This window comes from Canis lupus, chromosome 19, assembly GCF_048164855.1.
Source record: "Canis lupus baileyi chromosome 19, mCanLup2.hap1, whole genome shotgun sequence".
Taxonomy (NCBI): domain Eukaryota; kingdom Metazoa; phylum Chordata; class Mammalia; order Carnivora; family Canidae; genus Canis; species Canis lupus.
Genome location: NC_132856.1, coordinates 32960500 through 33104678, shown reverse-complemented (window position 1 = coordinate 33104678; position 144179 = coordinate 32960500). Strand labels below are relative to the sequence as shown.

General features: G+C 39.4%; 2 long non-coding RNA genes across 3 annotated transcripts; both read left to right on the top strand.

The window, feature by feature from the left end:
• The first annotated feature begins 37560 nt into the window (after window positions 1–37560).
• LOC140611314 (uncharacterized) lies at window positions 37561–93256 on the top strand. Its single transcript, XR_012012593.1, has 3 exons — window positions 37561–37810; window positions 87021–87104; window positions 92980–93256. It is a non-coding gene; the product is annotated as an uncharacterized lncRNA (long non-coding RNA).
• A 1553-nt stretch (window positions 93257–94809) lies between these two features.
• On the top strand, window positions 94810–132290 carry LOC140610078 (uncharacterized). 2 transcript variants are annotated; one of them, XR_012011857.1, is made up of 8 exons: window positions 94810–96278; window positions 98921–99102; window positions 113898–113949; window positions 115912–116054; window positions 118167–118320; window positions 125116–125256; window positions 126446–126586; window positions 128720–132290. It is a non-coding gene; the product is annotated as an uncharacterized lncRNA (long non-coding RNA). The 2 variants fall into 2 exon arrangements; XR_012011856.1 differs by lacking the exon at window positions 94810–96278 and having other exon boundaries at window positions 96359–99102.
• Window positions 132291–144179: the final 11889 nt, after the last annotated feature.

Sequence of the window (144179 nt, the reverse complement as noted above, 5' to 3'; positions counted from 1 at the left end):
ATATGTGGACTATAAGAAGTAGTGAAGGGGACCATAAGGGAAGGAGGGCAAACTGAGTGGGGAAAAATCGGAGAGGAAGACAAAGCGAGAGACTTCTGACTCTGGGAAACAAAGGGTTGCAGAAGGGAAGGTGGGTGGGTGTTGGTTGGGGTAATTGGCATTAAGGAGGGCACATGATGAGATGAGCCCTGGGTATTATACTATATGTTGGCAAATTGAATTTAAGTTAAAGAAAAAAAAGGCCTATGCCCCAAGCTTCCTTTCTTGGGAACATGCCACCACTTTGCCTTCCCCAGACTAGGCTTACAGATGAAGTCCTCGCTTCTTATCTCCTGGGACAGACTAAGGGAGGCTACATCACAACTACCCCACTGATTCCTCTGTGCCTCTCACCACTTCTTTGTTCCTGTCTCTCTGTTCCCTCTTCTAGCTAGTACTTTCCTGGGAAGCTGTCTGCCTCTTCCCTCAGCCAGTCGTCCTGCCAGCATTCCGCCTCTGGTGGTTTCCTGAGGGACCTTGCTTTCTGCCTGCTTCTTGGCCACATAGGCCCTCCCTGGTCTTTTTATGGCTTGCCTACCACCCTCACCTCAGATCACTTCCTCTCCCCTCTCACACAGATCCACCTCTTCCATCTTGAAGCACTTCTTCACTTAATGCTGTGGCTGGCAAGTATTAGCTGATTACTATCTCTCCTCAATTTTCTCTTACATTCTTGCACCTTACATCCTGCACCTGTCCCCAACATTCCATTGGAAACTGTATTCGGTCTAGCTGTCTCACTCACCTCCTAGACAAATTCTCTACTCTTTCCTGAGCTATCCTTCTTGATTTGTGCTATATTGAACACTGCTGATTACCACCCCGCAACACACACCCAGTTTAAAACTCAATTTGTCACCTAGTATCTAGGCTTTCTGTCTCCCAAATCCCCCACATTCTTTCATCTCTGTTGATTTCTTCCTTCTAAATTGTTCTAATTTATCTGGTATTGTCGGTGATGACTACAGTTGGTTCTACATTATCTAAACTGTTCTATCTCTCATCAGGCCCCAGTACACATCCCCTGTTTTACTGGTTCTGGTGCCTGCATACATGAGATTTATTTTTATCTTTCTAACTTTGTCCACATATTTATTCATTCAAAAATATTTCTTGAGAACTGATTATGCACTGGACGCTGTTCTAATGAGAATATAATGGCAAATAAAGTAGAGATGGATTATTGCCTTTGTGGAGCTTGGAGTCTGGTGTGGAAAACCAATGTTAAATAAATATACAAATAAGAGTTAAATTTTGCAAATGTGGTAAGGGCTTTGGAAGAGATGGATGTGGTATCCTGAGAGAAAAACATGGGCGGGGTGGGGGGAAGGTAGGGTGAGGGATCTAACTAATTAAGGAGGTCAGAAGAAGGGAGACCAAAGGTGAAGTCTGAAGTTTTGGTTTGATGTTAACTAAATGCAGGGGGTGACTGAAAAGTTTTATGAGCAGCAGAAACAGCACGTGAATAGTCCCTGTGGTGCAAGATATTGAGGGACTTGGTATAAAAAAAATGCTAGAGGTGAGGAGAGACTGGATCATGCAGGGTTTACAGACCATAATGAGAGGTTTTAAGAGAAGTGGAGGAGGTGGGAATGGTCAGACTTGTGTTTTGAAAAGACCCTGTTCATTTAGTCTACTTTTACAGAGTCAGCTCCCTTTCACGGGGCACACATTTTTGAGACACACCAGAGAAGAGAGCCAGCAGACTAGTTATTGTGAACTTTAAATCTGTGTAGAGTTTTCCATGAAGATGCATAAGGTCCTAGGGAACTGGCCTAACAGATGTTGTCAGTAAGTTATAAGGGGTGAGAAGTGCTTTGGTTTAGCCAGATTCCTCTGGGAACCTCTCTTAGACTCAGCTTCTCTGGCTGCCTTACATTGCCCTGATCTGATATTCAAGAATAACAGCTGGGTCTGAGAGGAGGAGGTGGTGGTAGCTGTGTGCAGGTTGCTGTGGGTAATTGGAGGTAAAAAAAGGAAAAGTGGCTCACCTAATTGCATTCTAAATTACAGCCATTGTTCAATTCTTTTCTGAAAAGTACTTGGTGCATTCAAGAAGAAAAGTCCTTTCTGGAGTGGGGAAACAATGTGGGGTGTGGCAGGGGGAGCCAAGAGGAGCTCCTATCCCCTCACTCAAGGTGCTGTGTTTGTAAGTGAGGTTTTGAGTGGCTGGCTCGATTATTTTCATTGCGTGCATGTTAATGGTAATAAACTTAGAAAACAGAAACACATGAGTCTACAGTAATTGTTTTTTAGATAGCATAATAAGTCATGATAATTGCTTGCAAAGCATTTTCCCCCTCCTTGTCTACAGGGGTAAATACATTAAAGCCACGTTCTTGTATACTATTTTACAATCTATTAGCATAATAACCCATTGTAAAATAAGCGCTGCTGCTGTGGGAAAGTGTGGGATATTGGTCCATTAGACACCTTTGTCTTAGATACAAGAAGTTAATGGCACTATTTATGGGCATCATCTTAGCTTGGTATATGCTTGTTATCAACTAAGAGATCCAGAGCACGAGGTACTGTATAATAAAAGTTATCCAACACTAACAATCCACCATGACTCGAGCCTCTTGCTTGGAAATTGCTTTTAGCCCCATGCGAATGGGAAAGTCATCTTGATAAATTTAGCTGCAAGTCAAGTTATAACCAATGTTCACAGAATGTAATCAAATTAGATCTTAAAGCCTTTAATTTCATCATTAGCATGTATTATTTCTTTCTCAAACCCTGTAATTAAATAGCATATTAGGAATAGATAATTTTTTCCTTTTTATACATTTATTAGGTATCTGGGGTTAAATTTGGAGCTCTGTTATGATATACATCTGCTTATTCTTAAATGAGAATGGCTTTTCTTATTGAAATATAATTGACAATACAATATTATATTAGTTTCAGGTGTATAACATAGTGATCCAGCATTTATTATAGGATGCCTTTAATGATACCTGAAGCATTAGAAGAGTATCCGGTTAACTAAACTAAGGGAATTCATGGCAAATAAGATATCATTATGTTTACTCAATTACTGTTATAATTTGAGAGTTGTATAATTAGCCAAATTATACAGAGGGAAGTTAGACACCCATTATTTACTTTTCTTGGACATTTTGTGGATTTGTACAAACATTTTCACTGCACATACAAGATTCATTCTTCATGAGGTTTACATCTGGTTTACCATAAATCAAGAATTTCTGAATAAATATTCCTTTCTTATTTTCACTTAGCAATAAGTTTGCAGTTACAAAGTGATTATTGTAGAAAGTAGAGGGCATAAGGGCTGCACTCAGAGGCAGGGCAGCAATTCTATGACTGCTGAGGGCACAGGTGGCCCCTTGTGCAGCCAGGTGGACTGGAAAAAGTCTCCGAGCATGGTCTGGTCTAGAGGCTTCCTCTCTTTTCAGTTGTCCCTCTTGCCATCTCAATCAGGGCCTGCTGTTAGGGTTGGCCTATTGAATTCCCAAGTAGCTCAGCGGCAATCAAACACAACCAAACATCAGAATCACACAGGGAGATTTAAAAATTGCAGATGCCTGCCCCTGACCCCCCTCCAATTGCCCCATTTCCATTTAATGTGTGAGCAGAGTTGTACTACAACCGGGGTAGAAGATAGGAGTGGCAGGAGTCTGCTGCCGCACTGCAGAGACAAGTGGCATGCTTCCACGGAGCCTAAATTTACCTTCTCCTGGAAGTCACTGGTGACTGATCACATGACACATAAAATAAGGCAGATATGTCATCCCTGACTTAAGATGTTCATTTGCAGGTACCATAGGTAGAGAATTTTCTCATTACTTTGCAAATATCTGATGAAAATTTACCTGGTGGGTGCCAGGTACTCTGGCAGAGTCTAGGGATATAATAGTGAAGACAAAAGGCTTTTGTGTTTTGTTTTTTGAAACTAGTGGGGGGAATAAAAAAAAGAGAAATAAAGGAAAACTCCTATGAAACAGTAGGTTGCTTCCTAGGAAGGAAACAGACATGAAGCTAAGATAGAGAATGGTAATTTCATGTCTTGTAAAGATTCACTCACAGAGGTGGAACCCTGTTGAACAGGTTGTTCGAAGAGGCTCTGGTAGGAGCCAAGCCAGTCCAAAAACTCATTCCGGATAGCCTGGGGCGGATCTTGCCTTTTCATTCACTGTAGTTACATTTGTATCCTGTCTGTGACATGAGGACATTGGTATAATTTGCTCCCCCTAGAACTGACTCTTTGCCACACCCACTTGAGTCTCCCTTAGATATTGGTGGACTGTATGCTTGGGGTCCCCCTGTGTCTTCATCTACTCGGGGGCAGGCTGGTTTCAATCTTGTCTACAGAGAGCAGCCACCTAATAAAAGTCTCTCAGATTACAAAATGTCCCCTCCTTCTGTCATTTCTCTGTCTCCAGACCCCTTCAGAGCTGAAGCCCCTAGAAGCAGCTTCATTTTTCAAGGATCCTCGAGGGCACTGTCTATTCATGAAAGTAGAATAATGATGTTCTCAAGGACTTCCTTCCCACTCCCACAAGGGAAGCTTTTGGTGCCAAATTATTGAAACTGCCTCATTCTCTGCCACATTGAATAAATATATTTAAAATGGGATTAGTTTGTGAGTCCTTGGCTTGGTTTATAATACATTTTATATTCAGATGTGCTGCTACTGTTTATCTCCACAAAATAAATATTAAAATTGTGTTTGAATCTCACATTAAGTTTATATTCATGCTATTACAATTTTATTTCTGTCAAGTGATAATCACTTTTCAGACATAAGACAGAAGAGCGCATATGCAAATAAAAGTATATTATTTCACCTTAAGATGTCTCCTTAAGTTGTTACTCTGGACTTACTTCTTTCTCATATACAATTTATATAATGAATATTGGGATGAATATGAGCTCATTGGTTCTCACAGTGTATCCAGATAAATTGTTTCTGTTAATGAGGTTTTCCTCCCATTTCTTGAGACCTAGGCAAACAGGAGTAGTGAGTCCTTAGTCATCTATAGTTGTTCCGTATCTGGTTGGTGCCAGAGACCCACAATTGATACTAATGTGCTTTGGATTTGTTTTCAGTAGTGGGAATGGTAACTGCTAGCATTTTCACATTTTCTTACCAATTACTCTTAACAACTAGTGACCAGGAACCACATGTATGGGATGACTAAAGTTGGAGTACAGGTTTGGTCATGGGACAACTCTGTGTCAAAACTGATCTGATCCGATCGTCACACAATTTGAAACCATACTACAGCATCACAGTTCAGTCTACAGAAGCAATAATAATAATAGTGGTGATAATAATAATAAGAATTGTGGTGATTAAACCTCATTAGTTTTGTTTTTATTTTATTTTTTATTTTTTTAAAAATTATTTATTTATTCATGAGAGACAGAGAGAGAGGGGCAGAGACATAGGCAGAGGGAGAAGCAGGCTCCATGCAGGGAGCCCGATCTGGGACTCGATCCCGGGTCTCCAGGACCATACCCTGAGCTGAAGGCAGACACTTAACCACTGAGCCACCCAGGCATCCCTAAACTTTGTTAGTTTTGAAATCTTGGTTGTAGAACTAGTGTGAGGAGAAGAACTATAATTTGCAAATTGCGTGCAGTCTTCTGTCTCTAAAAGTGGATACTAATCTTTAACTTTGGGAAAATTCAGGGATATAACTTTGGAAATTGGTATTGTAGTCCCCAAACCCAGATCCCCCTATGGATTGACTTTCAAAGATTTTTGTTGTTATTTTATTTTAAAGCAAGCAGTTTGATCAGAATGATGCCAAAAGAAGTAGTACTTGTGCCTTTAGCAAGGTATTTGGTGATGAGAGGTACTCTCTCATGGATAATATTATTAAGAATGGGAATTATCACAGCTACCATATAGTGGATACACAAGTACTGTGATGAGCCCTTCACATATATTACTTAATTTTATCCTACAGTAAACCTATGAGGTGGGTATTATTATTGTACTGATTTTACAAATGAGAAAACTGAGCCTAGGGAAATTAACATGTTCAAAGTCATCTCGGTGACTCAGTGGTGGAACTGAGAGATTCTAAAACATATTTGTCTCATTCCCAAGTTGGTGTTCTCACTCGGCATCCTTTATGTCCTGTGGAGAAGATTTTTAAAAACATGGAAGATAAAGTTGAGTGAGTTTATAGCTGTTTGATCAATTGTATCTGAAGAACACTGAGGTAACAAGGGGTCTTAGGTTTCAGTTTTGGATTAATCACTTATTATTTTTGTGTCCTTAAACAAGCACCTTTCAATTTGGGGTCTTAATTTCTTCATCTGAAAAACAAGACTAATGATATCTAACTGAAATGAGAAGGTAAAAAGCATTTTGTAATTTAAGAACACTCTGTGGATGCCTCAAATTCTCTCCTTGGTTCTATCTTACTTAACATATTCATTATCTTGAAAACAAGTAGGCCATAATTATCAAATTTGTGGATAACACAAGCCTAAGAAGGATAACTACTTTGTCAAGTGAGGTAATCAGGACAAAAGGATCATATGTGGACTGAACATATGATCAAGACATTCATGCTGAAATCGAACCACTTTAGAAAGTCACGTAAAGGACAACGGTACTTAGTTCATTACAAACTAATGCCTGAGATTGAGCAAATACCCTGTGCCAGGTGCTATTTTCAGCTCTTTACAGGTAGTATTATACAATCCTTACATAAACTATGTGGATTAGGCACTGTGCATATCCTTCCTTTACAGATAAGGAAACTGAGTCATGAAGAGATTATTTGCCCAAAGTCATACAGCTAGTAAAGGAAGGAGACAGTATATGAATCTAGGAGATCTGGGCTCTTTAATTCTATACCAAAGTGCATTGTGGAGAGAGCTCACACAGTTTTTAGGTATGTTAATAGAAATATTGCATCTAGGTGAGAATTAGTAAGAGTGAGAATTAAACAACATCCTCTTGAATGTTCCACACATTTTATGATTATATTCATACACTGAAGGTCCTTGGCAACAAGATAGCATAGAGCATGGCAACAATCCTTGGCTGTTACGATGATGTCAGCTAAAAGAATGCTTGTAGGGGTGTGTGAAAATGTCAAGTTTGGAGAAGAGGAGCTATGATAAAATCAAATATTTGCCATAGGGAGACTAGAGTTGAACTCTTCTGTAAGCTCCAAGGAGTAGACCCAAGCATATACATATAGGTAGATGTTAGAGAGGTAATTTCTGTTCAATATAAGAAAGACCTGGCTGAGAATGAGGTCTGCCCACTAGTAGAATGAGCCTCTGCTAGAAAGTAGGCACTGAGTCATAGAAAGTATTCAACCTGAGATCACTTGGGCAGCTTCCCATCAGAAAGCTGAGCTGTTAGTAGATGTCTATATCAGTGGGAGTATACATAGGACAATTTCTAGTAACTATTCCAACCTCAAAATTCAATCACTCATTCATAGGCCTCAAACTTTGTCATGAAATATAGACATTTTTCTTTGGGGTAACTCCAAAGGGCTCATGATTAGCTCGGTAAAGTTTGTGTGTTTCATTGATGAAGCAGCCACAGTCCATTAGGGCAATGGTGAACACCTGAACCAGTCTAGCTCAGTCAGTTCCTCTCTCTTGGAATTTGGAACTGGTTGTCTTTCTGCAACTAGGAGGTACTGAAGCTGTGGAGCAAGGGCAACTGTCTCCATGCTGTAAGTGGGAAAGCTAAAAATACCAATTGTCAAGGAAATAGATAAATAAAGCAGGTGCACAGTAGGAACTCATGTGAAATGAGAACTCACATAAATCCAAGGAGGGAAGAGAAATTGAGAGATGATGAAACTAGTTACTTTGGTTCCCACTGGCTTGTAGATTCTGTACTTTAGTTCCCCAGGCCTGGCTGGATTGCTGCTTTTGTATTCAAGGACACACTATTGGATGGATACTCCCAGTTAGTTACCACTATTGTGCTCAAAGCATTCTGGATAGGTTTCTATAATTTGCCACCCAAAGTTTTTTTTTTTTTTTACTTTAGACCATTCTTTTTAAAATAAGGTAACTCTTCATTCTTTGTATTAGAAACTTACTTTCACTGTCTTTGATTGGCCACTTAACAGTGGCAAGTCATTACAGGTACACATTTTCCCCCAAGATATAATGGTTATAATTAAGTGATTCAACAGTACTTTAATGCAGAAGGGCCAGGGCTATCCAAATGTCAGACTAAATTATAAAGTGAGCAGAACTAAAATGCCACAGGATGTAACCATCCATAATTTATGAGTAGTAGGATTAGATCAGTTCATAAAATGAGCTAGAGTAATTTTTTCATGGTTTCATATGTTTTTATTAAAAGATATATCTCACTAGCAGTGAAATAACTGAAGATTAATAACAATGCAAAAGAGTGAAACATTCTTACCATATCTTTGGGACCCCGTGTTTTCGACTGTGTACCAGGGGAAATGTCATTAGTTGAGGCATGGCTCTATCAGCCTTTGGGAATCTGAGCCATGAATATTTTAGGTGAGACATTAGTTCTCAGGAGGATTCCATCCTGCTGTTTTGCTGTGACAGAAGTCTCATGTGTTTTCCAGGAGGGACACCCTCTGAGATGTGAACAGTAAGAGGAATCCTCATAGGCTTCTGGAGTGGAACCCTGCCTGCCAAAAAATAAATCCAAACTGGAGATTGTTTGCCATGGGTCTATGTGACAGAAACATTTGCAATCATGTCACTGAAAATGTTTGTTTTGCTGGGTCTACATGGCAAATAGGATACAGATCAGTGAGTAAAGAAATGGCTTGCTGAGCAGGCTGGACATTGTTGATGAAATGTTTGCTCGAAGCATGTACCATGAGTCTTGCTTCTGCACCCCATCTAGGGGTTGCCACGCTGGCTGACGGCATTTCCAGCTTCAGTGTTTATGAGAAACGAGCTGGAGTATTTGTCATCATTAAGGCTCTAGATTGTTTTCTAGGAGTGTTAAACCTTCTGACTGTATAGTAACTCATGGAGTTTGACCCATATCCCTCTTGAAGTTTGGATCAGGTGGAGGACAGCTATCCTTTACTTTTATGGAATAGATATGTTCCAAGGAGCTGCCAGTAAAGTACATTGTGTAAAGTAAATCCTGTTTCCCCACTGATTTACTTTAAAAAATTAGAGATGTGTACTCTGGAAAGAAGTCTGCTGCATGTTTGGTAAGAAGGCAGTTTAGGTGGCCTCCACTGTAGTCTTATGGTGGGGCCCTCCAGATGCCATCATTCACAAATGCCTGCAGAAGACAGTAGTTCACCCTTACTTAGTGCCTTAATTTTCTTCTACGAAATTTCCCTGCATCTTCCTAACCACTGGATATCTGCTGTGTATTTCATGTACTGTAGGATTTTCATCTAAGCCAGGAATGTCCTTACACTATACTCATGATTTTAATCTCCCCTTTTTCTTTTAATTAAAAAAAATACCATTTAGCCAAGCTGGATCATAACATTATATACCAGTTGAAATCTCTGAAAATGTCATTGTTGTGATAACAATGCAATTTGGGAACCCCAGCAGGTGTTTGGGTCTAGAAGATACCATACCATCATTTTAAAGTCAAGGAGCAACACAGGAGAATAGTACCTGAGAGATACAGTTGCAGTCGACTGAATAAATCTCCCAGATTAGAACTGTACATATGCATAAGATGTTATGAATGAACTGAGGGAAATGAGTTAGAATTCACTAACACTACAGCCCCCTGCACAAAATTACATAAAACCATCTGTTTACTTTTTAATATGTTGTTTTGAGTCTAGGTAAGTATGAGCTATTAATTACCCTGTGATTAGTGAAATCTATCTTTTCTTCATGGCTGATTTGGGAAGGAGAGGTAATTCAACCTATTGAAGTCTGTGCCTGAAGCTGTTTGGTTAGTAGCAGCCGACACAACATTCCTTTGCCTTATGAGGGAATGTGACTATTTTGAGAAAGGAGGAAAAATAGCTTCTGATGTTAACTAGATTCCTCAGAGGTATAATACCTAGATTCAGTTTGTTTTTCTGAATTTTAATAAGTGGTATTGGGGTTTGTTCAATTTCCCTATTTTCAAGTTTTATTATATGCATCCAGAGAGAATGATAAATTTCTATAGTTATAGAGGCTTCACATTCCACAAATTTGGTTAAACTCGTTATAGTGTACCAAGCTCTTCCATGAATCTAGTTCCAGTGCAGATCATGTCCTGTAGCCACATAATGAGGTATAGTGCATTCCTCTCATTATGGCAGAGAAAAGCCTCCAATGTAGTTGTTTCCTGTCCCACCGACAGCCCTGGGACTAAGGTGCAAGGCACCAAACTGGGATTACTTCTTTGACATCCACCACAGCTTACATTTATTCAGTACTTGCCATGTGCCAGACATTGTGCCAGGTACTTTACTTGCATTATCCTAATCAGTTTTCTGTCCAGCTTATAGCCATGTCTCAGATGGGGAAACCAAAGCTCAGCAGGTTAATTAACTTACTCAAGCCCACACAGTTAGTGGTAATTAGCTGAGCAGGAACTTGAAAGCAGATTGGTTCCTGCCAGGGCACAGACTTCTAATCACATTTCTCTACCACCATGTCACATCAAAATGGGCACAATGCAGGCTGTCAAAATAAGTCGTTCAATCAAGAAGTTTGCTGAAGGAATTGTGACGAGTGTGGTCCTTATCCTGCTTGAAATTCCTGTGCTTTAAGACACAACATGGTAGATTTTTTTTCTCAATAGACTTCATGATAAGTCTGTCATGTATCACTGACCTACGAGAGGACAATAACAAACCAGAAGGGCACTTTCATTTCTAGGATATTCTAAAAATAACCTGTTTGATTAATAGCTATGTCCAAGGACAATAGGAGTCCCCATTATGGCTAAGGACAGGGATGCAGTTCTCACCCTCACTTCCCAGGTTTTTCTCAAACTGATCCACTTACTTGGATCACCTTACTTTGACTTTTCATTTAGCCTTTGTGTATCCCTGGGATTTAATTTATTCAGGGTGTTTAATCTCAGCTCATGGGATGTTTATGCCCAAAGCAGGACAGAGATAACCATGTCTCTCAGAAATAAATCTCAGTGAACTTTGTACCACAGTTTAGGGTATTTTCAAATCTTTGAGATAAATGCTCAATCAGAATATGGCAAAAAAAGTCATCTTGAGGTCCAGTGACCCTGTTGCTATGGTTTCATCACTCAGTTATCCAGTTCAGAGAATGAGAAAGCTTTTCAGGTGGTGACCATGTGCCTCTATGTAATGTTTAGGTAGTGTTAAATAATAACCCATCAGTCTGGAGCAGGAGAAATGGAAAATGACTTAATTGACCTGTTCATTCAAAAAATTGGCCCTGAGAGATGCCAAGAGTTTTCTCCTTATGGAAAAGAAACTCTGTTTTCAATATTGAGATAAGAACTCATCTATCTGAGATATAATAACATTCTTTCTTAGAGGATTATGGACAGGGTTTACTTACCCATACTGCTTTGATTATATTTTTCAAGCATAACCGTTTATAAAAATATAAGTAGAAAATTTTGAGTACAGTCTTGTAGATAATAATAATAATAGTAGTAGTAATATTAATAGCCTCAGATTCCTCCTATCCTTGTAAACATGCATTTTTGCCACGTGATTTGGCTGCTTTTCCTGTCAAAAGTTGGAGTCACTTTCTCTACCCACTTGAGTCTGACTGGCCTTTGGCTTACTTTGACCAGGAGAATGGAGCAGAAGTGATGATGCTGTAGGAGTTCTGAGTCTAGGCTTCAGGAGATCTTGCAGTTAATCTTCTCATGCTTTTGCTGTCCTGAGACTTCCATGTGAGAAAGCCTGTGCTAGCCTCCTTGGGGATGAGGGCCGACATGGAAAAGAGACGTCACATCTCTGGCTCCAAAAGCCAACCAACCTACTCACAGCCCATTTAGCTCCAGTTGACCTATCAGTTGCCTGTCCCTAGTTGACCCACAGACCTATGAACAATCATAAAATTATTGTTATTGCAAGCTTTTAATTTGCGTATGCTTTTATGTAGCAATGGATAATGGTTGCATATACTGAATGTCATCCTAATACACATATACACACTTTAAAATGTAAATATACCCCTGGGTGGTGGGATTATAGGTGATTTTAATTTTCTTTTTATACTTTCATATATTTTCTAATATACCTGCATTACTTTAATGATAAGATTAATAATGAATGATATTGAACATACCATTGATTTTACCAAAATGACCATTGCAAACAACTAGTTAGTGATGGGGCAACTCAATCACTTCTCTCAGGGAGTCCTTAGAACAGTGTGTTCCAGTTACCCATGGCTGTCTAACAACTCTCCACCCTCTTACCCCCACAAAATAAACCTTAGCGGCAGAAAATAATAATCATTTTACTATGCTCATAATTTTTGGATCAGAAATTTGAGCTAGGCATAATGAGGGTAGCTTATCTCTGCAACCGAAGTCTCAGCTGGGGTATTCAAATGGCAAGAGATGGTTGACAGCTCCACTGAAATTATATGCCCAGGGCGTTGGTTCTAGCTGTAGGCTGGGTCCTTTGCTTCTTGTACATGTTGTGTCTGGTGGAGTTGGAATGTTCAGGAGATCTCCTTCAGTTTCATATTTGATGCTTAGGCTAGAACGGATGGTCTGGGGCTGGTCTGGCATCTCTCTCTCTCTCCTCCTCCTCTTTCTTCTCAACATCTTTCCATTTGTCAAGCTTGAGTAGGAAGGCAGTCTCAGAATGGTCAGATTTCTTACTTAAAGGCTGACTTCACCCAGAGTAAATATTCTAAGAGATCTTGAGGTTACCACACAATGATAGGAGGATGCGATATTTAGTATCAACAAGTGAGTGGAGAGGAGGAGGCATTCCAGGTAGTGTGGCTTCACAGTCTTGAACACAGTCCTACTAAAAAAGGCAAAGAGATATGATCTCAAGCACAATGTTTGGATCATTATACCAGGAGATTTAAAGAAATTCCATTGCATATGTAAATAAATGTTCATGGATAGCAGGGAAATCAGAAAACTGAAAAATGTATTCCAAATTTAACATGGACTAGTTTTACTATAAGCATACCTCTCCCCACCCACCTTTTTTTATCTTCCAAAACTATACTCAATGAGACAGATAATCAGCCAGTGCAGCAAGCACTCCCCATATGTCCTCAATTTCTTTACTACTCACCTCCCATCTCTTTGCCATCTTTATGTACTCCTGACCCCCCTGCACTTTTACTTCTAATATCCAGCACCAGGATCCCTTTTTGGAGGACTTCCTACAGGCTGCATCTGCCTATTTTGCTAGTGTGTACCAAGAACAAATGTGCTTGGGAATTTACATCCTCTAACTAATGACTGAGTTGTGCAGGAATACAGTAGTCTAAGAACAACTCTGAGGAGCAATCTCTACTATTTCTAGACCTCCCTGCATGATTAGTTAACTTTCTATGGGACTTTGCTTGATATTTTACTTTTGGTTGGCCTCCTTCTCTTCACAATCTCATGGCACCCCCAAGACCCCTCTAGTTTTTCCAGGGAATATTTTCCAATAAGTCATCTTCACATAAATCTTAATCTCAGGTCTGCTTCTTTATTAAGCAAGGAATAAAATATGATTCTATATAGAGATTTCAGGGTCCTTACGATAGTTAACAAGTCTCAGACAGTAAATGGAGATATATGGAAAATTCTAAAGGATTCTGCTTCATTATGTGATTCATCTGCTTCTTGGAGGGTCCAAACAAAAACAGAAAATGCAAAGGACTAAAGAAGGAACATGCTGGTATGGTCAAGGAGCATCAAGATCAGCACGTCAGAAATAGAATTAGAGAGGGGGAGAGTGATGTTACCGGTAATGTGGGCAGACACAAAGCAGGGGGCTGAATTCTGAGGGTCTAGTGGGAATCATAAAGACCTAGAGTTTTACCCTGTAAGAGAGGGACACCTTGGAAGATTCCGAGCAGTGAAAAATGTGATCTCACATTTTAAAAGGACCCTTGTCACTGTTGCCGTGAGAATAGATGATAGGAGGAAAGGGCAGAAGCAGGGAGACCAGCTTGGGGGCCAATGAAGGATCCAGATCAGAGATGCTGTTTGAAGGATGTGGGGAGTGAGGGAGGTAGGGAGCAGTGAATGAATTCTAAATATCTTTGAAGATAGAGCCAATAGGATTGGCTGATGGTTGAGCTTGAGACATGGCAGAAAGAGAAGCCAAAGATAACACTGAGATTTTTGGCCTGTGCAAATGGATTTAGCATTTACTGAGACAGGGAAGACTGGGTATTGTGAAATATCATTATAGATTTTTTAGTTTAAATAGGTTTCTCCTGCCTGTGTGCTGCCAATGATGCTTTGTTGATATTTCTACTTCATTACAAATCATACTCCTTATACCATGGTTGCAGCTGCTACTATTGCTACCTGTCAATGAATGCATACTTATTGCCTACTACCCAAACCACTATAGATACAGAACATCTTTATATATAGTTATATATTTATTTTTCCCCCATCTCTCATTTAACCCTTACAACAGCCTCATGAAATTAGCTCCAGATTGGTTTTCTGTTTTGTTTTGTTTTATTTTAGCCTAAGGTTACATAGAAACTTAGTGCCAGACTCAGAACTGAATCTAGAATGGTGTGATTCTAATGCTGTGCTTTATTTTGACGCACTGGGTCTTCTGTAACTCTTTTATGTTCACCACTGTCTCCCTACCAGTCTGTATGCTTCTTGAGAACAAGTTGACATTGAAATCAGCTTTGTGTATGCTACTTCAACTATTAAAACTATTGATAGAATAGGTTTAATAATTGATTGTGGCATTTTGTGACTTGTGTCCCTGACCTTCTTTCCACCCATCTTGTAGGTGACTAATAAAACTTTATGGGAATCCCTAAAAAGGATCATATCCACTGTCTAATAATATCCAGTGGCTTCTGTGCTTGTCCCTTACTTGCCTGACATTGTGTGGCCCCATTCCAAACTTCTGTCTGATTTCAGTTCTTGGTCAGTGGACTCAATCTCCCTGTTGTCTCTGGGCTTGTTCTGCCCCAGAAACTTCAGGGAGAAGACCCTGTCTGAAATCTTGGACCCTGACATCTCATTTCTGATGCTACTCATGATTCCAATGTCCTGGTTTAGAAAAAGATTTAGACATATTTAATTCTTTGCTTATGCATTCTTTTTCCCTGAATATCTGAAGCTCCCTTTCAGCCAGCTGAGTTAGTTATAACTTGGGAACACTTATGCTATTTGACATATATGAATTATATAAGCAGGTTGAGTTTTCACTGAAAAGAAAAGCCAGAACAGCAAAAAAATTGACTAATTGCGGAAACATTTTTTCCTATCCATTCGCAATCTTTTATATAAACTTGAACATTAACTCCTAATTATTTGGCAACAACAAAGTGCACTTGCAAAGATTCACCTTCAAAATGGCCAGCACTTCTGACACTCTCCAGCTAATAATAACTCTGGACTGTGGACATCTGATCAGAATTAATTGCAGCAGACTGGAGTCCTGCAAATGTTAAAATGTCTTTAGTTTTACAGACCAATAGGTGCTATGGTTCAGCAGCTCTGCATTATTAGTAAGCTCCTTGAATCTTGAGGGAGGCAGCCCAACAAACCACTGTAACCTTTATAAATTAAATGGGAATTAGCGACTGTGCTTGTTGACTGTATCAATAACAAGGATATAGAATAAAAATAACACCTTTTTTATATCTACCAAACAATTTAATATATAAAAAGCTCACTTTGCCTGAGAAATAAAAATAAAGCAGTCAGCTAAATATAAAGTATTCATCATATGCAGAGGAGATATCTGACATGTAGAGGGAGTAGACTGATAGACAAAGAAAAAGAAACCCTATTAAGAAGGTCAGAACATAATTCCAGAGGTTAATGGTTAGACTATGGTGGCTAAGAAAACATTAGTCTCTAAAACAAGGTGAAAGTCAGTGACATAGCAGTCATATCTAAACTTCTAAAGGACTAAGAGGCTGGGATTTCTACATGTCATTGGTTCTTTCTGTGTATGTTCATATGACAAATGGAATAGCTTTATTGTGGAAGACAAATAACAAAATGGATACATAGAATTTTCCATGGGTAGATTGTCAAAATTTAAAATAGCCAAGGCACCCATAGCTAGCTATAGGGCACACAAGTGGTATGTGAGAGGGATGGTAGGTGGAAATGAGAGAGAAACTCAAGAGACTTGGCATGCATTAACAGACTATGGCAAAAACCAGGAAGTAGTTTTTGAAAACTGTTAAATTAGATTGGATTAGTAGAAATGAAATTATCATTAGAAATAAAGAGCATCAGTTCCAATACTATTGGAACACATTGACTATTGACACAACTATTGACTAACTTGTGTTTAGTGTCTCATAGTAAGATATTTGTATTCATTTTTCATTCATTCTGCATCATTTATAATGTACCATCCATGTATTAAGTATTGTGTTAGAATTCTAGGACAAGGTTGGCAAGTCCTGGTACAAGTGCCACTACCTGCCCATTGTTTCCATGATAGGCATCACCAAACAACCACAATACTAACATCACCAGTCAGCCACAACACTAGTTCTGTTGCTTCCAATCATGGCCTCAGAGTCTTCAGCACAGATATGGACCCTTGCTATTGGCAGAGACCACATGGAGTAATTAGGTAACAAAGAGTGAGGACTAGAATGAAGGTAAAACAATGAAGATAGAGAAATGAATAAATTTGAAAGACACTATAACAGTAAAAGAGACAGGACATTATCAATGATAGGATGCTGGCTGGGGATGAAATTTGCTGGGGCAAAGTCAAGAATGACATCAAAGTTTCTAGCTTGCTCAGTAGGGTGGATGAAACACCATTTATTGAGGTTTATGAGGGGGGAGGAACACTCTTAGGGAGAAAGATAAGCTTTAAATACTTTGAATAGTAGTTTCCTGTGGGCCATCCAAATAGAAATTAAAAACCTGCATCTTTGGGTCTGTAATTCAGGTGCCTGATCAAAGCTAGTGAGGAGACAGTTTGGGGGGTTGTCACAGCACAAAGACACTGGAGTCTCATCATCTGGGTTTGAATCTTGGCTCCACAGGGCACTAGCTGTGTGACCTTGGTCAAGTTGCTTAGTATACCTTAACCTTCAGGGTTTTTAAAAAATTTTCTAACATGGAGATAACAATAGTATTTATCTTATAGGATCATTTTGAAGATCAAATGAATGCTAACAACACATTGTGAGCATTATGGGAATGCTAGCTCTTATTATCATTGTCATTGCACCTAAACAGCACTATATATTTGTACAATGAATGAATCCATGAGCTCACCCAGAAAAAAAATAGAGAATAAGAAGACAAGAAGAATAAGAAAGAAACTTGAATGTGTCATCCCTTAATGCATTAGTAATTTAGTTGAATGAGAATTCCTGTGCTTTAATATGTACATGAATGGACAAAGAAAGATTCAGAATTGAAGTGGTAAGTTCTTATCAGGAACACAGAAAAGAAATTCAGTGTGACAAACCAAAAGATTGTTTGAGGACAAAATGGGGCACCTAATCTTGAACCAGTTAGGTCCTTCTAGAGGAACAAGTCTGTCCAACAAGCAAGTTTCAGCTAGTCAAATACCCAGTTGGTTAAAGGGCAAGATAAGGAAGTAAGAGGCAAGGTTTTGTTGATAACACTATTTGGCAGAGCTGCAGCAAGCAGTATGGTGGCCAAAGCAGTTATTTCCATGTCACTGGAAATGACAACATGAATTCATAAATTTGGTGTTTTCCCACAACAAACATGTTCCTGAAAAATTATACAAGTATCACAGCATTGTAAATCTGTGTTTTGTAAAATATTGTGTCAAGTAACATATTTTATGTTTACTAATATAAGTGGAGTGGCAGGGTTTATAGAAGCAAGGGCTAGTGAATGACATCCCCATCCCATAGGTTCTCAAGCCATCCCCCTCTCCCCCAGGTCCTCCTTGATTCCTTTCTTTGCTCTTCATCTCCTACATAATTCATTAAGAGTCCTCTTGACTCTGAATTCTAAGGACATCTTACAACCATTATCCATTTTTTTCATCTCCTCTCTTACTCCTAATACAAAGCAGAATCTTCTATCACCTGGGTGACCTGCAGTAGCTGCAGTCTCTCTGCTTTTCCCTATAATCCATTCTCCACATCAAGCCATGCAACTCCCCAGCTGAAGGTAATACCCAAATTCTTACCTATGAGGCTTTGTATGACTTGGTCCCTACCAACTTCTTTCATCTTGTCATTCTTCTCATCTTTCTGATATGCTTTAACTTCACTGGGCTTCTTCCTCTTCTCAGATACCTCAAGTTCTTTCTGGCCTGTGGGCCTTTATATCATCTACTCCTCCTTTAGGTACTCCAGACTTTCAGATTGATTTCTTCTAGTCATTGAGGTTCTCATTTCAAATGTGTTCCCCTCAGGAAGCCTACCATGGACACTCTGACTGTATAGCCCCATTTCCCTGATCACTTTCTAAGATAGCCTGCTCAGTTGTCTTCATTGCGCTTTTTTGATATTTTTACCTTGCTTTATTTGTAACTTTTTTATTATTGTCTCTCCCAATATAATATAATTTCCATGGTATCAGAGACCAGGGCTGGCCAACTTATCCATTGGATATAATAGGCACAGTGCCTTGGACCCATGATATTTTTGGGGGCCCATGAAAATGTTTTAATTTCTTTAAAAATTAGATGAAAGATGGATGTAATAATAATAATGATAAATATGAAATAAGGAACCTAAGCTGTGTTAAACTGATTTTTAAATATAGTCATAAAATGCAATTTTTAATATTTTTTTTTATGGTGGAAGGAGCCCATGAAAGTGATAGGTAGCCATGGTGAGGGCTTTGTAAGTGTTGTTCATGGCAGTGCCTCCAGCACCTAGACCCATACTGGGCACAGAGCAAGTCCCAAAAGTCAAAATGAATTTGTTTTTTAGATATATTAGGTAGCTTCGAACTTTTGAGTCTGGGCTAATAGAACCAGGTTGTATGTATGTACATATGTGCCTGTGTGTGCATGTGTGCTTGTGTGTGTTGGATGTTTTCTCCTTGCTCCTCTAGGATGACTGTCCACACTTGTCTACTTGTCTCTGGGCCTGAAGAAACTGATCTCTATGTATACCTATGGTTTCAAATTGAGTTCATCCAGGGGGGTGGCACCATTGAGAGATTTGAGAATGGGACAGTGAGGTCTCAGTATTTATTCCTGGGGTGCCCTCCCTGCTGAAGAGCCAAAATGGATCTCATTCTTCCATTTCTCTAATGACTGTGATAATAATAGTAACTAAAATAGTACTAATTGATATTTACTGAGATTAAATCTGGTGTTGATATTCTTATGTAGCAAAATGATATAATAGCATGACATGACAGCCTTTACCTTATACTTGAATTTTGCAGCACAAAAATGTAAACTTCATCGATGTCCTCAAAGGTCTCTCTTGATCATTTGATATTCATACTGCTCTCTTCTGGTATCCCTCTTCTGTCACCATGCTTGTAAGCTTTTCTTCTATTGTTAACAGGTCTAGCTTTGCTAGATCTTCAATCATCATTGGATGTAATACGTGATTTGACAAGTTTGCAATGTTACTGTCATTAACTTTATGAAATATTGACTCTTATGCAGTATATGTCATTTTGTGAGCAACACATTTGCTGTCTGGGTTTCCCTGAACTTAGCCCAATTACTGTGTCATAATGTTATAAGCCTTTAGTTTTAAGTGGTCCTTATTTCTGTAAGAATGACTAGCATAAGAGAATCGACACAACACTTAAAAAACATTTTAGTTCCTGCGGGAACATTTTTTTCATGATAAAAATAGATTTATGGTAAAGCCTAAATTCTTGCAATGAGTAAGGACTATGTGGTTCCTGGTCTAGGATGTAAAGAGTATGTTTCCACTTTGTTAGCTGCTCTTTGTTCTTACCTTTTTTCTTTTTTACTTCCATAGTTTTCTCTAGAAAATCAAAATTTCAAAATATATAGAATCTAATGCTAAGATATTGGAGTCATTTTAAAGATAAATAATGGATAATTAAATGAGACAGTGTACATAAATGTACTTTTAAAATTATTTAAAATTAATGACTCAGGTAAATTTGGTTTTGATGTATAACAGTATTAGCTCTAATAGCTAGGTTCATTATAATAATCAGTATATAAATTTCCTGGTAATATGACAAGTGCTTGGAAGTATGCCTCATAAATTATTAGTGAGATGTGAGATAACTAAGTTATTCATTTTTACATTTATTTTAGACAAGGATTTTTTATCATATTTCTAAGTAGCTTGCAGGTATGTAGGTAAGTTCTGTTGATTTCTTCATTTTATCAGTTCTCAGAATGGCAGTTATATTGTACAACGTTCCCAACATATTTGCTTTGTTAATACATATAAACTATATCTCATGCCTAATCATTAGCATATAATCATAGTGAAACCTAGGTGATTGTTGGGGGCATCAATGTTTAATTTTGATAGTTATTATTTTCATGGTATTCTCACATGGGTGTTCCATCAACTGCTCTGGTCTCAGAAGGCCCAGTTGGACACATTATCTGTTTTCTCTCCTCACGGGTGCTCCTTCAGTATAATGGCACCTTGATTGTTGCAGATGCTTAGAGCAAACATTTCTAGGTCATCTTCCGTTTGTTCCTCTATTGCCATCCCCACCCTCTTCCCCCTCCCCTTCCCCAATCCTCCCTCTAAGAAATCATCTGATCCTAGCTTTTTTTCCAGAAAGGGAACAGGAAGGAACATGTCTGATAGGGAGGTTTGTAGATGCATGGCAACATTCCATGTGGACAGGATATTTACTGACTGAGTCCTGGGGAAAAGCAGTGGTGGAAGATGAGAAGGTTGAGAAAGACTATGTAATGCCTCGAAGGTCTTGCTTAGGAATTTGGATTTTATCCTTTACTCAGAGGGAAGTCACTGGTAAGCAACAACAACAGAAAAATGAAGGATTGGTTATTAGCATAGTGTGTGCAATGGAAGGAAGGTAAGGGAGTTTCAGGTGCTGATAAAAGAATGAGAGGAAAATAGGGAACATGGGCTCATCAGGGAAGGAAGTAAAGCTGAAGGTAGGGAGAGGGGGTGGGCCATACTGGGAGATAGAGGAGTGATGTCAGAGAGCAATTTAGCAAGAATGAAGAAGCAGGACCAGTAGAGGATGTAAGATGGTGGTCAGAGGGAAATTTCAGAGTTGAAGGTTTGAGAAGAATATGATCCTGGGAGTCAATTTTTTAAGGCCCACAGTGAATCCATTGAAATAGAGGAGGAGCAAGGCATTGGGAAGCTAAGGGCTTTGGTGGGCTATTGACATTATGTGAATGGATGGCAGCCTTCTGGTGGAGAGGAAATTTTCAACATTTGGAGGAGGATGAAGTGGATGTTGGCAGATGCTGGGAATGGGGCAAGGCAGAAGAGTTCACTGCTTGAGAGCACTGGCTGGGTTTGAATCTTGGCCCCATTATGTTATGATCCTGAGGTCCTGGGAAAGTTAGGTCTGTACCTTTGTTTCTACATCTGCAAAAAACGGATGATAACAATAATCACTGTTTCACAAGGTCATTATCAGTATCACAAAAGATAAAGCATTAAAGCACTCAGAAAAGTGCCAAGCTCACAGTGGGTGTCCAGTCAATATTAGCCATTATAACTGGGAGATAGAGAAGTAGAAGTTGTTTTTGGCCTTGGAAAGAGACAGGGGAATATTGGCTCTCCCTTCTGATGAGGGCAGGCCTGGGAGAAAAATATATCCATGTTTAAAACAAACTTATAAGAAAAAAACCCATCTCCATGTATAGTGAATACATTGAGAATCTAAAGTAACTTCTTAGCAATGGACTGAACTTCCAGAGTGCTCAGGAGAATGACAGCTGTCCAGAGGATCTGACTCATGGCCAGGACAGTGATGAGAGACGCAAGGGGTTGGGATATAGACATAAGAAACAGGTGGGGTGCTTGGCCTTAGAATTTCAAATGGAACTCTGGAGAGAAGTGGTGGGTAGTAGTATGTTGGCAAGGTCCCATTTTCTGGTGTAGACAGTAGATATGGTTATGACCAGTGTGGTTGGGCTATAAGAGCCACAGAGTAGAGGTTTATTAGGGTGCATTTTAGTTGAGTCTTCTGAGAGATCAGAAGATGCCATGAGGGACCAGGTCATTTAAGCAGATAAGGCAGATTCAGATGTAAAAGATTTATTCCCCTTGCTCTTGGAATTTGCCTTGAAACAATTCTACCTATATTTTAAATCTCAGTTCATTTTGCTGTGGATTATTGAGTTCAGTCTATAGCTTACCTTTTGGATGTAATATACTTTGTCTTCCTGGTTGTAACTCTTGCCTCTTTTGGGAATAATTTGGCTACCCTTCCTAAGACACAGCAGTCTCAGACTACTTTGGGTAACCCCCCCATCTTAGATTGGGTTTATTGGAAACATACTTTAAGGTAAAAAGTTAGGTGCAGAAAGTTTAATGGGAAGTGCTCTCAGGAGATACACCTGTAAGGAGACAAGGAAGGCAGGATTGGGCAGTAAGAGAAGCTGATATGCAGTGAGGCAACTGAGGTCTCAGCCAATCCTACAGGGGCTCTAGAGCTGGGATGGCCTTTCAGAATTGTCCTATTTGATGCCAGGGAACCAGATCTTTATATCCCTGCACTGGCCAGTCATTGATTATGGACTGTTCCCTGGGAGTGGGCATAAACTTGGGTGAGGTAGTTCCCTGAGACTGAGGGCATATCCCAGTGAGGGAAGCATCTAGGAGCCTTTATTAGATGACATTTTCAGCTAATGAGGGATGGATGTGTTGGCTTTGGATAGCACTATACCTCTTTCCATGGTCTTCTCTTAGTAACTTCCAGCTGGCATGAGTTTCTTTGAAGTTCAGTCACATTGGGGTGAGATAGGGGATGAGGAAAGGGAAAGGGAATCAAACAGGGAAGGTAGGAGGAGGCTGAAATCTTATTTTACATCCTTCACAATTTTCCTGGGGACACCCACAAGAGGCAAGGCCAAATACATCACAGAGAACCAAGGCTGGTGTAAAAAATGTGGAAGTTACCCCCGTGAGCCATGCAAAAAAGGTTTGGACATTTTATATCACTCTCTCTATCCTTAGCTGCACATCTAAAAACCATCTTTAATATCTATGAGGTCATCTTCCCATTTGGCAACATTACTGTGGAATTACAAAGAAATTGGTCTACATATAAGATGGCTGCTAACAACAAGGAAAATGAGCTTTCAGTGATTATTGAAAAGTTAAGGGACTAATTATGACAAAACTACTGCCTTCTGGAGAAGTTACCCTTATAGAAGAAAGAACAGTGAATCTTCCCACTAGGAGCATTTTTTATAAGATAAGAGCTTGGCTACATATTAAATTAAAGGTAATATAAAAAGTTTTAAACTATGAGAGGCTAAATAATGGCGGTCTGTTTTAATATATAGAGTTTTGGGATGCCTGATAAAAAAGTACCATCTGGGCTGCACTAGGGCTGTAAAATTAATATCCACTGACCTGTTTGAAATATGCTCTTGTGAATGATTGTGTCTCCAGCAGGTTATTTGGCTTTTCTTAGCACCAAAAATGTGCATCTTCTACCACTGGGATGGAAGGATCTCCTTTTAGGGGTAATTATTTGAGTTATTTCCCCAGTGATCCCAGAGAATTTTTGATCCCCTGACCACCAGGGGGCCGCTTTCAGTACATCCAAAAGCAAAAAGCGAAAGCAAAAGTCACAGAACACTCCTCCTTTTCATTCATTGGGAAAATTTCTAAATGATGACATTTCTCTTATTCCCTGGAAGAGAATAAAAATATATGGCAAATGCGTTAGAAAGAAACTTCAGATATATCCCTCTTCATTGAAGTGTGAATTTCACTCTAAATGTGCTCATTTCCTAAGTTGTAAATTATAGTCAGGAAAAAAAAAATACAACCTGGTTATTCCCAAGTTTATGGAATCATGTAGTATTTCCTGATGAAAAACTCCTTGCTCAACAACCAATTTGCCATTAATGATAATAAGGTCATCCAAGTGCACAGCTGTTGGGTTTCCATGGTACACATAGTGACTGATTAAAATTACCCAGCAAAACCATGGAAGTGGGCTGTTACACTGGTTGGAAAGCTGTGCATAGAATGAAGCCTTAGGCATTGATGGGAACTGGTTAGTCAGCCTGCCATTAATTAGCAAGGGAAACCTCTCCTGTTTTAAATAATTTATACCTGCATCCAAAGTAGGTAAAAGAGTATAACAATGAGGAAGCATTACTGCTTGCCAGGAGGACTTCTCCAAACATAATTTGCCAGCATAAAAGGTACCTATGTTTGAACACAGTTCCCCCTGTGACAAAGCTCAGCCTAAACAATCAACCCTTCGAATGAAATCATTTAATATGTTAAACTAGTTAATCTAGTTACTATGTTAAATACTAGGTTATATACTAACCTAGGTATAAGGAGAATGTGGTGCTTTCATATCTTTGATGGCAAACAGCGTCAGACATTTTTTGTTGTTTATTCTGTACTTTTAGGGAAAAGAAATATATCTTTGACTTAGATCCTAGACCATTCCTTTTTGTGTATTTGGCTTAAATAGCTGACAAAGCCATTGAAATAAGTGCCATTTTATTAAATGGGAAAAATGTAGATTGATTCCATTCATATAAATAATAAATTCTCTGAACATGTAAAATATTTCTGGAGCTGCATTAATGCACATTTGCATTTCTCTTTAATATGAAACAGCTGTTGTATTTTTCATTTTATGGCATTTTAAAGAGAAGGAAAGGATTGGGAACCAACATGAATCACAGGTCCCCACTACATTTCGTTAAAGACAATATCACATTAATTCCCATTGCTCCTGAGTCTGATGGAGAACAGAAACTTGCTTCATTTTTAAAAGCCTGAAAGTTAACATAGAAACTTTAATGTAAGCATTTAAATTATCAACTTGGAATGAAAAAGTGAGTCAGGTCTGATATGCATCAGCTTAACTGTACCACTCTGGATTTAGGAGCTGGAAAGGTATAGAATTTACTTACATAAATCAAATCATCCTGATGAAAGGTAGCCATGTAAATCCCCATTTCTCACCTGGCATTCTCATTTGGATAGAAGAATCAATTCTTTTAGCATTGGAATAAGCTGCCTTCCTTCTTTTGCTAACATGGTTTCTTTACAATTATGCAAACTAAATTTCAGTCACCTTCCTTATCATGGCTTTGGGAAATAAAAATCAGGCTGGTTAAATATGGCTGATGTTTTTCATTAAAGTTTGATAACCTACATTCCACATACAATAACCAAACCTAGATTTTTTTTTTCTGACATCCTGAGCTGAAAATCAAATTAATTTTCAGTCACTCTGGACTTGTGACTTCATGTATTCAATAGGATTCTGAGTACAGAATCTAAGAGGATATTTTTGTTCTTTCTGCCTTTCTCCCATGATTCTATACTTAAGCATTATGGGCTCATGGAAAACAACAACAACACTGTATTTTAGAGTCAAGTATATTTTGACTCTGCTTCTTGTCTGCTGTATGAATTTGGCTAATTAAGTGAACATTCTGAACTTTAGGATCTGTTTATTAAATGAAAATATTTAATTGTTCCTTCCGAGATTTTTATCAGGGTTGAAGGAAATAATGTGAGTAAAAATACCCCATTGTGTAGAACCCAGTAGGAGCTCACAGATGGTGGGCCCTCTCTGACCATCTCTTTTCCTTCTTTTTCCTCTCACTTCTAGCTCAAAAGGACAGTGGCTGGGTGGTTGTCAAGGACTCTCACAGCTGCAGGCTGAGTGTCTCCCATAGTGTGTCAAGTGGCATGAGAAAGCGTCCTGCAAATGACACAGGTCACTGTAACTATATATATATGACAACATCTCTATCTGTGTAGAAATTTCAACCCCAGGCTCAGCATGACACATCATTTCCTGAAGGCAAATCACAAAAGGCTGCCTGGAGGTCTGGAGAATCCCAAAGTTCTCTAGGGATATTTGAGAGTAGGGCACTGTCCCAGACTTGGGAGAGACAGAATCTGTGAGTCCCTTTCAGGGCTCTCTTTCAGGGCTCCTGGAAAGCTCTTTGACTGGAAGCGAAATAAGGCAGAAGAAATCTGCCACACTAGGTTGTGGCCATGGTCACAGCCCGACAGCTCACACTTAACAAGATCAAGAATTATGCCAGGATCCAATGGCTAGCAATAGAACATTTTATTCTTACAAATAAGTCTACAGTGCAGGGAGAACTCTTTAATCACCTTGATTCTTACAGCTCTTATGCAGTGGGTATTATCTGTCTAATTTTATAAATAAGGAAAGAGAAGCTCATTGAAACAAAACCAGTACCAAAACCGTAGTCTTTCTGTGGCAGGAGATAGTGGTGTGTAGAATGTGCACGTGTGGACTCTAGAATCAAACATGTTGGCTTCAAACCCCAGTCCTGGCACGTCCTTGCTGAGTGTCCATGGCTACTTTATTGGAGTTGCTTAAATTTCAATTTCAAGAACAACCTAAGAATCTTTCTTTTGTCTCTGTCTTTACTCCTCCTCTTTCTTACACAACTCCCAAACCTCTCTTCTTCTAGCCTTTCTCATTTCAACAAAGGGTACGCCATCCACCTAGTAACTGTTCAGGCCAATGACTTAGATGTTGTCCTTGATTCCTCTCTTTTGCCTATGGTCCTCCACACCCGTCAGTCCACCCCACAAGTCTCTGGGCTCTGCCTTCAAAATACTCCATGAATCTGCCCACTTGTCTCCGTTTACACTTTCAGACACCTGGTCCCTAACTGAGCAATTGCTTCTGCATATGTCCCTTACAGTCGTTTCCCCACATTACAGCCAAAGTGACTTTTTAGAAATGTAAATCATCTTCTATGACCCTAGTACTTAAAATCTTCTAATGGCTTCCTCCTGCACATAGACTGGAAAGAATCTAAACAACTTTCTGGATGGCTTCTGCTTACTAGTCTGACTATACCTTATACTCTTGATTCCCACACCCCTGCCACACGGATCATCCCAGGGCTTTTGAACATGCTGCTCCCTTTGTTTGGAATATTTTCTCTTATTTTTCAGGTTTTATTTATTTATTTATTTATTTATTTATTTATTTATTTATTTATTATTTTCATTTTTCGGATTTTAGAATTTAAAGTAAAGCTCAATATATGATCTGAGAAATGCCTTTGGGCTCCCTATCTAAAGTTGATCCATCCCAGACACTCTCTATTACATTATTGCCTTCTACCTTTCCCCCCGCCATTATTTATAGCACTTAATTATCACCCTACATTATTTCTTTGTGCTTGTTTGATGGTTTATTGTTATTTGTCTCTGTCCACTAAAACATACTCTAAAGGATCAGGGGCTTACCTTGATAATCAAGGAATAGTTCTGAGACAGAGGAGGCACTCAATAGATATTTGTTGAGTCAATGGATGAGTGAACAAGTAAATGAAAACACCACAGCATTTGCAGCAATTGCTCAATAAATGCTATATTATCCCCTTTACTGAAAGCAGAGGCTAGAAATGGTTTCAAAATTAAGCAGAAAATAAGGAGTGGTACCCTATGACCCAGCAATTGCACTACTGGGTATTTACCCCAAAGATACAGATGTAGTGAAATGCTGGGACATCTGCACCCCAATGTTCATAGCAGCAATGTCCACAATAGCCAAACTGTGGAAGGAGTCACGATGTCTTTCAACAGATAAATGGATAAGGAAGATGTGGTATATATACAGAATAGAATATTACTCAGCCATCAGAAAGGACGAATACCCACTATTTTCTTTGATTGGATGGAGCTGGAGGGTATTATGCTGAGTGAAATAAGTCAATCGGAGAAGGACAATCATCATATGCTTTCACTCATATGGGAAATATAAGAAATAGTAAAAGGGATTATAAGGGAAAGGATGGAAACTGAGTGGGAAAAATTAGAAAGGGAGATAAACCATGAGAGACTCCTAACTCTGGGAAACAAACAAAGGGTTGTTGTATAAGGGGAGGTGGGTGGGCGGTTGGGGTAACTGGGTGACAGGCACTGAGGAGAGCACTTGATGGGATGAGCACTGGGTGTTATACTATTTGTTGGCATATCTAACTTCAATAAGAACAAAAATTAAATAAAATAAAAAAACAAGGAGGTGGCTGGGACACAGTATTGCATAGTGGAAAAAAGACAGAGTTTGGAGTCAGACTAGGGTTTCAGTTTTTCCTTCTAAGCCTTAGTTTCTTTGTTTGTTAAATGGAAGTAATGATGTCCATGCCACATAGAGTTGTAAGAATGAAATGAAATGACTTAAAAAATGTTTCATACCAAGACTTTTGTAAACTCTAAATAAATGCTTATTTCTGTCATCAATGAGACCTTGATAATTTGGTAAAGGTGAATTTTATTGATTCACAAATACTTTCTTTTTCTCTATCTCCATTCAGAGTTGAGCTTGCTCGACTTGAACATCAGGCTTGTGTTGGTTTAAGGGTTTGCAGGGTAGGGATAATTGCAAAACAAAGGAATAATTAGACAAATTTCCTGTGATTTTCTTCTGTAACCTTTTAGTTGATCCACATCATTTATGGTTTGTTTATCTTGATTGTCAAGGGACTCAAACTAAGAATCATCTTAATTTTATATAATTGGTGCCATGCTGACATATTGGGCAAAAGTAGTCAATCTTCACAAATGAATCTTCTCAACTGAATCAGATCGGATGCCCTTCAATTGCACAAGATACTGATTATTGTGGGAAAAAATGATTTGAAAAGTATGGTTGATTTCATACTCATTTATAAGAGTAATTCAAAGTACAGCAAGTTTATATGATTTGTTCCAGGTCATTTTGTATGTACATGGTATTAAAAAGGGTTGAGCTCACATATTCATTGAGTAGTGGTCAATCAGAGGGCACATGTCCCCAATATTATCTCAGGATCAAGCCTATCATTCCTGGGCTGAAGGCTATTGGTTCCTGCTCTCTTTGAGGCAAACTAGCCAAACTATAACTGAGTAGTTATCTTGAAAGTAATATCCTTTGTGTATTAACCGGCCAAATTATAGCAATTCCATATTGTTGGGTGGAAGGGACTAAAGGCTCCAAAGATGAAACCCCTAACTCATTTTATATGAATTTTTTGAAAAGTAATATTTCTTTTGGGAGAAAATGTTCTTATCTTCCTTATTCAGTTCCCTCTATCTGGAGCCTTTCCTGGTCCACCTCTGAATCTCTGAACTCTGCTTAGTTCCCAATCCCTGCTACTTTCTCTCTGAAGGCTTTCTCTCTGTGGTATAATATATAATATGGTAGCCAGTACGCATATGTGACTAATTAAAATTAAATAAAATTAGAAATTCATCTCATTCACACTGGCCATGTTTCAGGTGCTTGGTAGCTACATCTAGCTAGTTGCTATTCTACTAGACCCTACTGATAAAGAACATTTCCAACACTGTAGAAAATTCTTTTGGTTAGTACTATTCCAAGCACTGTGGATGAACATGAAGTAGTCTCAAGAAGACTTTCTCTGTCTTATTGTAGATACTTCCTTGTTGCTTTTTGGAGCATGTCACTTTCTATCTTGATTGGTTGTATCAGTACTGTTTTCAAACGATGCTATGCAGAGTTCAAGGTGATTCAGGATCCCCCAGTACCATATATATATATATGGTACTCATCTTCTAGTTGAGATGGAAGGCCAAAGTCCTGGATTCCAGATAACTTAGCATCCCTGCCTTGGTACTGGGGGATCCTGAAAAAAAAAAAAATATATATATATATATATTTTTGTTTGTTTGTTTTGTTTTGTTTTACCTGGTAGAGTTCTACATGAGATTACTTTTGCTAAAAGTTTGGAAATCACTGCTCTCTTCGCTTCTATTATATTTTCTGCTCAGACCCCTTGAGAATGGGATTTACTTCTGATTTCACCTTTTCATCTCCACACTACCTAGTCCAAGGGGTTGCCACAGTAGACACTTTCTGGTGGATTGAATTAATGAGGAAAACCATAGAGACCATGGCTTAATGCAGCTCCATTCCATAGACCCTACAGTCCAATTACTGAAACTTGTTTGCAAATAGATCCCTGCCCAATCAGGGATTGGATTTTCCCAACATCCTTATCACTGTCATTGTTAGCAAAAATGTAGTTTATGGCATTTTCTGCTCCATCAATTACTTTCTCTTCTAACAATGATTTGGGTTTTGATTTACAGTTTGATTTACCTTTTCTGATCTGTTTGCACCTCTTAACAACCTTCCATTTATCCAATTCTCCCTCTAGGGAGTTTAACCAGATTGGCCAATTAACACTTCTTTTTTAACAAATAGATAAATATTTCAGTCTACTCAAGTATGGAGGACACCTTGTAGTGATGAGATAAATCAGGACTTCTCTATAGATTTTTTTTTCATCTAGAGAGAGTGTATCACTTGAAGCAATTACAGCAGTAATAATAATGCATACAGATATACATATTTCATGGTTATATATCCACTGGGAGCTTTGATTTCTCCTTGGAGTCAAGGACTGTGGGATCACATGAGATTTCTCAATTTGCTTGGTGGTTAGATGGCTTATGTTGTTTGATAATTATAATATATGATGAATGTTAATGCAAAATGGGTTTAGCCAAAATGTATGATGTCTGACATCTGTTTCCACATCTTCACTATAGGATCACTAGAATTATGCAGTATTATTATACATTCTAAAAGTGAATTTATCATTTTTCCATTCCAGATGGTTCTGGCCTCTCTGCTAATTAGCTATTCAAATAAATTGGGTGACAATTCTAGAAAGCACAATTCATATATTAAAGTGTTAGTTTATTCTAAAGAATGAGTGTCACACTTTAATCCTTAGCTCTTTATTTATACAGTTACTTGCTATGTCTCTTAATGAATTACTGGGTTTGCTGAAACACTGAATTGTCTTTGTTTAACTGAGGCACAATGAGTTGGCTTTTGATGCACTACTAATTTATAACTGTGCAGGTGATGGTTTCAGCATTAATCTATGATATTCTTTTATAAAGACTAATTCTAATGTAATATTTCAATTTAGTTCTCATTGAAGCATTCAATTTGCATTTAAAAAGCAGTCAATGGGGCAGCCTGGGTGGCTCAGTGGTTTAGCACTGCCTTCCGCCCAGGGTGTGATCCTGGAGACCCAGAATCCAGTCCCACGTTGGGCTCCCTACATGGAGTCTGCTTCTCCCTCTGCCTGTGTCTCTGCCCCTCTCTCTCTCTGTGTCTCTCATGAATAAATAAATAAAATCTTAAAAAAAAAAAGAAAAAAAAGCAGTCAATGTAGGATAATAAAATGGTGTCAACTGATCACTCATGAGCTGTTCCACTTGTATGATACTGCCCTTCTTACCATGAATTGTCTTGGACCGACATCCACTACTCTCGGTGCCAGCCAAAGAGACATGTGAATGCTTAATAAGGGCCATACACCCAGGGATACTAAATATGGGTGTACTGAATTGCTGTTTGACTATTTATTCCATCTATGCCAATGTAACTGGGTATGTGGGTGACATAAAAGTGAACACACAATATATAACCTAGTTGGGCAGCCATGAAAACCTCTAATAATAGTATAAAGGAGGGAAATAACTGCCCTCATGAAAGTCAAGACAAGGTGTGACAGGAATCCAGAGGGAAGAGAGCTTGTTTCCCATGTAAGGCTTTACATATGGCATGATATTAGAGCAAGACCTAAAGAATGAAGTATGGTCTAAAGAGGGTAGAAGAACATTTTTGACAATGTATTGGTTTTCTATTGCTGCTATAACAAAAGACCAAAAACTTAGTGGTTTAAAATAGCATCAATTTATTATCTCATAGTTTTAGTGGGTCAGAAGTGTAGTATAGCATGACTCAGTTGGTTCTTTACTTAGGTTCTTGCAAGGACAAAATCTAAGTGTCTGCAGGACCACGTTTCTTTCTGGAGACTCTGAGGAAGAGTCCACTCTTCCCAATGAGCTTCCAAGCTCGTTTGAGATTATTGGCAGAATTCAATTCCTTGTGGTTGTAGTACTGAGGTCTTAGTTTCCTGCTGGCTGGCAGCTGGGATCCTCTCACATCTTACGGCTGTCTGTATATCTCATTCCATTGCCTTTTCTATCTCAAATCTTTCTGCTGTCTCCTTCTACTGCATCTCTCTAACTCTGACCAAACAAAGTTCTGTTTTAAAGTGCTCATGTGATTAAATTAGATTGAGCCTACCCAGATAATTCAGGATAATGTCCTTCTTTTAAGATGCGTAACATTAATTACATTTGTAAAGTCCCTTTTTCTGTGTAACATAACATAGTCACAGGTTCCAATGATGAAAGCACACAGATATTTTGGGGCCATTATGTCTACCACAATGATGGAAAACAGTAGAAACTGAAGGGCTCTTAGTGACATTGGTTAGGAGCTAGGCATGTACAGAGTGACAGAATAGGAAACCAGCTGGGAAGGCAAAGTTGATCTCTCCCTTCCATGTGTTCCTATAATACTTTGGTTACTCCACTAATAGTACACTCAGACATGTTGAATTGTTTTTCATTTGATCCTTGAGAACAGGGACCTGGCTGTATGCAGTTTTGCACACCAGGGCTAGCACTCTGCCTTCTCTCCTGATGGGTAACTGATACATATTTTTGCAGTTGAGTTGAAGGAAACTGATGACAACTGATGATAGAAAAGTAGCATTCCTTAGGCCAAGGAGTAAATCTTTAAATGAGAATTGTCAGACAGAGGTGGTAGGGGAGATCATTTCAGCGAGGATCTTGTTGGTAAGATAGGAATCGTAGCCTGGAGTAGACTCCAGGTTCCCTTCTCATGCTTGCCATTCTTTCCCTCTTAGACTCTGTGACACCTTGAAACCTGATTTTGGAATAATTGCTGTTCCAGCTTTTGGTATTTTAAGGCAAGTTCATTGATTTTCAGCCTTCTCAGTAGTCCATAGCCCCTCCACAATGTAATGTGTTCATGTCTTGAATAAATGCAGTTTGATATCCGCTTACCATGTAAGAGCCATTTAGTTCACTTGTTGGATTAGCAAGATTAACCTCTGACTATGTTATTTCTTTTTTTTTTTTAAAGATTTTATTTATTTATTCATTCATTAAAGACAGAGAGAGAGAGAAAGAGAGAGAGAGAGAAGCAGAGACACAGGCAGAGGGAGAAGCAGGCTCCATGCCAGGACCCTGATGTGGGACTTGATCTCGGGGTCTCCAGGCTCACACCCTGGGCCAAAGGCAGTTGCTAAACTGCTGAGCCACCCAGGGATCCCCTGACTATGTTATTTTTTTGGATTAAATAGGGAGGATATGTTTTGGAAGTCAACTGCTCTGGATTGTGGTTTGTCTACTTCACATAACCTTTATGAGGCTTAATATACAAAATTGGGCTTAGCTACAAAATGGGAATATGACACCTCATAGGTTGCCATTCAGATTAAATGAGAGTATGAAGTTAAGTGCTTGGTCCTTACTCATTAATTAAATTGATTAATGACTTTTGAGTATTAGTCCTCAATCCCTCCTTAAAATGATTGTAGCCCCAGAGCTTATGGGCTACACTAATGTAATTTATACATGAAATACCTAAAATATAAGCAAAAAGAAACGTGGCGGCAATTGAGACCCTAGTGATAAGTTATCACCTCTTCTTCCTCCCAACCAGCCCCTCCTTTTTTCTACTATTCCTCCCTTTGTCTCCATCCTGGAAAAACATGGAAGAGGCTTAGTATCTGGGTTCCTCTGACAACCTGAGGGAGTCCCCAGTCCAGCCTGCAGTGAAATTCCTCTTCTCTAGGATTTGTCTTACTTTTCATTTGGCAACTCACCATGTTCTCTCCTGTGAGACTTCTCTTATTATAAGTAATAAGTGTTTATATCTTATCTCTCAAACTATTGTATGAACTTCTAGTCATCCATTCAAACACATTTTTGAGTACCTGCTATGTGCTAGGTACCAGAGAGGTCTTAGGATCAGGACACACACAGATAGACTAGCCCTTGTATTGGTAGTCTCATGTGGAAGATGCACAGTTAAACAATGGATTATGATCAGTATGGCATATTGTTACAGGAGACAGAAAGGGAGTTATAGGAGGCCATTATCTTTATGCAGTCCACAGTGCCTTGTACTTGGTAGGTACTCAATAAATATTAATAGACTAAAAATGTTTATAATTTTACCCTGTTGGGAATTTGATTCAGCAATATTGTAGGTTGCTATCTCTCAATTTGAGATTAGCCTCCATCAGAGATTTCCCAGTAGATCATGAAGACTATCTCCCTATTCCCCAGTCAGCACCTGTAGTACTGCCTTCACCAGGCCTAGCCCAAGACTGACTGCCTACAATCTCTTGGTTGTCCTATTAATAGTTTAACCCAGTGACTCAGAACTTACTATGGACTTGAGAATCTATCCATGTACCAAGGGACCCTCTTTATTTTGGTTGCCTAATATATATATATATATATAGTTCTATTTCAGGGACAGGAATGTATTTCAGGAACCAGTGAAACAAAGACAAACTAATTTTGCTTGTCCTTCTTGATTGCTCTGAATTTCTGATTATTTTGTGAAGGATTGAGAGAGGGTTCATGGGTACCCTCATAGGACTTACAGATGGACAAGTTTATAGGACATGATACCCAAGATAACAGGCCTTTTATTTATGATGCTTATTCCATATGTATGCAGTTTTCAAAGACATCCCCCAGTACGCTTGCTCCTTCCCCTTGAAGTCCCAGAACATTTCCCACATATATCCAAGGACAGTGTGCCTTTCAACTCCCCTCAAACTAGCGAGCATTCTCAAGCAGCAGCTCATGAGGGTGCAGGAGAGGAGAATTATGTTACTCTGATCTTTTGCTCCTGACAACCTTCCTTATGTGTGATGAAATATAAATAGTATAAACCATGATTCACTATTAAACCTGGAAGAGAAACGACACTGAGATTCATAAATTAATGTTAAATCTATTTTCCACAGTGATTGCAGGATTAGGGAGAGCTCACTCACCTGTAGTTAGCAATGACAAATGATCACTGAAGAATCATGTTTTTAGTTTTCAGTGACAATTTTAAGAAAAATATTAAAAATACTTTATGAAATCATGAATGTAGCATTTGGTAAAGTGACTTTATACCCAATATCTTTTTTTAAAAAATCACATGGCCCCATAATTACCTGAACTTCTTGACATACTAATTAACTCTGATTTAAAACAGCCATTATTTTTAGAGTTAAGCTTAGTGAACATTGTCTAATATTATTATGCGACCATTAATATGACTAGGGAAAAATGAGATAAGAAAAAGAAGAAGGCAGTAATTAAGATGAGTAATTTGGTAACAAAGTTGAACTAAAGCAGGTTGGTGACTCTTCAGCATGTGATAATGTACATTATTGGTATAATTTATCTTTCAAACTAAATGACTCCACTTAGCCCCTCGCCTGTCTATATTAGATTTTTGTTTTTACAGCTATTGGCAAATGGAATGATAGACTTTAGAATGAGTCGTTGGAAGTCATCACTCAGCAAGTTCAGGAATTTTGACCTCTGAATGTTTTATAAAACTAACTAGATCTAAGTGCTTTCCTAAGATGTAACAAGAGGGAAAATTCAGAATTCATTCAATGAGGAGTTTTGTTTTTCAGCATATAGTAGAATCCAACATAAAATGTCCTTCCTTGTTTTTCAAAAGAGTGATCAATAAACTACCAGAAGTGTCAGGACCATATTATTGGAGGTAAATGAAATCATGAATGTTTGCTATGACTAAAATAAACATTCTTCATCCATATCCGATGTAAAAAAGAATTAAATAAATAATCTGGACATTATATTTAAGTGGTTCCACCATATTGGTATAAATCATACATTCAATAAATTTATCCACACATTAGATAATAACTGGCTATGTGTTAGACACCATTCTAAGTGCTGGAGATTAACCACGGAATAAGACAAACAAAATTCCTGCACTCTGGGAGCATATATTCTAATGGCAGAAAATAGGAAATAAATCAATTAACATAAATAAACAATAAAATGTCAGATTGTGATAAGTGTTATGAAGCAAAAAGCAGAATGATGTCATAGTGAGTAGGGGACTGCATTCAATAGAGATGCCAGGGAAAGCAAGTCTGAGGAGGTGGTATTTAAGCCAAGATCTAAGTAATATGAATAAGTAGGTTACACCCTGGAAGTAGGAAAGTCCTCAGACAGAGAAGACCTTGATGTGTTCAAGGAGCAAATAGAAGCGAGAGAGGTTGAAACCCAGTGAGTGATGGGTTAGTGGGCTAAATTGAGATTTCAAAAGTGGCAAGGTGAGGTGATGCAAGGCTTCCTGACCATGATAAGGATTTAGTCCAAGTGCAGTGGGAAACTATTCAGGGGTCTTAACCAGAGAATGTCATGTTCTGACATGCCTGATTAAAGACTGTTTGGTTCTGGGGAAGACCTAGTTAGGAAGTTGTGGTGGTAACCTGGACTGAAGAAGTGGGTGGGAATGGAGAGAAAGAGAAGTAGGTGGATTAGAAACATATTTTAGAGGTAATAACTCTTGCAGATGAAGTGGATATCAGATGAAAGAAGTCAAGGTTGACCCTTAGGTCTAGCAACAGGTTAAGTGGTGTAGTGCCTATTACTACACTTTGAGATGGGGATAAGCTGGGAGAAGAGTAGAGGTTTTCTTTTTTTTGGTTGGGAAGGGATTGGAGAGAGGGTAGCAGGTAAGAATCAAGGGTTCTGTTTTGCATATCTTACGTTTCAAATGTGTATTAGACATTTAATCAATCATCTGTATGCTTTTTTAAAGTTATGGTTTCAGACTCATTTGTATCACTTAGTTGGTTTCGGGTAAGAAAACAACCACGTGGAAGTGACTTAAACAAATAGGGACTGGTTTCCTTCATATAGAACCACATACAGAGACATGTGACACAGACCTGTGCTCAACAGTGTCTTCAAAGACCCCAGCTTTTTGTAGTTCTCTATGATGCTCTCCTTAGCATTTGGGTCATTGCTATGGCTATAAGATGGTGGCTGCAGTTCCAGACTTCAGTGTCCATATTTAAGTTATTTAAGTCAGAAAGAAGTAGGTAATGTGGTGCTAGAAGTGTTTATCTTTTTTATATCAAATGAGCAAGTTTTAGAAGCTCTTATTAGAGACTTACACTTATTCTCGTTGACCAGAACTGTGTCACATTGCAACCCTTAACCGTAGGGGAGCCTGGAAAAGAGGGTATTTATTTAGTTGGGCACATTTATGCCCTAGACAAAATTGGGATTATGTTAACAAGAGAGAAGGGTCACTTAATATTGGGTAGACAATTAAATGGAATTGTGGAATGGAATTCTCTGATTCCATACCCCAGCCAATCTGGGGTATTCCGATTTAGAAGTTCTGGGGTAGGAGAAGTTGGGGAGGCTATTAGTGGCACATATTCTAATGCAAGCTAGGGTTTCATAAGAGCTGATATAGACAACAGTTAGAGAGTTAAAGAATGGACCTAGCATGGCTTCCTGTTCTTCCTCAATTCTTAAAAACATCTTTCATACTATCATTGATCTCTTCGTAGTTTAACAGGACAATGGATGTGGACCACTTTGTCTTCTGATGTTCCCTTTCAGCATCTCTCTATGGAATAAATTATTATATTTATTTCAGGTAATTATAAACCTTTTTTTAAAAATTTTTTAAAATTTTTATTTACTTATGATAGTCACAGAGAAAGAGAGAGAGAGAGAGAGAGACAGAGGCAGAGAGAGAAGCAGGCTCCATGCACCGGGAGCCCGACATGGGACTCGATCCCGGGTCTCCAGGATCGCGCCCTGGGCCAAAGGCAGGTTAAACCGCTGCACCACCAGGGTTCCCAATTATAAACTTTTATCTTCTAGAATGTCATAGCTTCCCTTATCTGGTGACCTCACACATTCCTGGAGTGAGGATGGGTTTTAGAAACAGCTTTCTCCAATTGCTGGGTGAAATGATTGTTTCTGCACCCCACCCTTCCAATTCTGTCCTGTATCAGGCTCGATCTGCCATGTTCATCACACAAGTTAAAACAAGAATGGATGGCAGGTCTAGTTATCTTGAGCTTGGGTATAATACAATGTGTCACTCCCCATTACAGAAATTATCATTAATTATTAACAGCAACATCGTTGACATGATGCATTGTCTACTTGTCACTGCCAAAAATGGGATGGTGATTAATTGATGCCCCTTGGATGGAATACAGCAAAGTACAATGTAGAAAAAGAAGCTCAGAAGCTTGGAAAAAAAGGACAGAGTACTGAATAGCTTGGTGTCACTCTCTGATTCTCTCGTTCTATAAACACAAACATGCACACATGCTCTAAAAAGGTTTAAAAAAAAAGGCAGTCATTTGCCATGTTGGAAAGCAAATATAATTTTTTCCCTTAAATTCTAGGCAATAAGACACTTTAGGCTTCCTCTTTGCTCTTATCTAATCATCCTAGGACAAAGTTAATCTTTGGAGCTATTCATTTCCTTTTTGTTCTTTTGTACCTGCTTTCAGGGCAGTTTTTTCCATGTCTAAGTCTTTTCTGGGAGTGTACTATGCCCTGGAACTTTCCCAACTAGTGTCTCCACCCATCAGAACAAGAACTCTTAGAGTATGCAGTCTACAGTTGATGGAGAGGCTTCATCATGCTATTAAGAACCTAGACCCCTTGTAGACTCGGCTTCATCATCCTTAGCTTATGGGCTATTGCTTCATGGTTGCAATATAGCTGCTGTAGCCCCAAGCATTTCATCCACATGCAAAACAGAAAGTAGGGGAAAGGGTGGTGCCAGCGGCACCTATTTCCTTTTCATTAGTAAAGAAAAAGGTTCTCCATAAATCCCCAAACTGTAAGGAAAGCTGCAAAAAAGCATATTTGCCTCAGTAAGACTGGAGTTCTAGATACTAGAATAAAGGAGGCAACAGGTTGATGTCTCCACTTAGCTGGGTAATGACTATACTAATGACCATGAGTTATGGATGACAAATGCATTCCACCCCGTAGATAACAAATGAGCTTTCCTGCATAGATGCACATCACAGGAGGTGGAAGGGGTTACGCTAACTCGGCTTGAAGGCAGCCTGGTGAGGAATGTAGATCCTTTTAAGTTAGACTTTGTAAACTTATGCTGTGTGTAAGTTTTGAACTGCCGCCATGACTTCATTCTCTGCGAACTTTGGCAATAAATCAGTGGCTCCTGTCCAGGGTCTTTGGGGGTATCTATCACCCTGAGAAAGGCAGGAAAGATATCTGATCCTAGAGTCCATGTCTTTTTAAAGAGAGGATATAATGCTCTGACACAGAGAACAATATTTGCTCTTAGCTGGAAACCTAGCAATTAACAATATTTTATCATAAGATGTCAAAAAATGTTAATATAATAATCTGAGTTAAAATAAAAATACAAATTTCCACTATGTTCAGAGCAACACTGACATTCTTTCTTCATGGGCCAATGGTTATTTATTTGTCCTTTCACATCCTCACACTTAATTTTAGTGGTGGTGTTACCTGTGTTAAAAAAAATTGTGATATAATTTATATAGAGCCAAATTCTGAAATCTTAAGTATGCTATTCAGTCAGTTTTAATGAATGTATATCAAGACACAGAACATTTATACCACTTCAGAAAAGTTTTTTTTATGCCTGTTCCCCATCATTGCTCCCTCCTTTCCTCCAGCAACCACTAATCTGATTTTTATTGCTAAAGGTTAGTTTTACTTATCTTAGATTTCATACTAATTGAATCATTCAGAATGTTCTTTTGTTTGTTTGGTTTCTTTCATTCAGCATAATATTTTTGAGATTGATTTATGTTGTTACTTAGGTCTGTAGGTATTCCTTTTTATTGACTGGTAGTATTCAACTGTATGATTATAGCACAATTTATATACCCAATGTCCTGATGATGGATATCTGATTTTTGTCCATCTTTGGGCTACTATGGATAAAGCTGCTATGAACATTTGTGCAAAAGGCTTTTTTGTGGACAAATATTTTAATTTTTATTGCATTAAAAAATAGAAATGGAATTGATGCTTTATATGGTATCGTATGTTTAAATTTTAAAGAGATTGCCAAAAAAAAAGAAAGAAATTGCCAGATAGTTTTTGAAAATTGTATCATTTTATACTCTCACCAGCAATGTGTGAGAGTTCTAGTTGCTCCATATCCTCTCTAATATTTGATATAATTAGTCTTTTTAGTTTATGATGGTTGGGTTTTGGTATCTCATGGTTTTAATTTCTGTTGCAATGATGATCAGTAATGTTAAGTATGTTTTCATCCGCTTACTGCCTATTTGTATACCTTCTTTTATAGTGCCCGTTCAAATATTTTTGCCCAGTTTTTTTTGGGCTATTTATCTCTTTGAGTTGTGGGAGCTCTTTATATATTCAGGATATAAGTCATTTATTGAATAAATACATAGGGAATATTTTCTTTTAGTTTGTGGCTTGTTTGTTCATTTCCTTTCTAGTATTTTTGGTAAGTAGAAGCTTTTAATTTGAATGAAATCCAAGTGAAGTTTTTCTTTTCTTTTTTTATGGTTTATGTTTTTTTTCTTCTTCTCTGAGAAGTATTACTTGAAGGTCACAGAGAGATTCTCCTAGTTCCTCTAATAACTTGATTGTTTTTACTTTTATGTCTATGTCTATATGATCTTGAATTGATTTTTCTGTCTATGGTGTAAGGCAGGGGTCTGGCTGTCTTCTTCTTTTTTTTTTTTTTTTAACCCAAATGTGGACTACACTAATAAATAGAAAATCTGGTAAGTCTTCAAAATTAGAGATAGTCTTGGTTTCTGGTCCACTCCGCTGTGGCTAGTGGGATAGCAAAAACATGTAATTTAGTGACTAAGCATGGTTTGGAATCATAGTTCTCCTAGTTGCTAACAATGTGATGTTTGTAAATTAATTGTCTCTATTTCTTCATCTATAAAATAGCAATAGTATCTGGTCATAGGGTTCATGTAAATTTTCTATCTGTAAAGTAACACTAGTTCCTATGTTATGAAGTTAATATGAACATGAAAAGAATTTGTATGTGTAAAGTATTTGAATTAATACCTAACACTAACCACTTTATAGTACTAGCTGTAATATACAGTATAGCTTAACTCAATTTCCTCCATTGATCTTTCTTATTTTAGACTGGCCATTTATCAAGTGCTTACTAATGGGAGGAAACTGTTTTAGGTACTGGGAATGGGACAGTGAATAATAGGACAGATGTGGTCCTGCTGTCATGATTTTTCAGTCTATTGAGGGAGAAAGAGTTATTAATCAAATATCATGAAAAGTATAGAGGATGTATAAAGAGTGTTAGGAAAATCTAAAATTCCAAGGCCCCATTCTCTTCTTGGAAGTCAGCGAAAGCCTTTATGAGAATGAGAAGTGGGCCCAAAATAAAGACTATGGAGCAGTCTAACTGACGGCAAGCTCATTAAGGGCAGGAACTAAGTTTGCTTATTGTTCCCTCCAACATCAAGCTGAACGATGACCTAAAGATTAAATGCTTGTTGAGAATCTATGTCATTTAAGGGGAAAGACATATCCAGCAGTGCCTGTCAAAAGAAGTTTCCTAAATGAAGGACTGAAATGAATATATTTATTGGGTGCCTAAAACACTAAGCAGCATTGACGTGTGATGGGTCTCTCAGATGTCAGTTTTGAGTTTCTGATTCATTCACTATTGAGAAATAAAATATTATGTGTCTCAATTACTAAGATTCTACTTAAGTCCCCTCTTATCTCAGAAGAGTCAGAAAGGCTGTCCTGGGCCTTTCATGAGATTCATGATTCAGCTGGAGTGAGCATGGGTAAGTACAAGCAGAGGGAGAGGCTTTTACCTGAAACTCTGAGAACTGCAGAGACCCAAGTTGCCTGTTGGTAGAAGAGGATGGGGAGGACTGTAAGCCAGAAAAGAATACCCAGACAGTTCTATGTATGGAAGAGAAGAATGCAAGCAAGAGAGCCAAGAGCAGGCAGATTGAGCCACTGTGGGTTCATTCTGGGCCAATGCCATTGGGACCAATGCATGCTCACCTTGTCTTTATTGAGGTGTGGCTTATTGTGCCTGGAAGGGCCACCTGTGTCTGAAGTTCATCATCCAGTGTGGGAGAAAATGCAGAAACAAATAGGAGAATGTTATTAGAAGCCATCTGATAGATTATTCTCTAACATTGCCTAGAGAAGGTGGCACCTGAGCTGGGTCTTGCAGTGTCCTAGAAATTGCCTAGGTGAAAGCAAGTAGAAAGAACAGAGGGAATGCTGGGTAGAAGCAGGAGAGAACACAACATATTGCTTCTTTAATAACTTGTCCTGATTCTGGCATCTACAAATGCTAACATCTTTGAATTTAGCTGGGCTATTTTGGAAGGTAATTACATTTTTGGTCTGTACCACCTCTAGGGATAATGAATATCCATGAGGTTTCCACTCATTGTGAAAAATATATTTTATTTGTTTTAAATTTCTCTAAGTGCTTCCTAGTTTAATATTTTTTTTCTGTTGCTACATACTTCTTTTTATTTTTTTTTAAGATTTATTTATTTGAGAAAGAGAGAGAGTGGCAGGGGGAAAGAGAAAGAGAATCTCAAGCCTATTCCCTGCCTAGGGCAGAGCCTGACTCAGGGCCTGATCTCAGAATACCAAGATCATGATCTGAGCTAATATCAAGGGTGAGATGCTTAACTGACTGAGCCACCCAGGTGCCCTCAAACTTCTCTTTCTCTAACTTGAGTTAAAGCTCAAGAAGAGAGAAGTGCCTAAAATGTATTATAATTTACACATAAACTTAAAAACATACACACAAATAAGTATAGGTATGTATGTTGATTTTTATTGGGATACATTTATTGAATTAGTAAATGAAAATTCACTTACTTAAGGAAGAAATTTCAAATATTTTTATTTGAAATATATTTAGGTTATAAAGTTTTATGAAAAATTTTATGAAGTTAAAAAACTAAAGGATAGTCAATTATGTTTCCTCTGGAAAATAATCAATTGTCAAAGGATTAAGGCTTAAAACAAGGGATCAGCTTTTTTTAAAAAAATTTAAAACAGATTTGTTTCAAAATGTGTCATTCCAGTAATAATGGTGAAAATCAAGATTACCATGAAGCTTACATGGGATTTTGAGTTAACCACCCAAACTAATTAAGCAAAATTATCCTAATTTGTTTATTATGTTAATGATCTGAATTAATTTATAGTAATTTAGCATGTATTACTAAAGATTTATTATGTTTCCTACTAAATGACTTAAGAGCTATAAATCCCATGGTTAAATGTAATTAGTGGAGACATATTTATCGAAAGGGATAATTACATCTGATAAAAGTTCTTCAGTTAGGCTTAATTAAAACAGATTATTCCCCCATAAATGAAAAGTAAATATGGTAATTACTGGGTAGATTTTCATAGCAAAAATGAATATCTCAGCATTTCAATTTTCTAAAAAGGGTAGGAAAACAAACTATGTAACTGATTACTTCCCAATAAAGTATGATTAATAATCCCTAGGAAACAGGCATTTTCCAGGAGTAAACATTTTGCTACTAAATTACTAAAAGGGGAATTTTGCTCAGGAAAATCTATCATTAACTGAGTTCTAAAGTGGACTATGGCTATTTTTGAACATAATGAATAGTCTTTTAAGGAAATTTATTTTTTTTTCCTGAGATTATCTCTAGCTCAGCCAAATAGCAGTGGTAAGGAGAAAAATGAAAGTTAATCACTCTGGAAATAAAAATTTTCCACAATAATCTGGACTAGGTCTGGCTATACAGGCACAATGTATGAGACCTAATGCTCAAAACATGTTCAGGACATATAAATATGGAGGTAACACTGTGAACCTATGTATATATCAGTTACAGGTATGCATGCATATTAATGTGTAAAACTACATATAGAACATACTTTAGATTATCTTTTGTATTTTTAAAAAATATTTTATTTATTTGAGAGCAAGTGGAGAGAGAGCACGAGAAGGGGGTAGGGGCAGAGGGAGAGTGAGAAGCAGACTCTCCACTGAGCAGGGAGACCCACACGGGGATCGATTGATCTCAGGACTCTGGGATCATAACCTGAGCTGAAGGCAGACGCTTAATTGACTGAGCCACCTAGGTACCCCGTCTTTTTTATTTAATCAGTATTTTTTCAACAGCAACACTGATACTAAAAAATCCCACTTTACCTTTTTGAAGCATTTTCTGTAAATTATTAGTTCATTAGATCGTTCTATTCCCCCGGAAGGCAGATGATGAAGCAGGGGTTACTGGCCTCAGAGAAGCCAGGTTCAAGGTTACACAGTTAATTAGTATACGAGTTAGGACTCAAATTGATATTTTGACCCTTACTATAACACTATCTCTCTGACATCATTATAGAAGGGTCCACGAACATGGTGTAAGATGGAGTTGGCTATATGCTACTATATGTACAAACTAGTATGCATAAATTCATCTCTGTAGCATGGCCAGATGTTCATGGTATGGTTTTGGGGTTAAAATAAGTAGTAAAACAAACAAGCCTGGTATGGTGGATCCCTTTTATTTATTTATTTTTTTTTTTTAAAGATTTTATTTATTTATTCATGAGAGGGTGGATCCCTTTTAGAGCAGGGTAGCTGAGATACCTACAGACTGGTGATCAATGGCATGCATTAGTCTGCATGTGGAAAGTTTACAGAAGAATGAAGGCAGATGGATAGGCCACCATTTACTGCTACCTGCCACTTGGTGGAGCTGAAACTAGATCCTGGCCATTCTGATTTCTCACTCCTAGACTTTTGCCATATTTAAATATGTGCCTTTCTCTGGAGACCTCAAAGTATTATCACAGACAGTATTGCATTTCTCCTTACAATATCCTTTTGCATGCCATACAGCCCAGGTGATTTATCAAAGTCAATAGCTATGGCTAATATATGCTCTGTCCTCCCAGAATTACATAAATGCCTAAGCACAGAGGCTGAGGAGAGACCTTTGCTGCCAGAGCTATAAAACTGAAGGCTTTTTAAGAAAGACCTCAAGCAGAGGTTCTCCTCTTTTGTGCATAGACTTTAAAGGGCTCTTTTCCTCCACCCCCTGTCCTCGACTAAGAATAATTGAATTAATACTTTTAAATGTTTACTGAACGCTACACATTAGGCAGCTCAATTTTAATCAATATCTACATCAGTTTCAGAGACCTGATTCATTTTTATTGTTGAAAGATGTTAAGTTGTGTTGGTCAAATGCAACTGAAGGACATTTTAAACAGTTTTACTAAATATAACATAAATATCTATTAAAGGGTGTCTAAGTTCATTGGGCATACTGGGAATTGATAATTGCATTCATGGTGCCAGCATGAGGGCCATATTCTGTGACTCTCAGGTCATTTTTAACATAGGGATGTTGGCTATATTTGTCTAAATAACTGAATCCTTAAGACTTGTATAAAAGCCGTATCAAGTCAAACATACACCTGCATCTCTAAGTCTCAGAGGCAAACTCAGTTCATGTAAGTAAAAATAAACAGTTTGATGACCTTAAGAATCTATATTTTGAAAATTAAAGATAAGATTTAAATTAAATTAAATTAAATTAAATTAAATTAAATTAAAGATAAGTGCTTTGGTAGTAGATGGGCATATACAACTTGATCTGAGTAAAGATGCTCCACCCCACCCCCCTGCCTGCAGCCATGCATCAGGGTTCCAGAGCTTTTTCATAAAAAATCTAACTTTATTCACATAAAAATGATTATGTGAATAACTATGACAGTTAAATAAATTCAAGAACTTCTCTAGGGGTGGTATAATCATATCATAATAAGGGGCATGAAGTAGGGGGCAGAGTGCCTGCATTCAAATATGGCTTTGCCAGGTATTGGCTGTCTGTTCTTGGGGAAAGTTCCTGAACTGTCTGTATCTTGTTTTCCTCATCTGAAAAATGGGAGTAATATTAGCACCTACCTCATAAGATTGTGTAAAGCTTAAACAATTTTAGGTCTCATTATTAATCCAAATAGATTTAGAATTAGATTTATTTATATTTGCCTGATATCTACATGCTCCTGCAAGATTTTGTAGAGTTACATGTACACTTTTTGGCCTTGATTTAATGTAATATATGCTAAATGATGTGAACAGGCTGATTCAGAAATAGGCTAATTTTGGCTCCAGATTGAATGCATCTGACTGGCATTCATTATCCTGTTACATTACCCTGTTACCTGTGAAGCTTTCATTATTCTGTTACATTAGCCTACTCTCCACATGGTTTTCATTTTGAGGGTAGGCAGGGTGGGATGTGCCCCTAGTAATTTAGTGGTAATAATGATTATTACAAGAAGAAATCTGTGTCCACCAGAAGCTGTCATGTGCTAGGTGTCCAAACAAGAACCCCATTTTTTAAATCTATTTTGCTCTCCTATTTTATATTCATGGTTCACTTTAGTATATTTTGATTATGAATTCCAAAGGATCCATGTCATTATCCTCAAAGTAAATAAAGTACATCTAATCTGCCCTACTCTTTCATAGAAGATAAATCAGTTTTTTAAGCCCTTTTCTTTGCATTTGTTCATTGACTTTGCCATCATTAATTTTGGCTGTTTCCAGAACATGGTTTGCAGCCTTATGATACACCAACCAATTTCTTAACTGTTTTCTATAACATTTTAATATTATCTTCCAATTTCACTAAATCATTCAGTGGTTACAAGTAGAAATTTCATGTGTGAATAGTTTTGGGAAGGCAGAAACCTACCTTTCTCTTCCTTAATCAGTGACCCTTTCCTGTAACTACCTTTATGGTCCAACACACTAGGTAAACCCCATGTCTCCCATGGAAAAATGCCCAGTACTTCCACAGATTAAGAAAATGATTGCTATTCATGAGTTTAAAAATGCATTATGCATTAATTTATTTATCTTCTTAAAGTTCAGCTTCTCTCTCTGGGATGCTCTCTCCCCAGTCTAATTTCTTTAAAACAAAATTCAAATACATAGAGCATGATTGAATACCACTTCCTAGGAAATTGTGAACTCTTGGTGTTTTTATTTCTTTAAGATGGATGTGAGGAACATGTGTATTTTTTTTAGCTCCATGATTCCCTCCAAACCAAATACTTCTACTTTAAATATAAAATTATAGCTGTAACTCTTCCTAATGTTAACGGTATAATACATGAAAAGGGAAAGAATGTGTAATTTGTTAAAAGTAATCCCAACTCTTTTATTGGCTTCCAATCCAAGATAATTGCATATAAAGAAATTCATTTAAATTATTGACACTAACTTACTAACTAGAATTTTAAATAATAATTTCATCAAAAGGAAAATTCAGCAAAGTCCCAGAAATAAACAAGCTTTAACAACTTACTATAACTGTTTCTACATTGTTATAAATCAAAACCATATTTCTGTAATTTTGGCAGTAACAATTTTCTTTTTACAGAATATGAAGTGAAAATATCATGTATAAGATTCTGTTTAGTTAACTACATATTTTAGTTCTTATTAAAACAACTACAAATTCCTTTTTTTCCTCTTTGTTTTTGTTCGTTATGTAGTCTGTTTCCAGAATGTGTAAACTGAAACCTTATCATACCACATTCATTCCAGAGAAGGAGCCTGTAGTTATTCTGTGCTTCTTTCATTTTATTCAGCAAATACTTAAGCACCTACTATGCTAGGCATCTTCTAGGTGCTGGCATACAAGAGTTGAATGTGGCAGACTTGGTAGGAGAGGAAGATGAACAAAAACCTAATGTATAAGATCATCTCAGCCAGGCAGAGTTCTGTGGCAAAATAAAGCTCGTAGTGTGGAATGGAGTGGTGGTGTGGGGAGAAGGCTACAAAGGGGACCTCTCTGAGGAGATGACAGTTAAGGCCAATGGTGAGAAAAACCAGCCCGATGGACAGGAGTGTTCCCAGCACTGAAGTGGGGATCAACTTAGTGTATTTGAAGACTAGAGAAAAAGCTAGCATGGCTGCAGAACAGTGAGAAGGGGGCAGTGGCAGGAGATATTGTTAGAAAGATCAGTGGGTACCAGCCCAGGGAGAACCATGGTAAAAAGTCTGGGTTTTATCCTGAGTTTTACGGAAACTCACTGGTAGTTTTGAGCAGGTCATTGACTTGTGACCTAGTTTATCTCTTGAGATCACTCTAGTTTTCAGGTGGAAAGTGAACTTGGCAGGGGAGAGGCAAGAATGAATGTGGGAAGTATAAGATGACCCCTAAACAAGAGCCTCATTATTGGAATTGTCAGAATTTCCACCAAGTAGTTTCATTTACAGAGACAACGTGGCATTGGGGTGAGACCTAGGAGCTGAATTCTAGATTAATTCTGCCTCTTGTTCTCTCTCCACCTTGGGGTTCAGGATATTGGGCCAGAGAGTCCCTTCTAGCTGTAATATCTTAAGAAGACCACTTTCTGGACCCCAAGAAATTCCTCCAGTGGTGCAGTGGTCTTACTTTCTTGCTCTGGAAAACTGAGGGTTCTTAGCTCTGCTAGTAATTTCAGTAGGTCAGTTGTGATGCTGCAGAGGACTGGGGTCTGGTCAGGTGGAAAAAAATGCCCACTAGTTAGTTCCCAAGCCAGGTGGAAAGGAAGGGAAAGTGACCCCTGGACTTTGGGAGTGAGAGTTTCAAGAAGGAAAATCATGTCAGAGGAAAAGCATAACCTGGCCCCTTTTTCAAGTCTGGGACTCTCAGCAAAGCAGGAGCTAAAGGTACAGATAGGCTCAGAGGAGTTGAATTTGAGATAGGGTCACCTCAGTGAATAAGAACAAGGAGCCAGCAAGAACCATGGTCCCTCTGAAGAGATAGGGTTCTCTGTACAGAGGGAATGTCTGAGCTTCTGGTCTGACTTCATTTCCTAGTAAAGGTCATTGTCTAGAAAAGCTGGGGAATGCTTAAAACCCAGAACCTAATTCCTTCTAATCTACAAGCAAGGGCAACTTAACTGGAAGAGTGTAAGAGGAATCTTACCCTAGGAGGGCTGAGAAATGATGCTGATTCAAGCCTGTTTTAACATTAGTTCAGCCTTGATCATGTACCTGGATTCTCAAAAAGGAGCCACTCCTCCACTTAGTATGGTGAGTTCCTCCCAGGCAGAAATGGTGCCTTGGTTCATTTCTGAATCTTAAAACCTTCACATGATTCCTGGCATATGAACATGCTGACTGCATGCATGAACCACCTTGGTCAATGTAACCACCCTTCATTCTCTACTTCAGCTGCTCAGGGGCCTATTTCACTCTTGTGTCTCAATTCCACCATAAAATTTTGTCTGGAACACTCTCTTTTCAAGACTGAGTTCCTGCCCAGGTGTGATCCATTTTCCTTCCTCTAACCTTCCTTTCAGGAAGTGAATCTCAGTGATGAGTTTCTGGTTATCCCTGACTACCTGACACCTCAAGTTTTCCCTCCCTTCCCTGCTCTTCCCCCTGACCAGCAGTCCTCTCTGACACTTTGCCTTCTAACCCCATCAGGAGCATTGTTATAGGTTCCTGGCAGGCCCTATGAGTCTCCTAGCCCCCCTGGGTCTGCAAATGTCTGACCTGACTCATATTTAGCCCAGCCCCGGTCCATCAAGTCCATTCAAGTGAGACAGAGTCTAAAGTACTAAATTCAATAATACAGTCACAATTTTTAAAAAGATTTTATTTATTTATTTGAGAGAGGGAGTGAGAGAGCACAAGAGGGGGGTGGAGAGGCAGATGGAGAGGGAGAAGCAGGCTCCTCGCTGAGCAGGGAGCCCAATATGGGGCTCGATCCCAGGACCCCAGGATCATGACCTGAACTGGAGGCAGGTGCTTAACTGACTGAGCCACTTAAGTGCCCCTAGAGTCACAACTTTTAAACTGACATTTCTGTTCAGGGTCCACTAGTGAAGTGACCCTATAAATTAACAATTTTTTTCAGCCCACATCCTTTGTCCAAGATTGATGAGTCATATTTATTCTCAACATTAACAAATCTTTTCAAATGGAGGCATCAGAATTCACAGCTGAGCTCTGTTCTATGACCCATGGTTTGCGCAGAAAAGAATTTCATATGAAGAAATTCCAAGGCCAATTTTCAGAATAGGTCAATGCATGCAATTTCATGACACATTTGTTTGAGAGAGTAGGAAGAGCATAGGAAATAAGGAAGGCAGCAGAGAGAATTCCCACTAATGGTGCTCTCTTGAACTGACTCAGGAGAAGATATTTAACCTGTTGAATAGCAGTAGTAGGACTGGGCAGGAAATGAATATGGGGCCAGCACCATGGAAAACCAGGTAGCTGTCCAAGCATTCAGAAGAAGATCTAATTCAATTTAGCAAGCTCATAGAATGGTTAAGAGCCTGAACTCTGGGGCCTGATTCACTGAGTTCTTATTGCCATTAGGTGCTAGGTGTGTGACCATGGACAGCTTACTGAACCTCTTTGTGCCCCATTTTCTTGATAGTAAAACTGGGTTGATAATAGTACTTCACTTACAGGAATACGAGGATTAAATTTACAATGACTGACACAGAAAAGGGCACAGCAAATGGCAGCCTTGGTTATTACCGTCATCATTACTTTACCCTTACCATGTCTAGTGGTCACTCTTGACCATGCGACAATCACCTGCCCTGTGGGATATGGCGTTTGTTGCATGATAACACTGTAATAGACTCTTCATTTGTCACTCAGTTTCTGCCCATGCCTCAGTGTGGCCCAAGTGACCTGTTACAAAAGTAGATCCGATCATGTCACTTTCAGATGAAAACTCTTCCAGTGAGTGCCCATAACTTTTGAATTGAATCCATACTCCTTTATTAAAATGGCACTATTATTTAAATGAGCCAATCTATACTCCACTTCATGATCCTACTCACAGTCTCAATGAACTAATTAGTTATATGATCATTTAATGTCTATCCACTTAATTACACTATGACCTCCATAATCTAGTAGAGGAAGAGTTTTCTGTCCCGTCTCTAGTGTCTAGCACAGTGCCTACAACTTGGATGCTCAGTAAATATTTGTTGAGATACCCACTAAGTATATTTGTTGAATGCATGGATATGACTAAGTATAAAGACAGTATGGAACAATTTTGTTATGTGGTGCAATTGAAATTTCCCTCATGGCTGTGTATCACACAGTGTTGGTGTAAACTTTTAATTCCCTTTAAATGTCACATAATGGGTAGAATGAAAAGGAAAGACAGAGATAGAAGGGAGGAAGAGTCACAGAAGCAAATTAAACTATTGAAAACCACAAAATAGTTCCATCTTAACATTTAAAGGATATGATTTTGAGAATTTAGTGTTAGAGGATTTTTTCTTTTTTGCCAAGTGTCTAATGTGTTTTGAATTTCAAGTAACCAGTGATATTTTATGGTGAAAGCATTTTCTTCATATTTTTTAGCGTTTTAGCATCTACATAGCTTTCTCTCTACTATAACTCTATGCCTAGCATAATTAGGGGAAATCATCCAGACCAAATTACTTTTTACCACACAAATAACCAATACTCTCTTCCTAGAGATTATATACATTTCTCAAGTTTGTCTTTTATTTATAATGTTAGGATTTTGCCTAATAAGTTATATTCGCTAATTCATTTATTCACTCATTCACTTTTTCAATCTTGGACACAGATTTACCAAGTGTCCAAAGGGCCAACCACTGTCAGGTTTAGCTAAACTCACATTTAGAGTACAAAGTAGATCTTAAAGGGTGACTCATACAAAATAACATTTTTTTGGGCCATAAATTCAAAATCTGTAGCAACTTTTAAATTCCCTGTGCTCTCTTAATACTTTGTAGCTTAAGTTGACAACACTAATCAGTGTGTATAGGTATGAGTGTGAGTTTGAGGGGATGAAAAGAAATGCCGGTTCCCTCTTTAAACTAAAAATATTTATAAAGTACACTGTTCAGGGGCACCTGGGTAGAGTAGTCAGTTAAGCCTCTGACTCTTGGTTTCAGCTCAGGTTGTGATCTCAGGGTCATGAGATCGAGTCCCATCTCAGGCTCTGTGCTCAGGGTGGAGTCTGTTTCAGATTCTCTCTCCCTGAGCCCCTCCCACTTTTGTAAATAGATAGATAGATAGATAGATAGATAGATAGATAGATAGATAGATAAATCTCCATCTTGGGGGAATAAAAGATATGCACTGTCACTGGTGACCACATTGTCCAGAATAGCATAAAGTGTAGCTTTTCCCCTCCCCCTTGAATAGTTTCCTAAGAGAAAGAGCTGACTCAGTTTCTTTCAGCTCTAATCCATTGAACACAGTTATCTTGAAAGCCAAGATTTTGTAAATTTTGGAAAGAATGGATAAACTAATTGCTCTTACCTTCAGTACTTTAGAAAATCCTCAAGTGCATAATACAGACCTCTGATCCAGAATAAACGATGCTTAAATCTATCATCTTGATGTTATAGCTGTCTTCAAACTACTCCCTGGGCCTTGAGACCTTGACTCCTGATGCCTTCAGGCAGTGCTGAGCTGAATTATCCCGTCCTGGTGAGGGGATTTCTTGCATAAATGCGTGGTGGAAATTGTCAAATACTCTTCCCCCTAATTCCCTCATCTTATGCCCCTATGTAACTTGAACCATGGTAGAGTTTTGTTGAAGCACTGCTTGACCAGCAGCCAGAAGAGATAATGGGCATCTGTGGGGAGTACTGTGGAAGTTAAGGAGGAAAATGTTCAGTAAGTGAAGCTATGAATGTGGATTAGCACACCTGCATATCAACTCACCAGTACAACCAAGCGCTGCAAAGGGCCTATCTCAGTGCTCGACAGTCTTTAGCATCTCCAAGATCTCCTGTAGAACTTACTGGTTCAGATCACCAGTGGCATCATTAGCCACCCTTGCCTGAAGATCTGTCTTTACTAGGTCAGGGCTGGGGTGCTGACTCATGACCAAACACCTAAGAATGAAGTGGAGTTTTTCCTAAAGGTGTTTTATTTTATTTTCTATATTTTATTATAATGCATGTATTAAATATAAACTATTTCCTTCTTTGGTTTGGCTGCCAGGAAACCAGTGAGAGTAATAGGAATACTACTCACTTTTTATTCTGGTGTAGTCATTTTGGTCAATGAGAGACAGCACTACCGAGGGTTCTGAGTATAGATTCTAGGTCCAGACCCTCAGCTTTGAATACTGGCTTCCCACCACTGCTTTATGACCTTATGCAGCTTGTTACCTGTCTAGGGCCACAGTTTTACAATTAGTTAAATGGAATAGCAGTCAAGGATCATAGAATTCTTGTCAGAATTAAAGTAATACATGAAAAGTACTAGAGTAGTGCCTGGCACACAGTTAACACCCATGTATTTACTTTTTTATTACACATGTGCTATTATTTACTTCTCACAACAATTCTATGGAATGTCTATGATAAGCTTCAGGGTAGAGAAAACTGGATCTCAGAAGAGTTAGTAACTTGCCTGAATTCTATTCAGTGAAGTTTCTGGGATTCACACTCTGTCTCAATCCAGGTCTTTTGAATGTTCCAAAAGATTGCAATGTTTTTGTGTTGTCAGAGATAAAGTTAATGCTTATCCCCCTCATCCCCCTCTATTAACCAATGTAGTTGTAATATTTATATTTCCACTCTCTGGGTATAGGTTTTTATATCCCCTTTCCATTGCTCTTTTGATTGCATTATCTTATACATTACTTAATGTAAGCTGCCACAGATATTTTTTGAATATGGCAGGGAATAATTTCCAATAAAATAAAATAAATATATCAAAGCAGATATTCAGCATGTATGTCTGTTGCCCGCGTAACTAGCCACATAAATGCATTATGACTGAAAGTAAAAGTGTGCCATTGAATGAGACCCAAGGCAAGCATTGCCAGTATTTTGGGAGAAGCTCCCTCTATAGAGAACTAACTAAGAAAAACAGTTTGTTGAGTAAATCCAGAGTCATGTGTTTCCATTGTACTGGATTTACCAACAAAATTCCACAAATTATATAGAATGACACAAGATATAAATTCAAAGAATAAGAGGCTGTATTTTTCTTGAATGCGTAAAAATTGGAGGCAGAAACTGTGGTTCAGCTGACTTGATAATTGGTTGAAACTTGGATATTGATTGAGTCGAGTTCCTGCAGAGATTTTCCCCCCTTACAAAGTAAGGAAAGTAGGTCAGAGCAGATAGCATGGCTGGAATGCATAACAAGTTGCTAAGAAGTAGAAGCTAAAATGATTTAGCAAAGACTGTGTAAGAACCAGCTTACCAATTCATGAATGCATAGAATGTCTATTTCTGTATCATCATCACTATTACCTCTAACCTGAAGGATAGAGACACACACCAAAAATCATCTCCAGTTCTTTTGGTCTTTGTCACAAAACTCACAGTTTTCCCTTCTTTATGGGGATCCTTACCTTTTCTTCTTTTCTGGACAACAGCTGATTGTTTCCTGCTGCTTCAAACCTCAGGAAACACTTTTATGAAGCTGCGGAGCCAGAGTGTACTTTCTGGGATTCTCTAAGACTGCAACCTACACCAGAGGAGCTAGTCTTCCACCAGGACCCCTGAAAATGTGGGTCACTAGAATCACCGCAGGAAGTTAGTGTGCCTTGCATGCTGTGGCCATGACCTTGAGCACCAGCCTTTCAGCTTCTGTACTGCTGACCAACAGGGATCTGCAAACATTCTGCTACACGTGTAGAGTCTGCTTGGGGGATGAGACAGACCTCATCGCAGGGAGGAGCTTTCCAATAGTGTGCAGAGCTGTCTCTAGTAATTTTGGAAACAGCCCCTTCAATGTAGACTTGCCATGAGCCAATCACTAGCAGGAGCTTTTTAATCTCAAAACAAATACAGGTGATGTGGAGCAACAAGGGACTTTTTGGAAGCACAGATCTTCCCAGAGCAATGCTTTTAAGCCCTGGGGATCCCTCTACCTTCTCCAGCTTGATTGCTTAAAATAAACTGTTATATTGGAGAAACCAGAATTTTTCTGTATATTTCACAGGAATATTTCCCTTATTTCTCCTTTTTTTTAAAAAAAATATTTTATTTATTTATTCATGAGAGACAGAGAGAGAGAGGCAGAGATATAGGTAGAGGGACAAACGGGCTCCCTGATGCCGGACTTGATCCCAGGACCCCGGGATCATGCCCTAAGCACAGGCAGACACTCAACCACTGAGCCACCCAAGTGTTCTCCTCTTATTTCTCCTTTAAAGAGTTTCATGGAAGTTCCTGAATGCTCTGGAAAAGCTATCTTCCATTTCAATGTGGCACAGGGGGTACTTCTAGGAGATCCTGATGGAGTTAAAATTAAAAATCTGGAAACAGCTAAATAATAAACAATGAGGCAATAGTTTTATGTTACAGATAAATATTGGCTGGTATAATATTATGTGAACAGAAAATAATCTTCTAAGAAACCTGGAAGAAATCAATTAAATGTAATCAGCACATATAATATGCCAAGTATGATACTAAGTTATTTCATTTCTGACTTGAAGCAAGGCTTATGGAAAATATACCATTGTTACCTTTATTTTATAGATTAGAAAACAGACTTTAAGAGATCAAGCAATTTGCCTATCATATCAGTTACCTTATGCTAACAACATACAGTGTTTAAAACAAACAGACAAATATTTGCTATTTGCCATAATTCTGGGGCGTGGCTGCGATTCTTCTGGACTGGGATGCCATGGCTCAGGCTTGTGGTCAAGGATGACCTCACTCCCATTTCTGGGCCTCCACTGGTACAGTGTGGGACAGCCAGGCCTCTCTCCATGTGTTCACTCATCCTGCAGGAGGCTAACTAAGGCTTGTTCATAGAGTGAGTGAGGAGTTCCAAGAGAGGCCAAACCAAATGCCCTAGCATTTTCTGAGCCTCTGCTGTGCATGTTTGTTAACCTGTTGGTCAAAATAAGTCATATTGGGCTGAATCTTGATTCAAGGGGTGGAGAAATAGATTATACCTCTTGATGGAAAGAGTAGCATGGTCACTTTGCAAGATGGCATGTGTAGAGGGATAGGAAAAATTTGTGGCCATTTGCGATCTATCCTCGTCACAATATCAGTAAGAGGCCAAGCTGTTTTTAGAATTTAGGTAGCCATATTACAAAGCCATTCTACACTACAAAACATATGATAATGATGTTTTTTGGTATTTAATGCTCTGGTATATATTTTTCAGTTTTGTGCAATGAACATGAATGACTCTGGGAATTAATATAAGTTAAAGAACTATTACGAATGTAGCTAGATGTTGTAGGCAATTGAATAAAAGACTGATGTCACAGCTCCCTCACTTTAACCTCTTGTTAGCATGTCTCCTAGTTTTCCAACCTCTGAGGAGTCCAGAGATTGACCACAGACTCTCAGCAGTTGCTATGAATTATGGCACAATACCTTACAAGAACTCTTTCAGAAATGGCAGAGAAGTAGCTCTTTGATTCCCATCCCTGTTTCTCATGTGAGCCAAACCCGTGTCATCTGAGCAGCTCCCTACTGCATAATTGTCCTGTCACCAAAGGAATGCAAAGAAGTAGCCAATGAACCTGAAAGAATGTCACTAATTGTCTCCTGTATCCATTAAGCATTGGGAGAAGGAGTTTAGAAATAGCCTTATGCTAATCATCAAGTTGTATGCAGTTAAAGTGCTCTGTAAATAGAAGTGATGGGTTCATATGTTTATTCATTCCTTCTTCAAATATTTACTGAATGCCCACCATGTGCCTAGTACTGGGCTAGTTGCTAGGGATGCAGTGGTGAACAAGACAGACACAATCCCTGTCCTTGTGGAACCTCCATCCTAATGAGGGAAATAGACAACAAGTCAGAGTTGAAGGTGGTAAGGCAGCCCCTGTGGAGTGAGTAGTCTGGGAGGGTCCAGCTAAAGAGAATGTTAGAGCCAAAGACCTGAAGGAGGGGAATGAGCTGGTGCCACAGAGAGCTGGGACAGGACATTTCAGGAGAGAACAAAGTGAATCCCTAGAATGTAAGGACTTGCCTGCTGTATTGGAGAAACAGAAAGGAAGCTCTGTGCTTCTCCTCTACCTTCTCTGCCACTTCCCTGCCTCAGCTGGTACAATGATTCTGGAAGAAAACAGAATGCCAAATCAAGCAAAGTTAATAAAAATATGGTAGACAAAAGTATCAATTTTTTAATGAGAAATTCAACTTACCATTCAAAATAATATTTCTTCACATTTTTGGCAATTTGTGCATCAGAATCAGTATTCATGAGAAGGGTGATCATTTCATGATTAAAAATCTAATACCTAAGTGTGATTCTAATGTATTAGTGAATACCTATGGGAGCCATTTTCGATTAAATGCTACTGAATATATCTGTATGTGATTGTCACTCAGTAATTATCTAGAGTAAAATCATGTGCTATGAACGCTTAAATTTGAAACTGGGTAAAAAGTATAAAAATTATAGCTTGAATTTTTTTGGCCTACCATTATGATCACTTAAAGGAAATTTTCTTGATATACAGTTTTTTCCAAGGTATATTTTTTGTTGTTTTCCTACTTCCATAATTATTCTGTCCTTTGTCAGTGAAAGGAATATCTATTTTATTCCTCCTTTCAAACATCTGTGCTATTTTACTTATTTAGATTTACAAAATGGCATTGATTTCCACAAATATTTCCTGGGTATTGCTCTGTGCCCAGCCCTCACCTAGGAGTTGGGAATACAAAAAGACAAGTAGGACAGAATGTTTATCCTCTTGGACATGCCATATGTGTGTCTTAGGCAAGGCTTCCAATTACAAAAAGACAATTTAAAATTTGCTACTCTCTAAAATTCTTCAATATTATAGAACTAGTTATGACAGCAGTTAATCCCCAAGCTTACATGGTAAATAGAGAAATATAATTTTACCACCTATTCTTAGAGACAAAAAATAAAAACTGAAATGAAAACAAACTCCTGCCCAAACAAAATTTCCTCCCAAACCTTGTCCTCAAGCCTATGAGCCCCAACACGGGTGCTGGTGGTCAGCAGGATGCCTTAGGGCATGGTATGCAATCTAGTTTCTGAAACTTCCATATCACAGAGATGCAGAAATTAGGGTGCTAAGAGAACCAAACTCTGTGGCCCATATCACTGGGGCCCCTGTCATCTGAACTGATTTGTCATCCACTGGTCAGATATGGCTTATGCAGGAGTATCCACTAGCTGGGTTAGTTGGCAGGAGAGTGGGGTCTTTGACTTAAGCAGTGTGTGTGTGTGTGTGTGTGTGTGTGTGTATGTGTGTGTGTTGTTCCTCAATAAAATTTCTACCTTTGCTAGGGCTTCTGCCAAGAATGAAAAGAGGTAGTCTGAAGAACAAGCTCCTATTTAGATATAAATGGATTGAATAATACATCTTTTGTCTTAAAGATGTTGCTGCTATTACTGTTCAACTTTGCTTGAGAAAATTTCTTATTTTAGAGCATTCAGTGTTAAGAGGCAGTATGAGAAAATCCACAATTAAATGTACAATTACATTACAATTAAATGACTCACAAGGTCAGTCAACAAAAGACAAACGAGCGTCAAAAGTGTTTTTACTTGACAATAAAGTTTGGCCAAACTTTATTATTACAATCAAATGCTCAGTGGTTGCTAGATGTGTAATTTCCATAATTTTAGTCTCAAATGGGGAAGACTTTCATTGTGAGAGAATCACAAAATCGTGGTGAAGGAAAACTGCAGATAGTGTACAGCGAGAGATAAGATATTTTTTGATAAAAATACTAGTTATGAACCACAAAATGTGTTGGGTGAAAGAAGCTGGCACAAAGGAGTGTATGCTATATGATTTTCATTCGTTGAAATTCAAGAATAGGCCTAAGTTACCACTGTTTATAGAAATCAAGGAACTGACTGGAAAGGGACATGATGAAACTTTCTGGAATGATGGAAATGCTTTATATCTTAGTTTGCGTGGTGGTTACACTTTAGATTTGTGCATTTTAATGTATGTAAATGATATCTCAATTAAAAATGAATAAAACTGAACTGAATACTTCAGATCTGTGCACTTTAATGTATGTAAATTATACCTCAATTAAATATGAATAAAATTATACACACACACACAGATTATCTGTTAAATATAGTTAGTCTCAAATTTTTTTTTCCTGAATTGATCCTCATGCAAATATATTGATCACATCTGATTTAAATATTTCTTTCACCTAGTTGCCAAAATGACAATTTGATTAAATAAATACTAAAGCCTGCATAGCCCCACAAATTTCCGAATTTAAACTGATACTGGTGAACTGTGGTTTATATCCTAGATCTTACTAACTGTTCCTGGTTTAGACAAGATGCAATTTAAAATTCTCCAAGTCTTCGTTTTTTCATCTGTATGACAGACATGATTAACCTTTTCTGGAGGTTGTTGAAGGATCAAATGAGAAGGTGTGTTACAGTCCTGATATTCAAAGTGTCATCTTGCAGGCTGGTAGCCTCTACGTCACTCAGGAGCTTGTTAGAAATCCAAACTTGCAGGCCTCACACTGGCCCTATTGAATCAGAGTCTTTATTTTAACAAAATGCTCAGGTAATTTGTATGCACACTAAGGGTTTAGAAGCACTGTCTTAAAGTACATTGTGATTTTAAAAGTGAAATACAAATATTACAAGTTGTCATTAATATAAAGTCTGTGGTGAAAACATGGCCTGGTGTTTTGCATATATGTTTCCCTAGTTTTGCTAGGTCGTTGAACTGAACCCACTCTGCAGCTACTGTGGGTACCATCTTTGTGAAATGTGGCTGCATGGGTTGCTGGCAGGAGGCCCCCACGAGTCAGCGTGGAGTGCTGTCCTAGGATCAGCCAACAGGCTGCATTTCCAGGTAGCTTCTCAGGACACAGTTTCGTGTGCAATGGCAGTGGGCTAAGGTCTATGCGAATGCAATACAAACTGTCAGAACATGAGGATTTCTGCAGACTCTCAAGGCCGTCCTTGATTTTCTTACCCTAAATCTCTCCTTAGCCATCCTCAGGAAGAGAAGTGCTGCATCCACTTAGTCACTCAGGCCAGCCACCTCCAGCCACCTCCATGGTTCTCCTCTTTCGTGACCCCTGCCTCTCCACAAATCAGCAGCTATCTCCAAGCCTGTCTCCAGATTCAGGCTCCCTGGCTCCTTCCATTTTCATTGCCACCTGCAATCTCTTACTGGAACTACTGCCTTCCACGGCGCCTCTTCTGACCATTCTCCCAGGCTCCATCACTCTGGCGAAACCCTCGCAGGTGTTTCCGCTATTCTTAAGAGTATGTGCCGGACTCTACACCTGCACCTGGAAAGACCCACAGAGTCTTGCCTAGCCCGGTCTCTGGGTAACTGCAGCCACATCTTGCCTCTCTTCTCTGTTGTTCATTGGCCTCCAGCCTCTCTCACCTTATCTGGGTCTTAGATGTGCTGTGCTCCCTGCCTCTCTGCCTTGCAAATGCAAATGATGCTCTGTCTAAATGGTTCTCCTCCCCTCCTTGGAATTCTTAGCTCATTTTAGGCCTTTGGGTCTCAGTTAATCCTCTACCCCACCCCCCCCAAGGTGCCTTCCTATGAGTGCTCTACAGAAAGTAACCTCCTCTGTCAGTTTCCATCTCAGCCCCTTGTTTCTTTCCTTCATGGTACTTCTTAAGTTGCGGTCATTCTGCACCTTCGCCTTTCTATTTTTATCTTCCCTTTTAGAATAGTAGGGCTCGTGTCTGTCCCCAGGTGAACCTTCATGACTGGCGCATGGTAGGTACTTAAGAGATATGGGTTATGACTAACGGACTGACTACTTGAATGAATGGATGGATTTATTCCTTTGCATGGCTGAATGGCTGCTTAATTATGTGATGCTGTCTGGAATTTATCTCCCACCGAAGTACAAAATGCCCGCTTCTTAATTCTGAGCTCATCACCCTCACACCAGATTGCTGAATGCATTGTTAAAATTCTCAAAAAAAAAAAAAAAAAAAAAAAAGCCCTTAAAAAAAAAGAAAGAGAAAAAGAAAAGCAGAATTCATTTTTGCAGAGCTTGTTTTGCTCTGTGTCCTCAGTCCTCCCATGACCTCGTCCTGCTTTTGGAAAGGGTGGTTCCTTGCAGTGGTTTCATCAATCTCTGGTCCCTGGACCCCTGCTGTTGGAAACTGCAGGAAAAGCAAGCACAACATCACCTTTAATTAGCAGGAGAGGAGCCTGCCTGATATATACAGATAATGCCTTGAAAATAAGAAACAGAAAAATGTGAGGCAGGACCGGGTTCATGGAAAAGAACTAGGAAATGAAAAAGAATAATTATCCTGTTTTAACATAATGTTGTTAATCTGTATTGCCCATTATCATCTAGAGTGTCTTGCCTATTGAAGTATGTGAGCTGTAGAGCTGCTCTTTGCTCCAGCAGTGTAGCTAACGTAAGGGACCGGCTCCCCATCCATCATAATAATTAGTTTGTCATAATTTTCTGCCCTTCTTGGCTCTGCAGTAAAAAGATAGAAGAGGCATTTAAAGTTACTCAGGAATTGTTCCCCAAATTTCCTCCCTGTTCTTTATGGGAACAGATAGCTGTATTTCTGCCCTATTTATTTTATGTTTGGCCTGTGATAATGAAGTATATTTCATCTGGAAGTATATAGCTTTAATTTTCATGTTCTACTTGGAAACCTCTCGCTGTTTCATTTTGTTTCCTCTGTACAGTATATAAAGAGAGCCCACGCTTCTTTCTGAACTCACCCATCACCCACCAGAGTTAGTTCTAGTTCCAAGACCAACATTATGACTTCATGAGCTGACTGCCTAATAGCGGGCACCGGTGCTACAGTCCTTTAGAGCCTGCAAAGTGCTGCCTCCGTCTCATCCCTGAATTCTCATGACCACTGTGGAGTGTAGGAGAGGTTGGGGTTATTCACATGCTCCTGTTGGAGAATGAAGAATGCACAGGGCCACTGACTTGCCCAGGGCCAGGCTGCCAGAGCAAGGGGAAGCTAGGACTTGAATCCAGGATTTCTAATTGTAAATTATGGGCCTTCGCTCTATTACTTTCGCGGTATCTCCTTGTGCTGCTGGAGTTTGCTTCTGCTGCAACGGAGACCCAGCAATTTTCAGTTGGTCTTTCCTTGTCTCAACATTGCGAATAGGATAAGCTTTCTTTCTTGGGGGTGGGAAAAGGGACTTGTTTGTATAAAAATGTAGAGTTTAAAAGGAATTTTATGATCGAGGGCAGAGGTTCTTAGGGGGTGCTCCTCAGACTGGCAATCTCAGTAGCATTAGGAGGCTTGTTAGCAAAGTAGATTTTTCAGGCCTCACCCCCTGGCCAGCTGATCACAAACTCTGAGGTGGGGGCCAGCAATGCAGGCTAAAGTTTCAGAACCACTGGTCTAGGGAGATCAGAGAAGAGAGAAATGACATTATGCACCATGGAGATGAAAAAACTTTGTTCCTCTACTTTCTGAGCATCAGTGTCTGGGACTGTGTACATTCAACTGACAAAAGTAGATTTACAGTTTAAAATGCACAGATTTTATTTGATGTTAATATTCTAATTTGTAGGTGTACGTGGGGGTCTCATAAAAAAGGAAGTGAAAAGCCAAAGAAACAGTCAGGCCTAAGAGCTGATCTACCATTTTACTAAAGAGCCATACATTTGTGGAGAAGTGACAAGACAAAGGAAGAGAGTTTGGGCCGCTAGGGTCAGTAAATTGTGGGAGGGTAAATATATGGGGGGGGGGGGTGGATCTAATGGAGGGTAAGAATGCAGTAAGATTTGTTTGTGCAGTTTCAAGAAGATGCTGTTTCCAGTAGGAAGAGTTGTCTCTCTTTCCTGATACAGGAGAGTGGAAAGGGGACACTTTCACAAAGGGAAGTTTACTCCTTCCTTTTAGGCATAAAGGTGCAAGGTAAAGAGCTTTTGCTGCATCTGCCATTGCTCAGTTACGTTCTATTCAAAAGAATTCTCATGCCAAAGTGCTAACATTTGGGGTAGCATATTCTGGTCTCCTTCAACAGGGAGGGGGACTGTGGGGCCAGATTGCTGGGTTTCTTTTGCTGTCTTGTCACTTCATTCATCCACAGAGTGTTTGCTGAGTACTTACTATGTGCCAGGCACTGTGCCAACGCTTGGGAAAGAATAGGAGAGAAAAAGCAAAGTTCTCTGTCCTTGTGCACCTGACATTCTGCTCTCCATTCACTGACTGGGTGGTTGAAGGCACAAATTATTTGCCCTCTCTGTCCCTTTTTCCTTGGCCTGTAGAGAATGAATTCTAATAGTGCCTAACTCACAGGGATTTTGTAAGGACAAAACATAAAATGCCCAGTGCGCAGCATGCAGGTAGAACTCTACAAGGGCTCACCTTTCCTGATCACACACTTCCAGTCACCAAATGCTATTGACAAGCTGGCAGTGCTCTTTCTTGCCAGCCGTTCCCAAAACAGGATCGTAAACCCCACAGAAGTATACCATTTCCTAGAGACCGGCACAAACATCACCAAGATGCTTAAAGCGGATGCTCAAAATACTTAATGGACCCAGGTGATAGACAGGTGATATCTCTTTGTGAAATATCCAGATTTTGTCATAATTTCAATTATCATTATGGCAATGTCAGCCCAAATATTCTGGGAATAAATATGCTCCTGTACTATTTCTGAGTTCTCTAACCTGACATGAGCTCAGAGATGAGGAACTTACAGAATGTTTTCACGCAGCATGAGGCTTAATTACATATATCTTAGATTTAAAAGTCTTGCTGCTCTAGGAGCACAGAGATGGAGCAAAAAGATGGGGCTTTCCAGGACTCCCTTCAGGTCTATGCTCCCCTAAATAGACAGTTGTGCTGTATCAAAGCCTAGCTCAAACTTCAGCTCCTCTAAGACATGCTCTCACATTAGGTCGGCCTGTGTGAAATTCTCCAGTCAGAGGTTTGGTGCTCCTCTCACCACTAGTGGAGCAGACAAACACAGTTTGCTAGCCACTGGGAAACAAAATATAGCATCTGCTGTATTATTCTGTGCTAGCTCTTTGAAATCCTTCCCGCCCTAATGTAAGACTGTGGTGGGAACTGTATTGAAAAGAGTACAGACAGAAGTGCAGTGTGAACCTTCTATCCTCCCAAGTGTAAATAACAAGGCTGGTTTTTGTTGCATGGTATATTGGTTAGGTGTGTTGGAAAGAAAGAGAGAGAGAGAGACACGGTGAGTGGAGGTGTGGGCATGAGGACAAGAGAAAACAAAAAGGAAAAAAAGAGGGAGGAGGAAGGAATGAGGGCAGAAAGGGAAGGAGGGAAGAAGAAAGCAAAGGAGCAAGAAAGGAGAAAGGGAAGAAGGAGAGGGAAGTGAGGAAGGTATGCAGGAAGGAGGAAGGGGAGGGGCAAGGAGGGGGGAAGAGGGCTAGTGTCTGTAGAACCCACTCCAACTTCACAACCCAACCTGCTCCCTGAGGCAGAGGAGAAGACAGGCCTTCTCCAACTTCCGTGTGTAGCAAGAGGTGACCTGGGGGGTGAATCTTGTGTGAAGACCCCTTTAACTCAGTGTCCCTGACCTCTGTAATGTGGCCTGGTGATGGATGATTCTGTCCCTATCCTCTTCTCTTCGTTGGACCTGTGCCACTAGCAGGTGACTTAGCTCTGTGGCTCTTGTGACACAAATACACCTGCACATCTGTATCTTCCTTTAGACTTTAGGTATTTGGAGGGTACAGGCCGTGTCTTGGGCACCATATTATTTCCCACAGTGTCTAGTGCTTTACACTTAAAGGGATCATGATGTTTGTTTAGTGGGATGGAATTATTTACTGAGAACTGCCTTATTTCTTAGAAAAAAAAATAGACCCATTAGGGTACAGTTTTCCCTTGTACTCTACGGATCAGAAAGACTATAGATTCCTCCTTTTAATCCCTTCTTAATGATAAAACATTACTGAGCTAAAATTTTATGGAGTTTTTTGTGTTTTCTCTCACCCAGTCCTGCCCCATTCTAATAAGAGGAAAGACTCTGGAAGAACCTCTAATATTTCAGATCTAAATTTAAGGAAGTCAAATTCAATTGCTCAGTTAATTAAATTTGCAGGAGTCTCTTTGGAGATATTTATGGACTTATTTCCACACTTTTGTATTTTCCTTTTCCTCTAGTTGAGCAGTAACAAATACAAAGTGACAACCACATTACTGTACATAGAATCATTTGCAGACCAAGATGATGGATTTCCTGATAATCTTTAATAGAGTAATTTTCATGGGGTGCAGACTCCTGCCCCCTTGGTTTATTCTGTTCACTTGTTGCCTTACATGTTGTCTTAATCTCACATGACATCCAGGTGGAACCACAGCCCATGTGAGTTTGACAGAGGCACTGTTTAAAAATTGGAGCTTGTAGCTAACAGCCAAAGATTTGGACATGTGGCCTGTTAGTCAAACATCTTAAAAGTAGAAGTAATGCTATAAGATGAGTCCATCAAAATTTTCATTGCCTGAAAACCAAAGAATATATAGATTCCCAGTTCCAGGACAAGCTTTTATTCAGTTATGAAACATACAAGCGAGTTTCTCCAATAAATATTCTGAATACTGCATAGCATTTTAAAAAACCATAGCCCATTTTTCACACCCCTAGCTTCTATTATCTCTGTGAGTGTGTGCCAAGGCTTTGCTAAAATCTTTATTGCCTTCTCTTATAGAATACTCATGACACATTGTTATTATTTCCATGTTATAAATGTAGAAACTGAGGCTCAGAAGAGTAAATGGAGTCCCTCAGGTCACACCGCTGGCAAATGGCAGTCTGGTCTCAAGTCTAGGTCCCTTGATTAGTAACCCATAGTATTTCCACTACCCTGTTTTTGTTATGTAAACAAACAGAAGCTTAGATGAAAAGCACAGAATATTAGTGAAAATAATAATGAAAAGCAATGCATAATCCATAAATTAAAGTTCGACATTTTAGAAATATATACAACGATAGACTTTCAGACTCAGCTACTTTGCAAAGACATTTAATATGGACTTTAAAGAAGATCTGAGAAAAATTTATAAGGACAAAGAAGGGTCTTGCTCTATAAGATATCAAAACATATTATGGATCTATAGCAATTAGAAAAGTGTGGCATTGAGAAATGGACCAGGAAAGAGAACCTGGAAATATAACCATAAAAAATGGAAATTTTTTTGTTGGAGAGAGCTGGTATTTAAAATGAATGTCAAGGATGGGTGCCTGGGTTGCTCAGTTGATTAAGCACCTGGCTCTTGATTTCAGCTTGAGTCATGATCTCAGGGTTCTGAGATAGAGCCTGGCATCAGGCTCCATGCTCAGCATGTAGTCTGCTTGGGATTCTTTCCCTCTTCCTCTCCCTCTTCGTCTGCCTTTCCCCTTCATGTGTGTGTGCACACTCTCTCTCATAAATCAACCAATCAATTAATCTTTTTTTTTTTCTTTTAAAAAAATGAATGGCAAGGAGATGGGCTGATTATTCAGCAAGTGGTGATATTGACTATCTGGGAAAAAAGTCTCTATCATATTATTTCTGGAAATACTGGAATAAAAGCCTAATATTTAAAAATTATATATTAGAAATCATAAGATCTCGCAGAACATTCCTATGAGAGGACTGGAGTTCAAGCATTGAAGTTGAAAATGTATTTTGCCTATACCTAAGAAACAACTATTGACTCTTCAGACACAACCATATTAATATTGGTTAATATTGCACATCTCTTACTTGGTTACTTGGTCCCTTTGTTAATTAGAGGCTTGTACATTGGGAAAGAGTGGCTGGGATTGGGGAGTGCCAGACTTTCCTATGGAAGAAAGCAGAGCAAAGCTCCTTCCACTCCTCACCCATCCCACCCAAGAGTAGGATAGGTGGTCTACTCTATGTTTCCATGGCAGCTGCTGTTTCCAGACACTATGATTATTGCTATTGACTATTCTGTGTCTCCTGCTAGACTGTAACTTACAAAAGAGTAGGAGTTCTGTCTGCTTTGCTCACCACTGGGCTAATCCCAATGCTTTGTTCATCCCTGTGTTCAACAATGGTTTGTGGAATATATAAAGAAGCACACTGTCAGCTTCATGAACAGAGATGACAAAGGTTGGTAGGGCAAAAGGTAGAAGTGTGTAATAAGGAGATTAGTAGGTCTATATGAGCATTCTACGCCAGATGGGAAATGTGTGTGTCCGTGGTTTCTGAGGAGGTCTAGATAAAGAGAAAGCATGGGGCTGTAACATCCCATGTCAGGATGGGAGCTTAGAGGTAGATGTGGCAAAGAACATAATAACTATCCTTTTCTCATCATGTCAGACAGTGTGCTAAGCACTTTGTGTGCATAATTCCATTTATTCTGCATAGCAATCTTAGGGGGGGATGCTATTACTATAATGATTTTCCACATGTGCAGACTGAGGCTCAGAGAGGGTAAGTAACTTTTGCAGGGTCACTCAACTAGTAAGTTGTAGAGTCAGAACTCAGATTCAAGCCCCTAGTGCCTCTGAACAGACCAAACTGAGTTTAGTGAAAGGGATGTTGTTTAGGGATAAGAAGCTGTTGCATCTCCAACCCAACACCTTGACTCTTCAGTCCTTCCTTACCCTTTTCATTAAGACAGACAACAAAAATAACCCAAAGAAGAGTAATCTTAACACATCAAATCCAGCCCTTGGAGACCTCAGCCCTCCCTGTGGATGAGAAGTGATTCCCGCTGCTCTGCACCAAGGCCCTCCCTGGTGGTTGATGCTTCTAGCTTGTGAATGGGTGCTTATTAAGAGAGATGGCAGTCTCTTGAGCTTCCTAGCAGGCAGTCCTGCTTTCACACCATGCACCCTTCACACAAGGGCTCACCTTATCCAGATGAAACACTTCATTAACTTACCATTGTCTGCTTTGGTTTTTGCACAGGGCCAAACTTTAGACCTAACTGCAAATTAGTAGTGGCTGTCAACCAACTGGATCTCTGCAATCGGTTATCTACAATTTTCATTTGCCATGACTGATATGAAGTTAGTGGTATGAACTTGGGCAATAATTACTTGGCTTCAGCTAAATGTGTGTGTGTTTCTTAAATGAATTATAGGGACTGGTCTTAATATGCCTTAGTTTTCTTTTCTGTTAGGAAATAGTTGAGAGTTTGCAAAAAAAGCAAAAATTTGAAAGAGTGGAACAATTTCCTTTATTTAAATTTTCTGTTTCTACTATTACTTATGACGGATAGTCAAAAGACAAAAGCCAAAAAAAAATACTCCACAGCAATCTTTTTAATAAATTTTTCTATTTGAGTAATGATTCTAAGATAAGAGGTTCAAGTTCCTAATTGGAGAAAGTGATAGAAAATCAATCAGTTGCCTGGAGAATGAAAATAAACTACTTAAATTAGCTCTGTGTGGCCTGTGGATATTTTAATCCTGGCAAACCAATCCTGGCTAATTTTAAGAGAGAATAGCACCAATGCAGATATTTTGGACTCACATGAATAATTTTATATGGGAATATAATGTATATGTGGTTACTAAGTCCCAAAAAATGACCACTCCGGAAGGAAAATAAAATTGGTGCAATAGATCCATTAGTTTATATGACCTACTCCCAAATGAGATAGCACTGACCTGCTAAATCTGAAAATAGTGATGTTAAGTCCATCATAGAGTATTTTGGCCCAGTCCCATATACAGCTCACTTCGCTTAAGATGAAGCTAGTTGTTGCTCCAATGCTTCTCTTCAGAGGACAGGTTCTTCAGCAAGAAATTTTGGGGGAGAGGGGATAACCTCTCCCTTGTTCAAGAACCAATTTGACTGAGGGAGTGAACAGAAACTTCTTGAAAAGATTTGGAGACCCCTGTCCAGGTCATAGAAGGAAAGGTTGGGGAAGGAGAACCCAGCCTCCAGAGCCTACTCAGACAGGTCAGTCTTGGTAATGAGTTGAGAATCAAGAAACCAATTCCTTTAAACTCTGTGTGCAGCATGCTTTACAAAGTTCCCATGTACCCCATCCAGGCATGTGCCTGAGTTTGGAGTCATTGTTTTTGGTATATGAGACTGTATGAGGACTGCCTCTTATGAAACCTCACAAGGACTGATTTGCTGATAAGGATGTGCTGAATGAGCATCTGAGTCAATGTGGTTTAACCCAGTTAAGACTTGTCATTTATGAAGTCTGGTAACTGTGGACAAAATCATGGCTTATGGGGTTGTGAGCCTGCAGGAAAAATTATTCAACCTTTCTGAACCTCAGTCCCCTCATTGGTTAAAAGAGGATGGTATCAAGCACTTCCTCAAAGTGCTATTGTGAGGATAAAATGGGATTACATGCATATATTTTCACATTTATTTTTATTTTTATTTATTCATGGGAGACAGAGAGAGAGAGAGAGGCAGAGACAGGCAGAGGGAGAAGCAGGCTCCATGCAGGGAGCCCAATGTGGAACTCGATCCTGGGACTCCAGGATCACACTCTGGGCCAAAGGCAGACACTCAACTGGTAAGCCACCCAGGGCTCCCTATTTTCACATTCAAATTCTAGCAGTCTGTTTGATGATATATGCATTGACATAGATAATGCATAACTCAACTCAGATAAGAGTATCAAAATAATCAAATTCACATGACTACAAAATCTTTTACTAAAAAATTCAGAATCCTTCATAAGGTATGTGGTTGTAGGAAAGTAACATCCTTAGGAAGACACTCAGGGATCCAGCTCAGTCATCTTTGGAGTTTAAAACACAATTTGAAATGTAGAATAGTTCAAGACTTTTCAGTTACCTCATGGAAGACACCTGACCATAAAACTAGTAAACTAACATGAAGGGATATCTACAAAACACGCCCTCTTCTCATACTAATCTGCTATCAATTATACCCTAAATAAGAGAATGGCTAACCACTTTGTAAACAAATGGTGATATTAAAATTTAAGTTATTTTGATGGTACTAAATAGTTATTCATGAACAAATTAAATTGAAAGTCATGTGGTTCACATAGTTTCCCTACAAATATCAGCCCTCATCAGTCTTCCTATCTATTGATAAGCACAAGACATCCATAAAATCATAGGCTCCAAAAACTTCCAGAGACCTTCTCATAGATAAAACTCATTCATAGCAGGTTATATCAGTAAGTCAATTCAACTTAGTTTGATAGCTCATAACTGTCCAGGCTGTTGTATTTACTGAGCCATGCACTACCCTTCTTTCAAGCGTGCTTGAGAAAATTACTTGTGAGACTATTTCTCTTCTGGGCACAATCAAGTGCTTTAGAATGAACTCCATAACTGCAGATTCAACATAGCATTAGGCTTGGTAATAATATCAAAAAATATTGCTTTAATAATGCTGTGAAGTTGCCTAGAATCCCATGACTTTCCTTCTGCTAGTAATTCAGCCAGACAACTTATCAGTGAATGTGTGTGAGTGCCAAAGAGCAAGGCCCAGTTTAAGGCACAACAAAAATCTCAAGGTTAAGGAGAGAGGACCAGAATCGACACCCTCTAAATGAGTTGGCTTCTTTGGAGGAAGGCTGCTGCCCTCACCCAGGACCTGTTGCCTTTCTCACATTGAGAAAACAGGGCTGGATGGTCAAAGCGAGGCTTCCCAGTGGGCGATTTGGTTTCTTTTTTGAGGTGGGGGCAATCTTCCAGTTATTCCTCTCCATTGCCAAGTTTGTACAAACCTTTAAGGAAGTTCTTTCCTCTGTGTCCTTCTCCTCTTAAATGTGCTGAATCACACTGGAAACTATAAAGCATGATAAAAACATAAGAGCTTTACATACTATCCATATGTTTGACATGGTGCCAGGAGCTGCAGAGCATCCGAGGGAATCACACACTGTGGGAGGCACATAGATACCCATCATCAAATCCAGGGTGTCCAAAAGTGGGAACACCTACCACTGGTGGTGTCTGGGATGATTTTAGCTGACAGGTGGAAGAGCATTTTTACTATAATAGTTATAATTTATATTTCAATAAGTATGCGTGCATTTATCAGATAGATAATAGGAAAAATAAAATTAGTGTATCATTATATAATAGGTATTATTGTACAGGACAAGTCTAAGGAAAATAAATTCATTGATTTAGTTCAAATAGAGAAAAAAAGTATGAGGATACACAGACTTGATAAAAACTATGAAGATGGGAAATAAATGACTGAGTTTTAAAAATAACAATGACTCACTTTTCAGGTCTAGAGAAGGAGATGGAACTGTCTTGCCCAAGGTCAGATAGCAAGTGAAAGGCAGTGTTGGAGTTATTGTTTATGTCTTCTAACCCCCAGGATCTTCCAGGTCCTTTGAGTATAGCAAGACTTCTTTCTTCCTTAGCTGGCCATGCCTCCATTTGAGGTGTGAGTCCACCACGAAGAAGGCATAGAACTTTCCTCTCTATGGATATCAGTTGAAGAGTTTAATTTAGACAGTAAAGTGTTAAAAGCTTCAACAGTGCATTTGAAACATGGGTCTTGAACATGTTACTATCGATAGCTTATAGAACAGCTGCTGTGAGCAATGAGCTCAGGCCAAAAACTGGGACCTTTCCCTGGCCCTTTGCAAAGCCTCAGAATTTGCACACAGCTAGAGAGGGAGCATTAGCCAAGGCAAGCCAATTCAGCATGTGGCATGCCTCCCAGTCTGCAGCCTTCTTCTCCCACATGCCAGACCCAAATCACCACCATTCCCAATTCCCATCCACTTAGAAAGCAAGAAGATTTAACATAAGAAGACTTTGCTAAGAGACTGTAAAAAAGAAATCCCTGTATACAGAGACTAGAGTCTCTCCCCTATCAGCTCATTTATAGTAATGACTACCGTTCATTTATCCCCATGCCTACATAATTTCTGAACCTCATACCACTACGAGTTAGCATTCCTATTCCCATTTTGCAAATGAGGTAACAGAAATTCAAGGTTAGTTTGCCCAAATGGGAAAGTTTCTCAATTCCAGGCCTAATCAGACTGCAAAGTCCCAAGACTCATATTCGATATTATTCCATAAAGGGAAAGAGAAGAGACATATGAAATGATACTGAATAATGTAAGGACACATGTAATTCAATGCTGGATTAGACAGTAGTGACTTTTAGGACTAAAAGAATTCACAGTAGGACAAATCATTGTTTTATTCATTTATTTATCTAAATTGAATTTGGATTCCTCACTCCCTGCTAGGCACTTGGGATTGATTTGAAATAGAGGTCAGCATACTATAGCCCACTACCTGTTTTTTTTGTAAATAAAGTTTTATTGGAACACAGCAATAGCCATTTGTTCATGTTCTGTGGTTGCTTTTGTGCTACTACAGCAGAGTTGAATAGTTGTGACAGAGACCTTTGGGCTTGCAACACCTAAAATATTTGTTATCTGGCCTTTAACAGAAAAAGTTTGCTGACCATTTATCTAAAAGTCCCAGAAGACTTCGTATGAGAGGTAGAACTTGATGACGAAAGGAAGGTTACAATTTTGAGTACAGGAGAAGGGATCGCAGACTCTTGAATCCTAATTTGGTCTGACTACATAGAAAAAGTAGAGAGAGAGAGAGACCTAGAGAAAGTAGCAGTTTGAGCTTCATTATTGTAATTTGTAAAATGGAGATAGAACCACCTGCTCAGACTGCCTCATAAGTTTCAGTGGGTTGGATGACACAGTAGGTAATAAATAATAATTAATAGCTACATTTTATAGCATACTAATTAAACAGACTTTTTTTTTTTCTAAGCAATTTACATGCAGTATCTTACAGTATCTTATACCCAATCTCAGTGTGACCCAGTGAAAGGGTTGCTTGGGGCAAAGGAGTTCCTGACTAGAAACTAGTAATGTGCTTTTTAAATTTCGTCTTTCTGAGAATTTGATCTTTGCCCTAGTTAATCCAAGGAAGTTGCATGTGGGAGTGAGGAGAAAGATTAAGATTTGTTAAGGAAGGAAACCAGAGACAAAGAAGGAGGTAATCCTTAGCTTCTGAGATCCAAAGAAAACTTGCAAGTTGGATAGTTTTCCCTGCAATAATATTTACATTTTTGATTGCCTCTGTTGGAATTTTGGGGTGAGGCCAAGTATGGAGGATCTAGTTTATAACATTGTCTGCATGCTGTGGAGCAGTTATTTTTTCTGCTCAGGCAGGTAGGCTGGCTCTAAGGTATCAGGATGTAGAAGAAGTGAAAGAGAAACAGCCCGATCCTCTTCTGGTCTGGCAAGTGGTAAGAAAAGAAATGAGAGAAAGAACAAGAGGAGAGGAATTTGGGTGTATTTCCTCACCTTTGACTTTGGAAAGGGAAGGTATGTCACGTAAGTGAGGATTTCATTGAGGGAAGGAGTTATTGGCCATGCCATTGAGATATTTGGACAAGGACTTCATCTTGGAGAACCCCAGGATTCACGCTGGGAAGTTGTACAGGTGGTTAGAAGGAGCCTCAGGGCTTTGGCTTTCCTGGCTGTGCTCAACCCTGCAGTGTGGACCCTTGGTGTGAGCCATGGACCCGCTGTGAGGCTTTCTGTCACATGGCTGTGCAAGGAAGATACCGCAGAGATCTGGGTCTGTCAGCAGCAGGAGTGAAGAGAGGCTGGGACAGCTGGGGAGCAGCAGTGGGATCAGTCCAAGCCTAGCTGAGGGCCAGCATGGCAGAATGACCAGGGACAGGCGCTTGTTCCTGGAGACTGAGGATGCCAGAGCCTTAAACCCTGAGCTTCCCGCACTGTCTGATATCATCTAAGACTTGCATACCTCAGTAAGACTCCACTCAGGGAAGAGGTGGGAGAGGAGTCTCCGAGAGTTTGGGCATTTTTTAAAAGATTTTATTTATTTTTCATGAGAGACAGAGAGAGAGAGAGAGAGAGAGAGACAGAGAGAGAGAGGCAGAGACACAGGCAGAGGGAGAAGCAGGCTCCATGCAGGGAGCCCAATGCGAGACCCGATCCTGGGACTCCAGGATCATGCCCTGAGCCAAAGGCAGACACCCAACCATGGAGCCACCCAGGCATCCCTAGTTAGAGCATTTTTATAAAGAAAGATTGAACTAAAGAGATTGTATACTTTTCAGATTAGATTTAGTTTTGAGCAAGATTATATGTTTAGTTTCCCCTCTTTACTCCCCACTGCCCTGCCACTATTCCTACCTAGTGGTGAGGGTGGTAGGTAGGGGGTGGTGAGAAAGTCAGATTAATTTTGGTCCAAATTGTTTACAATTATTTTTTTAAGTTTTTATTTGCTTATTATTTGACAGAGGGAGAGAGAGAGAGAGAGAAGAGAGAACACAAATAGGTAGAGCAGCAGGAAGAGGGAGAGGGAGAAGCAGGCTCCCCACTGAGCAGAAAGCCCGATGCAGGGCTCTATCCCAGGACTCTAGGATCATTACCTGAGCTGAAGGCAGATGCTTAACTGACTGAACCACCCAGGTGCCCCCAAATTGTTTACAATTATATATATTTTTCTGAACAGACAAACTGTATTGTCAGTTAAAAGCAACAATCCCTTTACACTATCATCATCCCCAGTGGCTCTCATCTGTCTGGCTCTAGAACCAGAGCACCAATGAAAACTTTAAAGATTTAGAAAAACTTAGAGCTGCTCTCATCATTGTGATTGTGGTTGTCATTGTTAGGATTTAGGTCACTATGCTAAAATCCAAACTGTAGATGTCACAATTGAGGCTAGAACCGGTCTCCCAGAAGACATTGACTGTCCTGGAAACGAATGAATGAAAGCAGCAACTTGTAGAAGATTGGACTATAGCCCGCCCTGTGAATCCCAGGGCAAGGCAGGGGACTGTTCTTCAGAGGCATGCATTTTTACCCCTCTGTGTTCTGAGTTTCATTTTAAGGAAAAGGTTGAAAGCAGTCTTGGGACTGGAAGGGCCCTTAGGCCTGGAGAATTTGCAAAGAAGTGATTTCCCTTCTTGCTCTGCATTCTAAGACCAGTTTCCCAGAATTTGTATGGAGGGAAGAGCAGGTGGCAGTTAACTAGCAGGGTGGGGAGGGGGAAGGGTAGGAGTTAGAGAGGTGAGATCTCTGACCCCTGGTGATGGAGAGGTGGTGAAGAGGAGTGGTGTTTTTCCTCCCTATGAAAATCTAGAGTTACCCTTTGAAACCTTGGCTGTGGTCTGACTAGCTGGCAAATACTCCCATGTGCCAGAAAGAGAAGGGATGCTGAGCCCTTAGACACCATCTGCTGAGCATGTCCTGGCACATGCCAGCTGCCTGACTGAGTGATTTGGAAGTTATTTGTGTTTCAGGCTCTAAGCACAATCTCCAGCACTGTCTTCCTACTAGGAAACTGTTTTCGTCCCTCCTGAAGAGGTCTGAGAAGCCTCTGATATTCTGGGGAGGAGAAGCTTCAAGCCAGCTCATTTGGAGCTTCCATTTGGAGTAGGAAAAATAATTTTTTACAAAATAGGCACAGTTGTGAAGTGTATATAATAAGGCCTGGCTTGGGCACCTGAACACAGAGACTTCATCCCAAATCTCTTCTAGCAGGTGGGCAGATTTCCAAGTTACAAACTATAGTGCCGAAATGTGGTCTAAATGTGCCCATTGTGTCCACCTGCCAGAGTAGGCAAGGGGAAGAACCAGAGCTGAGGAGGATTTAGTTGAAAGATAGCATTTGTTTCCTGAACGCTTGCTTTTTTGCATCGGCCTCCCTGAGATTCTTAAAAAGAAAAGGGATGGGCTTGTGGATAGCTTTTCCATCTGTTTTCTCTGGTTTCACTGTACTGCCTAGATTTTCTGTAATGAGTATATATATTTCTTTTCTTCTCAGGAAAAAATCTTTAAAATATAGGAATAAAAACTTGGATCTTAACAGCTGCTGACATCCTGTGCCCTCAGATTGTGATAAGGGGGAGGGAGGTGAGAGAACAAAGATCCGGGTCTTCTTTTAAGGCTTCATTGCTGCCTGCCCGTCCCCCACTGATTTCATGGGAAGTATACACACTACTCTGTTTCAAAAACTAGTCTGGGTAATGAATACCCTTAAGAAAATTATTGTTTAATTGTCTTGGAGGTGTTGGTGTATTGTACCATATGAACAGATATAGGAGAAAGCCTTTGTTTGTAGGATAAATAGGTAGAAATATTAAAGGGTGAAGTGTCAAGATGGCTGCTTCCTAATTTGAAGAAGTTAGGCAAATCTGAAGCAAGTATTGCTTCAAATCTGTAAAGGCAAATCTGTAAAAGGCAAATCTGAAGCAAGTATTGTAAAAAGTTAACAATTGTTGAGCTCAGTGATTGCTATATGTATATTCATTGCACTCTTCTTTCAATATTTCTATTTGAGAATTTTGATAAATATTTGGGAACAAAAACAGCATCAGACATGATTCTCAGGGAAATATATTCACAGTGAAGAAAAGGAACAAATTTGTTCTGAATGCTCCTTAATGCCACTCTTCCCTTCTCTTATAAGACCTGTGTGTTTGTGGAAGACTCTTTATTGCACTGTTGTATATAATACCTTTAAATTGGAAATGGGCTTCATTTCCATTATTAGAACAGTGGAGAAATAGTTTAAGGTACATCTGTATAATGAAAGAACATGGAGACCAAAGCAAGTTTATATATATTTTTATTATTTTAAAATATTTTATTATTTTACTATTTAAGTAGTTCAGGGAATAGCAAAGAAAGAAAGAAAAGAAAAACATCAATTTTCCAACACTAGTAAATAACCAACAAGAAAAAGAGATATCCTAATACAAATATAGGTGCTTTAAACAGACTTATCAAAAGCCAATAACTACATAGCTGCTAAACATATAAAGAAGTGTTTGACCTGATTACCAATCAGGAAGATGAAAATTGAAGCCACAAAGATGTCCCCCTTTCCACCAATCAGACTAAAATAAAGAGCTTGATAATAAAAAGTGTTAGAGAGGATGTGGAGCAACGGAATGCTTATACACCGATGCTGGGATTGTAAATTAGTACAATGACTTCAGAAAAATAGTTTGACATTGTGTAATAAAGACATACATACTCTACGATTCAGCAATTACATTCCTATAAATATTCATAAAGAAATTCTTGCATATTACATATATGAAAGACACAGGAACTGGCAATAACTCAAATACCCATCAACATTAGGATCAATAAACAGGTTGTGATGTATATACAAAAAATTTTAAACTGAAAGGAAATGAACAAATTATAGTTATGAGACACAGTTTGGATTAATCTCAATGAACATAAGGTTAAACAAAAAAAGCAAGAAAAATAAGAATATATACAATATGACTCCATTTACGTAAGGTCCAGAAAACAGGCAAAATGGATGATACTTAGGTTTGTTTGCATAGAAGATTAAATTATAAACCAAATCAAAGAAATAATTAACTTGAAAATAAGCACTGTAGTTAACTTGATGGGGAGTGAGAAGATTGTGATTGCTACAGATACACATGGGTCCCTGAGCCCTGGATGCTGACCATATGCTGTGTCTTTACCTGGGCAGTGGTTACACATGGGTTCATTTTATTGCTAAAAATATGTGTTATATAACATATCTATAATGCACTTCTCTGTGCTTTTCTAATTTTTCAATAAAAACAGTTAAAATTGACATGTAGAATATGAACCTATTTTGTCCTAGTAGTTCTACATGAATTTTCTTCTACTTTTTTTTTGTTGTTGTTTTTGTGTGTTTGTGTGTGTTGTTTATTTCCTTCTGTCTTTGTATGTGTGTGCAGATACTGAGTTTCTTTTTATATGCTTATTGGTCATCCATATATCTTCTTCCTTGAACTGTCTGTTCAAACATTTTATTTTTATTTATTTATTTATTTATTTATTTATTTATTTATTTATTTATTTATTTTTAAATAGGCACCACACCCAGTGTGAAGCCCAATGTGGGGCTTGAACTCACAACTCTGAGATCAAGAACTGAGCTAAGATTAAGAGTCAGATGCTTAACCGACTGAGCCACTTAGGTGCCTCCCATTCACTTTTAAAATTGGGTTTTTTACCTTCTTACTGTTGAGTGGTAAAGAAAAGTATTTTATCTATTAAGGATACTAGTCTCTTGTTAAATGTATATGCATAGGTATGTGTGCTACAAATATATTCTCCCAGTTCATGGCTTACCTTCTCATTTTTTAAATATTGACTTTAGAAGAACAGAAGTTTCGATGAAATGCAGTTTACCAGTTTTTTGTTTGTCTGTTTCATTGTCTTGTGTCCTTTAAAAGAAAGTCCTTGCATACTTCATGTCTGTGAAGATTTCCTTCTGTTTTCTTCTGGAAGTATTACCAGTGTTTTTATGTTTTTATATTTAGATCCATGATCCAATTTGAGTAATTTATGTGTGTGTGTATTAATAACAAAGTTTAATTTTTCTTATATTAGTATCCAGTTGTTCCAGCACTGTTTGTTGAAAAGTCTATCACTTAACATTAAATTATCTTTGCATTTTTGTTGAAAACAAATTGACCATATATGTAAATGTATTTCTGGTTTCTCTATTCTATTCCATTTATTTATATGTCTATCTTTATGCCAATACTAACCTCTCTTAGTTACTAGCCTTATAACTTGAAATCAAATAATATAAATCCTCCAACTTTGTTTCTTTTTTCCTAAAATTATTTTGACTATTCTAGGTAATTTTGCATTGTAAAATGCATTTTAGAATTGGATTGGTAGTTTTTATTAAAAAATATGCTGAGATTTTGATTTTGATTATGTTAATCTATAGCTCAATTTGGGTGACAACTGACATCTTAACACTATCAAGTTTCTAATCTATGAACATGGTATATATCTCCATTTAATTAAGTTTTCTTTAATTTTTCTTTTTTTAAAAAAGATTTTATTTTATTTATTTGAGAAAGAGAGAGTATGGGCTGGGTGGGGGAGTGACAGAGAGAGAAGTGAGAAGAAGACTCTCTGCTGAGCAGGGAGCCCAACATAGGGCTCAATCCCAGGACCCTGAGATCATGACCTGAACCAAAGCCAGATGCTTAACTGACTGAGCCACATAGGTGCCCCAATTCTTCCTTAATTTTTCTAAGTAATGTTTTATAGTTTTCAGTTTATGTGCCTTACACATATTTTATTTATCCTTAAGCACTTTATGATTTAAAATTTTTTATTGTAAGTTATATTATTTTTAAAATTCCAATTGTTCACTGCTAGCATTTAGAATTATAATTGATTTTTGTGTGTTGATTTTGTATACAGCAACCCTACTGTCAGTTAGGATCCAGTCAGAAAATGGAAACCACATGAATAATTTAAACAAGGAATATTAATAAAGTTTTTATTTATTTTATATAATATTATTAAATAGTAACAGGGAATTAACTAATATAAGAAGTGAAGAAGAACTTTAAGCAATTCAGGAATAGTAAATATAGCACCTACCACTTAAGACTGAGGTAAACTATCCAAAAGTAGAACTAAGAATCCAGAGGAAGACCATGTCCCAAGGAGGGCTTATGGCTGTAGTGCATTAGGTGATGCAGATATATGCTAAGGTGCTAGTGGTATAGAGAGGGTAAATAGGTCAATACTTGCTGGAGTATCAGAGAAATTTCCTGGAGAGTAACTGCCCCTGAATCTTCTGCATTCAGTCCTGCTGGTAGCCATACTTCATGGGTTAGGAGGAAGATATAGAATTAGGAGGAGAAGCTTCTGTATGCCTTACAGTGCTTCTCCAGCTTTTTCTTTTTTGACAAAAAACTACACTGCACCAGCTGACAGCAAATGTTTACAGGTCCAGCTCCATTATCACCAAGCATGACAAGGTGGGCAGATTTGGAGCTGAGAGGCAATAGATTGATGACTGGCACACTTGCTAAATTCACTTATTAGTTTTAGTAGCTCACTGTTTTTATTCATAATTTTCTTAGTATTTCTTAATATTTTATGTTTTTTCAGGTCATCTCTTAACAAAACAGTTTTACTGTTTTTGTTTCAATATGGGTATATTTGATTTCTTTTTCTAACTTTTAAATAGAAGTGGTGAGAGCAAACATGCCTTTCTTAGGGGTAAGGCATTCAAATTTTCACTATTAAGTATGATGTTAACTGCCGGCTCTTTTTTTCTTGTTTTTTTTGAATGCCCTTTATCAGGTTGAGAATGCTTCCTTCTGTTCCTAATGTGCCCAGAGTGTTTATCATAAGTGGATATTGAATTTGTCAAATGTCTTAATGCATATATTAGCATCATCATATGGTTTTAATTTTTTAGTCTGTGGATATTGTGAATTACATCAATTGATTTTCAATGTTGAACCAACTTTTCATTCCTGGAATATTCTACTTGATTTTGAGGCTTATTATTTTATATGCTGTTGCATTTGATGGCTGATATTGCTTTAAGGATTTTTGTGTCTAGGTCCATGAGGAATATTGCTGTGTTGCTTTCCCTTTTTGTAATATCTCTATCTAGTTTTGATATCAAAATAATCCTGGCCACAGGTTAAGATCCCAGTCCTACAAGACTGTTTCCCATCCCATAACAAACATTTCAGATGCCACTTGCAAGCCCAGGTCATCACCTGTGCTTCTGACCAACAACTATAGATCAGAGGTTCCAAAAACACCTTTCTTGGGTTTGATTAATCTGCTAGAGTGGCTTACAAAACTCAGGGAAACACTTATGTTTCCAGTTTATTAAAGAATGTGATAATTAATACTGATGAATAGTCAAATGAAGAGATACATAGGGTAAAGTTGGGAGAGTCCTGAGCAGTTACTTCTGTCCTTGTGGAGTTGGGGTATGCTACCTTCCTGTGTGATGGGTGCACCCACCTGGAAGCTTTCCAGACTCTATACTACTGGAACTTAATGGAGGTTTCCTCATGTAGGCATAATCAATTATTAACTTCATAATTAGTCCCTTTCCTTCTCTGGAAGGTGAGGGATGGGGCTGAAAATTTTATGCTTCTAATCATAGTGTATTCTTTCTGGTGATCAGTTCAGGAGTAATCCAGGAGCCCAACCAGAGTTCCCTTATTAGAACAAAAGATGCTCCTATACTTAGAAAATGACAAGGGTTTTAGGAGCCCTGAGTCAGGGATAGGTCAAAGGTCAAATGTTAGAATAAGAGATATTCCAAGTGTTCTTATCACTTAGGAATTTATAAGAGTTTTAGGAGCTCTGTACTGGGAACCTGGGCAGAGACATATTATTATATATGTAATTATTATATATAATATGAGGATTTCTTAATATTTCATTGAAAATATAAATTTTTAATCTATAACAATTTATTTTCAAATAAAACTATATATATTTATGTATAATATAAAACCATAATCCCCATCCTTTGTGCTATTCTTTGCATTGATATTATTTGTATGATTTAAATTTCACAAAAAATGTTATTAGTTTGTTTTAAATAGTCAATATCTATATAGTAAATTTAAAACTGAAGAGAAAACTCTTAAATTTACCCACATTTTAATGTTCTTTATTTTTCAGATCTGTGTTTTATATTATTTATTTTTCTTCGACCTAAAGAAATTTTTAACCTTTTCTGAAGTGCAATTCTATTGGTGATGAATTTTCTTACATTTTGTTTGTCTGAAAAAGTTTTTATTTTGCTTTCTCTTCTGAAGGATCTTATCACTGGATATAAAATTCTAGGCTCACATGGTCAAATCTGTTAGATCTACGTACTAAAATTTTTTATTTTAGATATTGTAATTTTTATCTCTAGAAGTTCCATTTGACTCTCTTTTAATATGTCTGATTTTTCTCTTCATTATGTTTTCTATGAAGTACAAATCCATTATTATAATAACTTGTAACTTTTAACTAATCCTTGCCTATGAATTCCATCATCTCCATCATCTTTTCTGTGAATTCCATCATCTATCATTTCCATGTTTGTTTCTTATTGACTGGGTTTTCTCCTGACTATAGATCACATTCTCCTGATTATTATCCTGTTTAGTAATTTTTTGTTGGATGCTGTACATTACATATATCACACAGTTGGGTGTCTTCCTTTAAATTTCATTGTTTTCCTTTAAAGAGTTTTGGACTTTATATTGAAAGATGTGTATTTTTTCTATCAGCTTGAGCTTATTGAGTCCTTTTTTTAGACTATGTGAGGATTAGTTTATAGTAAACTTTAAGCATAGATAAGCTCTATTACTAAATTATGACCCCTCTAGGGTATCCAGTGAATATCGCAGGTGATCACTGTGGACACTGTACAGGTTCATCAAAACCTGAACACCTCCTAATCATATGTGAGCTTTGGCAATTGTTCTGCCTTCTTAACTGAGTCATTATTTGTCCTGTCTTTTGGAGTTTCACACTATTCATGGACGACTTTTACTTAGCAGAGACTCCAGGTAACCCCCATGCAGCTTTCTGGTGCTCTTTCATTGTGTGGCTTCATCATTTTTGGAACTCTGCTTACATTTTCCAGCCATTTCATCCTCTTCGGTCTCTGATGTATATTTCAGCAGGACCACCAGGCTATATTTGGTTTTCTCTTCCCTGCTCCTGATCTTAAAATTGCCTCAGGCAGAGAACCAGAACAATTGTAGGGATCACTTTATTTATTTTCCTTCTGTCAGGGATCTTAATCTGTGTTGTTTATTTTCCAAGGTCTGAAAGTAGTTATTTCATATATATTGTCCAGTTTTCTAGCTGATTCTTATAGGAGGTTAAATATGGTCCTTATTTCTCTATCTAACTTTAAACAAAATGATAAATATAATTACTTAAATTTTAAAATTAAATTTATTTAAAGTATAAAAAGAACCCAAACCAATTTGTTCATTTATCCCACTCCACCCCCACCCTTTGCTTCTGGCAACCACCAATCTATTCTCTGTATCTATGAGCTTGAGATATCTATATATATCTATATATATAGATATATATATATATAATTTAGATTCCACATATACGTGAGATCAAATGTATTTGTCTTTCTCTGTCTGACATTTTAAAAATGTATAACATTTGCTTTCTGCTATGTAGCCACAGTTCATGATGTTGGTATGCCTTAATTCTATGCTGAATTGGATTTAATTCTCACTGGTATTTTACCACAACATATCTATTTTTGAGTTCCTCATTTTAAGTTATCATATATTTGGCTGGGTATATCTTCGATCTTCCCCTCCTCCCCCCGCCACAATAAAGACCTATAGATTGTGTTCTCTGAGTCCTCAAGGCTTATAAATTTCTGTCGTTAATCTTGTACTTGCAGTAAACCTGGATGGATATAAACTTTCCTCAGAACTTTTCATATATCACCCTATTGCCTTTTATCATCTAATGCTACTGTGGAAAAATCTGAAGTCTAATATTTCTCCTTTTTACATGAACAACTTTTTGGTTTATATTTCCATAGAATTCATTTTGTGTATCTTTGAAGTTTGATAGTTTTACCAGAATATCTCTCTTTAAATTTTTTTTTTAATTCCGGTATAGTTAACAGTTTTGTATTGGTTCCAGGTATACAATATGTATCAGAATATCTCTTGCTATATTTTCTTTTGTATCACTTTTTCCTGAATTATGGTATGTCCTTTTGTGACAGACTTGCATCTTTATTTCAAGATTCTTGCCCAGTGGAGCTTGTCCTCTTAGAACTTTTTTGAAAGACTTGTTCTTGGAACGAGGTAGTGGGAAGGAGCCAGAGGGACTTGGGAGGCTGTCAGTGGAGGCTTGAAAGAAGGAAAGGAAACTGCTATTGGAAACTTCATACAAGGGAGCCCACATTATACATTAGCAAGACAACTGGTCAGGCTATTGCTTATAAATTGAAAAATAGAAAATAGGGGATCCCTGGGTGGCTCAGCAGTTTGGTGCCTGCCCTTGGTCCAGGGTGTGATCCTGGAGTCCCAGGATCAAGTCCCATGTCGGGCTCCCTGCATGGAGCCTGCTTCTCCCTCTGCCTGTGTCTCTGCCTCTCTCTCTCTCAGTCTGTGTCTCTCATAAATAAACAAATAAAATATTTTTAAAAAAGAAAAATAGAAAATACCTAATAAACCTATTTATCTGGCTAAGAGTATTTACAGATAGAATAGTGAGAGTGCTGACTCTTATCTACATGTGATAAAGTACAGTTAGAGAGAGAAACTAAAAAAGGAATTATTTCATTTTTAAACAGAATTAGGAGTATTTGTAACCCAGAACTTGCTGTATCAGAAAATAAAGCTATTTCTCATTCTCATATTCTTAAGAAAATTTCTCGAAATAAAAAATGAAATGGCCATATGGCAATTATAAAATATACAACACTGCCTACAAAAAGTGGCTTTGTGGTCAAGAACCTATAAGAGCCTTTGTTAAGACATTAGAAAGACGAAAGGTGGTGCCTCATAGTTCCTTCCTCATCTAGGAAAAAAAAAAGACTTTTGGTAATTTTAAGAGTAACTTGTAAACCTTCTCATCTAGAGAGTACTCTGATTCATAGTTCTAAAGTAGAAAGAGAGTTTGTGGGTGTTTCTCTCATTTAATGGAGCGAATTATAATTTGGTGACTAGGAATTCTATTGCATTTTTATAGGGATTGTATCAGACTAAAAGGTAATAGAAATAGAATGTAAAGAGGACTCTTGGGCCCTAACTTCTGATAAGCAGAAAGCAGGTTGAGAAATCTACTCAGCTGTAATCATGGATCACTTTTTGTGGTAGAACTGTGTCTTGATGGAGGAAGTTGTGATCTGTGCCCAGTTGGATTTCAGTATTGCCACGGACTGTTAGGTGTTTCTTATTGTCCCCTTTTTTGAATTAGTGTGTTTATTGTACTGCTTCTGATCCTTCTTCACTATCATATATTGGACATATGGGGGGGGGCGTGTAGAAATTTGTCTCTTCAGTTCACATGTCTTTAGATCAAGAGCTGCACTTGAGGAGCCTCCTTCAAATCTGGAGCTGATTTGAATGAGAGTGTCCTATACCTTAAGTCTAAATCTGATGCTACAATGGATGAGACTATGGTGATTCTTAGGGCTGAGGGGGACTCAGGGGAATATGATGAATCATTAAGGGTCAGGGGGTTCACTTTAGTGTCTTCTAAGGAGCCACACCTTCCAGTACGTATGCCCTAGTGTCATTCCTGCTCAATGAGTTTGGGCTGGCTCTGTCTCCCACTTTAACTGTGAAATATGCTGGAAGCAATACTGTGTCAGTTCTGGGTGGCTTCTACTTCTGTGCTATTGGAAGTAACCTATTACACAAGAAATACAACAATGTTAAGGTGACCATGCTGTGAGGAAGGTCAAAGTGGCCAGGTGGAGAGACCATGTAGAAGAAAACCAAGGAACTCTGGCAATAACCCCAGCTGAGTTCTCCACTTTCTCAGAACCCAGCAGCCAATCATCTGAATGATTCCTTTTGTCAGTGGATTTCCCAGCCTTAGCTGACCTACCTCTGCTAAACATTAATGTAGGATATAGATGAGCAGTCCTCCCCAAGTCTTGTCCAAATCGCAGATTTGTGAGAAAATAAATTTTAGGCCACTAAAATTCTCAGGTACTTTTCAATGCAGCTATAGACAATTGAAGCATCTTAACTTTCTCCTTTGAGTTATTTTTATTAAAGATATCATTTTGTTGGAAACTTCTTCAAGGAGATAATTGCTCTTTATATATATGTCTTAGTCTGTATTTTTTTGTGCTACTTCCTTCATCTTCTCTACACCTTCCCTGCCAATTACTTATACATTTGTTCCATGTTGGGTCCTTTCCAATTATTATCAATCATTAAATAATTCAACTAAGTAATTGAATAGCTTAGTAATTCAACTAAAACAAAGGATTTGTTTATAAGTAAGAATGTGTGAGGGTGAATGAGGAGGGTAAATTGCAACCACATTGATTCACATTTCACCTCTTTTTCCTTTGTCCAGTGATGATGTCTTCATTGGGCTTCAGTGTTTTTAGTATTTCTGTGGCTCAAGAAAACCCTTGAAAATTAAAAAATCCTCTGTTTGTAATCCAGGATCCAATACTGTCCTTTCTGTTTGCCCAATCTCATTTCCAGCGGTCTCTCTTAGCAATCAGTAGAGAGACCGTAGAATTTGTTATTTATTCAAGTTATCATTCACTCTATAGTGAAAGGAAGTGCCATTTATAAGTGCACTAAGATATTATGCACAAAGTGGGCACAAACCACTTTGTAAGCCTGGATTGTGAACAATAAAAATGGCATGCACCTTTGTGAAAAAAATAAAATGTCATGTACCTTTACCTGCTTAGCTTTCCTGCTGTAGAAAAGAATGGGGTTATGTAGGGACAGTCCCCTTCTCTTTTGGCCTGCCTATGTCCCTAGATCTCATTGTTTCTAGAATTAAGAAATTCTTACATTGACCTTTCAGGCCTGGCTCATTAGCATGTCAAGGAAATTTTATATTCTGGCTAATTTAATTTCTATGGAAGTTATATGTAGCCCTCAGTTACTTTTCACATTTTGGGCCAGGTTTCAAAGCACACAGCAGAATTTGTGGTTTATGATTCATAGGCTGTGGTTTGGGATTTTGTATATTTACTTCCATCATTACTATAGGAATGTAGGTAACTTTCTTTCTTTCTTTCTTTCTTTCTTTCTTTCTTTCTTTCTTTCTTTCTTTCTTTCTTTCTTTCTTTCTTTCTTTCTTTCTTTCTTTCTTTCTTTCTTTCTTTCTTTCTTTCTTTTTCTTCTTTCTTTCTTTCTTTCTTTCTTTCTTTCTTTCTTTCTTCTTTCTTTCTTTTCTTTCTTCTTTGATTTTTATTTATTTATTTAGGGGACACACAGGCAGAGGGAGAAGCAGGCTCCCTTCGGGGAGCCCAATGTGGGATGGATCCCAGGACTCCGAGATGATCACACCCTGAGCCCAAGGCAGATGCTCAAACCACTGAGCCACCCAGGCATCCCCCATTTTCATTTTTTAAACTTGTGTTTGATGGGGTTAGAGGGAGGAACGTGGAATTAAAATATCTTTACTCTATTATCTTTAGGTGAAAAACCAGTATGCTGGCATGGAGATATGACCTTCATATAGAGTCAAACATAAGAAAGTAGATGTCGGTACATTAGGTATGGTATGTATCACTTTGTGTTAAAAAACACACTAATGTTTATATTATGTCATTAAGGGTATTTATCCTAGTGGTAATTGAAGTTATTTTGGAGTAAAGAGGGTGTATATAATGTACATAACTTGGAAATTTTTACAATGGACATGAATTATTTTAATAAATCTGCAAAGAAGTCAATGAAGATAATTCTGTTGTGGAGGAAAACAAAAAAGACTCATGTCTCTGTGGCTCTTATTGTATTATGGGGTGGAGGATCCATGCCACTAACAAGGCACCCTGTGGTTAAGCATGAAATGCCTTTTGATTTTGATACTATAGCCTTTCATCAAAATTTTCTCATTGCAGACCTTACAGGGAATTATCTTCCTTAGCTCGAGAAAATGTAAGACTTGTCTGTCAGGGAGCACTTTGATCCCAAAGGTTAGAAGCTAGTAGGGTAGGATTGAATTAACCGCAGTAACAGCAAAAAGACAATTCCCCTCCATATGGGATGGTTGATGCCTGTTGTCTGGGCTTCTGTGTCTGCAGTTGTCCCATCCCATGGCTTATTTATTTCCCTAGTTATGTTACCATTTCGTGCTTGTTGTCCTCTGCCTACTTCAATGTCTGGGGATGCAGCATTAATATTTGAGCAAGGGTGGTATATCCCATAGCATATCCAGAATGGAGGAGACAAACAATAAATAACAGTGATCAGCCTGTGCTACCAGACCTTCCTTGGAGAGCTTTACTGTGCACACCAAGAAATGGATTCATGAAAGTTAGTTTGGTGGAGTGGAAAGTAAAACACAGAAGAGAAATAGAGTGGTGCACACAGCTGTCACAGTCATGTCAGAAATCCAGACGAGAAAGGTTAGCATCAGCAGCTCACAAAGACCTTCCAGGGAAGAGCAAGGCTGCTATTGCTATAGTGTGTCAAGCACCTGACACAGGAGTGAAGCTTGACAAGTCATTTTGATGCTGAGCTGGAAAACTCCTTGAAAATAAACACATTGTTCAAAAAGGCCAAAAATCCAAATCAATACAAAGAAGAGAGCTAAGAGAATGAGTGAAAACAAGTTAATGAGGAATAATGGCTTGCCCTTGCCTCCACTTCTGATCATCACCCCAGCAAGTGCAGATGTTTGGTGTTGACAGACTGAGTTGTGCAGTGGGAAAGTACAGCCTGAAGATTCAGGCAGACCTGAGGTAAGACCCAGTTCACCTACTTGCCACTTAAATTTAGCATTTAGCAAGCGACTTCTTCTCACTAGGAGATTCTTGGCTGGTTCTGGTTGCACTGAATCTGGGCTTGAGTTTATTTTTCTGTAACCTAAGGATAATAGTATTCTCTCTATCATGTTGTGTTAAAGATGATGTGAGATAGTGCTTAGAAAGTGCTCATCTGCAGAAAGTGCTCAATAAGTGCTAGTTGCTAGTTGCCTGGGGCCTATCCTTTGTCCTCAAGCTCTGGGGAGTGAAATGCTCTTATGCCTTGCCCTGACTTCCCTCTTCTTCCTGTTTTTTTCCTCTTCCTCTTTCTCCTTTTCCAGTTCTGTAAGGATGGCGAAGTCCTGAGCTGGCAGATAAATTGGGCTCCAGCTCAGGGGAAGCAGAGAGAATGCTTGATGTACTTGTCCTGCCGCTGAGGGAGCAAGCTGCGTTTGTGCTCCTGGTTTCCATTACTGAGCTGGCCATATTTTATCTTCCCTTAAGTGGCAGCCAGATCCCTCCAGGTCAGGTCAACACAGACTCTGAATACAGGAGAGAGAAGCAGGTACTAAAACTGGTCAGAGGTATTTATTTCTCCTTCAACTGTGCTCTCTAAAAGCGACACTAACATCTTCAAACCTGAAGTTGGGAGTTGCAGTTCTTTTGCAATGTCCTGTGAATCTCTGGCCTGTTTCCACTCAGGTGAGCCTATGTAATACTGCCAGAGGTGTTCTTTTGTACAGCTTTCATCGTGATGCCTACCTTCTCAAAGCCATTGCTAACTCCCCAGTGTCTGTGAAATAAATCCCAAACTTCTTACGTCAGCACCCAGCTCAAATGCTTGCCCTTCCACAAAGCTTTGTTTGGAGCTAGGTGGAGGTAATCTTGCCCTTCTCCAAACTCCTCTGGCTTTCTCTGAGCAGAGCACAGATGTTTGATTCTTAGAATTCTCCCCCCGCCCCCTGCTGTACAGGCTTTTAGAATCTTAGTCTTCCTCTTCAAAGAACATAGGCCTTTTGAAAGTAAGATTTATGCCCACCCCCTGTCTGTTTTCTCCACAGTGTGTAACAATTATTAGATGAATTATTAGATGAATGAATTTGAAGGCAGTAGTTGAGCTGTAGTATGTATATTTAATTGCTGGTGATGTACTATTTGATATGCAAAATTCAAATTGGGATGGCAAATTCTTGCCATGCATGCCCTCATGGTTTTTCTGGTGCATATGACTAAATTCTTTTCATGTGCCAACCCTAATGTGCAAGTGGCTGTCTTGGAGAAGTAGATTGTGAAGGCTTCTAAGGTTATGTCTTATGCCAGTAGGATAGAATACTGTGATTTTTAATGTTTCCCACTACCACTGTATTAGAATTGATTGAAAGATGGAAGCTGTATGTCATATCACATCTAATGTTTCCATATTAGTAGAAAGTTGTAATAAATGATATGGATGCACTTGCAATTAAAACTGACTCTCCTAAAATTGCAATCACATCAATATATGGAGAAGTTGTGGAAATAACACAGATTGGAGTCACTAGTCCAAACTTTCACTTTGGCCTCTTCCACTTGGGAGCTAGCAGCAAATTGCTTAATCTCCATCTCCACATGTATGTTACTAACACTCGTTTTGCCTACCTCACAGCCAGAGAAGAGGGTGGTTTTCCTGGTCCTGAGGACAAAATGAATTATTTAATAATAGACACATTATGATGAGAATTCATAAGTAACATATTATTTCTTACTTCAAAAGACTCACGTGTTCTTTAAATTAAAGACAAAAATACAGAGAAAAAAAAGAAATCCACTAACTCTTATTGAACAGAGACAATCACTAGTAACAGCTCAGTGTATATCCTTCCAGATCCTTTTCAACGAGATTTATAGTCTTTGGAACCCTTTGAGATTTGTTTTCTTTTTCTTTATCAATATAGGGAGAATATTTTTAGAATTTATTAAATATTCTTCTATAACATTGCTTCAATGTTAAATAGTATTTTGTTGAATATTAATAGTGTGCTGCTCACTGTGAAGTACAAAGCAATGTTGGTTTGATTATTTATATTATGAGCACCACACAAGAAATTGGTCTGATGAGTTAAAAACTGCTGCCTTGTAGTTTGCTTGGAATATTAGGTGTTCAGGTAGCACCGGGGGCTATTATATAGGAATTTTATGGCAACAGTAATTAAGTTGTGTTGGTTTTTATGAAGGCCAGTGTATTGGATTTGATAGGTCTCAAAGAAAAATAAAGAGAGAGAGAATGAATCTTCCTTAGGTAGTGTTTGCGTGGCTACTGGATGTTAGTTTTATGAATGTTTCCACAGTGAAGAAGGGATAGATTTTTGAAAAGTTGTAATCAACAAGAAACAGGGAAGGTAAGGTTTTGAATTTAGCTTTTGGAAGGGCTCTTTGTTCCCCTTCAGTTAAAAACAAAAGGAAATTAGCAAAAACTGAGCAAATTTAGAAAAATACACCAAGCACTATACTTATTTCTGCTGATTTAAAAGAAATAGTCCTTCTTTGAGAATAGGAGTTTTTTTTTTTTTTTTTCTTTTTGTCTGGAGTACAGAGACCAGATTATTAGGAACATGGGACAATTAGGAACATGGGATAATTTTCCAATTTAGGAACCTATACTATTTCTGTAAAATATACATCACCCTATATAGTTAGCTCCATAGGACATATTTCCAAGGCTCTTTTAGAATTCTGGCTACTTGGGGTACCTGAGTGGCTCAGTGGTTGAGTATCTGCCTTTGGCTCAGGGTGTGATCCCTGGGTCCTGGAACTGAGTCCTGCATCAGGCTCCCCACAAGGAGCCTGCTTCTCCCTCTGCCTATGTCTCTGCCTTTCTCTGTGTGTCTCTCATGAATAAATAAGTAGAATCTTAAAAAAAAAAAAAAAAAGAATTCTGGGGACTTGTGTCTAAACAAACACACAAAGACCTGTCTTATATCCCATTTCTGCCATTTACTAGTTGCTGATCTAAAAGAAATACCCAATCTGCTTCACCTCCAGTTACATGTATTATAGGATAATTCTTAGAGTTAAATGAAAATCATGTATTTAAGTTCTTGGCACAGTGTATGCACTCAGGAAGTGTTGGTCACACTCTTCTATAGAAGGCTCCAAATAGGTCATGGAAGTAGACAAGTTGGCTCACTCTCTCTCTTCACAAACTGATGACTGAGCCATCAAAAATTTTATATTTTCTCAGCTGATTAAATAATGTGTTACAAAAACACTGATAAGCACATTCTTAAGAAGGTTCTAGGAAATTTGATAACTGGTCAAAGCAAGAGTGAAAGGAAAAAAAGTCATAGATATTTTAAGATTTTTAATGTTTTCTCTTATTATCAGTTAACTTTATCTTAATTCTAATTATATCCCTATGGCTTAGAGGCCTCCAGATGTCCATTTCCAGCCAGGCCCATGCTCATGCACATGTCCTTCTGTGGCATCTTATTTCAGGCCTACCATGAAACCATTTGGGATCAAAACCTCCTGGTTAGGGAATGCTGCACTTAACTCTCACCAGGCTCTCCTCTATGGCCTAAAAAGTAACTCTAAGTATTAATTCTCTTAAATATGGAAACTCTTCTATTGAATCATTGTCAGCTGCTTAAACTTTAAGTAAAAGAGCACTAAAAATGGGCCCGGCCCAACATTTAAAATCCAGTTGCTAGGCACCTAAGTGGCACAGTCGATTAAACAGCTGACTCTTGGTTTTAGTTCAAGTCATGATCTCAGAGTCATGAGATCAAGTCCTACATCAGGCTCCATGCTCAGCACAGTCTGCTTGAGATTCTCTCTCTCCCTCTCCCTCTACCTCTCCTGCTCATTCTCTTTCTCTCAAATAAATAGATAAATCAATCAATCAATCAATCAATCAATCAATGTAAAATCCAGTTGCCACACAGCGAAGTTTAATTGATGTTAAAGGCGTCTGATAGACCCTTGTCACCATCAAAATATAGGGTATTTTGTGGTCTGGAAGAATTAATTGATTGGCTACTTTAGAGATTATAATATTGATTTGTTCTTCATGTCACATTTGTTACACCTGTGATAGCTGCCAGAGAAAACAATATAGTTGCAATTATTACCTGCATATTTTTCAGGATAAACACTAGATGGTTTTGCATTTGTTTATTCCTTTACCAGGTAAAGTTGTTGTCCAATAATTAACTAGACCTTGAATTTAGGGAAGAAGCAAAGCACTTGATTTTTTTCTTGTTTGCTACGTGTACTATATGTAAGAAATTCACGGAAGAGCAGGGTAGAGAAGACATTTTTTCTTTTTTTTTTAAGATTTTATTTTTTTTATTTATTCATGAGAGAGAGAGAGCGAGAGAGAGGCAGAGACACAGGCAGAGGGAGACGCAGGCTCCATGCAGGGAGCCTGACACGGGACTTGATCCTGGGTCTCCAGGAACACGCCCTGAGCCGAAGGCAGGCGCTAAATTGCTGAACCACCCAGGGATTCCTGAGAGAAGACATTTAAAAAAATTGCTATACAACATGGTTAAGAAATTTCTCAATGATTATTAAATCATAAAAGAATAATTGGATGGAAATACTACCTGATTCTCCTGGGAATTCTAGTGACATTTTTGAGAGCCAAGAAGGGTCTCTGCATGAGTCTTGAAAACATTCTGTAATTTTTTTCCTCTTTTCTCTTCAGCTCAATGGGTTCCTGGCCAAGCCCCAGGACCAGGAGCTGGGAGAGGGGCTCAGCTCAGTCAAGATGAAGTGAAATGCCAGACATGCTGAAACTTCTGTCTGAAATCTCCAGGGAAGTTTAAAAAACTTCAGAGCTCTGTACTTCATGAACAAAATTCTAAATTAACCATTCCAGGGTTGCTTCTGACCAACTCTTTAGTCCTTTTCTTTTGTGGCATGGTTGAAAAATCCAGTTCCAGCCCATGTGGATTTATTCAGGAAGGTGCATGGGGATTTTGGAGGAGGGTGTCATATTTCAATCGCAAAGTTGAAAATCTGCACAGCATGAAAAAGAGAGAACCACTGGCCATAGAGGAAATGTCTTCATTAGTTTTAAATATTGACATTTTGATTGGATTTTTGGTGGTAATTGCTCTATTGCACCAATACAAAACTTGTCCAGCTAGGCTGTTACTTAGAACATCTGCCCTAAATGCTTAAGAATAACTAACAAAAAGTGGATGACTTGAAATTTGGAGAAAAGTAAAAAGTGCCAGAGAAAACAGGCAATTATGGTAGAGAAGCTCTTTTTCCTTTTGGTACCATTATTCCATTTTTGGCTTCTTAAGTATAATACTGAAATGGCTACCATTCATGAAGTCTGTTTAGGAATGTAAGAGTGTCCTGTGCATTATGCTACTCCATTCTGACAGCTGCCCTGTGTACAGGTGTCAATTTGTAGATAAGGAATCTGAAGTTTAGGAAGCCTCTGTGTTTTGCCCAAGGGAGCTCATTTTATGGGAGGGCAAAATGCAAATGCTAACACATAATTTCTGAGCATCCTTCCTGTAATTCTTAGTTTTGATTATATAGATATCAGGATGGCCTATGGAGTTTTTCTGTTTGTTTGTTTATGAAGATTCCTGGGCTTTAACCAGAACCTTCAGTAGGAAGCTAGAAAACCCTGGCTTTTGCTTGTTAGTTTGTGTATTCAGCTCTCCATAAATTTCTGAGGTACAACCCTGAAAATCCATACTAGGATGACTGAAGCACAGGGCCAGAGAATTAGCAGAATAGCCGCTAGTTGGCACTTAGAGGAGAGTGGGACAGTGCATGCACACATGGTCATCTCTTTTGCCCTACCATCAGCAAGGATGCTGCAAAGCCCCTCTTCTGTACTTTTCACAGATTTGTTTTCAAAACCCTCCCCCCCCCAACTTCTAGCCTATAACAATTTCTTACAGAGTAGGTACTCTAATATGCTTACAAAATGACCACGTAAATGCTTTATCCTTGCCACAGCACAGAAGACAGCTTGGCCCAGCTAGATACAAGTAAAAGGTAGAGCTTGGGAAATAGACTGAAAAAGTGTGGCGTCTGAATCGCAGGACTCTGTAGTAATGGGAGGAGAGGAAAGAGCAGCATGTTCTGAGTACCTTGGACACATAAGGGACTTTCATGGATCATTTCATTAGTTCATGTTACTGTCCTCCAAAGTAACTTCGACTGCACACCCTGAACAGATGAACTGAGCTCATCTTTTAGTTTAGTATCAGATAGTTTAGTATCTTGCTCATTGTCATTGGCTAGTATCAGAAAAGCCAGAATTATAAGCCTCTATCTGACATAAAGCCTATACTCTTTATTATTTCTTTTGCATCTCCTAATTAGAGTCTTGGTTCTAGAGCTGCTGGTCTAACAGAAATATAAAGCAAGCTATAAATGCTAGACATATATGTCATTCAAAATTTTCTAGTACCCACACTTGAAAAAAGTAAAAAGAAACTGGTAAAACTAATGTTAATAATGTATTTTATTTAAAAAAATGTATCTTATTTAACCTAATATATCCAAAATATTATAATTTTAACATACAATCAAAAAAATCTCAGTAAGGTATTTTACATTCTTTCCTTCATACTAAGTTTTCAAAACCTGATGTGAATTTTATATTTACAACACATCTGAACTAGGATTGGCTACATTTCAAGTGCTCAGTAGCCACATGTGGCTCATGGCTGCCATATTGATAGCACAGGTATAGACAATCAGTAGTGCTGTCAGGAAACTTACTGGATTGATGTGGGAGACCTCAGTATTGGGAAACCCAGGAGAAGGTCATACTCTGAAGGTAACTGGGTCAGGCAATTTGGCATGCAGGAAACATATTATTAATTAATTAGTTAATTAAACATTAATTAGTGACTACCTTTTATGTACCAGTGTACCAGGCACTATTCTAGGCCTTGGGTAGAGAGGTGAACAAGTGCTTTCATTAATAGGATTTACATTCTAGGAGGTGAGAGAGACAATAGGCAGATCAAAGCAAAATATAAGTGATATGAAGAAAAACTCAGCCAGCAAGCAGATATAGCGTGGCAGGGACTATTTTTGATGAGATAGTGAGGAGAAGCCTTTCCAAAGACAAGACATTTGAGTGGAGACTGAAGCCAGGCATAGGAAAAGCTAGGGGAAAGAATATTCAAAGCAGAGAGAACATGTTGTCTGAGGTGACAACACATTGAGTATATTCTGGGAATAGCAGGGCCAGTGTTTGTAGGGGGGGGAGAGTAGTAGAAAGTGAAGTCTGAGAGCTAGAGTGGGGCCAGCTTGTGCAAGGCCTCAAGGGATATGGCAAGTGTGATGGGGAGCCTTCATAGGCTTTAGTCAGAGAGTGGGATTCTCTCATATACATACTTTTATAAAGGATGTTCTGGCTCTGGTATGGAGAATCACCTGGAGATAGGGGTGGTGAATGACAGGTTGCTGTTGTAGGTAATGGGTAGAGCTCTGAGGAGTAAGTCTAACTTCATTGGGATGAGGGGGACAAACACTAGAGATCCCATTTTTAGGGTACTGGTATACTAAGTGCTATTTTATATATTATATAGGCATATGTTGATAATTGGAGAGCATTTTTTTTTTTTCAAATTGCACAACTGAATAGATTAACAAGACTGGGGACCAGATAATTAGGTCATAGTCAATTGCCAAAACTGGGGTAGGATGGGCAAATGTGGCTGATGTTATAGGGTAATTTGGTCAGGGACTCCAGAAATGCCAGAATCTGCCCTAGCCTAGCCAATTCTCTTCTCTGGGAGGGTTTTAAGCAATACCGAGTTATGAGAAACAGTGGCATATACGAGTAGCACTGTATCACTAACTGACCTTGTATTTAACACTCCAGCGTACAGTTATTAGGACAAAAAAATTGACACAAGAAGCATGAAGTGGATACTAAAGTGGAAGAATTATCTTCTTGGGCCCATGCCTCACCTCAGAATCTTATCACTGGAGATGAGAATGCCCCCTCAATAGAATGTAAGCTTCATACTGGGATTCTGTATTATTTACAGCCATATTTCTGGAAATAGAACATCTAATAAGTGCTCAATATTTATTGCATCCATCCATCCACTCGTTTAGTAACTTCTTCTAACAAATATCTTTGCTAGGGCAGGGAGGAGACATGGCCATTGCATTCTGAATTAACAATCACTATCAGAAACAGACTTTCCTTGCTGTATAATGAACACTTGGGAGAGAAAGGACAGCTCATTATGGGAGCACACGTGAGTGTTCCCAAATCCTGGACAAGGGAGGGTGGGGAGCCTTCCCAGAGGCTGTGGTGCTAGCAGAGATCTTTTTTGGGCTTAGGCTAGGGGGTGTGACCTTTGTAAACTGTAAAAATACACTCTGCTGGTGGACTCACAGGCATTATCAAGGTAGCTTGAATGCAGAACTGGATTTTCTGAATAATAGCCTATAGTTGGGTGGCAAATTTAAATGGTGATAAAGCCTTATTAATATGTATGACCTACAGTTTTCCTAAATTTGGTAGAATGAAAAGCTGGCATATATGATAATTTTTAAAACCCTACATTCATACCATTCATTTGTGTAATCTGGTATATAATACCTGATTATCATAATTTTACCTAAATAATGAATAAACTAAGGGGAAAAATTAAAACCTTTCACATTAGACACAATTGTAATTCTTTTACAGTAACATTCACAGTGAAATTCTTAATTAAGTCTGCATGCTTCTTTTACAAAAGTGCATTTTATAGATATAGTTAATTTTTTAATGTCTGCATTAATGAGAGGAAAGAGAAGCATAGATAATTCCCCAAACCAAAGCTTAAAATCCATCTCCACTGGGCTGTGTGATAAAGTCTACCCTGTGCAGTGCCTGATATTTGCTTTCCTAATGATGCTCTTTGAGGGATATTAACCTACATTTGCATCCTGAAAAATAAAAGACTGTTGTAAATCAGGGAAGAGGATATGGCAGGAGCTAAGAGATGTGGAAGTCTGTTTGGGATTGACATTTTCCCACTGATATTAGGTATGCAGACTGGCCCATAAGCCATAAGGTGAAAGAGAAAAAGGTATTTCTTTCCTTCCTTCCTTCCTTCCTTCCTTCCTTCCTTCCTTCCTTCCTTCCTTCCATCCTCCCTACCTCCCTCCCTCCCTCCCTCCCCCTTTCCTTCCTTCCCTCCCCTTTCTCTCCTTCCCTCCCTCCCTCCTTCCCTACCTCCCTTCCTTCTTTCCTTCCTTTCATCCCTCCCCTCCTTTCTTCCATCCTTTCCTAATCTCAACTTATTTACTATATTTCCAGAAATGTTCAGTGTCAACAAAAACCCAGAAATCCATTCAAGTTCAGGCAAAACCTTAACAATGAACTTGGGGAAGTAACTTATCAATATGGTTACCTCCATGGGAATGAAATATTAGCCCATTTCAAGCCTAAGCCCTTCAAGGCACATGGCCATAAACTTGAGAGAAATATGCTGTGCATATATGTTGGTGCTCCTGCTTGTGCACGTGTTGATGCCCAACACAACAGTTTTTGAAAAATTAAAAGGAATTCTACAAGCATATTCAGTCATAGGAGGTTATTTTGCAGTATTTGTTGCTGTCATCATAATAAAGATTACAAATGATCTCCGAGTTGTTCAGGATACATCATCTAGGATCAGATATCAAGCCAAAGATGGCAGAAATGCATTCAGAGCCCCGCTTTATGAATTTACTTTGCTTATTGCATTTCTTTTCTTGGAAATGTAATTGCTTTGGAATTACTGGGATCAGGGGGAAAAGCATGTCATCAAGACAGTAAGCTATAGAGTGGGGAAATGTGATAAAAGTCAATTTAAGTTTGACAGAAATCTTGGGTTTCTTTCATCCATAACTTCTAGGTAACTGCTTCAACCTTTACAAAGCCAGAGGAAATATTTTTATCCATTTTTGTTGTTCAACACTGATTTAAAAAGGGCAGGCCTAGTGTATTATGAGAAGCTTGATAATAGTTTGAAACAATAGCTCATCTTAAAAAAAATCAAATAATCGAATTATTACATAAATGTAATTGCTTTGATTTTTGGTTGTGAACAGAACTGTAAGAGCAGAAATAAAACAATGATATAATTTGTTAAATACTAAATGGACATCAGATTAAGCCAAACCTCTTGTTCCTTTCAACACAAGCAACTTAAATCCCCATTTAGCTCATATAAAATTCAGCATATTATTTTCAATTACTGTACAATATATCATGTACAGAAAGAAAAATTGCAAATCATTTTCTCTTGGACATGTAGTCTAAACTTTTGAGACTAAAAGAATATACATGCACACACACATACACAGGAACTCTCATCTCTTATTCTTTGGGTACCAGTGTATGCACAAAGATACGGAATTAGTTGGGTTCCTAGCTATGTTTCTTGGATTGCAAGTGATCAAAATGGACTTTGGCTGATTTAACCAAGTGAGAATTTGTTGGAAGAGATGGGATCACTTACAGAATCAGTGTCAGGCTAAAGGCACAGGCTTGGAAATGGACATGAACCCAGGCATTCTAGCTGGCGGGAATTATTTTGTAGCACCAGAGTGCTAAGGCTCAGTGAATGAGCCCTAACCATTTTCCTTTTGTCCTGTTTTTGGTTGAAATTGAGATTCCTGGAAGGGATCAAGCATCCAATTGATTCATTTGCTCCCATGCTCACCAATGGAAGGAGAGAGAGGTCACTTCCTTTAACTGTTTCAAGAGACAATATCCAGTGGGGGAAGAAAGAGCCTCTGAAGGGATGGATGCTGAGCAGCCCAAAACAGCAAGCACACAGTCCAGAGTGGCAGGGTAAGTAGGTGTTACTCCTCGAAGAGAGATTCCTAGCCCTGCATGGTGAGCTGACCATCTCAGACTTTTCCAAATCATAGCACAGATTGATGTGATGAAATGAGCTCCTGGTTTGGAGTCCGAAGACCTGGATCTCACATTGCTTAGGTTTTGTGACTTTTTGCAACTCTCTTGTCTTTCCTGTGTCCTACTATCCCTGTCTTGCCTATCTCACAGAGTTATTATGGACACTAAGAACAATTGCATTCATGTATGTGAAAGCATTTTCTAAAGCTGAAAAAGGATTTCCAAATGCTCCTGTGAGTTTAAGAATCCTTGTGAATGACTACGGGAGCTCAAAGACAGACACAAAGAGCCGACAGCGTATTTGAGATCCAGCACATATCCTAGATACTGAGATCAATGTCACTTCATGAATGTATGTCCCTTACAGATTAGATGGCTGAAATGACTGTCATGAAATGTAATACAGGATACTAGCCCATACCTTATAAAGCAAGTCTTCAATTTCCTCTTTTTAGAACAATCTATTCCATGATGCTGCTTCCCAGTAGTCTTTAGGCTTCAGGCATCTATCTGGATTTGAGGTTCTTAAATTATAAATGAAAAACATACACAGAGGGGTCATATTTGAGGAATATGTTCTGGAGTTCTTACATAATTCAAAACTCACCTATTTTAAGAACCAATGCCAACAAAAGATAGGAGGGGGTTTTGTTTATCAGCTAAAATGAGTGTCCCTATGTAGCCCTAGCAAAACTCAAGTTTACAGCTCATTTGTTTCCTTCATCTTTGAGATTAAATTATGTGATTGTCTATAAACTTTTAATCTGGGTGGTTGGAGTTGTGTTATTATAAATTTTGCACACAAAAGGAGGCTCAACATATTTCATGTCACATTATTTTGACTCCCTGTAATTAAAATCTGCATGCAATGTGGTGGCTCTATAATTTGACATAGTGCTCTTCTGGCCTCACCTTCTAAAATACCCCAAATTTCAGGAGCAGCATTTGGTTTAAATCAGTAACATATCCACTGTCAAATGTATCCTATTTAGCAAATGCATAAAGAGGAGTCCAGTAAAGCTAGGATATGTTAGAGTACATTTCATCTTGACCCACCTATGGAAAATTTTGATTTTTTTTTTTTAATTTTGATTTTTTATAAAACTAGTGTCTGATGACAGTGTCTTGCTTTCACATGGGCTAACTTTTGTGAGTTGAATGAAGAGTCTTTGTTTGTGTGCTAGGCCAAATCCTCAGTTGTGAAATGAATTTCTCTGCTTTTGGTGAAGGGGTGAATGACACAAGTCAAGGGGCAGACACCAGCCAGTCAAGTGATAGGTTTACTTGGTTAATGTCAAGGAAGGCTTCACATCAGGGTAGGGTACTGCTGAAGGGATGATGGAGAAGTCTGGAACCACTTATAAGAATTTGGGTCACTCACAAGAAACATCTGAATTATTCATGCCTATACTTGCTGTTTAACAAATGAGGCAACTGAGTGAGGCCCTAGGAAGTTCACTCACCAACCCAGAGTTACATTGCTGTGAACAGGTGAGGACTGGCCAACTGCAGAGCTGAATTCTCACCCACAAACAACCCACCTCCTCTTTTAAGGCAAGACTTTTAAGCTATTTTGTAAAGGAGCTACTTAAAGCTCTCTTGTCTCTCTCCCTATTATACTGTTCAATGTTACTTTCTGAATACAATTCCCAGTGCCATAGCCACAAAATTCATTTTTCTCAGGGAATAATTAGATATTTTGCAAACAAACGAACAAACAAATGGGATATAGGAAAAATAATGCATTCAAAGAAAAGGTGGCTATGCAAAATAAACCAAAATTTAAAAAGAAAGGACAACAACAGAATTCTCGGATGAACATATAACTTTCCAGTAGAATACTCTCTAGTGGGATCCCTGGGTGGCGCAGTGGTTTGGCGCCTGCCTTTGGCCCAGGGCGCGATCCTGGAGACCCGGGATCGAATCCCACATCGGGCTCCCGGTGCATGGAGCCTGCTTCTCCCTCTGCCTCTCTCTCTCTCTCTCTCTCTCTCTCTCTGTGTGACTATCATAAATAAATAAAAATTAAAAAAAATAGACTAATGCTAATGTGAAAGAATTTGAAACTGAAAACAAAACAAAACAAAAAAAAACCTTTGTGGGTAGTTGTGGTTGGTAATGTTAAAAAAAAAAAAAAAAAGAATACTCTCTAGTGTGGTATTATGTGAGCATGGCATAGATGTTATGGAATCATCTAGATTCCCCTGTGTGTATCTTTGGTTCTAGTTGAAATGTCTCCTTCAGGTTTGTTAACCTCTCTTCTTTGTATGTGTGTGTAGGTTTCAGTGTGGCCTCACCAGCATTGCCCTGGGAACTTCATATGTGAAGCTATTGCCTCTTCTTCTTGATCATTTGTGATATCGCATACCTAGGTCTTATCACTTCCTAAAATAAAAATAATCTTTTACAATGGCCTGGAGGCTCATAGTTTTACAAAGTGCTTTCAGGCTATCTGATTTCACTCTATCCTCACAGTGATCCTCTGGCTTGGAAAATGAGTATCACCTCATTTTTATGGATATGTAGCTTAAACTGCAGGATATTTTGCACATGGGCAGGAGATCTGGGATCCATATTGCATTTCACTTGATTCTCCACTCTCTGTTCTTTGCTTTGGATGCAATTTCTCTGTAGGGGCACTCTTCAGATGCTGCCCACTTCCTGGGTCTGTATCAGGGGCCCTGTTCCACAATAGTATTCTAGCAACTGCTATCACAGATAGCATGCTCTTCCCCTAATGCCATGTTTATTTATGTTTTGGTTCTGTTCTCCAACCTAAGCCTAGTGTCCACACAGTGTTTCACTTCAACCTAGACCTCAGGCATGGTCAATAGGATGGGTACTGCCTTCCCACAGTGCCCCTGACCCCCTTTCAGCTTGTTAGCTTGCTGCTCTAGCAGAGCAACTTAGTACCCACATCCTCATCAGAACTGACTGCCAGCAACACATGCAGGTGCTGCTGTAATTAAGTATTGATTTCGTGTAACATGTGTATACAGAGGAAGTTCATCTCATTTGTGGGCTGCTGTTATCTGTCGGTAGAACAAAATGTGTGATTATCAGTGGATATCCTATGGCTTTGTATGGCGAACTGTAACCTCTAATCCATCTAATTGTAGTGACATTACGGTACGCCATTCAAGAGTGGACCATTTGTCTTAACGTGACCTGTGCTGCTGTTGGCCTGCTTTTGTCCCTAGAAATAGCTGCACAGATTCTTCATTGCGACTCCTTCTTAGTTCCAATTTGGCCTTGCCAGATGGAAACTCACAAAGTCCATTTACTATAATGTAATATGGCTGGGACTTCAAATAAATGGAGTATCAGGTATTATTTGTTTTCTGCTTTCTTTCTAGCAGTCACACCTCCTGGCCTTCTTCTGGTAACCTTGCTATTCCCAGGAGAGCAAGACAAGAACTTTTGGATGGAAGCAAAGTTCACATTATTAACACTGTCAGAAAATGCTGGTAGGTTCTTGAGTCCCCCATCACCTTTATGTGGCATTCACAGGCCTCCGGGCTGAGTTAAAATCTCTGCTTTGTAGATTTGATGAGGCAGGTATACTAGGGGGAGAACCCCTCATGCCCACTATAAGAATGGGAGCCTGAGGAACTGGGACCTGAGTCTATCTTAATTGTGTGATTTCTCTTTCTATTTGACAGCTTCATCTCTACTGAGCCACTGGCTGTCTTGATTAGGAACTTTCTCCTACCAGTGGAATGGAGGTTTCTAAATAAAGACATGAGCTATTTGTGTAGGTGTCTTTGCTTATTTGGAGTTTTCCATCATGGTGTGGGAGGTTGGATGGAATAGCCTACGTAGGCAGTGCCTTGCCTTCCCTGCTTGCTCAAAATATTGGCCCGAGGTATCAGGAGATGAACCAATTAAAAAGTCTTGTTTCTAGGGCTGGTATTCTCTCCTTTAACACAGCAGTTTTCTCTCTCACCTACTGCTTCCTAAAGTTACTTCCATTAGGTGTTTCTTTCCCGCTGCCATGTAAAGGGATTAAAAATAACATTGTAGACAGAATGGTGGCAGAGGGGAAGGTTTCCAATCCTGTGCACCATTGTGGGTTATATCTTTGAAGCTCATGCTGAACTCAAGCTCCATTTTAAGTGTCACTTTATTATAGCCTATTCACCTGGGTGAGGTAAGAGTCCTGAGCTAGGGAATGGCAAGTAATCATCAGTCACACTGTGGAGGTGTCAATTGCATCTTAAAAATGTCATTCAGGAATCTGGTGAATGAGCTGGAAACAAAAGTGTAAAATAAAATAATCCTCCTTGAATGTCCTCCTCTGATATGTTTCAGCAGGGGTCTTTTAGGGACCATGTTGACAATAGTAGTACACAAGGCATGAATGCTTCATTTGGTACTTTCAGGTAGGGGATGGGAGGGTGTATGGGGAAGATTTAGGCTTTGGGGTCCCATGGCTCTGGGTTCTAATTTCCCAGCTCTTGGATACTGAGCGAATAGATTACTCATCCCCCAGAGCTTCAGTCTTCTCATCTATATACTGTGAGCCTTCTGGGGATCTCGCGGGTCCTGAAGCCTGAGTAGGCGGTACTCACAACATCATCTAGCACATAGTGAATACTTCCCGAGGTGTCCCGCCACCACATTGCCTAGTCACTGAGTCAATTACGACTCTGACGATGCAGCCCTTTTCCAAAGTGAAGTTGTGTTTCTTTCTTCTTAGTAAATATAGGTCCATCCGCAAAAAAGGCTATAAGGATACTTTGATCTGTAAAATGTTCAGAGTTTCTTAAAACCCAATATAGAGTGAGTCTCTCTAAAAGGCCTAGTCTGGGGCATTGCCCTCAGCAGCAGATTTTGCTGAATAGTGCTATCTGTGCTTAATAATAAGGTTTTCTTTTTTTGTAAACCACTTTTTTTTTTTTTTCTGGAACTATTTCCTGTGATGCTGAGGTTACAGAAAATATCATTTTTCTGTCACTGTTGGTGTTCTTCAGGCCCCCGTTTTTAAATGGATGTGACTTTGGAAACTTGGGTGGTTATCTACATCAGAAAAACACCTTATCCTGGGTTGCATCGGATGACTTGAACAAAACAATGCGATTTAGATGGGGGAAATGGTATGTATTACATTTTATAAGAGCCAGCTTCCAATAATAACCATCTGACCCTTGTGATCCTATGTTTTCAATTTTCCTTTTAAAGAATGCAACAAGCAATGCTGCCAAAACATATTTTTCTGTCAAGTGTTCTCTGACTTGTGAGTTGCTGGGCATATTTTCTGTCTTCGGTGTTAGAAGACACAAACATCCATCACTTAACTTTTCTCTTAGAGTAACTTCTCATACAACTATCTCATGGCATATGCTAAAGTCCAGGTTTATATTTGAAAAGAAAGTTCCTATGTATGAGTGCAGAGAAACAGGGGCATGATTTTAACTTGGTTCTGGGTTTTTGTTTTAGTTTGGTCTTTTTGACTTGGATATGAGTTCAGTATCTGCTAATTAAAAGAATAAAAATAGAAGCCCATTGCTAACACTAAAATATATTTATTGAGTGCTATCTTACACATATCCTTTTGCTTGGCTTTATTCTGAAACAACTTATATAACATATCCTATTTAAAGGACTGTTTATTAAAGTAGCAGTTTGGGAATTCCTGGTGGGAGGTAGGTGTGATATTCAGTGTAGCTTCCCCAACTGCCATGTAGGGCATCAGCCTGCGGGTGCCTGTGTGGGAAGAGGATTCATTTAAAAATTCATTTCTAGGAAATTTCCTTTATCTTTGTATAAGAAGTCCAGATAACTTGAGAGTTATTTGGCTTCATAAAAATATTGAACTGAATCCTGATCTCAATTCTTACCTCCTTTCGTTTTCTCTTCCTTCAAACTGAAAGAGCAGTTTAACATTAGCGTAGTTGCTGTCTTAGTTATCTGTTGCTGCATAACAAGTTGTTCCCAAACATAGTAGATTAAAATAATCAACATTTATTATCCCCCAGTTTCTGAGGGTTAGGAATTCAGGAGTAGCTTGGATAGGTCATTCTTGCTCAGGATTTCTTATGGGGTGGTGGTTAGGGCTGCAGTGATCTAAAGGCTTGACCAGAACTGGAAGATCCACTTTTAAGATGGTGCAATCACTTGGCTCTTGGCTGGGAGGCCAAGGCCTTTCTATATGAGCCTCTCTACATGGCAGCTGGCTTGGCTTACCCCGGAGCAAGTGAGCCAAGAGAGAGTGAGAGGGAGGAGAAAGAGAGAGAACAAATAGGAAACCACGTTAGCTTTTACAACTATCTCCAAAGTCACACAACCATCACTTTCTCTTCATTTGTTGGAAATGAGTCACTACATCCAGCCCACATTCAAAGGAAGGAGAATTAGGCTCCACCTCTTGAAGGGAGCAGTATCAAAGAATTCGGGAAAATGCATTGAAACTGCCATAGTTATTATACTTGTCATTTAAAGTTTCCAAAGAGTTCCCCAACATTATTTCTTTAGAAGAGTTCTCAAGAGTTTCTCTCCTAGCACTAAGGCCCAGAGTTTGTTGCTCTAGAAGAACTATGGTATATTATTAGCCCTTGGTATAAATCTCTGCTTCTAATTGCTATCCTATTACATTCTGGGCAGAATCTGTCTCAGCCAGTGGAGAAATGATAATAAGCTGAGAAATTTTGCTGTTCTCAAATAGTACTTCCCTTTGGCTTTAAGGCTTCCCTTCATTGTCTTTTCATTATCATGAGGATGGTATCGCTAAAGAGCAAGTATGAGTGGACCGGCATTTATTTTATGAGCATTGAGGAGACAGGGGAGCATCTCTCTAAATTTGTGGTTCTCCTTGGTAAGATAAATTAAAACAAATCACATGTTCATAAATAAAGTGCAGAAAAGAACATCAGTATATACTGGAGTAGAAGTTAGGATAGTAATAAGGCTGTTTGTTTATAGTAACCTCTTAGGAAACATTAAATGTTTCTAAGATATTAGCTTAATGGTCTGCTAGTGAGAGGGAATGGTCTAGAGGGTTTCTTTTTTAAATCTTTTATATTAACATACAGTAAGTTATCATTTTGGTACATGGATCTATGAATTATAACATGTATATATTTTTGTAACTACCACCACAATCAAAATACCAGACAATTCCATCACCCCCAAGGCTCCCTCTTGATATCCCTTCATATATCTCTGCCACCCCCAACTCATTTCAACCTCTGATCCTTTCTCTGTCACTATAGTTTTGTCTTTTTGAGAGTGCCACATAAATGGATTTATACGGTATGTAATACTTTGAGACTAAATGTTTTCATTTATTACAATGCTTTTGAGATTCATTCAAGGTGCTGTGAGTATCAATAGTTTATTCCTTTTATTGCTAAGCAGTATTCCATTGTGTGGATGTACCATAGTTTGTTTATACATTTGCCTGCTGAAGGAGATTTGAGTTGTTGCCAGCTTGGCAATTATAAATAGAGCCAATGTACACATTTATGTACAAGTGTTTGAGTGAACATACATTTTCATTTCTTTGGGGTAAATATGTAGTAATGGGATTAGTTGGTCACATAGTAATTGAATATATACTTTTATAAGAAACTGTCAAACTGTTTTCTACAGTGGTTGTGCCATCTTGCATTCCCACCAGAAATGTATTAGAGTTCTAGTTGCTTCATATGATTACTAACACTTGAAATTACCAGTTTTTATTTTAGTCATTCTGTTATGTGTGTACTAGTATCTCATTATGGTTTAAATTTGCATTTATCTAATGGCTAATGCTACTTAACATCTTTTCATATATATATATTTTTTGGTATATCCTTTTTGGTGAAGTATCTATTTAAGTCTCTTTTTTTTTTTTCTTAAATGGGTTATTTTCTTATCATTGAGTTATGTGAGTTCTTTTTATATTGTGCTTTTGTTGTCATGCCTACACACTCTTTGAGTAAATCTAGCTCAGAAATATTTTTTCCTCTGCTTTTAAAAAATGCTTTATGCTTTACATTTAGGTCTAAGATCCATTTTACTTAAATTTTGCATAATGTGTGAGGTTTAGATTGGGATCTATCTACTTATCCATCCATCCATCTGGCATATTGACATCCACTTGTTTCAACACTGTTTGTTGAAAAGATTACCCCCTTTCCATTGAATTGCCTGTGCAGCTTTGTCAAAAATCAACTGGCCATATCTATATTGTTCTATTTTAGAAAACTCTTTGAGATTTTTCTGGTTCTTCATTTGATCAGTAATATTGTATTGTATCCTGGACATTTTGAATCTAATGTTATGAGACTCTGGGTCTTGTTTAAATCCTATCAAGAATGTTCAGAAGTTTTGTTTTAGTAGGCATTCCAACTGATTAGGTTAATATCACTCATTCCAACTGGCTTCTGGAGATTGTGGTTTCAATGCCAAGTCCATTTTCAAAAACTTTATATTGCTATTCAGATCACTGATCTGCCCAGCAACAGCAGCCCAGCTGGGACCTAGGTGGTTGACTAAGGTATGTTCCTTAGGGTCAGATCTATGCATGAGATACTTGGGGTAAGTCCAGAATTCATAAATAACTTCCTGAGTTCATTTTCACAACCTCCTTTTCTCTATGGTCTCTTAATACTTTCAGTTCTCACATGGTTCTTCTTTTCCATCTTCCACTCAGAACACCAAGGCTTCAGTTATCCCGCTCTGTTGCATATTTCCTGTGAATTCACCCTTGTCCAGGGCCAGTTAATAGAGAAGGGAAAAATTACAGATGGTCAGACAGACACATATATTATACACACAAGTAACCAGGGTTTGCCCCATATGGTCGTGGAGACCACAGCTTTTTTGATTAGAGTTTTAGGTGTCTGGATATCACAAGAGACTGTATGCAAAAGGATGGGAGAAAAGAGAGAGGAAGGGGAAAAAAAGAAGAAGAATAAAACTGGAGATTCCACCCCCCCTTTCTATCCTTTAGGGATCTCCTTTCCTAGTCCCCATGCCTGAGCTAGAGAGCTTCTCCTGGTCTCTGTGCCTTATACCCATTTCTGATATTGGGTTTGGGCAGAGGATACTGGGGAAATATGGTAAACCCATTCCCATTCTCTAAGAATGGGTGAGAGAAAAAAATCCTCCAGTTTCAAGGAGATGGGAAACAGACTCCTATCTAATGTCATGGCTCTGGGATCTAAATTTTATTATGGTTCTTTGGAAAAAATAATTTGCTGCAACCAATTAATTGATCAAGAGTTTCAAAATGGTTATATTTAAATATTTTTATAATATGTATTTTCTGGAATAGTTCTATTAAACCAAATTTCCTCTTATCTGTGGTTTATCAGTGGTACAGATCACATGGGGAAGGCAAGATAAGTATTTAAGTCTTTCCCTTTATTTATCAGTTTTCAAAATAATGAATTAACTCACAGTATCCTCCAATGATGACCTATTAGAGTTTTTCTTCCTTTTAAAAAAGGAATTGTAGTTCCACTACAATTATGAACCTCATTGATGCTCAAATTCAATATAGAACTTTTTATTATCATTTGACCACCTTGGATAAACCATGACTAATAGGCCAAGTCACTGGCCCAGATCACAACAGAAATAGTTTATAAGACTCTCTTATAGATGACTAATCTTTTCCTTATGGACATATTACAATGAATGGCCAGCAAGTGTTCAGGAATGAAGGACAATGTTATCCACCCATTTATTTTATAATTATTAACTCACTGAATAATTATTCAATTGAAACATTCATTAAACTAACAAACATTTATTGAATACCTACTGTATGCCAGCTACTATGTTAGGCACAGGGATCTCAGTAAGCCAGTAGAGAGATCATATTTAGTCAGAGAAATAAGGACATTAATTAAATAATTGCACAAATACAATGTTAAATTGTAATGTGACAGGAATTAAAAAAGATTAAGGAAGGGTATAGAAGAGATCAGGAGCGGTGGTCCCTTCTGGAAGGCCAGGGAAGGCTTCCCTCAGAGAAGATGACTTACCTGACATCTGAAGGAAGGGAAGAAAGAGGCTGACCAAGTGAAAAAGGGATGGGATGATAGTAAGTGCAATTTGGAGTATTTATGTATTATAATCTCCCCCTGCCGTCTCTGTTTTTTATTATAATCTGGTCCCGTGCCATCTCTAATCCTCCTAAATTTAGATTGAAAAAAATCTTCTGAAGGCTTCTATTGCTATTTAAAAAAATTTTTTTTTCTTTAACTTCCATTTCCCTTCCCCCCAAAATAACACTAACCTCTTCTGATCACCAGGTCAAAAATACAAAATAGGCTGTTTGAACGAATAAACAGATGTTCTATTCACCCCCAATGAAAGAAAAACCCATTCAGACAGTCTAATAAAGATTCCTGTCCTTTCCATGATTTTTCTTTGGGACGCTGTTGGATTTTTTTTTTTTTTTTTTAAGAAGAGTTCAGGAGCACTTAATTATCTGCAGAACAAGTTGGATCATGTCTCCAAGTTCAGTTTGGATTCTAGCTGAGCCCGCTAAGCAATAGGCCCCCTGGGGCTTGCTTCTGCGGCTTGCATTTGCATTGGTTACTCCTGGTAACCAGGCCTTGAGGTAAAGGAAAATAAAGCTTGGATGGTAGCTAAATAAAGAAATACCCAGATACCTGGCTGTTTACCCTGGGGACCATCCCCTTAGAGGTAGATCTGGCCTTTTCAGAAGGGGAAGAGGCTTGACAGAGAGAGGGCAGGAGAGAGAAAGAGAATGCACAAGCACGGTGGCCTTCTGCTTTAAATTAGGAGGTTTGGTTCTGACAAGTGCTCCAGGCACCCCTCTGTTGCTTACAACAATGAGATATATTCTGAGAGTGCTGTGAAGCCAGCACTGCAGTTTTTTCATTTTGTTCCTTCTTCCTCAGGCTCATGTTTTGGCAGCTGCAGGCAGGTGCAGCCCCCCCACCCCCACCCCAACCTTGGGCAGATAAGAATGTGCTCCTAGCCCAAGTGGCAAGTAGCCTTTCTGCGGATGCTCATGGCTTACAGCAGAAGAGTCATAATAGGAGTAGAGCCCTCCTTCTGGCTCAAGGACCCTCCTCCTCTGACCAGGCATTGTTGGTCCCACAGTAGCAACCTCCAGAAAATCCAACTTTCATTTGCTTCCCAAGGCAAATTACTATGTGACAGTTGATGACCTGCAAATGTCCAAAGAGTCTTGGCCAGAAAGATCTGGCCAGAGTTACAATTTTAAGGAAGAAACATTTCATTGGTGGTTCTTTTTCCAAACTCAAGCCAGCTGAAACTGGAAAGGATTTTATTGCTTTTACAACTGAATATTCCCTGGGTAGATATGGCTTCAGGCATAACATGATTCAAGTGATGTCAGGAGCCCTTGATGTCTTTCCTAAGCTATAAAAGAAAATCAGGGTGCTGTTACTAAAGGAAAAAAATGGTGTTGCGTTGCCACAAAATAATAAATGTCCACTTCAGTTAGTTTAATATATTCATAGTGTGCCTGGATGGGATTATTTTTTCTTCTCTCTCTTTCTTTCTGGTGCCTGGTACTTCTCATGGATTAAGCAATGGAGGGAGCAATGTTTGTAATGCAACTCCAAGAAAGGAAGGTGATAATGAGGTATACAAGAGAGTATACCAGGAAGTTAACCTTTGCAAGGCAAGATGACAAATTGTTTCTTTAAAATAAGTCACTCAGAGTCCAGCCACTATAGTTATGTCTTCTCTATCCATTATCCCTACTTTCTCCTTTATTTTTATTATTTATTTCTTTTTTAAATTTTAAATTCAATTAACATAATGCATTATTGGTTTCAGAGGTAGAGCTCAGTGATTCATCTGTCTCATATAATACCCAGGGCTTACTTAATGCCCATCACCCAATTACCACATCCCCCTATCCCTCTCTCCTCGAGCAACCCGTTTCTTTCCTATGATGAAGAGTCTCTTACAGTTTGTCTCCCTCTCTGATTTTGTCTTGTTTTATTTTTCTCTCTCTTCCCCTATGGTTTTGTTTCTTAAATTCCACGTATGAGTGAGATCATATAATAATTGTCTTTCTCTGATTGACTTATTTCGCTTAGCATAATATCCTCTAGTTCCATCCACATCATTGCAAATGATAAAATTTCATTTTTTTTTTTATGGCTGAGGAGTATTCCATTGTTTACATATATACCACATCTTCTTTATCCATTCATCTGTCAATGGACATCTGGGCTCCTTCTATAGTTTGGCTGTTTTGGACATTGCTGATATAAACATTGGGGTGCACGTGCCCCTCTGGATTACTACATTTGTACCTTTGGGATAAATACCCAGTAGTGCAATTGCTGGGTCATAGGTAGCTCTATTTTCAACTTTTTGTGGAAACTCCATACTGTTTTCCAGAGTGGCCGCACCAGCTCTCCTACTTTCATCCTCATCATTGGAACTCCCTGCTTCCAAGGAGCAGAACTGATAGGAAAAGATAATGACTGCCAACTTACAAAGAGGAGGTAGTGTCAGAGTGGAGGGGAAGAAGTAGATGAAATGAAAGAGGGAGGTTGTGAGGCGGGAAATGAATGTGAAGGAGAGGGTCTACAGCTAACATGTTAGTTGTGGGGGAGGCTCTACGAATCTCTAGTGAGGCTGAACCATCAAAAAATGCATGGAAGGCACATTACAGAGGTGGAATGCTGCTACCTAAAACTTAGCACCTTTTGGACTGAGTAGAGGTTGAAGTAAATAATTTATGAAACACTCTTAGGGATTCTGGGGTGTGTGTGTGTGTGTGTGTGTGTGTGTGTGTGTGTGTGTTGTGTTGGTCTGGTTTAAGAAGGAAAGCAGCAACAATTGCCTGGATCTCCCCTCATGAAAGTTGGTTGGTGAGCAGTGCCTATAGGATGGGACTATAGCTGATCAGTTTCTCTTTTATTTGTAAATGATTTTCTTTGTAAATGATCAGAGTTTCATACACAATCACTTAGTGTCTATCTTGTGAAGGATTAATATCTCTATATAAAGGTAATGTACCTGAGTGGTTACACTCATAGTCTTGGGGTCAGACAGGGCTTGGCTTGAATCCCTTCTCCACAACACATTACTCTTGTGCTACTGGTGTGACCTCCAGCATGTTATTTCTCCTCACACATAGTAAGCTCTCAATAATTGGGCAGACAGTAATGATACAGGTTCCTGCTATCTTTACTGAGTTTACTTGTGTGGGATTTGGGAACTTTCTGCATCTGCAGAAAGGCTACTTGCCACTTGGGCTAGGAGCACATTCTTATCTGCCCAAGGTTGGGGTGGTGGTGGGGGGGGGCTGCACCTGCATGCAGCTGCCAAAACATGTGCCTGAGGAAGACGGAACAAAATGAAAAGTCTGAGGATCAGATTGGAAAAACAAACAGCTAACTGAAATGGAAGCTTAATATTTGGATTGAGCACCCCAGCTTTGTTATTGCCTGAGTAGGACCACAAGAGCCACTTCACTGGGCTGTGCTTTGCTCTCTGTATCTGCAAAGTGTGTCTGTGTTGGGAGAGCAAAAAAGTGATGCTCCCCCATCATTTGAATTAGAACCTGGGTGGGCTGTAGCTTTGTAAATTCTTGCTGGGAATTATGGGAGGGATAGGGGGTCAGAGCACAGGGTCTAGAGGGGGGGAATGGGGAGAGGAGTGTTTCCAATCACCAGGTATTGAGTACTATGGCCTCTCCTTCTTTGGTGATTCAGGGTAAGAGGTGAGGCAGCACCTATTGTACTATGAGGGACATCTGAGTCTCTATGTGTGGGACATCTCTCCTAGCCTCTGTATTTTCCTTCAGGAACTGAGGCCTGCCAGACCTGTGAGCTTCTCTCTAAGCCCAACTCAGAACTCTGTGCAAGCAGATATATTCAAATTCATCTGTTCTGATTCAGAGCAGTGAAAAATCACTTTATGTGCTGGAGCTAAGAGGGAAGAAACACTTCATATATTGTTTCCTTTCGATCTATGGAGTCATGGGACAGCTTTTATAACTCTAGATATCATGACAAACCATCCATAAAGATGGACAGAATCCTTATGCAGCAATTACCGTAGCTTAAAGCAACATTATTTAGTATCCATTCATGGAAGTGTGGTAGCATTTCAGGACTTTGTCTAATTCCCTCATCACATTAGCAAATGAGCACTCTGCAGGCCTGGCTCATGGAGGCCTGAAACGTCCTCTGTCTCCCTTAGCCTGAGGCTCAGACATGTGTGGCTTGTTTGGGCTTTGTCCACAGTTACTTTGTACACTTACAAAGAAGGATGGAGTCTGTTTAACTACATTAAAGCTCCTTCATGTGCTTGTTGGCCATGTGCATGTCTTCTTTGGCGAGATTTCTGTTCACGTCTTTTGCCCATTTCATGATTGGATTGTTTGTTTCTTTGCTGTTGAGTTTCAGAAGTTCTTTATAGATCTTGGAAACTAGCCCTTTATCTGATATATCATTTGCAAATATCTTCTCCCATTCTGTAGGCTGTCTTTTAGCTTTGTTGACTGTTATACTATATGTTGGCAAATCGAACTCCAATAAAAAAAATATACAAAAATAAATAAATAAATAAATAAAGCTCCTTCAGCTTAAAGCCAGATTCTAACAAAAATGTTCTGATTTAATTCAATTCCATTCCTTTCTAATTAATTCATTTAAAATTAAGAACACTTGCTGAGCAACTAATTGATGCCATGTATAAAAATCAGCAGGACCAAGGCTCTTCTGCAAAGCCAGGTGTGTATCAGCATTTGCTATTTATACCTCTGTCAACTGTAGGGTGAAGACAGTACTGGAATGCACTCACAGTTCACCTCTTTGACCAGATTTGGTAAGATCTTTTCTATTTTCCATTTTTTTTTCATTCTCATCTCCTTCCTTAATCTACTAACTCACACACTCATTTATTTAGCAAATACTAAGGACCTAATTGTATGCCCAACAGAGAGGTAGCATGTGGAGGAAAACTAATTGTTCTCATTCATTTGCATAGCTTATTTTATAATATCAGGAAGGCCAACTAGCTGCCAGATGGTGGGATTATGACAAAGGCAAGTTGACAACTTCCCTAAGCTCTAGTTACTCATCTTCAAGTGAAAAAACAGTTATATGTATTTCACATAGTTGTGAGGACTAAAGAAGCTAAAAGACAGGGTATTTTCTAGCACACAGTAGGAGCTTAAGAGTTGCTTTGTCATCATCATCATCATCATTGCCTATTTTAGAATAGAAATTTCTAGAGGTCAGTGATATTTCCATTTTATGGGTCATGAACAGGTTCTAACACATGTTAACAAGCAATATGTATCAATAATTAATAAATACTAATGAATAAAATACTAAAATAAAATACTAAAAAGATACTAAAAGTTAAGTGTTTTAAAATTGTCCCCTTCCTATAAGGAAGACAGTGTGTGGAAAAAAAAATATATTATATGACACCACATAACCATATGTGGTTAGCTTCATCAAATATCATTCTTGGGGTGTCTTGGTGGCTCAGTCAGTTAAGGGTCCAACTTTTGATTTTAGCTCAGGTCATGATCTCAGGACCATGAGATGGAGTCCTATGGCAGACTCTGTGAGGGGTATGGAGCCTGCTTAAGATTCTTTCTCTCTCTCCACTTCTCCTTGTCCTGCTCACACACTCTCTCTATCTCTTTCTCACTCTCTAAGGGGGGAAAATATCATTCTTTGCAGCACAAGGTGGGCCTGATAAATGGGGGAAGGAAGGAAAGAAGGGAAGGAGGGAGGGAGGAAGAGGGGGGAAGGAGAAAGGAAAGAAGAAGGAAGGAAGGAAGGAAGGAAGGAAGGAAGGAAGGAAGGAAGGAAGGAAGGAAGGAAGGAAGGAAGGAAGGAAGGAGGAAGGAAGGAAGGTCCACATGATAAGGAACCGTGATCTAGCTAGCCTGGAGAGAGCCCAGGGAGGGTTCTACACACCTGATTTGAGAAAGAATGTGGGAGAAATCCTGACCTTGGAGAGGGAAAGGACAAAGACTTAGGGATAGTTCCCTTGTGTTAAAAGTGGTGGGGAGAGAGAATGAGAGAGGGGGAGAGAATGAGAGAGAGGGAGGGGGAGAGAGAGAACAAGAGAAAGAGAAAGAGGGAGAGAGAGAAAAGGAGGGAGGAAAGCCCTCTAGGGCAGTGCTGGCTTCTTGGGCCTACCCCTGGGAGTCACAGGGGCTCTGGCTCAGAAAGTCTCCACACTATGTTCAATGCTCTGCTGTCACCCTCTAGAAATTCTTGATAGTTTTTAAACAAGGGTTCCCACATTTTCATTTTGCACTGGGCACTACAAATTATATAACTGGTCCTACCTTAGGGAAAGATTTGTGGAGGTTTTCTTGTGTGGAATGAATATAATCTGTTTTCAGTGTTTTCTTGAGATTTAAACATCTTTCAATTATTTTGGGGTGGGGGGCAGTGTTCAGTTGTGGATCTTTTGACCAAAACTCTAGACTGGGGTGGGCCTCAAGGCGATTCAGCTTTGTCCAGACCCCATAGCAGAAGAGCAGCTATTTCCTCTATCCTGTGTGTAAGAGTCCTCTGGCATGCCACCACCCCCACCCCACCCGCCACCCCCCACCACGCGGCCCAATTCCTCTGCAAAATCCTTGGGAAGTTTGCAGGCAACCTCCACAATTTGCTTACTGCATCAACTTTGGAGGAAACCCTTCATTCCCTTATTCTGGTGAAATGTTCTATGCTGAGAGAAAGGCTTGAGGTATTCCTTAGTGAGGGTGGTGGTGGGGGTTGAGATAATGAGAACAGTGTTCTGTGACATGTTGTGCAGGACATGGAGAATTTCTCACCAAAGAAGTTCAAACTTGGGAAGCCACATACTTCCGCTTCTGGGTGGATTTTGTGCAGAGCCACTTTCTCTTCCTGCCGCTTACATTCCGACAGAAAAGCACCGTGTAGAGAGGATGAAGTACTGTGAGTTCAGCCCATTATCAAATGGTTTCAAGGGTCATTTTGATCTTGTCAGGATCAGCAGGCTTCCTTTCAGCAGGCCTAAAAAGGCTGACAGAAACAATAAATGGACAATTTTGAGACTCTTTGTCAGAGTTATACTTTGGGGACAAACTCTGCCGTAAATACTGATTTCTAGTCCCCTCTCCATTTGCCCACCATTTTCAGAGACGATCGCCCCCCCATCCCTGACCACCACATAGTCATCAACTTCTCTTGCCAACATCGTGTCAGCGAGTGATGTGCGGTCGCTTCTCTATCTGCTCGGTAGTGCTTACACCACAAGGAACCAAACATGATGTATACCTTGGAGCACACATTCATCTCTAATTTAGTGCCTACATATCTGTAATAGCCGTATTGAACTGAAGCTGAGAAAAATCACCCTTGCCACCCTCCATTTTTAGGGAGTCTGTGATAGGTTGGAGGATTACCCTATCGATCACTCGTCAGGAATGATTACCTCTCACCCTTCTCTGCCTCATCAATAAATGGCTCCAGATTTCAATTCCAGGAGACACATTCAAAATAGGGGTGTCTGGAGCTGTGAATAGAATTGTAAATATGGCAGTATCTAAAAGAAAGCATTCACACCCAACAGACAGATTATAGGATATGCCACACCCTGTAAAGGATTTAGACTTTTAAGAGTATTAACATTTTTCCCATAACAGATTGTTCCACTTGTGGAAATTACAATTACTGTCATTTCTTGATACTGACAATGAAAATTACATATATTTTCTTCAGACATGGTATTTTAACTAAGTAGTGAAATAAGGCAGCAAGTAGTTTTAAATGGGCTTCAAAGAGACTGTTGCCTTAACTTTTTAGGTTGGTATGTCTTTCTAAAAAGATTCTTGGTGCTTTGTTTAAATGCCCCAACTTGAGCTGAACTAGGCCTGGATGGCCTGAAATACCATCAAACCTCTAATAACGAGGTCAATTTGGCATGAAAAATTGGTAGTAAAGAGCACTTTATAAAATAGTAAAAATCTATACTCCAAGTATTATAGCAAGACCAACAGATGTCAAATTAAGGGGTGGGGGCAGAAAAATCTGTGCAAAGTGGATGCTTCTTATCTGAACAAAGGACGTTGGTAGGAGCCAATGTTTCTATGCTGTGTTTGGTAGAATGCTGGCATCACAGAATCTTAATATGAATTATGTTAAAAATAATGAAAAGAGCTCTGTGGTAAGATACATGTAAGATTCTCCAAGATAGCAAAGCCAGAAGGGTTATCTTATTTTGGGGATCCTCAATGCTTTTAATTTGCTAAACTGCCTCATGAATGTACAAAGGGTGAAGGGAGAACATGGGGTGGAACACTTGCTAAATTTGTTGGAACTTAGAAAGATTTTCTGAGGAACACTTTTCAAGGAATTCAGGTTCTGGGACTCCCTTAGGGAAAGTCCTTTCCTGGTCCTGGGGGCATGTTTTGAGGCAAGGTGGTGAGTGAGACCGAGTGTGGCCCATGTTGTTGTAGCTTCCATTGAAGAACTCAGTGGTCTAGAGCCCTATGGCCATTTGGGCTGGCACTTGGGGAAAGCATGAATTCCTCTTTCCTCCTGAGGCTCCTTTGTGAAGTTCAGAAAACAATCCGCAATGATTCAGCAGGAGGAAGCAAAGGCTAGAGCTCCAAATTATCAGGTTAATTTGCTTGTATTCTTTGAAGTTTGAGATCTTTGAAGTTTTGTTTTCCCTTGAGAAGTGAAGATGAGAAAAACAAATGCCAAATGTCATTTTATACTGTGAAAAGAAAGTACAATTAACAACCATGCAGTGTTCCCCAAATGCCTTAGCCAGAATACTGGAGTTGTAATGTTCACAAACTTTGACTCTGCTGTGTTTTTAATGAGATGATACACCCTGGGATTCAGGAATGCTAGAATCCTGCCTTGCCAATCACTTTCCTACTGCCCTGCCTTATGAGGTTCTAGAAGGGGACTAGTATATATACCCCAGGAACAGGAACGTGCTTGAAGCTATCACTTTATCTATAGCTATTTGAGTGTTGAGCTCTGGTAAGGACTTGCAATCCAAGTGGGACCTTCTGGTTCCTTTTACTTTCACAGCTCTAAATCCCAGTATCTACCGTTGTCTGCCTACCAGCAACAGAAGTTGAGTAGGGATGGGCAGCAGGATGGCCCGCAGAGAATAAGCCTGAATCAGTATACCCATCAGCTGCCAGCCTGGAGAAAAGGGAAAAGCAAGAATGAAGACTGACAGGTCAGCATGAAGCCTATAAGAAATAGGCCCTGACAACTAGCCTGGTCTCATTGGATAGATAACTAAGGTGGATTGTTTTAGTCTGTTTTGGCTGCTATAACACAATACTACATATTGGGTAGGTTTAAAGGAAAAAAAGTTATTTCTCATAGTTCTGGGTGCTGGAAGTCTGAGATCAGGATGTCAGCACAGTTGGTTCTGATAAGAGCCCTCTTTGGGGTCACAGACTGCTGACTTCTTGCTGTATTCTCATGTGGAGGAAGGAGCAAAGGGGCTCTCTTGGGCCTTGTTTTATAAGGACACTAATTTCATTCCTGAGTGCTCTCTTCTCATGACCTAATCCCCTCCCAAAAGTCTTACCTTCTAGTACCATCACACTGGGCATTAGGATTCTTTTTTAAAAAACATGATTTATTTATTTATTTTTTTAAAGATTGTATTTATTTATTCACGAGAGACACACAGAGAGAGGTGAGACATAGGCAGAGAGAAGCAGGCTCCCCAGGGGAGCCAGATGCAGGACCCAATCCCAGGACACTGGGATCATGACCCAAGCTGAAGGCAGACGCTCAACCACTGAGCCACCCAGGTGCCCTGGCATTAGGATTCAAACATGAATTTGGGTGTTGCGGGGCAGATACGGTCATTCATAACATAGCACAATTGGGCCTCTGATGGAAAGGAGAAAAAATTAGGAGTTGGCAGATTTTGCTCTGGTTATTGCCAGCTTGATTGGATGATATGTTGGGGCCTGACACCACCCTTGGCTTCCCCTTTTCATGCAAGCACCTGAAGCCCCAGCACGACCAAGCCACATCTGTACAGTAACCACTAACGCCATATTAATCACCAGGCCCTGTCTATCTGGAAGAAGGGCCCCTGGACCATGAAAGTATCCTGGCCTAGGGCCAAGAGTTGGAGATGAGGGGAGATGGGGCTGGGGTCACTGCCACATTCTTTGCTTATTGAATGATGCCACACAGATATGCCTCCTGTCCTTTAAAGGAATTGAGTGTGCAATTTGATTGAGCCCAGTAGAGGGGTCAGAGAAGATTAGAATGAGACATTTTCCTCACTCCTTTCTGCCTCTAGGTAACTGGAGCTCCATCTGGAAGAGCTGACTTTATGTTTCTGAGCCTGGTTTGATTCTGATCCTGGCCCTGGGATCAGAGGCTCTGTATGAATAGCATCCTGAAAGGTCAGCTGGCCTATATATGCACCCTCAGGCACATCGAGACTTCCCCAGAGACACAGAAGTCTTCTATTTAAAAAATTTTTTTTTCCTATTAAGAAATACTTCCTTACATCTAACCTCCTGCTTTTGTACTGCTCTTTGTGGAGGCAGAAAACAGCTGGGTATATCTGTCGGTAAGCCTTCTTATGCTTAAAGATTCTTGGTCTTACTTTCTCTGGGTTGAAAAATCCAGGGTTAACCTCTCTTTTCCAAGCCTTATTTTCCTTCCTTTTCACTGTTCCAAGAAAAAAAAAAGTTTCCTTAAATTTGTTAACCGTTAGAATCATCCAAAGACCTTTCTAAACAGACCAAATTATACATTGCTCTCCAGACTTGCTGCATGGAAATTATAGGGGCAAGGGTGACTTAGGGTTTGGGCAGAGATTGTCATTCTCAAACGGGACAAATATATTACTGGAATCTTTTTGAAGTGCATACCCAGCTTGCATTTCTTTTTTTCTCATGGGATGGTACCTATCCTTCAGAGGGAGGACTCTGGCATCTAGGTTGGCACCAGCATCAGGGATGCAGGGACATCTGATCCAAACAGTGCCAGAGTCTTTTCTCCAGAATTTGGAAATGGAACTTAGAGACAGGAGTTCAGTTTCTGAGAGTGACCAGAAGTATGACATGACAAAAATGGAGACACCAGGTTACAGATAGAGAGCAGAGAGATGGTCTGCAGAGAGGAGGTAAAGAAGAATGCAAAGCATTCCAATGATCCTTTAGGCTATGGTTCCAGTCTCTACATTGTTACCCTGGATTTACATGAGACAGTTGATGTCCTATGCAGTGGTATTCTCTTTGCCTAATCTAGCTAAAACAGATTTTCACTACCAGACCCCCAAAAGGGCCCAACGAAATATAGAACTAACAGCAGGACTGGGAGACATGTAAGCTCACAGCCTATGTGTTTTCTTGCTGTTGACTTACTATGGAACTCTATTTTGCTTTCCTGAGAGGAAACATGCCTCCTTGACTTCTAAAGAATATTTCATTGTCTGACTAGACAATATTAAGACACCTCAAACTCTGAATAAGCTCAGAATGGCCTGCTATGGAAAAATCTTCCCAATTGTTTTCACAGGAGAAAAAGAAACCTCCGACTAGTATTTACTAACTGATGCATTCACCCAACAACATGTAAAGTCAATACTGTTTTTGGCCCATTTTACATGTGAGGAAACTAAGGCATAGAAAAGGTAAATAACTTTCCTTGGGCCATAGAGCTGGTAAATTGGTGAGCCAAGACTTGAAGCCAAATTTAACTATAGAGTCCAGGATTTCAACCACTTTGCTATGCCTGCACTGAAACCAAAACTCAATGGCTGAAAGCAAAACTCTTGATGCTACCTGAGAAGTAATGTGCAAATACCCATTTCTGTACCAAGAGAGCCTTCCTGTTTGGACTCTACGGGAAGTACCAAGCAAGAAGGTTCTGGCAGTTTTCATAGATGAGTCAGGCTTGCCCTGAGGTCAGAGAGAGACGTAGGGATGGAGAATGTTGCCATTTTAAGACCAATTTCTTCCTCTAAATGAGTTTCTTATTTCCTTCAGGTATCTACTCCTTTACAAAGTGGCTCATGTGTTAGGGGATGCTGGTCTCTAAGAAAGATCTTATTTGTCTGAGGGTAAAACTCCCCCCTTGCCAGTAATTGAGCATCAAATTGGACCAATTAAATGCAAGGAGAAGCTTTCTTGGGAGCTTAAGATACAATTTTGTCTTAATCTTATGTGAAAATTTCAGAAGAGAATCCCTTTTTGGATCTGGATATAATTTTATCAGTTAGCTATTGCCACAAATATGCTGCCTAGCAAAACCCTACAAAACCTCAGCACCATAGAGCAGTAAGCATCTACTCAGTTGGTTTAAACCTTGCTAATTAGAGCAATTGAGCTCTCCTGACATTGGCTGGGCCCACTAATGAGTCCAGAGATCAGCTGAGCTAGCTAGTGTTCTACATCAAAGTCTTCCATCTCTTCCCAGGACCAGTGAACTAGCCTACACGTGTTATTTTCAAGACAATGGCAGAGGTATAAGAGCACCAGTGGAAATACATAACATAGCTAAAGCCTAGGCTTCATCACACTTACCACCATCTTAGTGGCCAAGGACAGTCATATGGCTAGGCTTTGCATCAAACCCACCTGCTGTGAAGCTGTAGTAAGTCAGATGGCCAAGCCCATCATCAATGGATGAGGGAAGTCTGTTTTTTTTCCTGGGAGTCGTGGGGAAGGTGTTGAATGTTTTGAGCAATAATCCAGTCTACCACAGGGCCATACATAAATGTGAAACTCAGGAGAATGGCAGACCACATCCCTTTTAACCTTCAGATAAAGCCAACACACACAGAGAAGAGGTGACCCGAGAGAATCCCAGAAAAACAGAGCTGGAGCCACTAAATCGTATCAACCCCAAGTTCTAGCTGACATCCAGGCTTCAAGTAATATTGGCCAAGTGTGACAGTATTTAAGCTCATTTGGGATAGATTTTCTTGTACTGGGCAAGAAACTCTCCCAATTCAGAATTTTCTTCGGAATGTTTAAGAACAAAGGCCCAAAGCAATGGGAATAAACAGCACATTGGTAAAACGCAATGCAGAGCCTAGAGAGGTAACAGGGTTCCCCCCTTCAAATGTTGTCCTTGGAAACCCAACCATTCCATCCTTTCATTGCCCACTCACCTTGCAGCAGATCTATTTCTTCTTCATTTTGTGTACTTCGATTCATTCTCAGATGTTTGTTCATCTGACCTTCCAGTTGGTATGGTAACAGCCTGCCTGAACTGTGGCATTTATTATTCACTGCAAGTTCTTGTCAAGTCAGTAAGAATTAGGTTTGCCTTCTTTCAAGCAGTCAAGGGGACTAAGTCATTAAGGAGGAAAGGTGGCCCTGTACCCCTATCAGGGTTGATGCTTGAAATTCTCCTGTTAAAACTCTACTACTTTCCGGTGCTCACATTGATTGAGGTGGTTCCTTCCTTTCTGTAGAGCTCTTGTTTCCTAGATGTAGAATGCAACATTTATTTCCACCCTCTACCCCTGTCATGTTACATTAATAACAGGACACAAATTGGGCAGTTAGTCGATGGATTTGTAAAAGCCACATTAAAAAAATACAGGGAAGGAACAAAGTGTAATATCTCAGAATAAGAATCAGTCATTTAAAATAATATGTACAAAGGTTTACTCTGTGCTTCTAACTGAACTAAGAAGTTCTTGACACCCTGGAGGGTAAAACATTGAATAAGAACATGGCTAAAATTCACTGGATACCTATTATGTTCTGGGAACTATATGAAGCTCATCATACAGATTACTTCACTCAGTCTTCACAGTGACCCTATGAAATAATTATCTACATTTTAGGGAGAAATGACTAATTTTTCCAAGGTCTAACAGTTGACATGTGAGGGTGGGATTTAGCATTTGAATTAGAACTTTTAAAGCCATTTTATTTATCCTATCCTATACTTCCTTAAACAAAAAAAGCACAGTGGTTATGGGTGTAGACTTGCCTATGAGAATAATAAAATCTGGCCTTGCCATCCATTCAACATATGACTTTGGCCAAATTAACCTTTCTGTGCTTCAGTTTCCTCATTTATAGAATAAGAATAATCCTAGTGTTAACCTCTGAGTGCAGTCCTTAGAATTAAATGAGTGTACATAAAACACTTAGCACAATGCGTAAGTATAATGAATTCTCAAATGATGGCTATTTTTATAATATTGTGAATTCCTGGTACAACGCTGTCCATTAGTTTGTTCTATGATGATGGAAATGTTTTAGAACTGCATTGTCTAATGCTGGAGCCTCTAGCTCCATGTAACTTTGAGAACTTAAAATGTGGCTAGTGCAACTGAGAAAAGGAATCTTTTATTTTATTTCATTTTAATTAATTACAGTTTAAGTTTAAATAGCCACATGTACCTAGTGACTACCATATTGGACAGCACAGGTATAGAATTTGCCAGATATAATATGTACAAAAAGAATAAGGTGTGATTCCCATTTATGAGAATCTTATGGTTTAATGGAAGACCAAGCTGACAAGCAAATGATTAGTAGGCATGGTATTATGGTGTAGCTATATATAGAAAAAATGCCATGGAAACTCAAAGAGCAAGGGACTAATTTGTGCTGGGGGATCAGGGAGGGGTTTTTAGAGGCAATGACAGTTGAGCTAGACCTTGAAGGGTAAGTAAGGATGCAATTCATTCATTTAGCAGATATATGCTGAGACCCTTCTCTGGGTCAGGCATCAAGTTTGAGAGAGTAGATGATTGTCAAATGGAAAGTGCATTTGGTAAGGGTACAGAGGAGACATCTCTGTTGGTTAGACTGTTTGAGGAGGTCCTGTTGTAAAAGGTAGAACTCGAACTGTCCCTTGAATCACAGTGCTGAGAGCTAAGAGAGGGCATTCCATGTAAGAAGAACAGCATGAGTAAAGAAGTGAAGATAGGACCAGTAGCCACCACTAGGCCAACCTAGCTGAAGTAGAGAAGACGGTTAGAGGACAGCTATGGTGAGGTTCCACTGGTGATGGCGGTAAAGTTGGGGAGGGTATGAAGCAGGCTATAGATGGTGGCTAAAGGGCTCTTACCTTTGTGCCACTGCAGATTTTGAAGTAGATGTTGTAAGTTTTATAAAGTTGTCTGACAGAGGGCCCCAAGTGCTTCTGAAAAAAAGAGGCAGAAGGTTCATTTGGGAAGACACTCCCCCGACCCCCAGGCCCAGAAAAGTAATGTTCAGTTTCCTGGTATTCTGGCTGCCAGCATCCATTCCCTTCCTATTGCTTTCCCCATTTCCCCCACGTCCCTTTGAGGGAGGTCTGGCTCAGGTGGTCTCTCCAGAGAGAATCAGGCACTGTCCCTAGACTTAAGCATTTGGTGCTAGGGATGGGACAGTTGGAGGTCAGAACATTGCTGTTGCATTGTGGCAAGAATAATAACGCAGAAGAAGCATGCCTTGACTACATGGTGGCAGCATGAGTACGGCCCTGGATTTTCTCAGAGTCTGATCCTCCAGCCCCCTGCCATTTTGATATACTTCCACTAAGTCTCTTGTCACTTAAGGTCATCAGAGTTCATGTCTGTTGCTTACAGCCAAGAACTCTGACTGACCCATTTGAAAATAATGAAAATTCCTGCAAGTGGAAGTGCTTGGTAGTGGCCCCAACTCTGCCCTAACCTGTCGTCTCTGCAAAGTCCTCCATCCCTGGGCCTCACTCTCTTGTCTCCCTAACAAAGGACCCACACTAGTGTTTTCTAAGGGGGCTTTTGAGCAAACATTCAACCATACCCTAGACCAAGGCAGTGGAAACAGAAGGAAAGGGTGGCTGCAAGACATATTTTACAAATACATTAAGAAGAGAAGAGAAGGCAAACCAGAGTGAGTAAAAGGTAGCTGTGTGCTTTAGAGCCTGAAGAAAAAAAAACTTTGCTTTCAAATCACCCAAAGCCACTTTTGCCTTTCGTAGTTGTTGTATCCATTTGACCAAAGAATCAGAGTTTTAAAATATCCTTTTGTTCTCCCTTCTTTGTTAATCCCCTGCCAAGAAGCTCTGCCCATAACTGAGTAAATCCATCAGGAGCTCCTCAGTCATCAGAAGATTTGTAACTCACTGCCAGTGGTGTTGCTGCTGTGATCTGGACTTCAGAGCTGGAGGAAGGGCATCTGGAGCAAACAGTCCAGTCAAGGTTTGGAGATGTGTCCTGCTGGACGCAGCAAGTGATGTTCCATATGCACCTGTCAGCTACTTTCCTGTTCCTCACACAGAGCAAACCTTTGGCTCAGCCATTCTCCCTTTTTGCAGGGACTTCTAGACTACTCCCTGGCAAGAGAGATCTAATCCGCCCTTCATATACAAGCTCAGGCTATTCACTGAATAAATGTGCTTTGGGTCAGGCTCTGTGCTCAGTACTAGCAATGCAAGGATAAAAGGACATTGTCCCCAGTCTCAAGGAGCTCCCATCAGCTGGGCCTGGGTATTGTCCCCAAGATCCCACCTTGTCATTTATTTTGCCTGTAAAGGCACCATGGACCAATTCCTGAGGACAGGGCCATTTTCTATATTTTTCACAATGCCTGTTCACCTAGAGTGTGTGTTCAAATGTAGTCACTGAGAACCACACTTCGCTTTATATGGAGTGAAAGCCTTATTGTACAGTAGCAAAGGGAGAATACCAATGGAGTTACACAAATTGGATTCATGTCCCCCCTCCAATCATGGTTCTGTGATTTATTAAAAGGGTGACTGGAGAAGCTATTTAACTTCTACAGTTCTCAGTTTTCGCATCTGTAAATTCGAGGACAGATAATAATAGCATCTATTCCTTGGCATTTAAGCAGTGTGTTGTGTCGGCTTACAGAATGGTCTTTGTGTCCAAAGCTGCTGCTTTGTGTTAATGACTAGAGATCCTCAAGGATGTGGTGCATAATTCATAGTGACAGAGGGACAACTGACTGCCTGCCCCCTTTTCCCTCCGCTTTCTTTCTTTCTCTGTTCTTTCTCATTCTTCCTTCCTTTCACCTTTTCCTTTCTCATTTCATTTTTTTCTTTTTCTTCTCTGTGTCTCTTTCTGCCCTCTCTCTCCCATTCTCTCTTTTTCTCCCTTCCACCTCCATCAGAGTAAATGAAATGCTTAGTTATAAGTTATATTTAAATGCAAAAAATATTGAGCAGTCAGACCCAGTGAATTAAGTCTAGACTGTGTCCTCTTTTCTAAGGAGGGAGACCTTATTTTTCTCTTCATGAAGATGAGGCCCAAGTACCTCTTGGATAGCCAATTTACTCAGAATTCCCCATCAGTACAGATCTGCTTAGAAACCTGACCCAAAAGCAGTGGAAAAAGAACAAAGCATAAATACGTTTTTTCTCTTTTCCAGAATTGCTGACTGATTCTTTTGGCAGTGGGATACTGGCTCTACAAAAAGAAGAGAAAAGAAAGAAAAAAGGAAAAGAAAAGAACAAAATAAGAAAGAAAAAGAAAAGGAAGAAAGCCTTGAGTGCATGTTAATCTCTGTGGTGTAAGTACTCCCACCATGGTTGAATTCAAGCTTCCAGTATAAGACCAAAGGACACAGAGGAGGGAAAGATATGTACCGTCCCCTCTCAGGAGACATTCTTGGTGTGGGCCACTGTGTGGAAATATGCAGACACGGCTCCAGTGCTCAGGCCTGTCTACCTTGCCCCCCACTCTACCCTGTGCACCCTGGGGCCTGGTCCTAGCCCACAACACTGTATCCCAATCAGGTTTCCTGCCTCTGTTATCCATTCCTACCTCTGTCTGCCAAATATCCTTCTGAAACCCCAATCCCTGCTATATACTCCCCAGCAGCTCACCTTGGCCACTCCCAGGCCCTTCACCACTCCTTTCACCCTTCTTCAGAGCTACTCCAGGCATCTCATCTCGTCTTGATGCAAATGTTATGACATTTCCATGTCTTTGCTCATATCTAACTTGCTGCTTGGAATGCTCTTCTAAGAATTCCCATTCCTGCTCCTTTGTCTGCCTGGTGAACTACAGTCATCTCCAAGCCTAGCTTGGAAGTTGTGTTCCCCTTGCCGTTCTGATCCTCCAGCTAACCTAAACTACATGACATCACTTATTCCTTTATCAGGGTCCCCTTGACACCACTCTGTCATATTCTGTGGTGAGACATGAACTGGTTTCTTATATCTCCAGGTCCTTAGATAGTGAGGAGGCCATGGGTCCAGGATTGATCTTTCATTCACTCATTTATATATATGTTGAACAAATATTTATGGAGTGCCTGTTATGTGTCAAGCATTGTGCTGAGTAAGACTAGAGTGAGGAATGAGACAGATCTTCCTTCTTCTCTGGTAGAGTTCATAAGACTAAGCAGTATAAGCATGGAACAAACAGTACAAGCATGGAATTGCAAATGTGTTCAATGGAGAAAAAGAACAAGATGTCATGAGAAAAATTCTCACTAGTGAAAGGCTTTTACGTTTCCAAGAAACCTGGAATATAACTTTATAAGAGAGCAAGAATGGTGCAGTATTTGTATCTGTGGCACACTGGACTAGATATCCAAGCCAGCTCTGATGTAAGGGGCTTGAACTGAGATCACCAAAAGGCATGGGGATTGGAGGGTGAAAATATAGAACACAGGCTTTGAAGAGAAAAAATGGAGAAAGCAGAGAGAAATGTGCAGGAGAGCTAGGCCAGTCCAGAACAAGCCTATTGTTATTGTAGAACAAGCACATTGCTTATGTTGTGTGTGGGCTCTGTCCTTTCCCCACCCAGTTGATGGAGAGAGGCTGCCTGGGCTGGAAGGGGAGGGTTTAGAGGAGGTCTGTAGCTCACTAAAACTGAGAAGGTGAGGGGAGATAGTTGGCTTTGTTATATATCTTTGTATTTCTATTAATTTTTTTAAAAATTTTCTCCAGTGATAGAAAATTCAAATAAGATAGAATTAAGTGTGTGGGGGAGGGGGGAGAGAAAGGATGAATGAATGGGTTCAAGTAATTTAAAAAATCCATAGTTACACCCAATGCCCAGATCTTTGTGTTTAATACCATTCCCCAATAAAATGAACTATGCTCCATGGAGAAATGACTAATTCTAGAACTAAGGCAGAGAGCATACAGTAATAAGCCTAGAGCATCTTATGGTGCAAAAAGTAAAAAAGTGCTCAAAACCCAAAACACAGACACAAACACATATTGAAGGATGTGGAATGTCAAGGGGACATAGCAGCCAACTGAACAAATAAGTGAAAGGTCAAAGCTGAAAGAATTTGAGTCACAAAAACAAATTGAAAGTATTGAATCAAAAGCCAAAGTATCAACCGAGTCCACGCCAATCATCATGAATAGGTGATTGAATAAATAAACAAAGGAGAAGAAACAACTCTATGAGGTAGAATTTCAGTGTATGTAGATACTCTGTCCACAAGAGAGTAACACCCTCTGCAGTAAGTGTGGGCTGCACAAAATGACTTCCTTCCCAAAAGCACAGTGTGAAAAGGGGAAAAGACTAGCTTTACAGTGGAAAAACCTAAATACTACTTCACCCAGGTAATTAAGATTGGCATCAACAATGATAAGTCATGTTGATGGCACGTACCCTTGATAAGATGTGGTGAGAATGGCACTTTACAATGTGGCCTTTCTCCCCAAAACCCATATCCCAGTCTAATCATAGGAAAAACATCAGAAATCCCAGCTGAGGAATATCCTACAAAACACCTGTCCAGTACTCTTCACAACTGTCATGGTCACCAAAACAAGGCAAGTCTAAGAAACTGCCTTAGTCCAGAGGACCCGAAGGAGACATGATGACTAACTACAATGTGGTATCCTGGATAGGATACTGGAACAGAAAAGGAACAAGGAGTAAAAACTGAGTAAATCTTGCTAAAGCATGGACTTAAGTTAATAATGTGTTAATATGGGCTTTAGTGTATAAGATGTTAATAATAGAAGACACTGAGTATGGGGTATGTGGGAATATTCTGGACTATCCTAACAACTGTCTGTAAATCTAAAACTATTATGAAATTAATAGTTTATTAAATTTTTTAAGTCTGTAGTTCAACAACTTCAAATATGGCTAGATCTAAGATCTCAGATGATGTCAACCAGAATGTGTCTCTACATCTTTCAGATGTGTTGGCCTAGCTTTCAGGCAGGCTCCCTTCACTCACTGGAACCCTAATGACTCTAGACCTACATTATCCTAGTGGAAGGGAAGTTCTGTTCCTGATAATTTTAACTGAAGCTTCGGACCTGGGTCATGCTTCTGTTTCAGAATCCAGTCAGTGTGGCCAGGAGGTGTGGGACTCTTACTGACCAGGACTAGACCATGTGCAGATATCTGGAGCTAGGATACAATGAGCCCAACCCCCATCCAAAAGTCTGAGAGCAAAGATGGCTTTTTATGTAAATTGGGTATTCAGTCTGCTACTATGCTGCTGAGGGGACCAGCTGCTCCCCTCCACTCATAGCCTACTTTCCAGGCCTTTAGAAATTTTCCAATTTCTATTGAGAAGAGAGACAACTTCTTGGCTAATAGGAAGATCCCTTTGTTGTAGGCCATCTTGATTGTCTCTGGCCAGCTTACAAGTGGGCCAGGCTTGGTGAGCAGCCACCTCTACTCTAACCAAAGACCCCTAGGCTGGGCTACTTACCTGAGTGATAAGGTAGTTTAGCAAGAGAAGAAAGTTAGGCCAGACAAACTCTGGGATTGGAAAGCTTTAGATATTATTGCCTCACAGAAATTTTTAGTGAGAAAAACTTTATTTTTTTGTGTGTCCTAATTTGCACTTACTCAAGGAGCTTCTAATTCATATAATTATTTTATTCTAAAGATAATGCCATTTAGTATATACCTTTTTCTTCCAATACCTTGGTGCAAAAGTATCCCCTTTAGCTTCTGTTGCTATCTGTGAGTTCTCTCATTCAATTGTTATCTCTATATACTTTAACCAGAATATATATAAGGTAGAATGCAAAAACCTTCTTTTATGAAGCATCGTCACCAACATGTCAGCCCAGTGTCAAAGTGGCTCCAGGGAGAAAGATGGAAATAGACTGGTTCTATCTATGAGTGCTAGAAGCATACATTAAAAGCTTGCATTATTAATTTCTTTGTAAAATATTTCTTCAAGAAGTTGTGCATTGCAAAATACAATATAACATTCATACCAAGTGATACAGGAATTGCTTTAAGCAAAACTTGTTGTACTCTGTATAATGAATGCTGCAATAAAAATACATATTCATTTCCTGATCACAAATCACAGCAATTTAAGCCATCTTCTCCCTAGCTTTAGTGTTTGGAGGGTAAACTATATATGTGGGTACCACCCCCTTGAACAGAGGAGCGTTCTTCTATGGGGAGAAGCCTGTCCACATGGCATATTGCACGAAGCTTATTTACTTCTAAGCCTTTCTCATTAGGGTTCTGGAAGTGGTGGTGAGGCCATCATTTGAAATACAACCAAAGAAGCACTCCTATGATCACAGCACAGTAGGAAAGTAATCCATTTTTAAAATGTGAGTTTGTTCAAGTTGTTCCATAACATATTACCTTGAGTCTATCATTGTAGTCCTGAGAAAAGGATAGAAAAATCCAAGTCATCAAAGTACTTTAGATTTTCTTTAGTGAGAAACTTTCCTTTTGGGGTATTGTTGAAATATGATTTATTTATTTATATTAAAGATTTTATTTATTCATCAGAGACACACAGAGAGATGCAGAGACACAGGCATAGGGAGAAGCTGGCTCCATGCAAGGATCCCGATGTGGGACTAGATCCTGGGACTCTGGGATCACACCCTGAGCTGAAGACAGACACGCAACTGCTGAGCCACCCAGGTGTCCCTGAAACATGATTTAAATGACATGATGCTGAGTATCAAATAAGCGGATTTCTGAGGTCACTCCAGGATTAGGAGAGCAGTGAGGTACCCTTAATCTTCTTCTTTTTACCAAGAGAGCTAATAAATGCCAGTGGCCTCCATCTGTGACCACTTGTGCCTTTTGGCCATGACCTCTGAGGATTTGGACAGCCCTCAAATCTTCACTGGTGTTAGCATGAGAGGTGTTCAATGCATGTCTTCCTGACCACCAGAGGTTCCATTTTTCTGGTGTCCTAGGGATCTGTCCCCTTCTTTATTCTCTTCTCAGATCTGAGGGGAACTCTGCTAAGCAAACAACAAACATTTGCTCAGTTGCTTCTCTCCTGAGATTTAACAGGGAGCCTGGTACATTGTTGGTTCTCATAAATATTTGCTAATTGGGTGAATGAACAACCTACGAGGTTAGGACTGTTTCTTTGCTTTTCAGAGGTGTGGGCAGACTCACTGGGTCATGTCGCTTCCAGGGAGCCTGTCTGGTTCTAGGGCCCTGGCTCTCATATTCTCTCCCCTCTGCCACTTATAACAGATTTTCCTCTCATTTGGCTCTTACGTGTCCTGCAAGTGATTTTCAGGACAAAACTCAAGTACAGAGATTTTAAGGTGATTCAGAAACATTGAATTTCTTAACAGTTATTGCCCCATTATTATTGGCAGCTTGGGAATTGTGAGGAGTTCAACACACTGAATTGGAAGACAACTTGAGAAGTAGGGTTTCTGAGAGGCATGGTAGATGCCCGGAATAGCTGTTTGCCCAGGAGAGTTAGGATATTGGCTCTACAGGGAACCTAAGAGTTGAATTAGGTGCAAACTGCCTCCTTCCTCAAATGTGTCCCCATACTGCCTCCAGAATTATTTCTAAAATGTGGACGTTAGCCTATGAATGACTTCTTATTGTCCACAGTGTAAACAATGAAGTCTAAAGCATGGCCTGCAAGTCTTCTGGATGAACCATGTGGTCAGTCTATCTATAACCATCCCATCCCTCCCCGTTGTGTGGCAGCTTTGTGGGTTACAAAGACCAGCTGTTCAGTTTTAAAGATGGCTTTGACTGCTCTAACCCAAAAGGATAGCCCCATACCTATCATTACAGTGATTGGTTAAGGTGTCCCAGATGTATGTCAATTGGCCCATGTCCTTCTATGGTCACAGAAATTGGTTCGGGGGTGAGTCAGTCATAATAAAGTCTGGGACTTTTTTTGGAGGAACAGGCTTTCTTTCTTCCTGTGGATGTTACTTGGGAAGCATATAGCCTTGGTAGTTGGCAGACACTCTGTGACCATGAGGGGTAACTGGTGTTAAGACGAAGAAGATATTACAAAAGAGAGAAGAGTAGAAATGTAAAGAAATCGGCTCCTTGGTGATATGATTGGGTCTTTAGATCAAACCAATCTGACTATTTAGGTATTCATGTTTCTAAAAGCCATGAAGTTACCTATGTCCAAAAAAACCCCAATAAACAATGAAAAAAAATGAATGTTTTTATAGTTTGGGCTAGTTCAAGCTGGGTTTTCTATAACTAGTGACTAAAAGCTTTCTGAGTGATATGCTGCTTATAAAGTAATCCCAGGATTACTTTTAAGATTTACCTCTGCCATTCCCTACATGCATCAAAGGTTTCACCTGAAAACATTACTGCTCATTCTCTGTGAATTTTCACATATGGTGCCCTCTGTCCTCACTACCCTACCTCCCTCTCTGTATTGTAAACTCCTACTCATGTTACAAAATCCAACTCAGTATCACCTCCTCTAAAATTCAGCCTACTCTCCTTCAGTCCATCCCTGAAAGAATTAATGGCTCCCTTCATAGTATTGCTCAAGCATTACTTACATAACTATATTAGAACAATTTAAACACATTTATCAATTTAGCAGCTCATATGGATCTGTCAGGCAATGTGCTTTATAGGTATTATCTTGTTTAACCTTTACACCTGTCCTATGATATTATATTAATATCCTAATTTAAATTTAAAGAAACAGTTTAGAGAGGTAAAGGAGCTTATCTAAGAGTCTACAGCTTGTAAGATAGTGGGGTGGGGTGGGGAGCTGGGACTTGGATCATTTAATTCCAGAATCTGAGCTCTTAACCTTTGTACAGTATTCTCTTCCCTGCTAGTGAGTTGCTTGAAGCCAAACACTATCTTTCACTTCTGGATGTCTGAATGTTCTAGGCACTCAGAAATGCTAGCAGGTTAAGTGAATGAACAAATGGGTGGATGGATCCATTTATGCCCTTTACATTGCAGATGAGGATGTCAGAAGTCAGATGGTGTTAAGTGATTTGTGTGCTGGGCTACAGTATAGATACCATTTTCTGTCGTATGTACAGTTACCATACAGACATTCTCTACAAGAGCTGTGAGCAGGGCCGGCATTGGTGACTCTTGTATCCAGTCCCAGAGGTTTGGAGATCTTGATGGAAACTGCTAAGTGCAATGCTGAACCATTAGATGGTCAGTAGCTATAATGATGCTGATGAAGATATGAGTTAACCCCTAGAGAATCACTTCCTTCTGGGGGACATTTCTACTGCCCTTCCTCTCTGTGATCCTGATGGCACTGGTGTATGTTGAAAGCAGATATTAAATGTACACAGGTTGACAAGCTTGTGGAACATGGGCATTTGATGAGGACACACAATTTAAAGAAAATTAGAGGAGGGAAATTAAAAAGTGTCCCTCAAGTCGTTAAAATACAGGTAGTTTGAGGGTTTCATTGAAAATGAATCAGAATCACACGTCATCCTAATTAGCCAGCAGTAGAATAGAAATTCTGCGCTTCTGTCATGTTGCCACCATGCAAGAGCAAACTGTGACATTAGTTTAATTACATAAATTTATGAGATGAAAGGAACAACTTTTATAATCGTTCAAACAATATTCTTATTCAAATTGCTGTGCAATGTCTTTATTTAGTCTTTAAGTATTTATTAAAGCGATTCATTTTTCAATGAAACCCTCAAACTACCTGTATTTTAACGACTTGAGGGACACTTTTAATTTCCCTCCTCTAATTTCTTTAAATGTGTGTCCTCATCAAATGCCCATGTTCCACAAGCTTGTCAACCTGTGTACATTTAATATCTGCTTTCAACATACACCAGTGCCATCAGGATCACAGAGAGGAAGGGCAGTAGAAATGTCCCCCAGAAGGAAGTGATTCTCTAGGGGTTAACTCATATCTTCATCAGCATCATTATAGCTACTGACCATCTAATGGTTCCAGCATTGCACTTAGCAGTTTCCATCAAGATCTCCAAACCTCTGGGACTGGATACAAGAGTCACCATGCCGGCCCTGCTCACAGCTCCTTCTTAGGGAAGCTATCCACCTCCCCCACTCCTTCTCAGGGAAGCTACCCACCCCGCACCCCACTGCCTGTGTTTGAGATCACAGGATCCTGCTTCCCTCTTTCCCCACACCCACCACGGTTGATCCAAATTGTGGCTGAGAGCCTGACCTGTGGACAACTAATCCATGGAATGGCCAGAGACCAGGATTTTTGTGGCCTAATTAAAAATATTAACTTGACTAAAAACATTCTCTTGGGAATTTAATCTAAGCACAGAAAGGCTCTGCTTGTTTTCAGTGGGAATTGAAGTAGAAAGGATAGCATATTAAACTGAGGCTCTTAGCCTAGGGTCTATGAACCCATTTAGATTATGTGTATAAATGGTATGGACTGCTTCACAAATTAGAGATAAAAGTAGGGTTGCCTCTCTTAATTGCTGACTAATTTCCCCTTTACTCACCTCATTAGCTGAAGATTCACAATCACTGTTTTAAGGTATTCTCACTCCCTGAGTGATCCAAGAGCCTTGAGTTTCCCCTAAGGATTCTGTCCCTAAGGGCTCTGTCCATTTCCCACATCTAAGCCAGGAAAGCTCTGGAAACCATTCGGTCCACTGCTGCTGATGGTCCCCTCCCATGCCAAGTCTTGGTTGGAGCTTGGTCCCCATGGTCAGCAGCAGGTGCCATTGTTGCCCTGCCGTAGTGATGCCTGTGTAGTTCCTGGAGGTGGGACCTGAGTATCGCTGAGCCACTAGAGGGTTGAATCAGTGCCCTGTCCCTGACTCTTCCAGGGGACATATCTGCCTAGGTCAGGTCCCCAGAACAGCAGGTGTCTTGTTCTTTCCCTTGGTTGCCACCACAGAGGTACATGTCCTACACCTAGCCCTCAGGTGAATCCACATGATAACAGGGTCTTCTCTCTCCAACCCCTGCTTTTTCTAAGACAGGCAAAGCTTCATGAATCCAAGATGGGCTTCTTACATCTCTCTAACATGGAGAGAAAAACATAAAAAATCAATGAATTTTCATCTTTAGCTGGACATATTCTGTGTATTTACCTGAGAAGAGGGTCTCTGTCTCTGATCAGATTTTCAGTGGCATTTAAGGCTCAGAAATAGGTGTTTGAGAGAGAGAGAGAGAGAGAGAGGGAGAGAGGGAGGGAGGGAGTCAGGAATCACCATAGTAGTGAGAGGGCCCAGAGTGCTACAGGGACACTATGGGATCCAGGGTCAGGGCAGCACTCTGCTGTCAGTGGGACTCAGCAGAGGATGCCTACAGTGTAACAAGTCATGTTAATGGTGGTGCACAAGAGTGAAAGTGCCACACAACATGGATGAGTCTCACACATGATGTTGTGTGAATGAACACTCTTATATTCCATTCATATGAAGTTAAAAACCAAACAGAATTAACCTACAGTAATAGAAGGCAAAAGAATGGTTCTCTTGGTGGGAGGGCATCAATCGAGCAGCAAGGTATGGGTGAGGTCTATACCAGGGGCCTGCTGACTTAGGGAAGCTGGTAAGGATTTTAGGCTTTGAAGCTATAATGTCTCTGTGGCCCTAGACAAGATGCAAACAGTGGTGTGGTTGTGTTCTGATAAAACTATTTTTTTTTTTTTTTTACAAAAAGTGGCAGATGGGATTTGGCCCACAGACCTGAGTTTGCTGACCCCTGATCTATACCTTGATGTGGTTGGTGAATACATGGATCTGTGTAAAAACTCTTGGAGCTATACAGTTATATATAATTGGGCACTTTATTGAATGTTAATTATGTCTCAGTTAAAAAAAGAAAGAAAGGAAAAGATATCCATTAAGAGATTAAGCAAAAAAAAAAAAAAAAAAAAAAAAAAAAAGAAAGAAAATGAAAAAGGTTCCACACACTCCAGGTAGGATATTCCTGGAATGAACAAGAATCTGGAATCCAGAATCCATCAGAGCTTCTGCTCTTGCCTGTTGTGAGGGTCCCTTTGTATCTTCACATGAGTCCCATCACCCTCCCTTGACTTGAGCCAGCAGGAGGGGGCCCCCTGTTCCTTGCTACAAAAAAGACTTTTCAGAACACCCCACCAGCACTGTCTTGGCCAGGTATGACCTCCCACCTTGACCTGACCAGACAGGATCCTGGGATCTGAATAACCTGACCCAGATCTCACAGCTCACACACAGACGTGCCTGGCACACACCGCACACCACAACGCTTGTGAATGCCTTGACAACTCTCCAGCCTCTCTTCCCTTGGGCAGGTATAAGTGAACTACATTTCCTAAGACTTGAGTCCGCTTCACCTTGGAGTTAGCTCATTGCTGTCTGCCCTTTGCATTCTCATGCTCCAGCTCATCAGCAATTGTTTGTTCTTAGCGCTAAACTTGACAGGGGATGGAGAAAAACACACAGCCAAGGTCAGAGAGCAGCAAACTCTCTCCTCCATTAAGTCTGTCTTCGTCTTTAAACAGCACCGATCAAAAAAATCACCTGTGTTTTCTCTGAGCAGCCTGCAGCCTGCTGAGGGTGAGTGTCCTGCGCAAGCTCTCGCCTCCCCTGGCTGTATCTTTGCTTCCCCACACCTATCTCACTGTCCAGAGTGAGGGTGCAGGAGAGGAGAGGGATGCTGTCATTAGCTATCACCTTAGGGTTTTTCCAAAAGCTGTCTGTTAGGCAAAGAAAAGAGGAGGAGAACCTATTTTTCTAGGCACCTTAGGTCTTGAGAACGCTAGCTACTTGAATCAGAAGCAAGCTCTTTGTTGCTTTGTTTCTGTGTTAATTTGTCTATAATTTGGATGGCTTAACCTGTGCCAGGAAATGCACCCTTGTATTTTGCACCTGAGCCATGATGAAGACCCTTGAGTGGCAGGAAAGTTGCTTGAGAGCAGTGCACACGTGGGTCTCCCCAATCATAGTCAGGAAAGGGAAGCCCTGCAGCTTCTATACTTCCCCAGGCAGGCTACCCTCAGCTTTTTGCTACACCTCACTGCACGTTTCCTGTTACCACAAACTCAGAAGTTTAAAACAACGTAAATTTATTTTCTTATTGTCTTGGAGTGCAACACCAGTCTCACTGCACTGGGCTAAAATCTAAACATTGGCAGGCTACATTCATTTCTGGAAGCTCCAAGGGAGAATCTGTTTCCTCACCCCCTGAATTCCTTGGCTTGTTGCTCCCATCTTCAAAAAAGTCAGCAAATCTTACATCTCTCTGGGTTTTTCTTTTCTGGTCATATCTTCCTCTGACTGACCCTTCTGCTTTTCTGCTTCCCTCTTGCAGTTTCAAGGACCCTGTGTTTACACGGGCTCCTGTGGGTAGCGCAGGATAATAATGTTAACCAAGTCACAACTTTAATTCCATTTGCGACCTAACTCTCTTTGCCACATGGCCTCACGTAGTCACAGGTTCCAAGGATTAGGGCGAGGATATCTTTGAGGGGGCATTATTCTGCCTGCCTGTAAATGGGTCCCCAGCCTGCACATGACACACTCACTTTCCCTGAGCATAATGCTCCAGGGCATTCAGTCATGACTTTCCTTCCTATTTCAGAACCACGATTGCTTATTATTATTCAAAGAACAAAACAATGCCAATATGCAAGGGGGTCACCATGTTGCCTTCTGCAGAGCGTGTATGTCTACTTCCTTTTCTGTGGTCATTCTCACAGTTTCTGCTTGTGTCCCAGCCAGAACCCTGTTTCACCAACCACAAATTATCCCTAAACACATTTAGGAAATTGCTTAAATCCTATATCTAGATGCACACTAGATGTATCTCAATGTTCACTACAGGGTAATGTGCAAAGCACATATAAAAGATTAAAAATGCTTTCCAAGAACAATTAATAAAGCACATCCTGTGCAAATAAAAGATTATTTGCTGTTATCTCTAATGGATGTTGGATTATTTGCTGACTACCACAGGTGCACAGAGCTACCTATATTCCTCTTTGTAATCCAGGAGGCATTTTATCATGGTTTAGATTTAAGCTGGGGAGTTACACAAAACCAGGAGGTAAATAAATAGGTCAATAGGTGTGAGCATCTATAGCAAGTCAGTAAAGGGTTTAGGGGAAAAGTCTAAAATCAAACTGCCTGAGTTCAAATTTTAACTCTTCTACTTGCTAACTGTGTGCCCTAAGCAAGTTTATTTACCTCTCTGTGTTTCACTTTTCTCCTCTGTAAAATGAAGATGATAAAGGACCTATGTCACAGGGTTGTTGCAAAAATGAAATGAATCCATATGAAGTGCTTAGAACTGTGTTTGACACAATAGTAATTGATCAGGGCACGTTAATCTTTACCAGTGTCATTATCATTAATGTCATTATTATGTGACAGACACTGGAAGGCTCACTTGGGTTAAGTCCCCTGTCCTCTGTTGACAGGAAGGAACCAATAGATGAATAGGGAGGGAGGGAATAGCTAAGAGGAAGGTGAGAAGCATAAAAGACGGCTGAGGATTAGGGGAGGTGTTTTATTTAGTTTTTTTTTTTTTTAATTTTTTAAATTTTTAATTAAATTTTTAATTTTTAATTTTTATTTTATTATTTGTTTATTTAAATTCAATTAATTAACATATAATGTATTATTAGTTTCAGAGGTAGAGTTCAGTGATTCATCAATCTATGTAACACCTAGTGTTCATTAATATCCATCACCCAGTCACCCCATCTCCTCACCCACATCCCCTCCAGTGACCCTCAGCTTGTTTCCCATGATTAAGAGTCTCTTATGGTTTGTCTCCCTCTCTGATTTCATCCTGTTTATTTTTTCCTCTCTTCCCCTATGATCCTCCGTTTTGTTTTTTAAATTTCACGTAGGAGTGAAATCATATGGTTTCTTTCTCTGATTGACTTATTTCACTCAGCATAAGACCCTTTAGTTCCATCCACATCATTGCAAATGGCAAGATTTCATTTTCTGATGGCTGAGTAACATATTCCATTGTATAGATATACCACGTCTTCTTTATCTATTCATCTGTTGATGGACATCAGGTCTCTTTCCACAGTTTGGATAAGGCAGGTTTTTTAGAGGTAGTTGCATTCAGGCTCAGACTCAAAGGATACAAAGAACTTAATCCAGTGGATGTAATTGAAGCCAGGGGTGAGGTGGGAGTGGTGCAGGGAGTGGCCACAAGGTCTGAGGGCCTCGGCAGAAGGAGGTATGTGAGTTCCCACTGGGAGTACCAGGTTGCTCTCCTTAGGAGCTCCTGTGGTGGTAGCTGCCACTTCTGCTTCTTCCTTCCTCATCTGGCTCCTCACCTTCTTTTCTCTCTCTTCTCCCTTTATAAAGCCTTGACCTCAACAGCACTCCCAGGCAGGATAGGTTGTAGGCCTGTTTCGGTTTAGATACAGTCCCATGGGGTGGGAGTGTGCGTGAGTCCTGTGTGTCATCTTCCTGGTCTGGGGACTCCCTCTGCCTTGTCATTTCTAGTACAGCATCTCTGGACCATCAGTCCCACTGGCTCTGGCTGTGCTGGTGTCTCCCCCATGTTTGCCACAGTCCTGGGACCACTTGTCCCAGGACATTAATGAGAATCAAGTTCCATTGTCCTGGGAACTCGAGCCTTAACTTAAAAGAAGAGGGTCTGTGAGAGAGTTTCAGGCAAACAAGAGTGACTAGCCTTTTTCTGGTCTTCCTGATGAAGACCAAACTCACTGCTTTCCCATTTATGCCCCCTTTTTTATTGAGCTTTGGCTATTTTCTTGGGTAAGAACTGTCTGGTGCACTAGAAGCAGATGAGCCAGAAGCATGTCCCTACCACTGGCAGAGGTGGAGCAAATCTTAGCAAGTCATGTAAACCTTCAGAGCCTCTCTCTTCATCTGGAAGATGGGGATTATAATACTGGCTTAATGGGCTGAAACAGGTTGAATTTACAGCCCCCAGACTAGGACCCCCACACCATCAGTGGCAGTGGAGTCATGTCATTAGGACCTGCATGAGTGCAGGTGCATGGCATCTGCCCACCCTCCTTGCCCTCCCATCTTCCCCTCTGGCAGAGCCCTTGTAGCTGCTTTCCTGCTTTCTCATTGGGCTTTGCCACCCCATCTCTGCCTGGGACAGATTCACTTACAGAGTACTGAAAATTGGAAAACAACCAAGCAGTGGGCACCTAGAACAGACACAGGACTTGGAGCCAAAAATCTCTGTAACTTTGGTCCAGCAATTGCACTGCTCATTCTCTTCCCTAAATTGGGATAGAAGCTGACTTGCAAGGTTTGTGTGAGGATTAAAGTGAGGTTATATGAAAGCACCTTGTAAATTATATTGTTATTTCCATCAGCATTAATAACTACTGGCTGGTTTCCAAATGTTGCTGAGGAAGGTTATTACATACGTTCACCCTGGAAGGCAGCTTGAATGTGAAGCAGCTCCATGCTAAATCAGCATCCTCAGACACTCCAGACCTGAGCTGTCCACTAGGTAGCCACCAGCCATGTGTCACTGTAGGAATTTTAATTTAAAATTGACTTCCTCATTCACACTAGCCACTTTCCAGTGGCTGATAGCCATGTGTGGCTGGTGGCTACTGTATTGACAGAGCAGAGATTGAACAATTCCATTATCACAGAAAGTTCAATTGGACAGCACTGGACTAAAATAGGCACCCCCCTTCCTCCATCTCTTTAAAGTGTTCCAGGAATTTCGGTATAGTGAATTTCGGGTATGCCACAGAGCCCTTAGAGCATATGTTGTAGTTAGATCATCCCAAATTTGCCCTTCAGATTTTCTGTAAATAAAAAGAGACAGAAATGAACATTGTTGTTGTGAAAATAGTTATTAGAGTTACAGACACTAGTGACCTAGGGCAATGCACATTAATTCTCACATACATGCACTTTCTGGGTCACCCCTCAGCAATTTTACATGGGAGATAGTGTCATAGACAATTATTAGATTTAAGGCAGAGATTGTTCAGAAACCAAGGTGCAAATTTTGAGGGGTAAAAAGGTGGAGCCAACCAGCATCCCAGAAGCTGACACGGTGGGGGGTGGTAATTGGCCTGCTCTTAGAGCACTTATCAAAAGATAACAAGAGATTTGCTGCAGCCTGTCTGCATAACTCCAGGACCCCAGGAGGAACTGGGCAATTATCATGTGTCACCACAGAGCCTCCTGGAAGAGGAAAGGGCAGGCCTTGAGTCAGATACAATAACCATCATTACTTGCCCTGATAAATTGGGTCTGAAACATCCCCCTAAGGGAGCGTGCTTCCCTTCTGGGCTGGAATCTCCCCCTGCAGCAGGTTGAGGAGGAGGTCTGGGGCAAAATCACTGTGGTCCTATGCCATTTCCCATCAGGAAAGTTCCCAGAGGCATAGCAATGAGTCCAACTTAATGCTATTGGTTTTTTAAAAATATATTGTTATTATTTTATTGCCCTTTGCTTGTACTTGCAGTCTAGATTGTAATGAAGAAAATGGGAGCAGGCAGTCTCGTGGAAGGTGGGGATGGTCATATCTGCCTCCTCACATGGTTACAAAGATTAACTGAGGGATGTGTGATAAGCTCTACCACTGAGTATGGCATGTGCTAGATAGGAAAATGTTTGCTTGCCTACTACTAGTAGTGGTACTATTTACTACTAATATTTATTAGTAGTAAATGTTAATATTTCTTAGCGATGTTTGTATTAGTAACGCTATGAAATATCAGTTAAAATATTATTAGTATATTTTTAAATTCATTCCACAGATATTTATTGATCACTCATTTGGTGTCAGACTCTATTCTAAGCCGTGGGACAGCAATGCTGAATGACACAGTGGCCTTGACCTCAGGGAACTTATACTTGAAAGAAGGGAGACTGTCCAGTGAGATAGTTACAGATAATGACACATGGTAGGGAGAGGGGGAACATCACAGCCTATTTCCTTAGGGTAGCTGGCAAAGCCCTTTCTAAGGAGAGGACATTTGTCCTGACCCTAGATGATGAGATGCTCTCAAGTGATATCAATTAGAATGCTTTGGATACTAAAGGTGACTGAATGGCTCAGTCCATTAAGTGTCCAACTCTTGGTTTCTATTCAGGTCATGATGTCAGGGTCATGAGATCAAGCCCTGCAACAGGCTCCACACAGAGTCTAATTGAGATTCTCTCTCTCTCCCTCTCCCTTTCCCTCTCCTCCAGCTCTCTCTCTTTCAAATAAATAAATCTTTCTATTTTTAAAGAATGCTTTAGACAACGAATAGCAGAGAAGTCTGATTTGAATAGTTTAAAGAATAAAAACATTTATTGTCTCATATCACAAGAAGTCCTGAGGTAGGAAGGGATTGGCTAACTCAGGGCTTTCCCACAGTTCAAGGAACTAGGTTTTTCCATCCTCAGATGTCATCTGGTTCCTTAGAATGGCTCCCCTTGTGGCTGCCACTGTTCTTAGCACCACTTTGGAGACACCTAGAGAAAGATAGCATTTCCAGAAGTACATTCAATGTGCTTCCTCTTGCATGTCATTGGTCAGAACCAGGCCAAACACTCACCTTTAAAATCACTCACCCACAAGGGGATAGGATCACCTTCATTGGTGCACTTTTTCTGTAAAGAGATATGAAATACCTTTGACTTATGAGTCAGGAGGAAAAACTGAAGATATTGTGTAAGTACTTCTACAGCAAGAGGGAAAAATTTTCACACACTTTTTCATGGATTGATGAAATTCAAAATAGAATGATAAATAAATGTAATTTTAAAAATTCAGGTCTACTAATGAGAAGAATAGATTTTTGGGGGGAGGATAACATTTTGTCTAATTGAGGGGCAAAGATAGTATTCTCTATCATCAAAAAGATTGCAAGTTCTTATCTGTTAATGATGATCTATCATGAGATTTTACATATTTCATCTGTGCAAATATCTTCACACACACAGGTGATACATGTGACCTCAAAATGCTTTCAAGTTGTAACCTTGTTAGTTGTGTAATTTGTCACTACACAATTTTTCTGTTGTGTGAAAGCAACCACAGACAAAAAGTAAACGAATGGACACAGTTATGCTCCAATAAAACTTTATTTATGGCCACTAAGATTCACAGTTCATGTAATTTTCATTGTGTTGAAAGTATTCATTTTTTTGTTTTCCTTTTCAATTATTTAAAAATGTAAAAACCATTTTTAGCTTGTCGGCTGTACAAAAACAGGCAGTATGCCCAGTTTGGCCAATCGGCTACAGTTTTCTGATTTCTGCTCTAGAAAAATGAGGATTTCCTGAGTCATGAGGGGAAAGGACTCTGTCTACAGGGGTCAGGTAGAAACAACACTTGGGTAGGAATCTAACAGTGTCTATTTCAAGGGAGAATTTTCAGGGCTAAGGAAATAGTAGGTGCAAATGTCCTGCAGCAGTGATAAGCCTAGCATCTATGACCCTCAGCCAGGAGCAGAAAGGAGAAGGAGAAGAGGTGCCCAGGATGAGGGTGGAGAGGGGGGCGGACAGCTTCCAAAATGGTGGTATGAGGAGCCCCACAGAGCCCCTCCCCAGCAAAACAATCTGGGGGCCCAATTATTTCTGCTCAGCTTGCTCACAGGGGGACTAGGAGAAGCACACTGTCCACACTAGGAGAGACAAGCCAGGGAGATTGGAGACTGCTGCCCTAGGCCAGCACGCACTCATAAAGCAGGGGTGTCACTCTGAGAGAAGCAGACCACTGTTTCTGATCCTAGCTCTGGGGAAGAGACTCAGTGATTGTGTGTGTGTGTGTGTGTGTGTGTGTGTGTGTGTGAGAGAGAGAGAGAGAGAGAGAGAGAGAGAGAGAGAGGCAGACCTAAAAAGAGTGTTCCAATTGACTTTAACCAAAAGGATAGGTAGTAACTAATGCAGGTGAGGATGTGAAGAAACCAGAACTCCCATCCATATACCGCTGCTGGGAATATAAAATAGTACACCCACCTTGGAAAACAGTCCTTATCACTTTCTTGATAGCATCCTTTGAGCACGAAACTTCTAATT